The following is a 121,896-nucleotide window of genomic DNA, read 5'->3' on the forward strand; positions in this document are numbered from 1 at the left end:
CATGAAAAATGAAACCATATGTTTTTAAGCATGCAAACACATATTGTATTTCAAACACACAAAGTAGTTTTTAAAACTGCAGGGTGGTGATAAAACAAGGTTAGATACGCGGCCACCGCTGATCGAGGAGAAAGGGATGGAATGGAGGAGGGTCATGGAGAGGATTCGTCCTGTTCCTTCAGTTGGGGGCCGTATACAGGGGTGTCTCCTCATATACACACTCACCAAATCTTTACCCAGAGCCCTCAGTGTATCAGGGGAGACGACCATGAACAAGACAGACGTGCTTTTTGGAGCTGACTTCTGGCGCTAAAGTGGTAAAGAACCCGTCTGCCAAAGCAAGAGATGCAGGAGAGCTGGGTTCAATCTCTGAATCAGGAAGATCCCCTGGAGACGGAAATGGCAACCCATTCCAGTGTTCTTGCCTGGAAAATCCCATGGACAAAGGAGCCTGGCGGGCTATCGTCTGTGGGATCGCAAAGAGTTGGACACGACTGAGCATGCACACATCTGGTGCTTAGAAATAGACAAAAAAAATGATTAATAATAATATAAGTTATTTAGTGATAAAAACTAAAGATTTTTTAAATGAAGCACAGAAAGAGATGAGGAAGGAAGTGTTGACTAGGATGAGTTGAAATTTTATGTAGGGTGACCAGGGAAGTCTTGCTGTGGAGATGGCATTTTTCCAGTAGTCAGGTATGGATGTGAGAGTTAGACTATAAAGAAAGGTGAGCACCGAAGAATTGATCCTTTTGAACTATGGTGTTGGAGAAGACTCTTGAGAGACCCTTGGACTGCAAGCAGATCCAACCAGTCAATCCTAAGGGAAATCAGTCCTGAATATTCATTGGAAGGACTGATGTTGAAGCTGAAATTCCAATACTTTGGCCACCTGATGCAAACAGCTGACTCATTTGAAAAGATCCTGATGCTGGGAAAGATTGAAGGTGGGAGGAGACGGGGACAACAGAGGATGAGTTGGTTGGATGGCATCACTGACTCAATAGACATGAGTTTGGGTAAGCTCTGGGAGTTGGTGATGGACAGGGAGGCCTGGCGTGCTGCAGTCCATGGGGTTGCAAAGAGTTGGACACGAGTGAGAGACTGAACTGAACTGACAAGGGAAGGCTTGCTATGAAGGTGGCATTTGGATGAAGTCCTGAAGGTAGCGTGACTCAAGCCCTGTGGCTGTGTGGGGAGGAGAGCTGCAGGCAGAGAAAAGTCAGAGGCCTGCTATGGGAGCAATCAGCACTCCAGGAATAAGGAGAAGTCAGGTGGCTCTGGAGCCCAGCTGAGGAATGGAGGGTGGGAAGGTTAGGGGTGTGGGAGGGTGGGGAGGGTGAGTAGGAGACACATTGGAAGGTGCCAGGTAGAAGTGCATCACAGGGAAGATTTTGGTTTTATTCTGAGGGAAACATGATGCTATTGTGGTTTTGGACAACAAATTAACTGGCACACATATTTTACAAGTATTCTTTTGTGACAATTCAATATGAATTTTTAAGCATATTTAAGAACTAAAGTAAATCTTTCTCCCTCTCCTCCTCTCCTTCTCTCTGCTTTATTCCCATGGACTTATGAAGCAGGAGACAGGTGAACATGCAACTCAAACGTTTAATTAGTAAATAAGCTTAAAACACAACTATAAATAGCAATAGTCATCAGGGACTCGAAGGTGTACTTTCTAAATAGCAGCCAGAAGAAGCTATGGAGGACTCTCTTTTGTAACAAGCCCAGACTTAGTCTCTGGCTGTGACTGAAAGGTTAGCTTGATATTCACATGACCAAATGCCTTGAAGAATTAGGACTGTGATTCTTAGAAGTTTCTGTCCTCTGGTGTTTTAACCCAGTTCTGAGATAACAAGAGCTCATTAAAATCCCCATGCAAGATTTTACAGACAGCTGGTGTGATGATGCCCATTGAACAAGATAATTCACTCTTCCTCTATCCATAACTAATCTGACTGTATCAGAACTGGTTCTTTTCTCTGTGTGTGTCACTACAAGCAGGTCACTCACCAAAACTTCTTGATCATTCATTATACACCAAAGCCTCTGCCCTTTTATTCCTCTTGTTTTCTTTTTTTCTACACCTGCTCTCTTCTCTGGGCACGGAGTCATCATTTTTAGGGACACATATTCAGGATTCAAAGGCACTGGCTCTTTATCATGAGGCTTGGCTCCTGGCCTCACAGAGCACATCTGAGCAGGTAGATTAGACAGATCCTGTACACATAAACCTCCAACTCTCCTCAAGAGAATATCTTTTCTGTTGTTGTTGTTTTTTTTATTCTGGACAGAATTTTCCAAGTTGAATCTCAGCTTATTCTCTCCCTCATAGTTTCATCCGATGGTCTATAGCTTGTTCTTCCATTATGCGTTAACCACAGCTCCTTCACTTAGCTCTCTTTTTCTTCTGCATTATTGTTGAGAGGTAAATTGGTCGGGCATACTTTATTCTAACTTAAAATACACTCATTTTTCTAGAATGACTGAATGACTTGGTTGAGTTTGCAGTGAAGAATTATCTTCAATCTCCTGTTTGTGAATTTACTGTGGTTTTGTCAAGCTGCTCAGGAGACGGCAATGGCGCCCCACTCTAGTCCTCTTGCCTGGAAAATCCCATGGGCGGAAGAGCCGGGTAGGCTGCAGTCCATGGGGTCGCCAAGAGTTGGACAGGACTGAGTGACTTCACTTTCACTTTTCACTTTCATGCATTGGAGAAGGAAATGGCAACCCACTCCAGTGTTCTTGCCTAGAGAATCCCAGGGACAGGGGAGTCTGCTGGGCTGCCGTCTATGGGGTCACACAGAGTCGGACACGACTGAAGTGACTTAGCAGCAGCAGCAGCAGCAGCAGTCAAGCTGTTCACAGAAAAAAATACATGGGTAGGTAATTTTTAGGGTTTATTTGGCAGCCTTCCCTAACAGGCTCCGTGGTAACAAAGTCCTTTTCAATCACAAGCATATTCCAGAATTGTTGAATTAAAAAGAACCACATTGAAATAGTGACTCATCTAAGCATTGCTTCAGTTCAGTTCAGTTCAGTCGCTCAGTCGTGTCCGACTCTCTGCAACCCCATGAATCGCAGCACACCAGGCCTCCCTGTTCATCACCAACTCCCGGAGTTCACTCAGACTCATGTCCATCGAGTCAGTGATGCCATCCAGCCATCTCATCCCCTGTCGTCCCCTTCTCCTCCTTCCCCCAATCCCTCCCAGCATCAGAGTCTTTTCCAATGAGTCAACTCTTCGCATGAGGTAGCCAAAGTACTGGAGTTTCAGCTTTAGCATCATTCCTTCCAAAGATATCCCAGGGCTGATCTGCTTACTCAGATGTAAGGAGAAGGGCATGGCAACCCACTCCAGTATTCTTGCCTGGAGGATCCCCATGGACAGAGGAGCTTGGCAGGCTGCAGTCCATGGGGTCGCAAAGAGCAGACATGACTGAGCAACTAAGTACACACACACTCAGATGTAAAGATAAATTTAATGTATGAACTTATGACTTTCCCTCAATGTTTAATGATAAAGTTTTTCAGTGGTTAACATTGGAAACATTTTGTGTTCTCTTTCTTTGGAATTACAAGCAAAGGGAAACATTTACCCATAAAAGGACATTTCTATTCTAGCACAGTATATGGAACATCCTGAAACTGCCTGGTGAATGGGGAAAATTTGTCCTATTAGATATTGCAAATGCTTTTCTTAAAAGACATAAAACATACTTCATACCTATCTACTTTTAAGTTAAATTTAAATATATCGTGGCTTTGAGTATTCTGAGTCATATACACTTAAAAAATGTCACTGTTAAATATCCTTGAGGGTTTTTTAGGTATAATTTACATAAGCAAAGTATACGATACGACTTGAATGTAGGGCCTGATGCACTCTTATGTACTCTGTGTCACCTCTACTCAGATCAAGATATGGAACATTTCCATCACCCGAGAGAGCTCCCTTCTGGCCCTGCTCTCAGCCTCCCCCACTCAGAGGCAGTCACTTCTCTGACTTTGTCACCGGAAGATAGTTTTCTGTTTGTGACCTTCACATAATAGGAATCATATAGTATTATTTCATGTGTTTGAGTTTTTAAAAACTGAATTATTAAGTAGAATCACCATATGATCCAGGAATTCCATCTGAATATAGGCCCAAAGAAATTGAAAGCAAGGCTTCAAACAGATATTTGTACACCCATGTTCGTCGCAGCAATATTCACAATAGTCAAAAGGCAGAAGCAATGAAGTGACCATTCATGGATGAGTGGATAAGCAAAATGTGGTACATACAAACACTACTCAGTGCTAAAAAGGCAAGAAAGAATACACAAGTTACATCATGGATGATACTTGAGGATATTGCTCTAAGTGAAATAGATCAGTTACCAAAGGAACAATACTGTGTGAGTCCGGTTACATGAGGTACCTAGAGTACTCAAGCTCATAGCACAGAAAATAGAATGGTGGTTGCCAGGAACCATGGGGAGAGGGAAGTATAGAGTTATTCTTTAATGGCACAGAAAATCAGTTTAGGTGAAATAAAACTGAAAGAGAGGGATGGTGGTGATGATAACACAGCAATGTGAATATATTTAATGCCACTGAACTATATACATCAGAATGGATAAGATGGTAAACATTGTTATTAGTGTTTTACCACAATTTTTAAATCAAATATTATTTCAGTCATTTTTCCAGTCTTTGAAAGCTAGATTCAACAGTTTTTTGCACTTGTTTGTAAATGCTGCTGTTGGGGGCAATGGCAGAGAAACACAAATACTGTGTTTCAAGAATTGTCCAATGAAAGCCTTTGTAAAGGGCTAAACCCTATACTTTCAAATTACTCAACAGGTAAAAGTTTGGCTATGCTGCATATTTTTTTATTTAAAGTCTATATTCATAAAATAGCCTTAGAATCTTGAAAGAAAGCCATACATTGTTTTATTTGTAAGTGCATTTGAATCCAGAATATCTCCAGCTCAAGCCAGGGACAGAAAAGTTCATGCATGAAAAGGGAAGTCTTCTGACCAAGATAGGACCCTTATGCTCAAGTTTAAAGCCTAAACCAAGAAAAATTTAAAAAAACTAGTATTTCTCCTCCCTCTGACTTAATGCTCTTGGCCACCAGCATTGAGTGAGTATGACTGACCTGAGAAATGTCAGGGATAAGATACTTCTCTGCTTAGAAAAGAGCATTTTTGCTGGATGATATGGCAGTTAATTGTTGACACATTTGTTTGGATGTTTGGATGTAAGTTGCTAGGACAAAGGAGAGAGGGGAACGACATACCTGTACAATGTGTGTGTGTGTGTGTGTGTGTGTGTGTGTGTGTGTGCACGCGCACGTGCATAGGAACACAGTGTGAGATCTACCCTGATAACAAGTTCTTCAGTGTACAATACAATATCGTTCACTGTACGTACAGCATTGTACAGCAGATCTCTACAGCTTATTCTTTTCCCTTAACTGAAATTTTATGCCTTTTGATTCGTAACTCCCCCTTTCCTTTCCCAGCAACTGGCAATCACCATTTCACTCTGTTTCTGTGACCTTAACTATTTTCAGTACCTCATATAACTGGAATCATGCAGTATTTTTCCTTAGGCAACCTTATTTCATTTAGTTCATGTCCTCATGGTTTATCCATGTTGCCACATATTACAAAATTTCCTTCCTTTTAGAGGCTGAATAACATGCCATTGCACACATGTGCCTTGTCTTTATCCAATCATTTGACAATAGACACACCTCAATATCATAAAAATTAATAGCCCAATTTTAAAACGAGTGAAAGACTCAAGTATCCTTTTCTCCAAAGAAGACATTAAAATGGCCAACACCTATGGCTGATTCATGTTGACATTTGACAGAAAACAACAAAATTCTGTAAAGAAATTATCTTTCAACTGAAAAATAAATAAAAATTCTAAAAATTTATGAAAAAAGTGCTCAGTGTCTCTAATCATCAAGGAAATGCAAATCAAAATGACAATGAGGTATAGCCTCACCTGTCAGATTGGCAATTACCAAAAGAACAGAAAACAACAAGCTTTAGTGAGAATGTGGAGAATTTGGAACCCTTGTTCAATGTCGGTGGGAATACAAAATGGTACAGCTGCTGTGGAAATCTATATGGAGGTTCCTCAAAAAATTCAAAATAGGACTACCATGCAATCCAGCAATTCCATTTCTAGTTAATTATCCGAAAGAATTGAAGTCAAGAGCTCAAATAAGTATTAGTATCCTCATGTCCACTGCAGAATTATTCACAATAGCTGAGATGTGTAAACAAATTTTATTTTGACTCATCATGTACCATTTGACAGAGGAAGGTCCTTAAATGTTTTAGATAAACCTGAAGCTCATTTTGGAATGCTTTCCATGTAATTTTCCATGAGCAGCCATTTGAAATCCTCCTCAGGGAAAGATATGAATATCTGCTCCTCTAAGGATAACAAAAGCAAACTTTAGGACTACTTTTTTTTTTTAATGCCTATGTATTTTATCTAATCAAAATGACGTTAAACTTATAAACCTTTTTTACTTATGATGCTCTAATTCTACTTTTGATATATGTTCACCTGTAGTTAGAGCTTATTCTTGCCAAAGAGATGTGTTCCCAAAAACTCATAGTATACTGCAGTAGCCAAAAACCAGAGACATCTCATTGTCTGCCAATAACAAGGTAGCTAAATAAATTGTGGTATATTCATGCAATGAAATAACACACAATTTTTAGAAAGAAAGGACTACTGATATATTCAACAACATGAATTATTCTCATAGAAATAATATTGAATGAAAACTGTCAAACATGAAAGAATACATACCATATGAGTCCATTTATATGAAGCATAAAAACAGGCAAAACTAATAAACAAAGGTGATATAGGTCAGAATAGGACCTTTGGGAGTAATTTCTGACTCAAAGGGGTCCTAAGGAAGTCTTCTGGGTGCTGAAATATTCTATATCTTGATTTGAGTAATGGTTACATGGATGTATACATGCATAAAAATTCATCAGGTGGAGTACTTTTTTCTATATAAGCCCTTAATTTTTAAAATGTTAAAGTCTAGAAAACTTCAAATAGTGAAATTGTGTGTTTGGAGATCTTTAGAGTCAGTAAGCCCAAGTCATTTATATAATTTGCTGTTAATTAATATATTACATGGGTATTTTGTTCTTCCATATAATAAATATATTCTATTATTGATTGCTTTTTTCACATGAAATGAGGCTTTTGGTAACATTTCCTCATAGGTCTATTTTTAACCAACTTTGTCATAAATTTTGCTACTTAAAATAAACTGCACTCAATTAAAGTAGATGATTTGATGAGTTCTGACAGTTGTATAAGCTGTTAAAACCTCCGCCATAATGAACATATACCCTCAAAAAATTCTTTCTTTCTCCTTTACAGTCCATTCTTCCCTCCACCCTGGCTCTAAGCAACCATTAGTTTTTTGTATATGCGAAAAAGATTCACTTGTATTTTCTAGAATTTTAAATAAATTGCATCTGACAATACATATTCTTTTGTTTCTGGCTTCTTTCACTCAATGTGATGACTTTGAGATTCATCCACGTTCTTGTGTGTGTCAGCAAGTCACTCCTTTATATTGATGAGCATTATTTCATTGTATAGACATGCCACGTTTGTTAACCCAGCTATCTGTTGATGGATATTGGGTATTTCCAGGTTTGGCTATTGGAAGAAAGACGCTATGAACTTTCATGTATAAGCCTTCCTGTGTACATATTTTTATTCTTCTTGTGTAAATACCTGGAAATCAAATGGCTGCATCATTTAGTAAGTGTATATTTAACTTTAAGAAACCAAGAAGTATTTTTCCTAAGTGGTTATATATTATTGCATACGTACTAGCACTGTATTTTTCAGTTTCCCCATATTCTTGTCAACACTTGGTATTGTTAGTCTTTTAAATTTAAGCCAGTCTAATAGGTATAGTGGTATCTTATTATGATCTTAATTTGCATTTTGCTGATTATGCTAATACATTCAGTGGCATAAAGAAAATTATGTCATAAGGAATGAACACAGAGAAAATCTTAGAAGTAAGAACTATACAAAAGAATCAATTAGAAATTTCAGCATGAAAGCATAAAATATATTAAAAATTCCACAAATGGCTTAATAGGTTGATGATGATAGAAGAATTTGACTAGAGATCAGTAGAAATTATCCAATTTTAAGAACAGAGAAAAATATTGAAAAATAATAAAGAACATAACCTTAACAACCTGGTGAGCCATATCACAAAGTCTAACATACATACTACAATTTAAGTACTAGAGGAAAAGGGACAGATGGTACACTACAAATATTTGAAGAAAAATTCCCAAATTTGCTGAAAGGTGTAAATTTACAGATTCAGTAAGCTTAGCAAACTCCAGAGAGGATAAATGTAAAGAAACCACACCTGGGCACAGTATAATCAAAATGCTGAAACCAAAGATAAACTCTGGAGAGCAACTGGAGAAAACAACATATTACACATGATTTAAGTAATGCTCACTTCTCATTAGAAATCTAAAATCCAGACGAAAATAGAATGTCTTTAAAATGCTGAAGGGATAAAGCATCAGCCATATGTCTATATCCAATAAAATACCCTTCAAGACTGACATGAGAAGAAAACAAAAATACTAACTCAAAAAGATACTCACATTCCCATGTTTAGAGCAGCATTATTTGCAATAACCAAGATATGGAAGCAACCTAAGTATCCATCAACAGATGAATGGATAAAGAAGGTGTGATACCCTACACAAGCACACGGACGCACAAAACTTGAACAATGGAAGACGTGCTCAGTCACTCAGTCATGCCCAACTCTTTGCAATCCCAGGGACTATAGCCCGCCAGGCTCCACTGTCCATGGAATTTTCCAGGCAAGAATACTGGAGTGGGTGGCCATTTCCTTCTTCGGGGAAACTTCCCTACCCATGGATCAAACCCAAGATTCCTGCATCTCCTGTGTCACAGGTGGATTCTTTACCACTGAGCCATCATGGAAGCCCAGTGGAATGCTACTCAGTCTTTAAAAAGAAGAAAATATTTTCATCTGCAATAACATGGATGGACCTTGAGGGAATTACGCTAAGTGAAATAAATCAGACAGAAAGACAAATACTGTATGTTCTCACAAGTGGAATCTAAAACCAAAACTAAGCAACAGCCAAGAAAATCCCAAGCTCATAGGTAGAGACCAGATCAGTGGTTGCCAGCAGTGGGGGTAGGGATGGGGCAAGTGATATGGGTTCAGGAGACCCAAAATTACAAATTTCCAGTTATAAAATAATTCATAGGATGTAATATACAGCCTGGTGACTATGTATTGCATATTTAAATGTTGATTAGAGAGTAGATCTTAAAAGTTTTCATCATAAGAAAAAGAATTGTAATATGTATGGAAATAGATGTTTACTGGACTTATTGTAGTGATAATTTCTCAGTATATACAAATATTGAATCATTATCTTGTATACCTGAAACAATGAGATGTTACAAGTCAGCTATAAATGGTGTGCTAGGTTACTTCAGTCATTTTTGACTCTTTTGTGACCCCACCAAGCTCTTCTGTCCCTGGAATTCTCCAGGCAGGAATACTGCAGTGGGTTGCCATTTCCTCCTGCAAGGGATCTTCCTCACACAGGGTCGAACTCGTGTCTTTTATGTCTCCTGCATTGGTAGGCATGTTCTTTATCACTAGCGCCACCAGGGAAGCTTCTTCCGCTGCTACCTAAAAAAAAAAAAGATAAGTGGTGTGCCAAGTCATTAAGATGACAGAGGATGCGATGGTTGAATGACATCACTGACTCAATGGACATGAGTTTGAGCAAACTCCAGGAGATAGTGAAGGACAGGGAAGCCTGGCATGCTTCAGGTCATGGGGTATCAAAGAATCAGACATGACTTAGCGATTGAACAACATGTCAACTATATTTTGGTTTTTAAAAAGAGATTTTAAAAACAGTTCAAAGAATTGGGGAGACTTCTCTCAGAAAAGTAATGAAAAATTATGAATGTAAAATTAGGCATAGAACCTTGAAAAGACCCATGCACCTGAAAGGGGCTCTAAAAATAAGCCGGGTAGATCTGGCTTGAGATGATTCCTGCTGGCATTCTGCTTGCAGAAAAGTTTCTCCTTTTTCAAAGACATAATACCAATTCTTAAAATATAAGCCTTCTGTCTTGTCTGTCTTGACTAGGGCTTAATAACTATCCTTCTATTCCTCATTCTATTTCTGTTCCTAATTGCTGTTTCTCAATTTGAGTTAACTTGAGCGCTGTCAGAAATGGAAGTTTCCTGGTCAAGCCCTTTACAATGCAAAAGTCCTCTGCACTCAACAACCTTTCTTTTGTGGCCTGAATCTTATTGTATCCCATGATTTTAGGCAAGAACAGTATTTTTATATTGAACTTCTTTTAACCTAGAGGTCATTTGTGTTTGTATCCAGAGCACTTTCCTCAGTAATCTGAAGTCTCTCTTGTTGAGAGGTTTTTCTTCCTTTTCTTGTCAATGCAAAACCACGCATTAGTCACTTTTCTAAGTTACTGCAATTTCATTGGTTCTCAGATAGCACTAGTGGTTAAAAGAAAACAAAACCCTGCCTGCCAATGCAGGAGACATAAGAGACACGGGTTCAATCCCCGGGTGGGGAAGATTTCCTGGAGGAGGAAATGGCAACCCACTCCAGTATTCATGCCTGGAGAATCCCATGGACAGTGGAGTCTGGCAGGCTACAGTCCATAGGGTCACAAAAGAGTCAGAAACAACTGAAGTGACTCAGCACACTCACATAAGCATGAATGCATATTCTTGCTTATAAATAACTAGCTTAGTAGAAAGATTGTGGAATTTCACATCAGAGGATCTGGATTTAAGTGCTGACTTACTCTATGTACAATCTATATTGTCTTGAGTAAGTCACTTAATACCTATTCTCAATAATTTGTCATGAAATGGGGATAAGGTTACTGTGAGAGAAAATCATATGGGAAAGCAGTTGTAAAAGAAAAGAATGTGTTTTAAAAACAAGAGTAAAGTGAAATGAAGCCATTTTTAGATCAAAGAAAACAAAGCAAATGTAGGCCTGCTAGACTACAAGAAATTCCAAAGATGGAAACTTGCAACGAAACACATCAGAAATGGTAAATATGTGGGCAAATAAAACAGATTACCTTTCTACCCATAACATTTTTTAAATCTGTGGCTTGATTGTAACATCATCCTGTGGGGTGTGTCTTATTATATACATGTAATAGATATGACAACTATAGCATAAAGGGACAGTGAATGGTAGGATATTAACCTACATAGCTGCAAAGTTGTTAACATTTATGTGAAGTGGTACAATGTTAACTCTAAGTAGACTGTGAAAAGTTAAAGATACATGTCTCCCTAGAGCAACTACTAAAAACCAATAGAGAGGTTAAAATAACACAGTAGAAATTAAAATTGATGAATTTGTATAATCAGAAATAAATACCTGAAGGGATGCCTGGAGCATAGCTTAAGGCCAGAGGTGTGTGGCAGGAGGAACACAGTTCCACCTCTAATGAAGAAAACAGCAGTATTACCCCATGCTCAGCCCCAAAGTCAGGGGTTTCTAGGGCTTTTCCTAGGCAGATAGATAGACTGACAGATATTGACACTTATCAGTAGAAGTGGAGAATAAAGCTGCATTAGAGACAATTGGGGAAAGCCTAGCAGCTTGGAAAGCTTGGAGTCTGGTCTGGACTCTGCAGTAACTGATGCTCTGTCCCCGTGCAAATTACTTTCCCGCTTGAGCCTTGACTTCTCCAATTTTGGTGAAATTGAGAATGTTAAAGATTGTTTCACGTAATACTTTGGCCACTTGATGAGAAGATCTGACTCATTTGAAAAGACCCTGATGCTGGGAAAGATTGACGGCGAGAGGAGAAGGGGACAACAGAGGATGAGATGGTTGGATGGCATCACCGACTCAATGGACATGAGTTTGAGTAAACTCCGGGAGTTGGTGTTGGACCAGAGGCCTGGCGTGCTGCAGTCCGTGACATCGCAAAGAGTCGGATACGACTGAGCGACTGAACTGACTGACCGACTGACTAAAAGATTATTTCTAACATTGCTTCCTTTAAACGAACAGGATTTGGAATGAGGTTAGGATATTTTTAAATTAATTACTTTTAAGTTTTGTTGGTGATGGTTTTCGCTTTCCCTCCAGCTCTGATATAGTAAGATTTCATTTTTTTATTTTGCTTATGATGTTCTCCTCTATCATAGACACCCCATATTATAAAGCTCTGGTGAATATCTGTATGTTTTCATTCGAAGTAACTTTCCACTGATATGTATTAATGGTAGAGATGTAAAAGTCATTTGATGTTTTTTAATGGTCTTTTAATCATAGGGGAAAAAAAACTTTTTTCGCTTCCCTTCAATATATTTAGTTAAGGGGCCATCTAGTGGAAGAATCTTGCATATAGCACTACAGTAGTTAAAATGCTTACAGATTGATGGCTCGGATGGTGAAGAGTCTGTCTGTGATGCAGAAGACCTGGGTTCTATCCCTGGGTCCGGAAAATCCCTTCGAGAAGGGAATGGCTATCCACTCCAGTGTTTTTGCCTGGAGAATTCCCTAGATAGAGGAGCCTGGCGTGCTGCAGTCCATAGGGTCACAAAGAGTCAGACATGACTGAGCAACTGAACTGAACTGATACATTAAAAAATAAAATATCTATGCTTATATTACGATCAAATTCCCCAAATTCACTCTCTCATTTAAATTAAACTTCTAGTGAATTCAATATCAAAATATAAGACTGCACAGATAAGATTATAACAGTTAAATTCTTTCGGTCCCAATTATTGCTCGTTGCCATTAGATTAACCGTGCGCATGAGACTATAAAATAGAAGTGATATTGTGTTATTATGTTATTCCCCAAAAATGTGTCCAAAGAAAAGACACTTGAGTCCCATATCATTTACCTCTTTCCTAGAGAGTGTCTGCATTTTTCCGGTGAAAGAAAGACTGTGTTGACTGGGGAGAAAGTACACTTAGAACATGAACTTGGGTCTCACAGAGGGATGGTGGGGGCCAACGCGCATCTTTTTTGGGTGTCGGCCAAGTAATTGTGGAGTCGGGTAACACTATGAAGTGTTTTCCCGAGGCATTTCCCCTTTTGCTTACATGGTCAAAGGAAAATCACAAACACTTCTAGCTACAAAATATGCCTTATCAAAAATAAACAAACAAACAAACAAAATCTGACCTGTTACCAGGTTCCACAGGTTCCTCCCTTAGGAATTTGTTCTAAATCAGTTGCATTAAGTGTGATAACCTATACACATTCTTCCCTTAATTCAGCAGAAAAGTACTGTGAAAGGCAATGATTTTTAAGCTTCATTCAGAAGCCAGCTTGACTTCATTTGCAGTCAGTTTTGCTTAAAAGATATAAATATATCTAAAGAAATTTAACTAATTAATCTGGTATTTATACTGAGTTTCAATCCATTATTAGTTTTAGCTTTAACAAATTGATATAATCCATCTAAAATATCAAATCAGTTGTATTAAAAGGAGCCTCAAAGGGCAAATGAAAAACTGAACTTAGCAGAAAGAGATATGAAAATCATCTTAGACTTGAATATCATGAGGGTAGGTAACTATTTTAGAGCTTCCCTGGTAGCTTAGTCAGTAAAGAATCTGCCTGCAGTGCAGGAGACCCTGGGTTCAGTCCCCGGGTCAGGAAGATCCCCTGGAAAAGGAAATGGCAACCCACTCTAATATCCTGTGGACGGAGGAGCCTGATGGGCTACAGTCTGTGGTGTCACAAGCGTAGGACATGACTTAGTGACTAAACCACCACCAAGTAACTATTTCATTATTAGTTTTAAAACAGGTTCCTAAATTGGTTTCTGATGAGAAGAACCTTAAATGGCTCATCAGTAAATTTAGCTTTCTTTTCACAGTACAAGGGCAAGGTAATGACTCATGACAACTACATTAAGAGTTAGATGTACTCTTATTTTCTTTATAAAAACAAAGAAAGAAAACATGGCTAAAAATATTTCAAATGCTTTTATATCTTCCCTTGAGTGGACCTAAATCCCACTGTTCCTCTTAGATATTACTGTCAGATTATCATGAAGTTAAAGTGCCAGAGGTTTCCACTGCATATGCTATTTTGTTATTGATTCATTTGGGAACGTTCTGAAGCAGTTTACTCTCTGCAAGTGGGCATTTGTCTTCTGAGGTTCACATCACTGGAGACTCCTGGCTCCCAGTCTCCTGGCAGGGCTGAAAGGAGGGCAGATGGGGCCACCAGGCAAATCACAGCCTGTCCATCCTGCAGCTCTGGGTAGGAAAGGCAATACATTTAAGTCCCCTGATTATAATCCAATTGATAGTAATCTATCCCACTGGTGTATCCTGACCAGGATAATAATTAGGAAAAAAGAAAATAGTCTTTAATGTATAATCAAGGAAGATTTCACTAGAGGACTTATGATGTGTAAACATTTAAGAAGTAGTTATTCTAGTAGCATTTTCAACTCAGAGAGCTTTGCAGGATATCCTTGCCCTTCCTGTAACGTTTAATTGAGAAAAGTATTTGTCATGATATGGAGATGACTAGGGAATGGATATCACCCATAAAAAATAGGACAGTATTTCCAGTAATTTTAATGACTCATACAATTTTCTCATACATTTAAGAAATTCTTTATATAACTGCTTATCCAGGAAAGAGTATTTTAGAGAAAGTGGAATTTAATTTAACTTTGAACTATATTTAGTATAACTTAAGTTATCCAAATGGCTGCCTCATCTAAAGTATTTACTTTTCAGCAACGTGCTCAGCACTTTCCAGACAAAGTTATAGTCATCCTGTAAATGAAGAAAACATAATTGGCTTAATTATCTCTTACTCTGTTAACTGTGATTTTCCTTATGTGCTTTCAATTACTTGTCAATTATTTCTCATAATCAAGTATAAAAATACACATATTTATTAAACTCAGACTTGGTGAATATGTATCATTTCACAATTAAAATATCAAATTATATGTTAAGCATGTATTTTTAATCAGAGGTAAGATATTTTGGCTTATTAGGGGGAAAGATTGAGTTTAATTAGAAAAAAATAAAATAGATTGTTAGTAAATTCTGCAAAGCCTTAGAGAAGCACAAATAGGAAAAGTTCATCAGAAGAAGAGTTATAACAATAATAATAAATAAATCGTCTACTCTATACCAGGCCCCATTCTCCTGCTTTCCTTTATCTACTCCTCACAGGAGCACAGTGAGATAAGTTTTATAGCATCGCTATTTTACAGATGAGGAAATTGAACTACAAAGATCATTAGATTTCATTAGTTTTTTATATGTGCACCTGTGTGATTTTCACTGGATTTATCCTGCTTGGGGATTGTTGACCTTCTTGTATGTATGAATTCATTTTTAAAAGTCAATGTTAGACATTTTCAGCCATTATATCTTCAAATATTTAATTTAGCATCTTCCCCAGGATTCCAATTTTGTATATATTAAAATGCTTGTTGTTTTCTCACCAGTCACTGTGGTTCTATTCAATTTTTCAGCCTTTTCTTCTCTATCTACTTCAATAAAATAGTTTCTATTGCCATACTTCAGTTTACTGATCTTTGCTTCTGTAGTGTGCTATCTTTTCTTACATCCATTGTTAAAATTTCTATTCCTAACTCGTGTGTCCATGTTTTCCTTTAGATCTTGAATATATTTATGGTATGTGTGTGTGTGTGTGTCTTAGTTGTCTCCAACTCTTTGTGACCCTATGGACTGTGGTTCTCCAGGCTCTTCTGTCCATGGGATTTCCCAGGCAAGAATACTGGAGTGGGTTGCCATTTCCTCCTCTAGGGGATCTTCCCAACCGAGGGATCAAACCCATGTCTCCTGCACTGGCAGGCAGATTCTTTACCACTAGCACCACCTGGGAAGTTATGATAGATATTTTTAAATTTTTATTTTCTAATTTTATTATCTCCATTAATTCTGGATCTCTTCCTATGAACTGATAAATCATATTTTTCTGCTTCTTTGCATGTCTAGTAATTTATCATTGCTGGTCATTTATAACTTTACATTATTGAGTATATTATTGTCTTCTACCAAAGAGAATTTTGAGTTTAATTTTTCTTTTTTAGTTGAGTGGAGGACTCAGTTAATTTACTTGCAGATCAGTCTAATCTTTTTAAAATTTGTTCTTATGTTCTGTTAAGCTAGATTAGGATTAACCTTTATTCTTGGGCTATGTTAGCTCTCCTCCTATGGCATGGCCTTTTGGAAGGTATCTATTGAATGCCTTGATTATTCAATTAAATCTATTACTGTCTTAGGCCAGATGTTTCCCAGTTGTGTGTGAGCTGCAGGAGTTTTTCAGATTATAAATTTTTCCCCAAACAGTTGATCTTTTCCTAATCACTTCGGTTCAGTCACTCTTTGAGACCCCATAGACTGCAGCACACCAGGCTTCCCAGTCCATCACTAACTCCCAGAGCCTACTAAAACTCATGTCCATTGAGTCAGTGATGCCATCCAGCCATCTTATCTTCTGTCATCCCCTTTTCCTCCACCTTCAAACTTTCCCAACATCAGGCTCTTTTCCAATAAGTCGGTTCTTCACATCAGGTAGCCAAAGTATCGGAGTTTCAGCTTCAGCATCAGTTCTTCCAGTGAATATTCAGGACTGATTTCCTTTAGGATGGACTGGTTGGATCTCCTTGCAGTCCAAGGGACTCTCAAGAGTCTTCTTAAACACATCAGTTCAAAAGCATCAATTCTTTGGTGCTCTGCTTTCTCTATAGTCCAACTCTCACATCCATACATGACTACTGGAAAAACCATAGCTTTGACTAGATGGACCATTGTTGGCAAAGTAATGTCTCTGCTTTTTAATATGGTGTCTTGCCGGGGTCTAGCCCCTGTGGATCCAGGGTGATTCGAAAGTGGGGACAGAGTCGGCGTCCTTGGAAAAATACATATTTAATTACAGACATATAGAGAGATTAGAAACGGATAGTGTAGTAGGAAAATTAGTGGAGAAAAAGAGGCTGAATAGCATCCATGCTCCAGATGGGAATTCAGCCAGAAAAATGGGGAGCAAGAAAGATCGACATGGGGGTATCAGTCTTTCCGGAAACTGATCCAATTTCTTTATTTTTGGGTTTGCTTATATACCTTTTGTTACATATAGGGATGAATACAGAGTCACGTGGGGGTCAGCAGTCCTGACCTTTATCAAAATCAGGTGCTTCACATAAAAAGGTCTTAGGGATTTTACATCATCTTCTGGCCATGAGTGAGATCTGCTGACATTTTATCATCCTTTCTTTCTGATAACCAAAAAACTTATTTCTTCCAAGGGTGTTTTTTCTTAAACCAGGCACCACACTCCAAATAAAGTTACATTCTTATAGGGTGAGGGTGTAGTGAGTTACAATCAAGAAAGGAATTTATTTAACCCAAGGTTAACATGATTAATCTTCAAGGTTAATACTTATATCTCCTATATGCTTAAAGGTTAATACTTATTTCCCCTATATGTTAGTTATATTCATTATAAGGGCAGGGAATATGGAGATTTAGCAGCAAACATCAGCCCAACAAATGAAAATCCTTTCACCAATGCTCCCCTTAAGATCTATTTAGTCTTAAGATAGTGATAAAGTTACATTTTACATAGCAAAGACACATTGGTTTATAACAAAGTACAGTGACCTATTACAAAAGAGAAAATTCATTAACTCAAAAAGTCTAGTATTGCTAACCTTAAAAACTACTATATTTCCTTTTCTATATTCCAAATACGTTGATTAATATATTCCCAGGTGCCTAAGGATATGGAGGCCTGGCGGCAATCATTGACTCAACAATGAGAAAATCCTTATGCTAATTAAGACTTTAAAAATACTCCAAAACTCTCTGTGCTGTTTATGGTTGAGAGGTAGTAAACAATCATGTGCGTAGTGGCAGGAGTATGGATAATCCTGTCACACAAGCTAGTCTGTCAGCAGAGAGGTTTGACCTAAGACACACTTGTCACACCCAGGGCAGGGAATTAGCAGTAATTATTGGCACAACAAATGAAAAACCCTTCACCAATATAATTCCTAACCAACCCACTATACTAATAATTTCCAACTCCCCAAAAGAATTTGCCTTTAGTAAGTCTAAAACATCTCATGTGTTAGGCAGGGTGGTCAGCTCAGTGAGGTGCATAACAGTGCCAGGGACCTGAGTCATGTTTCCTGTTTTCTTGAAGAACATTCCTTAACCAAATAAGGAAAATTTTCTATATGCGATAGCATAAGGAAGGCGTTGCATGAGCTCATTCTGCCTGTCCAATCAGGTATCACCAAGTACCCTGTAACTGAGACAAAGAACTGACTGTATATAAACCGCCATACTGCTTTGTTCGAGGCTCTCGTCTGATTCCGCTGCGTCGGATGAGGCTTGAGCCCTAGCGCGCTAGAAATAAAAATTCCCTTCTTGCCTTTGCATTACCATGGTGGACTTGTTCACTCTCTCGGTTGGTTTGGAGATACGGGCTCGGTGCATAACATTTGGGGGCTCGTCCGGGATCTCCGGCCTACCGGGGAGGACAACTCTCCTGGTAGAAGGGAATAATCTCGTTAGGAGTTGAGAGCTCTGAGCACCGGTGCTAGCAGTGCAGAGGCCTAGATTAAGTCCGGGGCCCAGTATCGTACTGGGGAGGCATCTAGGTGTAAGGTGAAGAGGCAAGCCCAGGGTAAGGCTGGGTCCCCGGTAGCAAACCAGGAGGGCAGCTGTCACTGACGGTAAGACACTTGCAAGTAGAGAAGGGGTCTCTAGTGCTATAAAGGAGACTGAAAGTAATATTGAGAGTTGGAATCTGTTTGTTGTGTCATTTTTGTGACTCTGTGTGCCGGCACTGTCTGTGTGAGTCTTGTTGTCATTGTCCGTGTTCTCTGTACCCATGGGGCAATCTACTTCTACTCTGCTGTCTCTGATGACTGACCATTTTTCTGATTTTAAGTCTAGAGCTCAGAATCTTTCGTTACTGGTAAAGAAGAGCAAACTGGTGACTTTCTGTTCCACCGAGTGGCCCACCTTTGACGTCGGATGGCCACAAGAGGGAACCTTCAATCCCCAAATTATCCAGGCAGTTAAAGAGAGAGTGCTTACCCCTAGTCCTGCCGGGCACCCAAACCAGACTCCCTACATTCTGGTCTGGCAGGATCTAGTGAGAAACCCGCCGGAATGGCTTAAACCCTTTGTTCTTCCTCCTTCTAAACCTCCTAAACCTCCCCATCCCTCTTCCCCAACTCCAACCTCACTAAACCCACAGGTGCTAGTCATGAAAGCTTCTGAAGAAAAAGAAGGAAAACAGGACGAAAAACTACCTAAGCCGGTGTTCCAGGAATCTTCTTCTCTGTATCCTAATCTGATTGACCTGGAAACCGAGTTGTTCCCACCCCCGTACGCGGATCCACATCCACCCTTGCTTCCATAGGTTCCACAAGTTTCATCGGGAGAAGCCCGGAGGAGGGCCGAGCCCTCGGCTCCTCCTAGAGAAGGGGGCCCCGCCCAGGGAACTCGGGGAAGAGCAAGGGAAATGGCCAGTGCAGCGGAAGAAGAAGGCCCGGAAATTCCCTCTTCCACTGTTCACGCGTTTCTGGTCCAGGCGGGGCCAGCCAGAGAGGGTGGGGAACGGACATATCAGTATTGGCCCTTTGCCACTAGTGATTTGTACAATTGGAAGACTCAAACTCCCTCTTTCTCTGAGAAACCGCAGGGTCTTATTGATCTTTTAGAATCTATCCTCTTTACTCACAATCCCACTTGGGATGATTGTCAGCAACTGTTACAGGTACTTTTTACTACAGAAGAGTGCGGACGGATCCCGTCAGAAGCCCGGAAAAATGTGCCAGGGGTGGATGGGAGGCCCACAATACAGCCTCACCTCATTGAAGAGGGGTTCCCCTTGGTGCGACCCCACTGGGACTTCGAATGCACTGAAGGTAGGGAGCGTCTCCGAGTGTACCGTCAGACTCTCATGGCTGGCCTTAGAGCGGCCGCCAGAAAGCCAACTAATTTGGCCAAGGTAAATTCAGTGAGGCAAGAGCCAAATGAGAGCCCGGCAGCCTTCCTTGAAAGGATAATGGAAGCTTTTAGACAGTATACTCCTATGGACCCACAGGCAGATGAGTCTCGAGCAGCAGTTATGCTAGCATTTGTGAATCAGGCAGCCCCCGATATTAGGAGAAAGTTACAAAAGATAGAGAGGCTGGGTGACCAGTCCCTGCAAGATCTAGTGAGGGCGGCAGAGAGAGTTTTCAGTCATAGAGAGACCCCAGAGGGGAGAGAGGACCGCATCAGAAGGGAAGAAAGAGAATTTAGAGCTGAAGAAAACCGTAAGAACCAACAAGAGCTGGCTCAGATATTTTCCGCCAGAATTGAAAACAAAAATAGGTTCCAAAAAGGGAAAAAGCTAGACTCAAAGACTGAGGAAAAACCTGCAAGGCGCAAGCTTGAAAAAAACCAATGTGCGTTTTGTAAGGAGATTGGACATTGGAAAGATAAATGCCCCAAGAAAAACCTAAAAGAGGGGCCCCAAAATCCCAAGAACGAGACTCCCTCTCCTGACAGTCATATCCTCTATGCAGGTGAGGATAGTGACTAGGGGGATCAGGGCTCAACGCCCCTCCCCGAGTCCTGGGTAACTATAAATGTGGAGGGGAAACCGGTTGGCTTCATGGTGGATACGGGAGCTCAATACTCAGTCTTAAACCAAAGAGATGGACCCATGTCTAAGAAAAGCAGCTGGGTGCAGGGAGCAACCGGGACTAAGCGATATGGATGGACTACAAAACGGCATGTGAACTTGGGGACCCACCAAGTGACCCATTCCTTTCTGGTGATACCTGAGTGTCCAGCGCCCTTGCTGGGAAAAGATTTACTGTCTAAAGTAAATGCCCAAATTCATTTCGACCACGGGCAAGTGTCAGTTTTAGATGGAATCGGGCATCCTCTTCAGGTCTTGTCTCTGGCATTAAAGGATGAATACAGACTGTACTTGCCAGAGGCCCCAGCGACAATAAGTCCCAAAGTACAGCCATGGGTTCGGAGATACCCCCAGGCCTGGGCTGAAACAGCAGGAATGGGACTGGCCAAACAGAGGCCCCCTATTATTGTGGAACTGAAAGCCAGTGCCACACCGGTGAGAGTGCGGCAGTATCCCATGAGTCAAGAGGTTCGGCAAGGAATTACTCCTCACATAAAACGCCTCATAGACGCTGGGGTCTTGAGAAAGTGCCGCTCCCCATGGAACACTCCCCTGCTTCCCATAAAGAAGCCTGGGGGAACTGATTTTAGACCGGTTCAAGACCTGCGAGAAGTCAACAAACGGGTGAGTGACATTGATCCTATGGTTCCTAACCCTTATACATTGCTAAGCAGCTTGCCACCAAGCTACGTTTGGTATACTGTTTTAGATTTAAAAGATGCCTTTTTCAGTCTGCCTCTTGCCCTTGCAAGCCAAGAGATCTTCGCCTTTGAATGGCAGGAAGACAGTGTTCAGACTCCTGTGCAGCTGACGTGGACTCGCTTACCACAGGGTTTCAAAAACTCACCCATGTTGTTTAACGAGGCCTTGGATGAAGACCTCCGTGAGTATCATGTTGAACACCCTACCATTGTTTTATTACAATATGTTGATGACCTTATGCTGGCAGCAACTACGGAAAAAGAGTGCCAAGAGGCAACAGGTGACCTTCTCCAAACCTTGGGGACTTTAGGTTACAGGGCCGGTGCCAAAAAGGCCCAGATTGCCAAGCAAGAGGTTACATACCTCGGTTATAAGATAAAACAGGGCCAGAGGTGGCTAACACAGGCTATGAAAGAAACCATCCTCCAGATCCCTGAGCCAGCCAACCCTAGACAAGTGAGAGAATTTCTGGGAACTGTGGGATATTGCCGATTATGGATCTTGGGGTTTGCAGAAAAGGCCAGGCCCCTGTATGAAGGGACCAAAGAAAACAAAGACTGGAAATGGACTGAGTCAATGAAAACGGCCTTTCAGGAGCTCAGGCATGCCTTGCTGGAAGCTCCTGCCCTTGCCCTTCCTGACACATCTACGCCTTTCCAATTATTTATGATGAAAGGCAAGGGATAGGAAAAGAGGTACTAACACAGAAGTGGGGACCTTGGAAGCATCCCATAGCTTACCTTTCCAAGAAATTGGACCCAGTGACAGCCGGATGGCCACCTTGCCTCCGAATCATCACGGCCACCGTGCTCCTAGTCCATGATGCTGATAAGCTGACTTATGGACAGAGACTCTTGGTCTACACTCCTCATGCTATAGAGAGAGTTCTGAAACAACCCCCGGGTAAATGGATTTCCAATGCCTGCTTGACACACTACCAGGCCCTGCTACTTGACACCTCACGGATTCATTTTCAAATGCCCTGCACTCTAAACCCGGCTACTCTTTTGCCCAATCCGGAGGGGGATAGCCCCCTCCACGATTGCGATGAGATACTGGCCGGGGTAATGGCAATATGGAAGGACTTAACAGATACGCCACTGGATAACGGTGAGCTAATATGGTTTACAGATGGAAGCAGTTATGTAAAAGATGGACAGAGATGGGCAGGGGGCCGCAGTGGTAGATGATTCTGGACGGACGATATGGGCGGAGACTCTTTCCCCAGACACCTCAGCACAGAGCGCATTAATACAGTACAGCTGTTCGTGCTTCTGCAGCAATATCAAACAGTATCTCAGGACCCAGAGGAGGATTCCTCTGTATGATCTAAGAACAGGGGGGAATGTTAGGCAGGGTGGTCGGCTCAATGAGGTGCATAACAGCGCCGGGGACCTGAATCATGTTTCCTGTTTTCTTGAAGAACATTCCTTAACCAAATAAGGAAAATTTTCTATATGAGATAGCATAAGGAAGGCGTTGCATGAGCTCATTCTGCCTGTCCAATCAGGTATCACCAAGTACCCTATAACTGAGACAAAGAACTGACTGTATATAAACCGCCATACTGCTTTGTTCGAGGCTCTCGTCTGATTCCGCTGCGTCAGATGAGGCTTGAGCCCTAGCGCGCTAGAAATAAAAATTCCCTTGCCTTTGCATTACCACGGTGGACTTGTTCACTCTCTCAGTTGGTTTGGAGATACGGGCTCGGTGCATAACATCATGCCTCTCAGATTGGGAGGCTGTAAACAATCACATGTGGCCGGAGGAACCTATACAGGTGGGCTAGATAACCTTCAGAGGAGTCCGTAAGCTGAAACACTCTTGTCACAGCCAGGAATTTTTATTGACTTGGAGCTGCAAGTTAACTCCTTCTCCGAGAGAAATGGTTATGGGGGAGAGCCCCCCGTAAATTCAGAGGTGTAGGTGAGAGCATAAAACAGACTCTGGTTTTGGGGTAGATGCTCGGGAACAGGGGGTTTCCTGAGGCTTGATCATGCCTTTGCCTATGCCAAACCTTCCTCATGACCTTTGCCATGGGCGGAGTTCCTCACGCTGGCCCCCGGCACTGCCTAGGTTGGTCATAGCTTTTCTTCCAAGGAGCAGGCGTCTTTTAATTTCATGGCTGCAGTCACCATCTGCAGCAATTTTGGAGACCCAAAGATAAAGTCTTTCACTATTTCCATTCTTTCCCCATCTATTTGCCATGAAGAAATGGGACCAGAACAACAGACTGGTTCCAAATAGGAAAAGGAGTACGTCAAGGCTGTATATTGTCACCCTGCTTATCTAACTTATATGCAGAGTACATCATGAGAAACTCTGGGCTGCAAGAAGCACAAGCTGGAATCAAGATTGCCGGGAGAAATATCAATAACCTCAGATATGCAGATGACACCACTCTCATGGCAGAAAGTGAAGAGAAACTAAAAAGCCTTTTGATGAAAGTGAAAGAGGAGAGTGAAAAAGTTGGCCTAAAGCTCAACATTCAGAAAACAAAGATCATGGCATCTGGTCCCATCACTTCAGGGCAAATAGGTGGGGAAACAATGGAAACATTGTCAGACTTTATTTTGGGGGGCTCCAAAATCACCGCAGATGGTGATTGCAACCACGAAATTAAAAGACGCTTACTCCTTGGAAGGAAAGTTATGATCAACCTAGATATCATATTCAAAAGCAGAGACATTACTTTGCCAACAAAGGTCCGTCTAGTCAAGGCTGTGGTTTTTCCAGTGGTCATGTATGGATGTGAAAGTTGGACTGTGAAGAAAGCTGAGTGCTGAAGAATTGATGCTTTTGAACTGTGGTGTTGGAGAAGACTCTTGAGAGTCCCTTGGACTGCAAGGAGATCCAACCAGTCCATTCTGAAGGAGATCAGTCCTGGGTGTTCTTTGGAAGGAATGATGCTAAAGCTGAAGCTCCAGTACTTTGGCCACCTCATGCAAAGAGTTGACTCATTGGAAAAGACTCTGATGCTGGGTGGGATTGGGGGCAGGAGAAGAAGGGGACGACAGAGGATGAGATGGCTGGATGGCATCACGGACTCGATGGACGTGAGTCTGAGTGAACTCTGGGAGTTGGTGATGGACAGCGAGGCCTAGTGTGCTGTGATTCATGGGGTTGCAAAGAGTCGGACATGACTGAGCGACTGAACTGAACTGAACTGATGGGACCAAATGCCATGATTTTAGTTTTCTGAATGTTGAGTTTTAAGCCAACCTTTTCAATTTCCTCTTTAACTTTCATCAAGAGGCTCTTTATATCTTCTTCACTTTCTTCCATAAGGGTGGTGTTATCTGCCTATCTGAAGTTATTGATATTTCTCCCAGCAATCTTGATTCCAGCTTGTGCTTCATCCAGCCCAGCGTTTCACGTGGTGTACTCTGCATATAAGCTAAACAAGCAAGGTGATGATATACAACCTTGACCTACTCCTTTCCCGATTTGGAACCAATCTGTTGTTCCATGTCCAGTTCTAACTGTTGCTTCTTGACCTGCATACAGATTTCTCAGGAGGCAGGTCAGATGGTTTGGTATTCCCATCTCCACAGTTTGTTGTGACCTACACAGTCAAAGGCTTTGGAGTAGTCCATAAAGCAGAAGTAGATGTTTTTTTCTGGAACTCTCTTGCTTTTTTGCTGATCCAGCGAATGTTGGCAATTTGATATCTTGTTCCTCTGCCTTTTCTAAATCCAGCTTGAACATCAGGAAGTTCACAGTTCACATGCTGTTGAAGCCTGGCTTGGGGAATTTTGAGCATTACTTTGCTAGCGTGTGAGATGAGTACAATTATGCGGTAGTTTGAACATTCTTTCAACCCAGTTCAGTTCAGTTCAGTCACTCAGTTGTGTCTGACTCTTTGCAACCCCATGAATTGCAGCACACCAGGCCTCCCTGTCCATCACCAACTCCCAGAGTTCACCTAAACTCTTGTCCATTGGGTCGGTGATGCCCTCCAGCCATCTCATCCTCTGTCGTCCCCTTCTTCTCCTGCCCCCAATCCCACCCAGCATCAGAGTCTTTTCCAATGAGTCAACTCTTTGCATGAGGTGGCCAAAGTACTGGAGCTTCAGCTTTAGCATCATTCCTTCCAAAGAACACCCAGGACTGATCTCCTTCAGAATGGACTGGTTGGATCTCCTTGCAGTCCAAGGGACTCTTAAGAGTCTTCTCCAACACCACAGTTCAAAAGCATCAATTCTTCAGCACTCAGCTTTCTTCACAGTCCAACTCTCACATCCATACATGACCACTGGAAAAACCATAGCCTTGACTAGATGAAACTTTGTTGGCAAAGTAATGTCTCTGCTTTTGAATATGATATCTAGGTTGATCATAACTTTCCTTTCAAGGGTAAACGTCTTTTAATTTCGTGGTTGCACTCACCATCTGCAGTGATTTTGGAGCCCAGAAAAATAAAGTCTGATCTCTTTCCACTGTTTCCCCATCTATTCACCATGAAATGATGGGACCGGATGCCATGATCTTCGTTTTCTGAATGTTGAGCTTTAAGTCAACTTTTTCACTCTCCTCTTTCATTTTCATCAAGAGGCTTTTTTGTTTCTCTTCACTTTCTGCCATGAGGGTAGTGTCATCTGCATATCTGAGGTTATTGATATTTCTCCCGGCAATCTTGATTCCAGCTTGTGCTTCTTGCAGCCCAGAGTTTCTCATGATGTACTCTGCATATAAGTTAGATAAGCAGGGTGACAATATACAGCCTTGATGTACTCCTTTTCCTATTTGGAACCAGTCTGTTGTTCCATGTCCAGTTCTAACTGTTGCTTCCTGACCTCATATAGGTTTCTCAAGAGGCAGGTCAGGTGTCTGATATTCCCATCTCTTGAAGAATTTTCCACTGTTTATTGTGATCCACATAGTCAAAGGCTTTGGCATAGTCAATAAAGCAGAAATAGATGTTTTTTCTGGAACTCTCTTGCTTTTTCAATGATCCAGCAGATGTTGGCAATTTGATCTCTGGTTCCTCTGCCTTTTCTAAAACCAGCTTGAACATCAGGAAGTTCACGGTTCACATATTGCTGAAGCCTGGTTTGGAGAATTTTGAACATTTCTTTACTAGCATGTGAGATGAGTGCAATTGTGCGGTAGTTTGAGCATTCTTTGGCGTTGCCTTTCTTTGGGATTGGAATGAAAACTGACCTTTTCCAGTCCTGTGGCCGCTGCTGAGTTTTCCAAATTTGCTGGCATATTGAGTGCAGCACTTTCACAGCATCATCTTTCAGGATTTGAAATAGTTCAACTGGAATTATATCACCCCCACTAGCTTTGTTCGTAGTGATGCTTCCTAAGGCCCACTTGACCTCACATTCCAGGATGTCTGGCTCTAGATGAGTGACCACACCATCGTGATTATCTGAGTTGTGAAGTTTTTTTTGGACAGTTCTTCTGTGTATTCTTGCCTCCTCTTCTTAATATCTTCTGCTTCTGTTAAGTCCATACCATGTCTGTCCTTTATTGAGCCCATCTTTGCCTGAAATGTTCCCTTGGTATCTCTAATTTTCTTGAAGAGATCTCTAGTCTTTCCCATTCTGTTGTTTTCCTCTATTTCTTTGCATTGATTGCTGAGAAAGATAAGAGATTTCTTATCTCTTCTTGCTTTTCTTTGGAACTCTGCGTTCAGATGCTTATATCTTTCCTTTTCTCCTTTGCTTTTTGCTTCTTTTGTCTTCACAGCTATTTGTAAGGCCTCCACAGACAGCCATTTTGCTTTTTTGCATTTCTTTTCCATGGGGATGGTCTTGATCCCTGTCTCCTGTACAATGTCATGAACCTCCGTCTATAGTTCATCAGGCACTCTCTCTATCAGATCTAGTCCCTTAAATCTATTTCTCACTTCCACTGTATAATCATAAGGAATTTGATTTAGGTCATACCTGAATGGTCGAGTGGTTTTCCCTACTTTCTTCAATTTAAGTCTTAATTTGGCAATAAGAAATTCATGATCTGAGCCACAGTCAGCTCCCAGTCTTGTTTTTGCTGACTGTATAGAGCTTCTCCATCTATGGCTGCAAAGAATATAATCTATCTGATTTCAGTGTTGGCTATCTGGTGATGTCCATATAAGTCTTCTCTTGTGTTGTTGGTAGAGGGTGTTTGCTATGACCAGTGCATTCTCTTGGCAAAACTCTATTAGCCTTTGCCCTGGCTTCATTGCCTTTCTTTGGGGTTGAAATGAAAACTGACCTTTTCCAGTCCTGTGACCACAGCTCAATTTTCCAGATTATCTAAGATTCAAGTGGACCCCCGTGCCATTTTCTGAAAATTCTTCATCTTTATAGCTTCCTGCACTCCGGTACTTTGCTCTGCACCTTCTAATACTTTAGGCTCGATGAACTCAGCTCTTTTTCTCCTCAGCTCAATTAGTCTGCCTTGCTCCAGCTGGAACCTCCCTCCTTGTCCTGAGGTTCAGGAAATGCCTCCAGGCATATAGCTAGAGTGATCAAAAGTCTCACCTCATTTGTTTTTCTTTTTACCCCATTTATTACAATCTTGCACCACCCATTGTTCAGTCTTCACAAATCATTGTTATATTGCCCAAACTTTTCATTATGTATAGTAAAAGAACAATCCTGATACCAGCTGCTCCATCATGACTTGAAAGAGAAATCCACTCACTTATCATTTTTTAAGTGGATTTTGCCAACCTTAAAAGGTTAGTGATGAAATGCACATGGTGAGACAGCCTCTGGCTTTGCCTGCCCTCTGTCAGTTTCCTCAGATCATTTCTAATTGTTTGATCCCCAAAACATCTCAGGTATAGAACAAAAAAAGATTTTTGAACAAATTATTATTTTAGTATTTTTCTTTTCCTTTGTTTGTTATCTCTCTTTTGTCCCTCTTTCATCATAGCTCTCAGTACCCAAGCTGTGACCTCTGAGTCTGTTGAATTTTGCATGTCTCTACCTATTTGCTATTTCTTCCTGCTCAATGACATCTGCTGAATCTTGTTATTCCATTCTTTAAGTACCTTGTAGTTGCATCCTATTAAAACCTCTTGAGAGCTCATGTCTTGAAAGGAGTTCAGAGTGGCTGGAAAATGGTCCAAATGGGTATGCAGCAAAGTTGAAGACCTCAGGGAAGCTAATCATATCTATAAAGTCTTACTTGTAGTGAGGAATACAGCAGACACTAGCTACATGTGGCCACTTGTAATGTGATGCATGTTGAAATGATAATCTTTGGAATATTTTAGATTAAGTTGTTAAAATGTCTTCACCTATTTCTTTCTACTTTTCAAAATGTGGCTTACAATACAATATTCCTAACAGGCCATGCTGACCTAGAAAGCACAGGGCAGGGAAGGAGGCTAAAGTTTTAAGGACAATAGTGTGGCCAGTCGGTGTTTTAAACCTGGCTATCAGGCAGTGTAGAGGATATACACTGTTCTTCTGGGAACAAGGAAAGCAATCAGAAGACTACTGTGATGGTCCAGGAGAGAAATGATTATCATGTTTAATATCACAATGGTTTTATTTCCATTGGAAAAAAAAAGTCATTTGCTGCATTAGTAGTAAGGGAGCAAAATACAAATAAAGCAAGTTATCAAAAAAATATGTGTTATTTTCATTTGGAAAACAGATACCCAGTCTTATACACAGATATATACACCCACATTTAACATTGCCTACTGTACCCATTCCTGACCATTTTTTATATCAACTCTGGTCTAACACAGTCCCGGAGGGAACATGGCCTTTTGTGAATTTATACAAGTCATCTGGGGCTGGAGGAAAGAAATTGTTCCCAAGACACCTCTGATGGTTACCAATGGCATGAGCCAGGAAAGCTTGCTTCAAGCCTCTGAGTCTCACCAGCCTCATAAGTAAAACAGCTGAAGTGTCAAGTGTTCTGCAGGAGATTAACTACAAAAACTTTAGAAGTATGTAAAACTGAATAACTTATGCTCTAAAATTTTAAGTATGCTTGTTCTTCTTTTTCACAATATAAACCATCTTCATGCATAACAGAGGGGGGTTAGCTATTATTTCAGTCCCTGAGTCTGGGGGACCTGAAACCCCTCCAATTTGGTGGGACAGATGCTCCGGAAGGTTTAAGACACAGTAACCCCCAGATGACTGCCGTCTCCTACTGCTCAAGGGGCGTCTGGCTTCCCCAGGCCGGTGTGTTCTCCATCCCGCTGAAGGCCTTGGTGGTGGGCGGAGCCAGATAAGGGAAGACAGACAGGCTCTCTGAAGGTTAGGTAAATGACACTCTGTTTGGCTAACATGCTGGTTATCTGGCCACACAGGTGTCCCAGGGTCTTTCTTTCCCTCACCTGGAATTTGGTATCACGAGGTTGCCAGAATCAGAGCCTAAATGTATTAATATGTCAATATTTAACTCCTTTGCAAACGTAGCTACTGGCTTAGAAACTTCTAAGTTTAGATTTTTTACATTTAAATGTCCAAGGTTTGAGGGTCAAAACTGAATCAATGTCATGTAGTGCTTTGCTGAATCTAGGAGAAAAGAGTGTTTTTAATTATTTTTCAATTAAAGGCCACTTTCAGTGCCATACAATACCTGGGGAAGGACTACTATGGCTCTGTCAGCCCTTCCTAGGGCCCACCCTGTAGCTTGCAATCCTGAGATGTCAGGAGTAATAAAAGCTGATGGAGAGCAGAGTTCCGGTGGTAGCTCCAAGCCACCTATCTATGATGTTTGAGAACTTCTTCTGTATCCAGCACACCAAATTGCTCTAACTACACATAAATTGCATCTGGGGACCCAGGCAACACTGGTTGAATTTTTACTAAAACTCGAGGTATCATTTGGCTTCAGATTGCTTTTTAAAACAATGGTCACCCTCAGGGTCTGAACTGAAAAATGTCCATTAAAATTAAAATTCTACAAAAAAGGGAGTGAAGAGTAATTAATTTTTTTAATTTAGGAAGAAAGGAGTTTTTTAAAACCAAGAATTGGAAAATAATCTGTAAGATTATTAATGTTTTGCTTAATATTTGCATCCAAATCTCATGGTAAAGTTCGCAGCCCAGAATGAAAAATCCCATGGACAGAGGAGCCTGGTAGGACACGATTGAAGTAACTGAACACACACACACATTCAATGTTCGGTACCAAAGCTCTTCTTAGAAGGAGGAGAAATTGTACAATAAAATAATCTCCATTAGTTAAGTTAATGCTAATTGACATAACCTGAAATACCAGTGGCTTAACATAATAGGAATTTATTTCATGCTTATGTAAAGTTCAAAATGGATGTTTGTGATTGATGAGCAGCTTTCCTCTAAGCAGGGAACCCAGGCTCCTTCCAGCTTGTGGCTCCACCAGCTTCAACACATAGGCTTCAAGGTCACTGTTCTTGTCTGCATCAAGCCATGGGAAAGAAGGAGCATGGAGGGTCACATGTAGGTTCTTTATGAACAAGTCTAGAACTGACACACATCTGTGTACTCACATCTTATTGGCCTGTTGATCTTGTGCCATATCTTGCTGCAAGACAGACTGAGCAGTAGGGTTTAATTCTATTCTCTGTGGGAAGAGGTGAGCAATCTCTGCTACGAACTCTATAAACAGCCATTCCTAGATAGCACGTTTCTGATATGAATGAAACAATATGGTTCATAAAATTTTACAAGATTGAATTTAAGGGAAGTTATTCATCTGGAAGAGACATGATAGAGTGCTGATTATGTACAATTCCTTTCTTAGCTTTTATAACAGTTTTGGAAACTGACTCTTCCCAAAGCACTCTAAAATTTGAGCCTATCTCAGTTCATAAAAAAATTCTCCATGGACTGTAGTCTCTGTTTCAGAACTTAGTGACTTTTAGTCCTAAATCTACAATCTATACTGAACAAAGATCACCTAAACTATGGATTAAATTTTTACTATCTAAAATGCCTACTTAGAAATTCTGTATGAATTACTTGGTAATTCACACGGAATGTATTTTATTTTATAGTAAACTCCAATGTAAAGAAAGCTGAACACCGAAGAATTGATGCTTTTGAACTGTGGTGTTGGAGAAGACTCTTGGGAGTCCCTTGGACTGCAAGGAGAGCTAACCAGTCCATCTTAAAGGAAATCAGTCCTGAATATTCACTGGAAGGACTGATGATGAAGCCGAAACTTCAATACTTTGGCCACCTGATGTGAAGAGCTGATTCATTTGAAAAGACCCTGATGCCGGGAAAGGTTGAAGGGAGGAGAAGGGGACGACAGAGGATGAGATGGTCAGATGGCATCACTGACTCAATGGACATGAGTTTGAGTAAACTCCAGGAGTTGGTGATGGACAAGGAGGCCTGGCGCGCTGCAGCCCATGGGGTGGTAAAAAGTCGGACACGACTGAGTGACTGAACTGAAACCCCAGTGTGAACCTTGTTTCCCTCACCTCTTTTTTTCTTTTGTTTGCTTGTTTTAAGTTAAAAATGACAGTTTTTAATGTGAGTTTGTGTAGGCAGTTGTTACTATAGCAATGATTCACGCTGTATTGTTTTTTGTATTTATTCCCTCATTTGTTTGCTCATTCTTGCAAGGGGCATGTATTCAGGGACCGTCTCGTGCCAACCTGGCTAGATACTGAGATGTGACATGGCCTAGAGAATCCCAGCCTGGTCAGTTTCTGATCCACAGCTGCTTGCGATGGGTGTCATGTGAGGCTAGTTCTGAAGGGAAGTGTTTCTAGAGGGGAGAGGGAAACCAACCTCATCAGGATTGGAAAAAGTCCCTAAGGATGGGATTAAATGCTGAGACCGGAAGGATCCAGTGGGACTTTGCCATGGCTCCCATCCATGGAATCCTTTCCTTGCAGCTTCTGTCCTGGTGTTTTTATTTCCCTTGTTCAACTTTCCTGAATTTTCTTCATGCACAAATCATTTTGTGTGTGTGTGTGTGTGTGTGTGTGTGTGTGTGTGTTTTCTGTATCTGTAAACTCTGTCAGGGAACTGGACTATTTGACCATTTTTGACCTACAAACGTGGCTATTTCAAATCATTCAACCAATATCTGTGATGCTGTCAGGCCAAATGCTGTGGTCTCTTAAAATTATGGTATCCTATCACAGTCTTTCTAAAATTAATTTTAAGCAATCTATCACCCATTGATAGATTAGGTGATAGACTTTACTTGTCTTCATATTATATTCCCCAGACCATTTTCTTCCAAGTTGAATTTGGTTTTTCTCTTATGGATAATTTCATTTGGTGATAGGGTCACTGATTTCACCTCCGTGTTCTTAGAAGTACCCCCAGTTCCTTTCACCAGTTCATTTATTCTGTCTTCCATGTTATTGTTGAGAAATAAACTAGTCCTATGGACTATCAAAATAAAATATCAACAGCTTTCCCCAAAGAAATGAAATCTCTTGAAGAATTGCCTCTATTTCATTGTTTTGGAGGGTAAGGCAAGATTGTATGAAATTGCATGAGCTGGTAAGCTCTTAGTATTTGTTGTCAAGACTATGGCTGTCAAATCCGTGGAAACAATTTAGTTTCACACATACCCACAGACCAGCCCAGAAAACTATAAACTGAGAAAGGGACAGACCAGAAACTTCACTACAATGAACTTATGATGATTCTAAACATTATAATCCCATTAAAACAGAACTATTCATATCTACCGTTTTCTCATCTTTCGAAAACTACGGTGGAAAACTTTACTTACTCTATCAGTCGTGGTTTATTTATGACTAAAATTAGAAACACATCCTTGGAACCTCCTCTTTTCTCATGCCACTTTTCCATGGCACTGCTCAAAAAGATAAGATTTGCCTATAAAAGGACCTCTAGGTGCTATCTGGTTGTGCGCAGAACTCGACAGAACTGCCACGGTGAGTCTGAAGCTTGTTGTCTAATTTATTCGAATTTACCCATTCAGACTTGTATTATGCCAATCTTTTAAAAACTTACTTACCTGGACTCAATTATATTTTAAAATTTTATTTAGATGCTGCTAATCTGGACACTTTCACTGTTGCTGGGAGCAGTCGCAGGTAAGAAAAAATATTTATGTCATGCTGGAAGAGACTTACTGCTCAATACTTGGAAGAAAGGCTATAACAGCTGAATTCAAGCCACTATGAGGATGAGGAATAAGTAAGTAGGAGAAATCCATGATTAGGAAAATAGGTATTGGGAGTAAGGCTGCTAGGTAAAAGCTAAGACACCCTGTTAAAATTGAATTTCAGATAAAACCAAGAATATATGCCACAGTCATATAAATAATAAAATTTATCATTATAAAAAGTAGAATTCAAATTTATTATTATTTTTACAATAAAAATGTATTGTTTATCTGAAACTCCAATTTAACTTGCATTTTCCTTTCTAAATTTAGCAATCCTCGCTTGGAATCATGTGTAGACTTTGAACCCGGGTTCCACCAGCTACAACTGTATTTCCATGAGCAAAATTCTTAGCCTCTCTGTGCTTCACTATCTTCATCTGTCAACTGGGCATATAATACCACCCCTACTGTAAGATAATTGTGAGACGTAGGTATGATAATGTATGTAGATCATCTTGCCTAGTACCTGGCACATAGTAAGTTTTCAAGAATGCAGCCCCCACAACTGATACTCCTACTGTTAATCGTGGACCGCCTGGATAACCCTTCCTTTGTGTTGTTCTTTTATGGGTTAACATTCAAGTGCAGAGTTGTGTCAAACCATGGACTTTCTTTTTATTTTAAGTTAATTAATTAATTAGTTTTTGGCTGTGTCGGGTCTTTGTTGCTGCGCTGGCTTTTCTCTAGTTGTGGCAAGTGGGGGCTACTCTCTAGTTGTGGCCTGTGGGCTTCTCATTGCCATGGCTTCTCTTGTGGAGCACGGGTTCTAGAGTGTGGGGGCTTCAGTAGTTGTGGGACGTGGGCTCAGGAGTTGGGGCCCCCGGGCTCTAGAGCACAGGCTCAGTAGTTGTGGCGTGTGGGCTTGGTTGCTCCGTGGCCTGTGGGATCTTCCTGGATCAGGGGTTGAACCCGTGTCTCCTGCATTGGCAGGTGAATTCTTTACCACTGAGCCACCAGGGAAGCCCCACCATGGGCTTTATATTTGATTATTTGTGAGCAGCCTTTTTCATCACAAGAATTTAGAATGCCCCTAAATATATACAATAGGGTGAGACCTAAATACTCACCCAGGTAAATATATAAAGCTTGGGCATTTGCAAGAAACTTAAGCTGTCAACCCCAAACCCAAAGTCAGAAGATGGTTGAAAGAAGGTAAGCATTTCATCCCCTACTTCAAGGCCTGGGGACACAAAGCTACTCCTTTTTTGGGCACTGGAGGCCCAAAGAAGACATCTGAGTTGAGAGTCTTAATCAAGGCATAGAATGGGACCGGACAGGGACAGAAGGGGAGTGAGGCAGTCCTACGTGGTAGAAACGAAAAGCAGCAACATGTCCTTAGCTGGGATGTTGTGTGTTGAAGTAGTTTTGTGAGTGTGTGAATAAGAAGGTATCTGAGGATGTGGAGGAAGAAAACATGTCACAAAAAGTAATTTAATTCAAACATTGGCAGGGAGACCATTAAAAAGAGCATTCTGGTGAAACTAACACTGCTGTGTGATTGCAGGAAAAGAAGTCTGCTACGATAGACTTGGCTGCTTCAGTGATGATTCCCCTTGGGCAGGAATTATAGAGAGACCCCTCAAAGTATTGCCTTGGTCTCCAGAAGAAGTCAACACTCGCTTCCTCCTATACACTAATGAGAACCCAAACAACTTTCAAGTAAGAGTGCTCATTGTTTTCAGAACTAAGTTTCATCTGTTTTATGTAATAAGGATATGGAATTTTGTCTTCTAAAAAGAACAGGTCACACAGTGGAGATTTTTAGGGCAGAGAGCTTAAGTGTTATTTCTTCTAACTTGTTATTAAAGTCTGGTTTGATAACTTGTTTAAAGTATCCATTCCTCTATGGTACATTTAATATAATATTCTAAAAATGGTTATTATATGTAATCTCCAGATGTTGTGTGTAATCTCCCAACATATTTTGTATCTATAAAATACATACATATGTATTTTCCATCGGTCAAAGACAAGACCCCACCACCAGTATTGTGTTGCTGTTCGGTCTCTAAGTCATGTCCAACTCTTTGTGACCCCATGGACTGCAGCACGCCAGGCTCCCTGTCCTTCACCTCCTCCTGGAGTTTACTCAAATTCATGTCCATTGAGTCCGTGATGCTATCTAATCATCTCATTCTCTGCCTTCAATATTATAGCAGACACATTACCCAAGTAAAGCAAATGCAAAAATTTTACAACATCTGAAAAATAGTGACTTGGTAATGTTTGGAAATAGCTTGGCTGTAATGAGAGACTCCTTACTCCCAAGGACCCTGAGACTCAGTAGTCTTCTCCCACCTGCCACTTCCCTCCTCGTACAGGCAGTCCTACTGGATACTCTCAGAAACTTGACGTTAAAACATTTTTCTCCCCCAAACAGGAAATTGTTGCAGATGCATCAATCATTGCAAACTCCAATTTCAAAACAAGTAGAAAAACCCGCTTTGTTATTCATGGATTCATAGACAAAGGAGATGAAAACTGGCTGCAGAGTATTTGCAAGGTGGGACTGTAACTCTCTTAATGAAGTTTGTTTCCAGAGTGATAATTAACAACATAGAAGGCAAGGCCCCACCCAGTCAGGACAGATTCCTGTCAGCAGGAGGTTGGAGTATCCTCTGACCTCACTGGGCCTGGGGTACCCAGAGGAGGTCCAGGAGGTGACACAGGGTGGAGGTCAGACCAGCAAAGCTGGCAGGCATGTGGCGGCTCTAAGTAATGATTATTTAGTAACTAATACAGAGATATTTCAAAATTTTCACAATAGATGTTGCCATACTGATGCAGTGTTTGTTGCATTTCATTTCATTTCATTTCCTATTTCATTTCTTCAATAGGCTTTGATTTCTGTGTGAAAAACTAAGATAACTCATTTTGCCCAAACTAATTATTTCCCTGTGATTTTCCCTTGCTACTCATTGATCTCCTATGGTAGCGATAGCTTGGAAAACTGTGTAGATTTTAACTTCTGGCTCCAGTTGTTTCAACAGTAGTGATCCTATTTTCTTGAATTTGCCTTTGGCTATGTGCCCTGTGATAATGAAGAATTAAACGACAGAAAATCAAACAGAGTACATTTCCTGAGTAACTGCTAGTGCTGGAGGAACATTATCGTTGATTCATTTCTTCACCAAGATTTTGTGGCCAACTGTGGCACCAAGATGCAGTCTCTTCTTTAGAGGTCTTATTTCAGGCCTGCCTATGACTCAAGTTACAAGCTGGATTAACTCAAAGAGAGTTTTGACTGATCCTGAAGACAGTTAAGATTAGAAATAATCAGTAAGGCCACAACTTGTCTTCTAAAATACTTTATAGTTGATTATTGAGCTGGGGGAGGAGGGAGGGTAAATAATAGATTTATATATTACAGTGAAGAAAAGATAAGTTTACGATTCTCAGCTCCAAAGGTATGTAGATTTTCAGATATATGTATAGTTTATTTTTGAGATCCCAAAGGCAGCTGTTTTTCTTGCATTTGGTTGGCTTTGGGCATCAAGAAGGAGGAGTGAGTAGGTTAAATTAGAAGAACAAATGCCCTAAATTCCAGTTCTGACTCTATCCTTAGCTAACCAGGACACTCGCAAACTGTTTCCCCTCTTTGGATTTTACTCTCTGTAAAATGAAAGAGTTGGAGATGGATTCTAAGGTTGCTTCATTCTCAAATTCTTCTTGGCAAAAAGGTGGGGATATGCATACATACATACTCAAATAAACAAAATTTCGGCCAGGTCTAGCATTCATGAAACTATCACTGATCCTGACTTCAAGTAGATATCTGGAAGGTTATATTTTTATGTGAAATAACTTCAGTGATGTACAATAAAACACAGTCATACAAAAATTTAGATTTATCTTTCTATCATGAAAGAGCCTATTCATTTGCCTTCAATATCTTTATTTAAAGAGTCCTGACACAGTCTTTCACTTATTCCATGATTTGGTAAATATTTATTGAATACCTACTATATGCCAGGAACTATCTAAGGCACTGAGCATACATCAGTGAACAAGACAGGTGATGTCCTGGGGTGCATTCTAGTAAGAGACAATGTAGTCTTGTGAAGTTGATGATGTGCTAGTGAGACAAACCACTGTACATTTTATACACTTTTCTCCGAAACAAACATCCATGCATCTGTTGTGTAGACATCCCAAGAATCCATTTCCCATTATGGCCAAACCTCTAGTTTAGAGCCAGTGTTAAGCTTTAAAAAGTATTCCGTAACTGTAACAGAAGTTTTGTTCACTGACTTCGGGTTAAAAAGCAAGCATGATGTTGTGTAGGTCAAGAAGAAAGTTGATCCTAGTCTTCAAGAGTGTTAGTTAGTAGTTAGTTAAGATCCTGAATTGTTTACCTATTTATTGTGTCCCTCCCACCAGAACCTGTTTAGCGTGGAAAGTGTGAACTGCATCTGTGTGGACTGGAAAGGCGGCTCCCGCACAGGGTACACGCAAGCCACACAGAACATCCGGATTGTGGGTGCAGAGGTGGCATATTTAGTGGATGTTCTTAAGGTAACTAACTCTGGGTTATATAAAAGCCCATGCACATGGCTCTCTGAATTCTCTTCCCCTCAAAATTGCTGCATGTATGAGAACTGATGAAATATTTTTTCTACTGGGAGTTGCATTCTCCTTGATTGAAGAGAAAAATGCAAAAAAAGAATCTTGATTTAAGCTTCATCAGTTAAATCAATTTGAACTTCATCAATTCATCGCCCATTGAGTTAAAATTAAACTAATTTTAAGTGCTATTATTCAAGCAACCAGGTAAGGTCTATCTGCTGAATTCCACTGTTAGTTCTTTTAACATAACCAGTTATTAAGCCAAGTTGACATAATAATTAAACTAGGGGTTTTGTTTGTTTGTTTGCTTGAAGAGAAGCACAATGATAACAAGTTAACCTGATTTGCTAACTAAAAACTTAGAAAATATGAAACTTGAAAATGCTTAAGTAACTGCTTTCATTATTCTTTTCTTTCTTTAATTTTTTTCTTTTACTTTTTTAAAAAATTGAAGTAAAGTTGACACACAATACTCCATTAGTTTCATGTGCCAATATATATCATTGCAATGTCTGGTTTATGGAGCGAGCAGAACATTTATTGGTTAAATTCACCATCCACATGTGTGTGGTTTGTGGCACCCCAAAACAATTACAATAGTAACATCAAAGGTCACTGATCACCATAAGAAATACTATAATAATGAAAAATTTTGAAATATTCTGACAATTACCAAAAAGTGACACAGAAACACAAAGTGAACTAATGCTGTTGGAAAAAATGGCGCTGTTAAACTTGTTCAAAGCAGAGTTGCCAAAATCCTTTAGCTTGTAAAAAACAAACAAACAAAAAACAACCACAGTGTCTGTGAAGCACAATAAAGCAAAGCTCAGTGAAACACAGTATGTCTGTACTACATCTTCTTTAGGCACCTATTGACAGACTCTTAGGTTGTTTCCATAGCTTGGCTATTGTAAATAATTCTGCAATGAACATAGGAATGCATATATCTTTTGGAATTCATGTTTTCATTTTCTTAGAAACAATACCCAGAAGTGGAATTGCTGGACCGTATGATAGTTCTGTATTTAATTTTTTGAAGAACCTCCATACTATTTTCCATAGTGGCTGTATCAATTTACATTCCCACTGACATACCTGAGGATTCCCTTTTCTCCATATCCTTGCCAACACTCAGTATCTGTTGTCTTTTTGGTAATAGCCGTTCTGACAAGTATGAAGTGTTGTCTCACTGTAGTTTTGATTTGCACTTCCCTAATGATTAGTAACCTTTTTCAGTCAGAAGTGGACACAGTACCAAACAATTGAACTCATCTCACATGCTAGCAAAGTAATGCTCAAAATTCTCCAAGCCAGGCTTCAATAGTACATGAACCATGAACGTCCAAATGTTCAAGCTGGATTTAGAAAAGACAGAGGAAGCAGCAGAGAAGGCGATGGCACCCCACTCCAGTACTCTTGCCTGGAAAATCCCATGGACAGAGGAGCCTGGTAGGCTGCAGTCCATGGGGTCACAAAGAGTCGGACACAACTGAGCGACTTCCCTTTCACTTTTCACTTTCATGCATTGGAGAAGGAAATGGCAACCCACTCCAGTGTTCTTGCCTGGAGAATCCCAGGGATGGGGGAGCCTGGTGGGCTGCCATCTATGGGGTCGTACAGAATCGAACACGACTGAAGTGACTTAGCAGCAGCAGCAGAGGAACCAGAGATCAAACTGTCAACACCCGTTGGATCATCAAAAAAGCAAGAGAGTTCCAGAAAAACATCTACTTCTGCTTTATTGACTATGCCAAAGCCTTTGACTGTGTGGATCACAATAAACTGTGGAAAATTCTTCAAGAGATGGGAATACCAGACCACCTGACCTGCCTCCTTAGATATCTGTATGCAGGCCAAGAAGCAACAGTTAGAACTGGACATGGAACAACAGACTGATTTCAAATTGGGGAAGGAGTAGGTCAAGACTGTATATCATCACCCTGCTTATCTAACTTCTATGCAGAGTACATCATGAGAAACACTGGGCTGGAGGAAGCACAAGCTGGAATCAAGATTGCTGGGAGGAATATCAATAACCTCAGATATGCAGATGACACCACCCTTATAGGCAGAAAGTAAAGAACTAAAGAGCCTCTTGATGAAAGTGAAAGAGGAGAATGAAAAAGTTGACTTAAAACTCAGCTTTCAGAAAACTAATATCATGGCATCTGGTCCCATCACTTCGTGGCAAATAGATGGAGAACAATGGAAAGACTTTATTTTGGGGGGGCTCCAAAATCACTGCAGATGGTAACTGCAGCCATGAAATTAAAAGATGCTTGCTCCTTTGAAGAGAAGCTATGACCAACCTAGACTGCATATTAAAAAGCAGAGACATTACTTTGCCAACAAAGATCCATCTAATCAAAGCTATGGTTTTTCCAGTAGTTGTGTATGGATGTGAGAGTTGAACTATAAAGAAAGCTGAGCACCAAAGAATTGATGCTTTTGAACTGATGTGTTGGAGAAGACTCTTGAGAGTCCCTTGGACTGCAAGGAGATCCAACCAGTCAATCCTAGAGGAAATCAGTCCTAAATATTCACTGGAAGTACTGATGCTGAAGCTGAAACTCCAATGTTTTGGCCACCCGATGTGAAGAACCAACTCATTTGAAAAGACCCTGACGCTGGAAAAGATTGAAGGCAGGAGGAGAAGGGGATGACAGAGGATGAGATGGTTGGATGGCATCACTGACTTGATGGACAGGAGTTTGAGTAAGCTCCTGGAGTTGGTGAGGGACAGGAAGGTCTGGCATGATGCAATCCATGGAGTTGCAAAGAGTCAGACACGACTGAGCAACTGAACTGAACTGAACTAAATGATTAGTAATGATGAATGTCTTTTCATCTGTCTGTTGGCCATCTGTATGTCCGACTCAGAATGTCTATTCAGATCCTCCCTTCATTTTTTAATCAGATTATTTGTTTTTTTTTATATTGAGTTATGTGAGCTCTTTGTCTGTTTTGAATGTCAACCTCTTATGGAATATATGATTTGCAAATATCTTCTCCCGTCTAATAAGTTGCCTTCTTGGTTTGTGTTGGTTTCCTTCACCATGAAAAAGTGTTTCAGTTTGATTAGTTCCATTTGTTTATTTTTGCTTTTGTTTCTTTTGCCTGCTTTTGACACATCCAAAAAAATATTGCTAAGATGGATGTCAAAGAATGTATTTCCTATGCTTCTTCTGGGTGTTTTATGGTCTCAGGTCTTACGTTTAAGTTTTAATCCATTTTGAGTTTACTTTTGTGTGTGGTTTAAGAAAGTGGTCCAGTTTTATTCTTTTGCATGTTAACTGTCCAGTTTTCCCAACATCATATGTTGAAGAATCATTATTATTTTCTAATCCAAATACTTGCTTCATCACCTCAGGACAACACGTCCTCATACCATCAAAGATTTCCTCTATGAAGTGAAACAATAAAAAAGAGTGCCACTTCCACCAGTTTAAGCACTAAACTATCGCCGTTTTCTATTATAAATGAAAAGAATCCCTGAAAATTGATTGCTTTGAAGGGGCAGCCTGTCTTCTTAAAAGTTGAGTTTTCAGAGCTCTCTCTTTTCTGCCCATCTTGAATTTTGCCAATTTGAAAACATTCTGAAGGAGTTTTCTTTTCAACAGTCATCATTTAAATACTCACTTTCTGACGTCCACGTCATTGGCCACAGTCTGGGTGCCCACGCTGCTGGGGAGGCAGGAAGGAGGACCAATGGGACTATTGGACGTATCACAGGTAGGTCAAAACAGTAAAAAGCTGCAAAATTGGATTAAGTGAAGCCTATATGGGGTCTACAAGGATAGAAATTTGACAGAGAGACCTGCGTTTTTACCTGAGGAGACAAGTTTTTACATTTTCCGAATTAGGTCACTGGATCAGAGAAATCAGTGTGTTCTGCTGCTGCTGCTGCTGCTAAGTCGCTTCAGTCGTGTCCGACTCTATGCGACCCCATAGACGGCAGCCCACCAGGCTCCCCCGTCCCTGGGATTCTCCAGGCAAGAACACTGGAGTGGGTTGTCATTTCCTTCTCCAATGCATGAAAGTGAAAAGGGAAAGTGAAGTTGCCCAGTCGTGTCCGACTCCTAGCGACCCCATTGACTGCAGCCCACTGGGCTCCTCCATCCATGGGATTTTCCAGGCAAGAGTACTGGAGTGGGGTGCCATTTCCTTCTGTGAATGTATTCTGAGACCTTATTAATTGTTTATTAATACTGATCTTTGGTCTACAGAGACCTGTTTAGCATATAAATACTCACATGTGACTAAAACGTGACTTAAGAACATCTGGCGGTCTTATATCTCTTTGTCAGATATTCACAAAGGATGAGTTTAGTGAATAAAATAAATAGCATAAATAATAGAATAAATAGAATTAAACCCAAAGAGATCAAAAATGTATTAATTAGTTATATTCTGCTTCACAGCAATTGGTAATTATTCCAATCCTCATCAACCACAACCCAAGTGGTGGGGGCAGATAGTCTGGGAGCCTGGGCTGCCAGAGCTCAAGCTGCTAATTAGATCAAAACTATTATTTCACCAATCTCAGACTGGTTGCATTTAGCCAGTGGAGTCGTGTATTGGATACCCAGGTCCTGCAAAAACCTTGTAACTTTCTAAGAAAGACTTTGCTTTCCTGGATCTGAGAGGTGACTATTTCAGGGAATGATTACTTATTCTCGCATCTTCTGACTCTGTCCCCAAACTCCTGATTCTCTTTTTTTTTTAATACTTCAGATAAGTTGGTTATATTTGGATTGGTGAGGGCACCTGGAATATTTCTCTTGAATTTGCTGGAGAGAACTTTCCTTTTCACAGTGCATTAATGACCAGTGGAACCTGCTCAGTCAGGCATTGTGTCAAACTGTGGTCCCAGTGACTGTGAATGCCAAGATCCTCGCCCTCAGGGGAGTTAGTGTAGGTGGAACTCTTTTAGCCTGAAAATCTCTTAGGAGTCCAGTGCTACCTCCCGGAGTCTGACCTCTTTCGTTGTAACTGCACTAGTGACAGAATTGACCCAGTGACTAAGTATCCACGAATATTCCACGGCTCAAGGAAAATTCACTTTAAAGCAAATAGTAAATTAGACATAGATTTCCTTTCAGAAAAGAGTACCTTACGGAAGAACTGACATTTCTTTGTACGCCCTACTCGTGATTACCACCTGCGCTTGCACTCAGGTGTGTTACTAGTGAGAGAGGTAAACATGTCTGTCCACTGATAAGACACTGATATGACGCATCCTGTCTGTTTTAGGGTTGGATCCAGCGGAGCCTTGCTTTGAGGGCACACCTGAATTGGTCCGATTGGACCCCAGCGATGCCCAGTTTGTGGATGTAATTCACACAGACGCTGCCCCAATGATCCCCAACCTGGGTGAGTCCCTCAATTCATCCTCCTGGAGTGCTTTTTGAATTTACACGTAAGCGTTTTAGAGTGTTTTGAGTCTGTATGTTGACATCAACTTTCCCATATTTTAAAATTTCTCAGGGTTTGGAATGAGCCAAGTTGTGGGCCACCTAGATTTCTTCCCAAATGGAGGAAAAGAAATGCCTGGATGTCAGAAGAATGCTCTGTCTCAGATTGTTGACATCGATGGGATCTGGGAAGGTAAACCTATTTATTTTGTACATAAGGAGATTTCCTTGGGGCAGAATCTGCGTTTTCTTTTGGTAAACATGCTACATATTTTGATATGGTACAGGTGTCACATTTTCTATAACCAAGGACTTTTTATCGTATCCCCATGATACACATTTTCACCGAGGGAAGTGGACATGAGCAGACTACAGGAAAGAAAATGTACTTGTATTCAACTTTCCAAGAATCTAACTCAGGGAATACATTACTAAATTATACTTGTATCTATATGGACGGATCTTTTCTTCCTAGCGTTATTTTTCCATTTCATTCATCTGTGGCATCACTATTATAATCTGAACTTCTGATTACATCTCAAATAATAGCAACCCTTCATAAATGATTTTGTTCTGTGGCTGCCAGGAGTTTGCACTAATTAGAGAAACCTATTCAACAACTAAGTTCCAAACATGACATTAACTTGGAAAAATAACATCTGTCTCTGATGTGTAATCATGTCTGATTTCAAAGGAACGCGTGACTTTGTGGCCTGTAATCACTTAAGAAGCTACAAGTATTATGCTGACAGCATCCTCAACCCTGATGGCTTTGCCGGATTTCCTTGTGCCTCTTACAGTGATTTCAGTGCAGTAAGTACATCATTTCTCGCACCTTAAGGATTTTGTGACCATTGCTTCTCATGACTTGTGTGGTTCACCTCACACAGTATGCACTCAACGAATGTTACTATATGACTGATACCTTATTTATGCTTTCAATCATACATGTTTATTCTAATAGTGACAAGGCAAGGGAAAACTTTAGAGAAATGGACTTGTAAACTGAAATGCCTGTGTCCACCTTGTTCTGTATCACTTCTGTGTGTGTTGGGAAAATGTGAAAACTTGCTTTGGAAATAATTTGAAGCACAAAAATTGTCTCTGGAAACCTGAGCTATGGCTGTAGGACACTGATGACCATGGAAAAGTTGTCTTAAATGTTAACCTTACAAAGGAATAGGATTGTGGGCATGTGGACATTTCTGTGCAATCACATAATTGCCCAGATTTTTTTTAATCATCTTTTTTAGTAACCTCTGGATATCTAAGTTAGGATCCTTAAGTCTGATCTTGAATGTGTGCCTGTGTGCTAAGTTGCTTCAGTCGTGTTCAAGTCTTTGCAACCATATAGACTGTAGCCCGCCAAGCTCCTGTCAATGGGATTCTTCAGGCAAGAATACTGGAGTGGGTTGCCATGCCCTTCTTCAGGGGCTCTTCCCGACCCAGGGATGGAACTATGTTTCTTTTGTGTCCTGCATTGGCAGGCAGGTTTCTCACCACTAGCGCCAATTGGGAAGCCCTGATCTTGAATATAACATATCAATTGCCTTTTTTTTTTACACTATTGCTTTTCCTTTCACTATAATTTTTTTCAAATAAAAATGTATACTGTGTATTTAATATGTACCACATGTACATATTTACTATGTACAATATTTAATATGCATTTGTACATATTTAAATATGTACATTTTCAAGTAACATGCAGGTAAAGTTATAATTATCAAGTAGATGTACTTTAGCAATGAAGAGAGAGGATCTGATTCCTAGTTCCACAGTTAAAAAGGTAAATGATTTGGGGCAAAACATTCAGCTTCTCTGAATCACTTTCTTCATTTTAAAATATAAATAAAATGGTAAATTCCATATGGTAGGAGGAATTAATGAGATAACATGTTCTAATTTCTTAGCCCAGAACCTAAGGTATAATAATTAGCACTCAACAAATGTTAGCTCTAATGTGTAAGGGAAAGGAGATGGGTACATATTTTATTCACAATATAGCTTGCATGTACAACAAGAACATACTGGCTTCTTTTTTATTTTCTTCCCAAACCCCCATTTTCTAGGTTATGGGGAAAACAACAACACAGAAGCTTTAAATTTCATCCAGTTAAAACTTAACCGGATTCAATAATATGAAGTCCTTTTAGGCGATGCTCAGACACTTTTATAGGAAAACATTTTCAGTTTTGCAGATTTCTCGGCCTTTGGGCTATCTCCAAGTTGGTATTGGGCAGGATGATCTTGGTGGTGGCGGTGGCGGTGGCGGTGTGTGTGTGTGTGTGTGTGTGTGTGTGTGTGTGTGTGTGTGTGTGTGTGAAGGGTCAGAAAGGAAGACTTGGGGATCCACCACCTTGATGGACTCACTGCTGCCATCTGCAGGTGATGTCTGGGCATGTCCACTCTTGCAGGTTGGATATTTCTTCCGGGCTGACTCCATTTCCCCTTAGCTTTTGCTGGACGCAGACCTTGAGATTTGGCCCAGTCCCCATCTGCTCCACTGATTCAGGAGTTCACCACTTGCCTCTTCTGTGGGGCAGCCTTGCCCTTGCATAGTAGGAATTTCTATATCTCTCTACCTGTCTACCTCCCCTCTGTTCATTTTTGTCCCTCTTTTCTTCCCATCGTTTCTTTTTTTTTTTTTTTTACTTTATTTTACTTTACAATACTGTATTCGTTTTGCCATACATTGACATGAACCCATCGTTTCTTGATCCAAAAAGAAAGGACATTTTCCTATATGATATAATCTTCTTCAGACCCTCACCTCATGCCTAAGTCTTAATAACCAACTAGAACAAGTTCCCTTCACACTGGGAAGATTCTGGGATTTGAATCTTTCAGACCTTGATATGCTAAAAGTGGGAACTAAAGAAATTGAGAAAAATGACTTTTAAGTCTATTGTCCTCCCAGTGGACCATATTTTGTATATCAGAAGCTGATTATCACCTTGCTCTTTCTTTTTCAACTTTTCTAAAATAAATTCTGACCACCTAAAACAAGAGAGGTGTCTTGGGGCAACTGGAGCAACTTAAGAGAGGCAAAAGAGAAAAGGTTAAATATATATATATACACACACACATATATATATATGTATATATATATATTCTTAAGTGACTTCTATAATTTTTTTCTTAATATCATGTTAACAGTGAAATAGCTGATTTATTGTTGTAAATAATGAGACTCATTTTTAACCTTTGTTGAGACACCGTTAAAATCTTCTGTTACTTTCAGAACAGAATTGGAATTAGAGTATCTGAGAATTCAACAATACATAGAATAAGATCGTACGCTATTTTAAAAAAGAGCATCCTTGTTCACCATTTGCTTATATTCCCTAGAACAAGTGCTTCCCCTGTCCAAGTGAAGGCTGCCCCCAGATGGGTCATTATGCTGACAGATTTCCTGGGAAAACAAAATCAGAGGGCCAGATATTTTATCTAAACACTGGTGATGCCAGCAATTTTGCCCGTAAGTTCCTATTTTATTTGTCTCAAATTCTCAATTCTATGTATATTATCATGTCCAGTGGAAATGTGTGAAGTTGCTTTTCTGTACAAAAGTTTTAAACACTCCTCTCCAAAATGGAAAAACACTTCAATGTCATGCTTGCTGTAAACATGGCTAAATTTGAGGGGCAGAACGGAATTTAGAGCCTGATTCTAGGTGGCACAATGGCAAAGAATCCACCTGCCAATGCAAGAGACATAAGAGACGTGAGTTCAACCCCTGGGTTGGGAAGGTCTCCTGCAGGAGGAAAGGGCAACCCACTCCAGTATTCTTGCCTGGGAAATGCCATGGACGGAGGAGCCTGGTGGGCTACAGTCCATGGGGTGGCAAAGAGTCAGACACAACTGAGCAACTGAGCAGGCATGCATGCACAATATCAATTGATACAAAAATAATTTTCTCCACAATTGATACTGGTGCTGAATTCAGGAGGCTTCTTCTGCTCCAGCCTCTTCATACTCTGTTAGAAGTTTAACTGTGCAAAATTATGAGGTTTTTTTACAAACAGAAAAGTAACCCATGAGAGAGATAGCAGGGGTTATGGAAATGGAAAGGAGGTGACAGACTCAAGAGATATCAGGACTGTAGACTCCATCGGTGATGGCAATCGGAGGATGTAGGAATGGTGAGGCTTGGGGACAGACCCTGGGTTTCTTTTCTGGGGTAGCAGAAGAAAAAAACTATTTGTATAGGAGTTAATAGGGTTAACTGCATAATAAAAACTAAACCTAAATTTTATCACCTTCCCAATTTGGCCCAGGCTAGCTCTAAATGGCAAAAAACAGCAATTCACTATGAAGGAAAGTTATGACCAACCTAGATGGCTTATTCAAAAGCAGAGACATTACTTTACCGACTAAGGTCCATCTAGTCAAGGCTATGGTTTTTCCAGTGGTCATGTATGGATGTGAGAGTTGAATTGTGAAGAAAGCTGAGCACCAAAGAATTGATGCTTTTGAACTTTGGTGTTGGAGAAGACTCTTGACAGTCCCTTGGACTGCAAGAAGATCCAACCAGTTCATTCTGAAGGAGATCAGTCCTGGGTGTTCTTTGAAAGGAATGATGCTAAAGCTGAAGCTCCAGTACTTTGGCCACCTCATGCGAAGAGCTGACTTATTGGAAAAGACTCTGATGCTGGGTGGGATTGGGGGCAGGAGGAGAAGGGGAAGACAAAGGATGAGATGGTTGGATGGCATCACTGACTCGATGGATGTGAGTCTGAGTGAACTCTGGGAGTTGGTGATGGACAGGGAGGCCTGGCATACTGTGATTCATGGGGTCGCAAAGAGTCGGACACGACTGAGTGACTGAAATGAACTGAACTGAACTGATAAAATGATTACCAAAGTGCTGGAGTTTCAGCTTTAGCATCATTCCTTCCAAAGAAATCCCAGGGTTGATCTCCTTCAGAATGGACTGGTTGGATCTCCTTGCAGTCCAAGGGACTCTCAAGAGTCTTCTCCAACACCACAGTTACTACTACTACTACTACTAAGTTGCTTCAGTCATGTCCGACTCTGTGCAATCCCATAGACGGCAGCCCACCAGGCTCCCCTGTCCCTGGGATTCTCCAGGCAAGAACACTGGAGTGGGTTGCCATTTCCTTCTCCAATGCAGGAAAGTGAAAAGTGAAAGTGAAGTCACTCAGTCGTGTTCGACTCTTCACTACCCCATGGACTGCAGCCTACCAGGTTCCTCCACCCATGGGATTTTCCAGGCAAGAGTACTGGAGTGGGGTGCCATTGCCTTCTCCAAAGCATCAGTTCTTCGGGACTCAGCCTTCTTCACAGTCCAACTCTCACATCCATACATGACTACTGGAAAAACCATAGCCTTGACTAGATGGACCTTAGTCGGCAAAGTAATGTCTCTGCTTTTGAATATGCTGTCTAGGTTGGTCATAACTTTCCTTCCAAGGAGTAAGTGTCTTTAATTTCATGGCTGCAGTCACCATCTGCAGTGATTCAATACAATTCCAGTGATGATGGAAAGTTGACTTATAGAATATTTGAGATAAATGTAGGTTATTTCGACCAAAAGATGATAGTACTCTAAACTTCTGTGATCTATAAAAATGAAATAAACTGATGAAAATATCACGTTATCCTTTAATATAAAGTTCTTATAAGATCCAGAATACATTGTTAGCTTAAAAAGGTTGAAAGTGAAATATATTACTTAGTCCCTTGGCTTGAAATCTTTTTACCTTGGGAAGAGTCTGTGTTCCTCTCCCACCCCCTATTGTTAGCCCTCTGAACATTTAGTTAAAGGAACATCCATCACTATGTGATTAGAACCACCAAAACCAGACAAAAATTACTCAAAATTCAGCAGTAATGGAATCCTGTTTTCGGAGTAATTTTTCTAAAAGTTGATATTTTGCAAACATTTCCCCTTTGTAGGTTGGAGGTATGAGGTGACCGTCACACTGTCTGGAAAGAGAGTTACAGGACACATACTAGTTTCTTTGTTTGGAGATAAAGGAAACTCTAAGCAGTATGAAATTTTCAAGTAAGTAAACGCTAAGCTCCTTAAATGTTGGAATCCTTCACACATATAATGTATGTCATGGACATAAGAGCTTATTCATTACCAAATGGGAATGCAGGGAAAGAAAGTTTTTTGCTTTACCTTTCTTGGCTGTTTGGCTAGTCTAGTAATAAAATTAATATAGGACAGATAACAGGAGAAAAGCTAATTTAATAATATACATATGGGGCTCCTGTAATATGAGACCTACAATCAAACAATTGGGGCTTATATGCCACTTGAGCTAAGGAGAAGGGAGCAGGGGTCTGGGACTTGAAAGGGGAAGACGGGAAGACCAAATATTTGGGGAACAAAGGTTTGCTGTGCCAGGCAGAGACAACGGGACATGGAGAGGAATTTGGATCTCCAGGCCCACGGAGCTCCGTGCCAGCTTGTCACACCTAGGCCATATTCCTTGTACTTATCTCAGGTGATATTTCTCTTCCTGAGCCACGCCTTCTACCTAAATTCTTTTAGGCAGGTAAGGGAAAAGTAGAAGTTATTCTTGAATCTGACAAATCTTGATTTTCTTCAACTCAAAATAGTCCAGCTGCCAAAGCGGCACATTCTGGAGAGACTTGCTCTGAACCCCTTCAGAATTATAGAACTGCCATGTGTCATTAAAAGGAAGATATTATTTCACCCTTGTACCTTAATATGTTTTAGAATTCTGTTCCTAAATTTTTTCCCTACTATTTCCTGAGAAAACCACAGTTATTTATTTTGATGTATGGCATCTGATTTATAATCACTAAATAATTATTCTACCCATGAAACAACTGGAAAAGAATGACATCATGATGTCATCATTTATTAAATTGTGGGAGGATTGTGTTTGAAGTTTTACCAAAGTAAGGCTGACTTTAAAGTAACATGAGTTATTGATGGCAAATGAACTACCACTGACTGAGCATGCATGTCTGTGTTTATTTAACCATTAGACTGACAAATGTACCACCAATCATCTTACTAGAGATACATTGTAAGCTGGTTTCAGAAACATACATGTATATGTATGTTTACATACGTTCATGTCTGTGTTTACCTTCACTCCCAAGTGGTACTCTCAAACCAGACAGTACTGAATCCAACGAATTTGACTCAGATGTGGATGTTGGAGTTTTGCAAAAGGTTAAGTTTCTTTGGTACAACAATGTGATCAACCCAACTCTACCCAAAGTGGGAGCATCCAAGATCACTGTGGAAGCATATGACGGACAAGTGTAAGTAATATAAATCCAAAGAGATTGGAAGCATTGTCACATTTATAATTCTACTCCCACTGAAAAACAACTTTAAGTTAAATAATCTGCAGTGGTTCTCCTCTGTCTCACCAATAGCTGCTTCCTAACCCCTTTTATTTCTTTGGGAGAAACTGTAGAACTTTAGGAAAACAACTTTAATAGATTTGTGGATGACCGTCTGGGCTTCTCTGGTAGCTCAGAAGAATCTGCCTGCAATGCGGGAGACCTGGGTTTGATCCCTGGTGGAGAAGGAAACAGCTACCAACTCCAGTATTCTGGCTGGGAGAATCCCATAGACTATACAGATCACAAAGAGTCAGACGTTACTGAGCGGCTTTCACTTTCATTGTGTGATCTGATACAAATTAAGCGTTAGACTGAGAATCTTGTTTCATGAACCTAATGTGAAAAGATTGGTTTCATCTGGCAGTTGTGCTTTGTGCTGTGGGTGTGCTTAATATGTGTATCTTCCCCATACTTCCTGGATTCACCAAATCACCACTTCAGTCACCAGGAAAATATGCAATTTATCAAAGAACACAAAGAGGTTGTCCTGTATCATTGGCCCTTTTAGTGAAGATAAAGATCAACCCTTGGTTCTAATCAAGGCTGAAGTGTGAGTGAACCAAAGGACATTTACCATAGTGAATCACCAGAAACAGTGAGTTGAGGATGACGATACTCATGAAAGTACTAATATCAGCCCAGTGTACTGAGTATAAAGCCCGATTCCGAGGTACAGAGCTATGCGGCTTCTTCCATCATATCCTTCAGTCCTCCTGTAAGTCCAATGAGGAGCTTTTGCTTCTCGCAAAGTGAAGACACAAGAGACCAGATTTACATTCCCACTGAAACAGACAGAAATTCAGACAAAATATGTCAAACCACAATTTTTAAGATACTGAACATTAGGCAATGAAGGAAAGTGAATGTTGAGAGATGATAAACAAATAATGTAGTCTTGAAATTGTCCTGGCTTACAGCCTTAAGAGAGTAACCAGGATGTCCCACAAAGAGGGAAAATTCAGACAGAGCCCACTACCTGGCCTGAAGAAACAGATCTGAGAAACCAGAAAATCCAAGACAAGTAGATTTCATAGGCCTGAGGACCAGCATGGAGAAAGGTACCGAGAGGGAATCTCATAGAGCTGGAAAATCTCCTTAAATACTCAGCAGACTGCTGATCAGCTCACATGTGTGAGCAAACTACCCAAGGCCGTGAGTGGACTAGGATGGGAAGGAGAGACTGCAAAGGACAGGAGAAACACTTCCAAATAATGGTTATGTTTACGCTCTTGATGGTGGTAATGGGAGCTAAGTGCTACTAACATCCCCATTTTACAGATACTTCAGTGAAGTCTCAAAGCCACAATTCAGGGGCAGGAAATCTGACTTCAGCAAATTCTTCACTACCTCAAAACAAATTCAATTCAACTTTATTGATATTTATTGTGTGCCCTTCGTTTCTTGTGACCCTTTTGAAATTAGTTTTTAACCTTCAATTTGCTATTTGCACATCTGCTAGCCATTAAATTACAGGGAAGAGAATGAAGATGAAGAGAAAAGAGTCTTTTCTGAGCATTTTTTATGCCTCAGGCATTTACATATGCTTATGTATTTTGTTGGACTTCCCTGGTGGTTCAGATGGTAAAGAATCTGCCTGCAATGCAGGAGACCTGGGTTCAATCTCTGGGATGGGAAAATCCTCTGGAGGAGGGCATGGCAACCCACCCCAGTAAGAAAATGTGCCTCCTAAGTATCATTCGGAGAAGGCAATGGCACCCCACTCCAGTACTCTTGCCTGGAGAGTCCCATGGATGGAGGAGCCTGGTGGACTGCGATCCATGGGGTCGCTGAGAGTTGGACATGACTCAGTGACTTTACTTTCACTTTTCACTTTCCACTTTCATGCATTGGAGAAGGAAATGGCAACCCACTCCAGTGTTCTTGCCTGGAGAATCCCAGGGACGGCGGAGCCTGGTGGGCTGCCGTCTATGGGATCGCACTGAGTCGGACACGACTGAAGCGACTTAGCAGCAGCAGCAGCAGCAAGTATCATTCAGTCTTAATGAGTAAAATTATCATTTCAGTTGAATATTGAATTAAAATAAGAACACCTGGCCAATGTAACACCAGGACCTCAGGATTTTTACTCCGGCTTCTTTCTTTTTCCTTTTCTTAAAAACTCTGGCTGATTCCTTGTCATGCTGCCAACCCTCTTATTCCTCACTGCATTCATTGACAACATGCCATGTTTAGTAGGTGCTCCAGGGATGTGACTGGTGGATCTTCCCTGTCCTTTGAGGTCCAATAATACCTTTTCTGTCTGCTATTGCATAGTCACGGCATAAAATTGGAAAGGAAAATGCAGTCCTTTATACCCAAGAGGTATTCCCTCAGCCAGTATCTAGTCTCAGGCACAAGGTGTCACACTCACTCAGACTGACGGCAGAAAAGAGGCTGTCATCACAGGTGACACACCAGCTGTGTGCCAGGAAGAGCTGACGTCTTGTTTTCTCTCCCCAGGTTTGACTTCTGTAGCCAAGACACTGTGAGGGAAGAGGTTCTTCTCACCCTCAACCCATGTTAGGAACTGCAACCATGTGAATACTGAATCTTACTGCTAATAAAATCTGGTGGTAAAGCAATACATTCCTTTTTTTGCCATCATGTCCATTATTTCCAGTGAAATTTTTGAATAGGGTTAAAGATCCAAAATTTGGAGTTGGTCTGAAGAACTACAAATAACTGTTAAATTTTGCTGCATGTTACTTGGCATTTGAACTTGGGAATATTGTTTACTTGGTACTGGCATCATGCTCTTTATTGATGTTGCTGATGTCATTCTGATCACTTAAGGAAGACTTCCAGGTCCAAAATGAGCCTTCTGTTGGTTGTGGGCATATGTGATCAGTACCCACCTTTGCCACTTTTTCCATCATCTTTAATCAAACGATATGTTATGTTTTGTGGACCATGTTTACACAGAGGGAGTTGTAGGAGATGGGACTAAATGGGTCTTGATTGACCGTTTATTCCCCCCAACGAGCACTTGTTGAGCACATGCTATGTGTAAGGCACTCTGCTACGTACTAAATATACACAATGAGCAAAGCATGGGCCCAGTGCCTGGTCCATAGCCATCAGATGATGGAAGACTTCCATAATGATGAGCAGAGACCCCAAAGGGCTTTGAGAAGGGCAATAACTTGACCCACGTATGGGGTTTATGTCAGTCCCTTTGGTACTTGCATGGAGTACAAATTCTGATCATTTTCTAATCTAAATCCTGCAGAATTTAGGCCCAGAACTTTTCTACTCTGGGATTCTGAAAGTTGGGGCTCTTTTGGAAATTCTCTCACCCCCTACAAAAGTTATAGACTTTGGGGCCTAATTTTCCCCAACTGGCACCAGGTCTACCGATCTGAGACTTTTGCTTAGTAGTCAGTCCACAAGAACTGGTGGAAATCTACCAATGGCCATCAAGGGCTTTGGGAAGTCTAAGATACACTCAGAACCTGAATTCACTTCCCATAGACAGGACATCTCTAATAAAAGAAAGAGAAAGAGGACAATAGTTGACAGATGATAAGGCAAAGTCTTGCACCCCACTTTCCTTTACAACAAACACAGGGAAAAATTAAACCAGGTCAAGGGATGTTTCAAACTGTGATTCGAACAAATGTAGGTGAGGGTCCAGGCTGTGAAAAAGACTTAGAAAACAGATTTTTTAGGACAAAAACTTCTTTGAAATTAAAGGCCTCCTAGAACCCAGCTTGAACCAACCTTCTCTTCCCCTAAAACTTACGAGATCATTGTCTTATGAGATGACAAGTTATCTATACGTAGTGAACTTGAAATTAAAGGAGAAAAAAAAAAAATAGAGCTGATTGGCTGGAGGAAAGCAGCTGTTTGGCTCCATCTGGACATGTGGACATGACAAATGATGGCTGACAACCTTAATCTCTACCTTTGTGACTTCTTAGGAGTCATACATCTTGAAGACTGGAGAGTTGGCTGGTGGAACTGAACTTATATTTTCAAAAGAGATCCACAGATTCGCATGCCTCAAATCTCTGAATCTGACTAGGATACAAGTTCATTCAACATATTTCAGTTGTTCTTCTCAGTTAAAAGCCCCAACCAGGAATCTTTCCATCTTGTTGTTCAGACACTAAGTCGTGTCTGACTCTAATCTTATCTGGGTCTCTCACATACTTAGGAGTCAGCTGGCTTTGAGGTGGTCCAAGATGTTGCTGCCTTCACATTTAAAAACCAAACCAAGTCACACAACCAGCCAGATTCAAGTGGTGGAGAAACATACTCCAGTAATTGATGGAAGGAGCTGCAAGATCACTTGTCAAAGGGCAGCTTCAGGAAGGGGAGGGAGTAAAGAACTATGACCATTTTCACAACCCATCCATCATCATCTCTAACCTATTTTCTCACTCCAGGGAAGCCTGGGGCTGGAAAAGGAACAGGTCAAGTGTCAGAAAAGTTTTCACAGCAATGGGTCAACCCAGGCTCCAGACTCTGGTCTTCTTTACCTCATGTGATTATCAGAAGTGAGGGTGCCTTTTAGGTTCATTTGCTTTTGTCTTTTGTAGAATACTAAATGCTCCAGTATAGCACACTTCTTCTTAGACAACTAATGCCCATAAGTACTGATGGCTTCTTCTTAACACAATGCAACAGTACTGATCAACTTTCCTGATCAGCAAGTCCAATTGCCAGAGTTTCCAGTCACTCTTGATGGCTCAGTGGGTAAAGGATCCATCTGCAATGCAGGAGACATAGGAGATGCAGGTTCAATCCCTGGGTCAGGAAGAACCCCAGGAGGAGGAAATGGCAACTCACTCCAATATTCTTGCCTAAAAAAAATCCCATAGACAGAGGAGGCTGGTGGGCTAGGACTACAAAGAGTCAGACATGACTGAGCATGCATGCAAAGACAAGGACTTGACGACTCAAAAGGAAGAGATCATCCCTTTATTATTTCAAATTCTGATAAACACAAGCAATACTCTTAAAAAAATCCCCTACCCACAGGCACTGCCCCACCACCTGTACACTTTGGTACAAAGTGAGTAGATCAGTTGATATAGGATTGTTATTTGATTCTGCAGAACCACATACCTCTTGCAGTGGCTGCCCAGCTCACAAATTCAGTTCCATCTTTGGGCATAAAACCAGACCTGCCCAACAGGACCCACATCCTATTACTAATTAATTCAGTGACAGCTCCTGGCCTCACCAGACTTTTAATCTGATAGATTATAAGTTCTGGGCTGAGATGTTCAAAGCCAGGGAGCCCTTGTAGCAGAATCAGGCTTAAGGCAGAGGGGCTCTGAGGACGATTTGCAGAGGTCTTCAGGGTGGTCCCATTTCTTGGTCTTTGTCCCTGAGTGTCACCGTTCAACAGCTTCATGGATTCCATGAGATGCCCCAATATTCTTCCAACAAATATCTTCTTTTTTAAAAAAAATAGCTACTCAGAATTGATTTCTGTTGCCTACAACTCAAAGTCTCACAATGAACATACCTCTAAAACGTTACCTATTTAAATAGCGAATGGTCTCTCCTTCACTCTTGTTTCAGGATTGGGGTGGAGAGAATAGCCAACATACACAAAGATTTCTAGTAGAGTTATCAGAACATAGAAGCAGAGTGGTAACCACTACCAAATGTAAAACGTACTGTCTTTTGTCCCTTAAATTCCATTTTTTAAAGGAATTTACCCCACAGATACACCATCCATCCAGAAAACAAATGTATCATATTCATAAGGCACTATTTCTAAGAGTACAAGATGGGAAACAACCAAATGTGCATCAAGAGAACTAATAGTAAATGTCAGAAGGCTATGCAGCTGGTAAAAAGATTGGACTTTTTATGCACTGATATGGAAAGGTTTTCAAACATATAGTTAACTTTAAAAATCAGTTCACAAAATAATGTACAGAAGGTGTTAATCATTTATATTTTTAAATAAAATATTATATATATATATATACTTATAATGCATAGACTACCTTTGGCAGGACACACAAGAATCTGGTGAGGCATCATTTTTTAAACTCTGTATTGTATCAGCTGTAGAAGGGCATATATTACCTATCTACAAACATGAAAGAGAAAAAATTTTTAGGAAAGAAAAATTAAGTCCTAAATGCCCATAGTTCTACACATGAGTGTCTGGAGTCCACACGCACTCTCACTGCTCAACTGAGTGGCTGCTAGGGATTAAACCTTCCTTTCCTGCCCAGAGGATGTCACATCAGCTCTGATAACCTTAAGGCGGTTTCAACCGCTGAAGCCCTGACTCAGGGGTGCACATGGAACCCACAGATGAACTTGGCAGTGAGGTGAGCTGAAAGGGAAGCAGGCAAGGGAAACTAACCTCTGGGCAAACTCTGCCAGATCATGTGATGATTGTTTCTCCTGAATCTAGTCAGATGTTTGTATTCTTCTTGCTTTTCTGAAGAAAATATCTTTTTTTCCCCACCTTAAAACTGTGCCCTCTCACCATTCCCAGCCATGAAATCCACTCTGGGAATAAGGATAAAATGTCTATGAACTCTATTCATATGTGCATTCTTTCTTTCATAAATACCTGTGTTGGTCATGGTTCTACAAGCTGGGAGCACAGCAGTGGCCAAAGCAAAAGAGGCCTGTGTCCTCGTGGAATTGCATTCTAGACGGGAAAAGCAAGAATGCAAACAACTAAACAGAAAAACAAGAAAGATAATTATAACTTGTGATGAATAATGAGGAGGAAGCAAATAAGGTGCCAGGGAGCAAGGGTCTGGGTGAGAGGCGAGCAGTGGAGGAGTTCCAAAGGTGGCCAGGGTTGGCCTCACTGAAGAGGTGACATTTAAACTAATTATTGAATGACAAGAAGGAGCCAACCCCACAGAGGTCTAAGGGAGGAAGTTTCAGGCCAATGTAAAGGCCTTGAGGTGGGAAAGAACTTGTCATGTATGATGGGGGCCGCTGTGGTATAAGGGGAAAGTCAAGTGAATGGTAGGAAGAGAAGAGGTCCAGGGAAGAGATAGAGTTATCCAACATCTCCTATATAAAAAGGCCAAGACATCATTTTGCCTACAAAGTTCCAAAAATCAAAGATGTGGTTTTTCCAATAGTCATGTACGGATATGAGAGTTGGACCATAGAGAAGGCTGAGCACAAAAAGAATTGATGCGTTTGAATTGTCATGCTGGAGAAGACTCTTGAGAGTCCCTTGGACTGCAGGGAGATCAAATCAATCAATCCTCAAGGAAATCAACCCTGAATATTCATTGGAAGGAATGATGCTGAAGGTGAAACTTCAATACTTTGCCTACCTGATGCAAAGAGCTAACTCATTGGAAAAGATCCTGATGCTGGGAAAGATTGAAGGCAAAAGGAGAAGGGGTCAGCAGAGGATGATATGGTTAGACAGTATCAGCGACTCAGTGAACATGAATTTGAGCAAACTCTGGGAGATAGCGGAGGACAAAGAAGCCTTGCGTGCTGCAGTCGATGGGGTCACAAAGAGTTGGACATAACTTGGGGACTGAACAACTAAAACAACAACCACCCAATTTACCTGTTTTACCCAGGTTTTATCATAAATCTCATCCCATGTTAGTACTGCAACATCACATGTATCCCAATGTTCATCGCAGCACTGTTTATAATAGCCAGGACATGGAAACAACCTAGATGTCCATCAGCAGATGAATGGATAAGAAAGCTGTGGTACATATACACAATGGAGTATTACTCAGCCATTAAAAAGAATACATTTGAATCAGTTCTGTTGAGATGGATGAAACTGGAGCCGATTATACAGAGTGAAGTAAGCCAGAAAGAAAAACACCAATACAGTATACTAACACATATATATGGAATTTAGAAAGATGGCAATGATGACCCTGTATGCAAGACAGCAAAAAAGACACAGATGTGTATAGCGGACTTTGGGACTCAGAGGGAGAGGGAGAGGGTGGGATGATTTGGGAGAATGGCATTGAAACATGTATACTATCATGTAAGAATCGAATCACCAGTCTATGTCTGATGCAGGATACAGCATGCTTGGGGCTGGTGCACGGGGATGACCCAGAGGGATGTTGTGGGGAGGGAGGTGGGAGGGGGGTTCATGTTTGGGATCGCATGTACACCCGTGGTGGATTCATGTCAATGTGTGGTGAAACCAACACAGTATTGTAAAGTAAAATAAAGTAAAAATAAAAATTAAAAAAAAAAAAGTACTGCAACATCAAAGAAAAGCGTTTGTCTTCTCCACAGTCTTCATCAAGTGCCCCAGTACCTTCCGACATCACATAAACAGATTTCCAAAGCTTGAATACCTCATCAGTCAGGTCAACCAGATGGTTCAAGTCTGGAGTAGGGAGAAATTTATTTTCTGTTTCAGTTTATTCTATGTAAGTATTTCCCCCATTCTTGGCAGCTGACACTCAACAAATCTTGTTGATAACTTGCTCAAAATAACTGATATTCAACAGCTCCATATTTCATTCCGGATAGTTCTGGATTCAAAGCCCATTTTATCACTCATTGTCTGCATGATATTATAAGCATGATATTAAAGGCTGGTGCCTCAGTTTCCACGTCTGTTTACCTACCTAATGAGGTTGTTGTGAGACTTAAAGTCTCCATACATGTACTTTTCAAAGTACATGAAAAGTACTCTGAGCACACGTACTAAGCCTCAGTAACTGCTGGCTGCTATTCCTTATTAGTCTAAGGGAAGTCCTTTCTGTCCCCTTCACAGGAAGGGGGCCCTCTAGCCTGTGCCCTAGTGTCCTGTTTATTCAGGAGCAGTGTGGGCTTTGACAATGAGATATATTTAACTTGGAGGTGGTTAGGACACCAAAGGCTCGGCTGTGTGAACCAACCAAGCTGCTCACAGACACTTGGGTAAGTGGGTAATTCATGACAGCTTCACAAGGTAGTCTCATAGAACAGGTGTGCAAATGTCAGAGGGTCCAAGGACACTCAACAGACATTATGTGGTCTGGTGACATGGGCTTTTATGGACCCCTGAACCCAGCTATTCCAAATTATAGCAGGAGAATATGATTGCTCTTGTTTTAAACCCTTATGTTTTGAGTTGGCTCTCCCATAGCAATAGGTAATTAGAACACTAGTTAGTGGGGAATGGTAGCCAGAGGATATTACGGGGCTGTTGACTCTGTCTTCACCGCTCATATGCTCAAGCATTACTAGACTGCCAGAGAGGGATGAACAGAAGGTTTCCTTAGACCCTTCCCTTTGCTATCAGCTACTTGCAAGGGCATTTCCATCCATTCTAAGTGAGAATGGGTTCATTCACGATTAGAGTTTGCTGCAGTGTCCATCTTGGGACTCGTAAAGTACTAGATGATCAGATTAAAAAAATTGGAAAATGGGGTCCACTTGGCTCATAATTACACGCACAGGTACATAGGTGCAAAGTTAGACCTTTCATCTCCTTTTAATCAAGCATCCTACATCTTCCTCGACCTGTGGGAAGATTTGACCTCTGTTATTAATCTTGTTTTATGTATTTGTGCAGACTGAAATATTAAGTGCACACAGCATGCTCTATCATCACCTGCTCTTTCTTTGAAGAAGTGTGATAAGGCTCAAGTATAAGAAAATGGCCCACGCACTTGATCCAGGGAGAAGAAAGATCTGGAACATCCAACAGGGTAAGTCTTCCCATAGCTGTGAAGCGGGAAGGCAGGGCATAGAGCCTTGAATTGCTGAGTCTTTGCTCATTACTCTGGTTGTGCTTGGTGAAGATGAGTGTCTGAATTTCTTGTAGATGGTGAGCATCTGGACAGTTGCTCTTTTCCTGCTGGGAGCAGCCAAAGGTAAGAAACATCCCACCTGCCTTTTGGGAAGGACGTAAACTCATCATCTCAGCACTGGCCAGAGAAACCTCAGCCATGGCTGGGTTTCCAGCAGCTCCAGACAGCTCCAAGGTTCCACAGAGAAGCAGACGGGGCTGCCCCAGTGCCTGGGAGAGGAGGCAGTTTGTGGGGGACCCACCTCAGAGTATTTCTCGTCAGCCCACCTTTATGCCCAGGGTGCCTGAGGCCAGACTTTTCCAGATAACGCATTAAATCCTTGTCTGGGTTAACATATTGACTGACCAGTGCCTGTTATCATATTAGTAATCAAATAAACACATCTGAAGCTCTGGGGATAGAATTTTTTTTTTAATTCAAGGGAATTGCTTTACACTGTTGTGTTGGTGTCCATTGTACAACAATGTGAATTAGCTTTAAGTATACATATATCCCCTCTCTCTTGCCTCTGGGTCATCACAGAGCGCCAAGCCGAGCTCCCCGTGTGGTATAGCTGCTTCCAGTAGCTATGTAGTTTACACACGGTAGTGTGCATATCTCAATGCTACTCTCGAAATTCATCCCCTCTCCTTCCCCTCTGTGCCCACACATCTGTTCTCCACATCTGCCTCTCTATTTCTGCCCTGCAAATAGGTTCATCAGTACCATTTTTCTAGATTCCATGTATATGTGTTAATGTACAATACCAGTTTTTTTTCTTTCTGACTCACATCACTCTATACAAGAGGCTCTAGGAACACAGAACTTTTAAGTTTGCTGGTGGTTTGAGGCAGACAGGTCTCTGTGGGATTCAGTGGGACAGGTCCCTAATCAGAAGATGGGTGTGGGGGCCAGGCAAGGAGACAGTAGATGGAGCTGAGGCAAGACTCTGCCTGGTCTTCAGCCTGTCCCCAAGCAGGGGAGTGACCAGCCCAGCCTTGAGAGCTAATCTCTGAGCAGAGTCATCCTTTCTCTCCAGGAAACGAAGTTTGCCATGATTCTGTCAGGTGTGTCTCTGACTCCGAGCCCTGGGCTGGGACTGCAATCAGGGCCTTGAAAATTCTCCCCCGGAGCCCGGAGAAGATTGGCACCCACTTCCTGCTCTTCACCAACAGAAACCCAAACAACGTTCAAGTGAGACCTCTGCTATTCTAACATTGTTGTAAAGCAGTGAGCGGCTGTGTCTACCCGGGGACCAGAAGTTCCTTATTCCTGTACCTCCTGTCCTCCTCCTCCACCCCATCCTACCAGTTCCTCCCCCAGGCCTAGCCAGACCTGGACAGAGTAGGTCTCTGGTAAAAAAAAAAAAAAAAAAAAAAAAAAAGGCTTGAATGAATGGTTCATTTTTGTCAGAACCTCTAGCTGGTTGTGTGATTCTGGCCTGTGGCAAAGAGCTTACCATAAAAACCTACGGAAGGTAAGACCATGAATCACAATCCAGACCTAGTAGAGGTAATGATTCCTGACTTGTGAAGGTACGGCAGGGAAAGGTCAGGGTGGGCTTCCTGGAAGAGGTAGCTTTTTGCTAAACTTTGAAAAGTTGTGGCATTGGAACGGGCAGAAATGGGGCAGAAGGAGACAGGCCAAAGTGGCTGGGCTACAGAAACATGGAACCCTTGTGTGTGTGTCACGGATTCTCCTTTCCTCTGATCCATCAACGATTGAGGCGTCCAGTTTCCAAATAGCCAAGAAGACCCGGTTCATAATCCATGGCTTCATCAACAAGGGAGATGAGAGCTGGTTGGTGCATATGTGCAAGGTAGGGCCCGGCTCTAACCCCTGTGGCCTGTGCCCCAGGCATCTGCCCTTCTTTCCCATGAATGCCTCCCCCTCCCTTTATGCAATCTCAATTAGTGAACTTGGAAACAGGAAACCCTGACATATTGAGGTTTTACTGTGCAATTAAAATGCCTCCTCACAGAAATAAAAAGCCCTTTCCATGTCTCTGGACTGCATCAGCAGCCTGAAGCAATGCCATTTGCTATGTGAGTGATCACTTCCACTCGCTCATTTCTGATTAGATTATGCCTAAATGTTGTCTGCTTCATTTCAGTGAGGCTGCTTTGTATTTCCATAGATGAGGGATTATGTTCTTTTTGTTCAATTATTTCCCACTTCCCTAAGAGTCAGAGATATGTGCTATGACTGTTTATTTGAGATACGAGGAGCTAAGGCTGACCAGGTGCCCCAAATGGCAGAATGTGTGCATGCTTAGTTGCTCACAGATTCTCGTGTCCAACTCTTTTTGACCCTATGGACTGTAGCCGGCCAGGCTCCTCTGTCCATGGGATTTCCCAAGCAAGAATACTGCAGTGGGTTATCATTTCCTCCTCCAGGGGATCTTCCCTACTCAGGGATTGAACCCATCTCTCTTGCTTCATCACCTGGGAAGACTTTGCACTAAACTGCAGAATAGAAAGTGCCAAAACCCACTGTAATAGAGCGTCTTTAGGATAGACAGAAGGATAGACAATGGAATAACACACATGTGTACACGTGCACATACACACATGTGTACACATACACACAAGCGTACATGTGCAAAGGCACAGAAACACACACATAATATACCATCCACCTCTTCTTTTCTTGTGTTCACTGATTCAATGTTTTTCTGACACCTAAGAAGTTATGCTAACAGCCCGCCTGCCACACACACATTAATAACTCCAACCTAAAATGTCAACAGGAAAAGTTACAAACCCTGAAAAGTGAAATCATTCTGCATTTGACCTCGGTTTTTACCATGTTTTTAACTCTTAGTGTCGCTTCTGTCCCATCGTTAATAAGTATCTTAATGTGTAGACTGTAAGATATAGTTTATACTCTAAATTATCCAAGTTTGTAAGAGATTCTCAGGGCTGCTTTAAAAATAAAGGTCCTGAGAAAACAACTGTAGGTATTTGTGTGTGTGATCACACATACTAGTATCATGTATGTGAAAAGATTCTTGATGGATTTTTAATTTATAGCACCATTTTAGACTCAGTCGGGTCCTGTGTCTTCCCTGGCAGAACTTCTAAGCATATATCAGTTCCTGTGACATCCAGAAAGAAGTTTCCCTTTCAGAATTCTCCAATATATTTTAAATCAGTACAGTTCTATTTTTCAAATATCTGCAGTGTGTCTTTCTTCTGTGAAATACTATGCTATCCTAACTCTAAAAATAGTGACCCTTCCCTCCCACCTTAGAACTTACTTAGTGCCCTGTAGCCTGGGGTGAAGCAAGCCCAGGCTTTGTCAAGAGGCTAAAAGGACCCCTAGTGGTCAAATCCACAAAGTCAGTTAGACCCCAGCTTCCAGAGAATGAATGCACTTGAGACCTTTTCTTTGCTCAACAGGGCTCTTTAAATGATGCCCAGGTTTTATCCACCTTACTGAATCCACCTTACTGAATCTGGTCAAAGAAAACCAGAGTGGTCAGCTTTTAATTAATCTACAAGCTAGAGAGGAAACTAATTTGCCTTTCTCATAACATACCCGCTGAGGGATAATTCCTGTTGGCAACAGGATTCCTAACAAAGTCAAGTTCACCCAGTGCCCCTGCTAGGAAGGGACAGAAAAATGGCCAGTGATAACTCTCAGGGACTATTTCTGAGCCCTGGTTGGATGTGGATTCATAAGCCCCATGATAACCCCCTGGAGTCTCTCCAACACCAGAACATGTTTGAGGTGGAGGAGGTGACCTGCATCTGCGTGGACTGGAAGAAAGGCTCCCAAACACTTACACTCAGGCCACCAACGATGTGCGCGTGGTGGGTGCCCAGACGGCCCAGATGCTGGCCATGCTCAAGGTGAGTGATGGCCGGGCTGCAGAGGAGGTGCGTGACACCACTGGTCTCTGTGCAAAGATGCAACTGAGGGCTCTATGTTTAAAGAGGAAATATAATTGATAGCTCTCTCGGAGTCTTACCCCTAAAACTCACTTTGAATCGAGGCGCTGTGATCTGTAGACCTGTAGTAAACAAGTACATTTGGGTGAACATCTCTGAGACCAGCGGGTGTCAGCACTTTGAGCTTTGTGCTGTTTGTCCATCCAGTATTTAGGAGCACAGTGTCAGGAGCTCTGCCAGGATGTAAAGAGGACAACTGAGGTCCCAGGCCCTGGGGGAGTTTACAGTGACAGTAGAGTGTGATCAGGGTTCTGATGTGGGGATGGGGAGGGGGTAGCTACAAGGCTTTATAGGAGCACATGGGGGTTAGTGAATCTAGTCTAGAGAAGGGGACCCGTAATTAAGGATGTCTCCCAGAAAGAGACATCTAAGTTGAGAGCTGATGGCTAAACTGTAGATGACAACAGGAAGTTGTCTGTTTTCAACAGGCAACTTATACAGACCCAAATACAACATATTTGAGGAACTGAAAGTTCCACAAAAAGTTTGGGTAGAAAAAGAGTCTAGAAAAATAGGTGTTGAGTCAGGAAAGCTCTGAGGCTTTTGTAATGAGTTGGGTTTCATCCTAATGGCAGTGGAAGGTTTTCAGCAGAGAAGTAATGGCTTTAGGTTTGTGAAAACCGCAGCAGAGAAATATCCTGACAATACAATCTTCCCTTTCCAGTCGAACCACAGCTACTCACCTTCCCAAGTCCACCTCATTGGCCACAGCCTGGGGGCCCATGCGGCGGGAGAGGCAGAGAGAAAAACGCCAGGCCTGGGCAGGATTACAGGCAAGACTCGAGGGCCAGGGCCCCAGGTTTTGTCCCCAGTAGCCCCAGGACATGATACAAGACTCCCTAGCTTGGAGCTGGTCCAAAGGAGTCCGTCCCCTTGGCTGTGGCAGAGCTGGCTAGTCTGTACAGGGAAGCTCCTCAGAAGCCTGTCTTCGTGGCAGGGGAGGTAGGGGCTTTGTTGCCTTTGCTCCCTCCGCTCTGTCTGCATTCCTCCTTTCTAGACCCATGTTTTCTGTTGGTGTGGTTCTCTTAGCAGGACTGGGCACTCAGGAAGATGCAGAGCAAGACTGAGATGAACATGAGCAAACACAGTTAAAAAGGATCCGTGTCGTCATTCTTTGTCCCCTTCTCTGATATCAAGGGCAGAAGAGAACACAAAAATTCCACTGCCGTCATTGGCAGAAGAAATACTGTCACCATCACACCAAAAGCATCCTTTTAACCCAAGCAAAGCCTTTAAATTATGACAACAAACTACATCAATGTAATATAATCATTATGAAGCTAATATAACTATTATAGTAAGCATAGATCAAGTGCCCACTTATCCCAAATACTTTGCAAAGTGCTTTACATTTTTCTCATTTAATCTTCAGAACTAAAGAAAAAGGCTGAGGGAAGCAAATGACTCGCCCAAGGTCACACATCTAATCAGTGATAGAACTGACACTCAATACTGTTTCTCCTATCTTATGGCTTAAGCAAGGCTCTACCTTTATAAGAACCCTACCATTTATCTTCAAGAGACAGTTATGTTTGTGTCTTTACAACTTCTCTGATAAAATCTTCAAAGACAACTGCTAAATCCAGGAGTCCTGTCAAGAAGGAGATATAGTCAGTAGTGTCCAACTCTTTGAGACCCTAAAGAGCCTGGAAGGCTTTGCCACAAGCGTCACCATATAGTCAGGGAAAAATAATACTAAATATTTACTTACACACCCATAACAATGTGCCAGGCACTTTGTTAAATGCTACATATCCTATTTCATTTAATCTTATCATAGCTGAATTATTACCCTTATTTTATAAATAGGGAAACTGAGGCATAGAAAAAGCCAAGTGATTCACCCAAGGTCATGCAACTTGCTCAAGAAATAGCCAACCAGAGCTTTGGAGCCAGGCAGCCTAGTCCCAGAGGGCCTCCCAGAGGGTGCTGGTGGTAAAGAACTCGCGTGCCAATACAGGAGACATACGTGGGTCCGATCCCCTCATCGGGAAGATTCCATTGGAGGAGGGCATGGAAACCCACTCCACTATTCTTGCCTGGAGAATCCCATGGACAGAGGAGCCTGCCAGGCTATGGTCCATAGGGTCATAAAGAGTTGAACATGACTGAAGCAACTTAGCATATACGCACACATATATGCATCCCAGTCCCAGAATCTGTGTTTTGAATCAGGATACCTTACTACTTCTCCCCTTTTCCCTTCAAACTTGGGAAGGGAATTCCCACTTGTGTCCATGGCACACAATTCCCAATTGTGTCCATGGCAAACCCGTTTGCATGAGAGTCTTCTATGTGGGACAGCAATAAGAAGCAATCACAGGTAATGAAGGTCAGAGCAGAGACCTGCTACTTAATGTGGCTGTTCTTTATCAATGGTCAGCAACTGGGATTAAGGGCATCATTCAGATATAGCTCTCTGTATCAGATGAAGTCAGAATGACAATGAATAGTTGAAATTTTCAGCCAGACTCATCATTTGGCCCCACAAATGATGCAATATTTTTATTGAATGTGAGCATAATGACTTTGCAGGGATGAACAACAGCAAAGCAAATGTTAAGGCTGAGGACCAATGTGTTTGTCTTTCATGACTTTATGAGGCTTTGAGAGAATAGAGTAGCCTAGACTCTCCATCAGTAACAGCCAAGCAAGTTCAGGCCAGGTCTGGAAGGTGTGCTATGATAGCGACCACTTGGCAAGAGTTTGTAGGGGCCAAGGAAGGTTCTAAGAAGGAGCAAGGCATCATGAGAGTGAAAGGGGTGCTCACATAAAGCCACCTAAGGCTATTCAGGCTTCCTTTTTATTTGCCTAAGTCTGTCATGAGAATGTCCTTGCCTTTGCTTTTGTCATGTCTGGGAGGTCATGTCGCATCTGATTGTGTCCTCAAGAACCTCCAGCCTGGTGCCTGGGACACAGGACAGCACAGAGGTTAGAGGCCTGGGCTCCAGCACCAGGGAGGCTTGGGTTTAAATCCCAGCTCCGCCACTCCTAGCTGAAATCTGAAACCTGAGGCTGGAGTCTATATGGCTTTCTGTAATTAAGGATGGTGTGTTACCCATCTTTGAAGAAAAGTGAAAGTGTTAATTGCTCAGTCATGTCTGACTCTTTGCGACCCCATGGACTGTAGACCACCAGGCCCCTCTATCCATGGGAAATCCTGCTTGCATGAGAGTCACCACTCTTGTCCATGGAAATCACATGGACAGGCAAGAAGACTGGAGTGGGTTGCCATTCCCTTCTCTAGGGGATATTCCTCATCCTGGGATCGAACCTGGGTCTCCTGCATTGCAGGCAGATTCTTTACTATCTGGGCCACTAGGGAAACCCCTGAAGAAAGGTAAGGGTTATAGGGACAATACACATAAAGAGTTCAAAACATTTCCCAGCAATCAGAAAGCAGGCTTTCTATGTTAGCTATCATTTTGTGTCTGGATTTTGGACTTATCTTAAATTTCTGAGTATAGAGTCCCATCCCGCTTGGAGGGAAAGGCCGAGAAGCTGTCACAGGACCCCGGCCACCTGTGCAGACTTCCTCCTCTACTTCCCCAGGAACCCGGGACTTCGTGGTTTGCAATCACTTGAGAAGCTATAAGTACTACTCAGAGAGCGTCCTCAATCCCAGTGGATTCAGCGCATACCCCTGGGCTTGCTACAGGGACTTTGAGTCTGTAAGATGTTATCCCACCTTGAGTCCCACGGTGGTGCTGTTGTCCTGCTGTGTTGGGGTCTGCAGTACTCTTCACCAGTTTCTGCTGCTGCTGCTAAGTCACTTCAGTCATGTCCGACTCTGTGCGACCCCATAGATGGAAGCCCACCAGGCTCCCCCGTCCCTGGGATTCTCCAGGCAAGAACACTGGAGTGGGTTGCCATTTCCTTCTCCAATGCATGAAGGTGAAAAGTGAGAGTGAAGTCGCTCAGTCATGTCTGACTCTTAGTGACCCCATGGACTGCAGCCCACCAGGCTCCCCCATCCCTGGGATTCTCCAGGCAAGAGTACTGGAGTGGGGTGCCATTGCCTTCTCTGTCACCAGTTTCTGATCATCCCTTTTTTTTTGGCACTGCGTGTCAGTGTTCACGTGGAGTGAACCCCTCTGTGGAGTGAAGGGGAAAAAACCTTTAAGCAGGAGGTAGCTACAATTCTAGAAGAGTTACATGGCAGAGGATGATTCTGGGAAATCAGAGAGTAGAGCAATCAATTCAGTGATCTAGGAAGGCTTCCTGCTGGAGGCAAAGTTTGAATCTTGCTTGGAAAATCATAGATTTTAGAAGGAGGAGAAGGAGTGCGGATTTCTGACTAAAGCAGAACAAAAATAGAATGTGCGAGAGAAGAATATACACACCAGAGGGAAGAAAAGCTGGGCGCCAGGCTGGGGGCTGGGGGTGGGGGTTTGTGTCTTGTGCAGCTGGCAACGAGAGAGACAGAGTAAATGATACGCTCGAGCCTGGTGTGACCATCTCCCCCCAGCTCCCCATTCAGCGACATCATGTTGGTAGCCTGAACCTGGCCACAGTCAGAGAGTATTTATAGCATGGAAATTGGTAGGCATTACAAAGGACTTTTTGTTCCAGTGTTGCCTATTAATCATTCACCAGCATACCACTTGATGGAACCCATATTAGATCTAACCTGAGGAAAAGGCATCAGTGTTTTCTGAACCTCCTGAAGAAGTCCTAACGTGATGTGCCTCAGGCTTGGGTACCACACCCTAGATGAAGGTAGTTTAGAGACCATCTATTCCGGTCTCCTTCCAGTTATAAAAGAGGAAACTCAGAATGTAAGAAAATTGCCCAAGATATCATAGAGAGACAAACATACCTTACAGCCAGGTCCATCTTTCTCATTAAAACAAGTGCTTCCCCTGTCCAGGTGAAGGGTGTCCTGCAGATGGGATGCTATGCTGAGATTTGCTGGCAAGACACATGAGGAGCAGCAGAAGTTCTTCCTGAACACAGGAGATTCCAGCAAATTTGCCCGTAAGTTGTGTTGTGACTTTCGTGCCCTGGTAAAGAAGGTTTGGTTTCTGTTTTACATAAACATAAATAACCTGAAATATTTGTGGGTACATTTTATCTTAGTAAAAGGACACATCCACTCAAACTACCCCATTTAAGACTCAACTGAGAATTTAGAAAGGGTCTGCTTTACTTCCAGTTTATTTCTATGGCATAAAATGAGCTCACACAAATAGCATGGCTAATGGGCTAACAGCGATTTACATGTTTCTGTGGCCATCTTCTCTGAACTTTTGCCACCCCACAGTCTTTTGTTCTCAAAAATTGTCTCATCCACATCTGTTTTCCTATTCATTCAAAATTTATTTGATACCAACTCTTTGCCTGTCCAACCCACTTAGAAGCCCAACTCCACTCTCTCCATTTCCAGCCTTCTGTACACGTGTCTCTCTTGATCATGGGTGTGGGGGAGGGGTGACTGTCTGGTGGAGGGTGAATAGGAATCAGAAAGGGGTAATTTCTCTCCAAATTCAGCTGAATGAGCTCAGACAAAGGGTAGAGATGGACATGTTTCAGCCACTTTGTGCCAATCTGCCCATGAAAGTTCCTTAAGACATTGCGCTGTAAAAAAAAAAAGAGAGACTGTGTATATACAAATACATAAATATAATACAAGTCTTATATAGTACTTTAAGTCAGGTTTATTGAGATATAATTTATGTACAGCAAAAGTCAGTCTTTGTGGTGTATAGCTGATTCTATGGGTTTTGATAAATGAATAGTCATGTAGCCATCTCCACAGTCAAGATAGGGAATATTTCCATCACTGTATACATATTTATTTAAAAAGACGTTGATGAATCAATCCTTCTTCTGATGTAGTGATGCATGAAATACATGCCCATATTTTAAAACAACAAATTAAACATTCAAAAGCCATATATTCATTCCTCAACTAACATTTATTTATGGACCACAGACTGTGCTAGACATAGGGGGTGCAGGGAGGATGTAAATACTCTGGTATGAAATTTATAATACAGCAGAGAAGATGGAAACTGAGCAAGCAGCTCCAAGTCCATTGGGCTTGGCAGATTGCTGCTGGGATATTGGGGGGACAGAGCACACAGCCTTGACCAGGGGAAGGAGGAGAGAAAACACCTCTCTGGATCTGAAGGACACGTGGAAGTTAGGCAAAGGGTGTGTGTGGGGGTGTGTGTTTACATTCCTACGTGTGCATGCATGGGAATGTGAGTGTGTATGACTATGAGGGTGTATGTGTACATGTGAATATGTGTGTGCATGTGTGTGTGTATGGGATTTTCCAGGTGGTGCTAGTGGTAAAGAACCTGCCTGCCAGTGCAAGAGGTATAAGAGATGTGGATTCAATCCCTGGGTCAGGAAGAGGCCCTGGAGGAGGGCAAGGCAACCCACTCCAGTGTTCTTGCCTGGAGGATCCGTTGAACAGAGGAGCCTGGTAGGCTATAGCCCATAGAGTCTCAGGGACTAGGACACGACTGAAGCGACTTAGCATGCACGCACGTGTGTGCTTAGGTATGTGTGTGAGTGTGTGGTCATAGGTGTGCAGGTTTGTGTGCACATGTGTGTGCTCTTAGGGGCCAAGACAACTCTTCAGGTATAAATCTTGATGACCTCTGTGCTGGAGACTGCTCAAGACACAGAGAAGCAAAGGAAAGACAGACCTGGCCCTTGAGACTCTGAGGACAGCACCCGGAGTTGCCTTTCGAATGCGGGGACAAGCGCTCACTCCTTCTCTTCTCACCTTCACTCACACTGCTGTCCTTCTAGAGGGGAGCTGCCCAACAGAACTCTAGTTCGCGGTGGCGATGCTCTGTGCGGCCCAGCACAGCAGCCATCAACCATGTGTACCAATTCAGCACTTTCCATGTGGCTAAGCAAAGTGAGGGTTTTTTTTTTATTATTTGGATTTAAATTTAAGCAGCCACATGTGACTAGTGGTCCCTTTACTGGGGTGGGGCCACTGCCAGATGCGTGCTTCTCCTTAGGGCCTAGTTCCAGTTGTAGGTTAACATGTAGAACTTTCTATCTCAATGCCTCAGTGTAAGGAGTGGGGAACAGGGATCTGAGATGTGGGTTCACTATCTTGAGCATGAATAGACTAATCTCATTTCTGTGCGCCGTGCAGGCTGGAGATATGGCGTTTCTCTAACACTGTCTGGAAGAACAGCCGCTGGTCAAATCAAAGTTGCTTTGTTTGGAAATAAGGGAAACACTTGTCAATACAATGTCTTCAAGTCAATTTCCTTTTTTGACACCATCTCTCACTTGGTGATACACAGGCAGTTCATAGGCATGCACTGACATGCTTGGCATATTTTTCTGAATGGCTCTTAAGTTGTTTACTTTATATACAGAAGCTAATTTCAGATTTCTGCTAACAAGTGTTCTATTCTTTATTATAAATCCAGGCATTTAATTCTTTTTCTTTCAATAGATAAGATTTTTTTAAGATTAAATCTAATGTTATCCCAGATATCATGTTTTCTGACTAGCCTAGTCACACATGTGTTTTGTGTTAAAATAAGTGGATAACTTGTTATTATACAAATAATTCAACCAGAAAAATATGAAAGAATTACATGATTTTCTATAACAAAGTTTTGAAGATAAATGAACTTACATTTCAAGAAACAATATTTAAATAGTAGTTTGAGGAACTTCCCTAATGGCCCAGTGGTTAAGATGCCTAGCCTCCACTGCAGGGGGCACAGGTTCGATCCCTGGTTGGGAAACTAAGATCCCACATGCCATGTGGCATGGCCAAAAATAAAATAAATAGTTGCTTGAGACTGATGGCATTGTAACTGAGTTTTTCATTTCATTTCATTCAGATAAAGGACCTTTATCTGAGAATTAATTTGGAAAAATTATTCAGTTAATCTTGAGTAGAGAAAAGTGGCAGGAACTTATATGTTCATTAGAACTTATGAATGGGAATGTTTCAGTGAATGGGAATGAACAGTGAATGGGAATGTTTCTATTTCTCTATTTCAAGTGGGATTATCAAACCAGGCTCCACCCTTTCCAGTGAATTTGATGGAGATATTGATGTTGGAACAATTGAGAAAGTCAAGTTTCTTTGGAATAACAATGTGGCAAACCCAACCCTCCCGAAAGTGGGTGCAGCCAAGATCGCCATGCAGAAGGGAGAGGAGAAGACAGAGTAAGCGTCTTTGCTGGCTTATTCCTGAGGATGTTGGTAGAAAGTTGCATTTGTCATGGAAACTCACCCCAGAAGGCCAGTTAAGGTTCAGCCAGTGTCCTCAGCACTCTCTTTGGGAAGCACAGATGATACAGCTCCACTTTTAGTGAAAACCCGAGGAGGAAAAATAAGACAGAGAAATAAGAAATAGTTTCTGAGGGATATAAGGTTATAAATATGGGTTGGGAGATGGCTACGTGTTAAAGAGGGGACGATCCATGAAGGCTCAGCAATAGAGGAAGAAATCAGTTTTAGCAAAAGATATAAAATTTGAGATGAGACAAGAGAGAGCTGAGGTGTCCATATTTGCAGAATATTCATCCTGACCCATGATGTCCCCAACATCCCAGCTGTGGGGGATATGGGGGTAATGAGCAAAGCTCGGACCCCAAGTCCAGCCAGGAGGACACCTCTTTGTGGCTTGGCAGAAAGGGGCTCCTGGGCTCTTGGTCACTGACTGAGGTTTTGGAGGTCTGGTGGGGTCACTAGCTTCAGGCTCCAGAGAATGTCCCTCCCCTGGGCAGAGGGACAGCAGGGTTGGCAGAACTCACAGCCGTCCAGAGGCTGGATGACCTCTGTGAGGTTCTCCTTGTCTCTCTGAAGGGAGGATGGAGAAGCTGGCCCAGGCAGGTGGTCAGCAGAACAAGAAGGTCCTCTCAGAGAGAGCACAGCACCGAGGAGGTGGGTGGGGAGCGCTGGGCAGGCCAGGGGTGCAGCCGAAGCCTCCCCTGCTGGCCCCACCAGAGAACACTGGGGCTTGAAGGCCAGTTCCCCAGGCCCTGTAAGGAAGTAGAACCATTGCCTGCATCCTGGGACCATGTGATTAAAATCAGGTCAGAAGAATGTGATCTCATTGGAATCTTTACAACACGAGGGCGAGGCGTTCCCAGGAGATGACTTGCTCACAGGTAGATCTGAGAAAGGAAAAAAAAAACAAGACCGAACCAACCAGGGCGATGCACCCTGCAGTGTCTTTCTGCACTTTCTAGAAACGGAACAGAATGTGGCTGAGGCCGTGCCTGAGGCCCTGAGTCCTTCAGCTGCCACCTCAGCTCTCCAGAGGCCTATGTGCAGGTTCCCCACCTGCCAACTCCAGAGGGGATCTATCCAAAAAAAGCTGGATGGTGGACATCTGATATTTTAAATATAGGAAGATCGAACCTCACCAACTAGTCTGGGGAATAACAATGCTGAATTCATTAACTTATTCAAATATTTTGCTGTTGGGAAAACAGCCAATAAGTAACATTTTAAAAAATAATAATAATTGGGAGACCAAAGAAAAGTAAGACTTTGGTCCAACTTCCTCTCAGATATCCCTCAGATTTTTTTTAGTTAATATGTGGAAGTTATTGTGGTTTCAAGTCCTACCAAAGAATCTGCTGACAGGAATTCCCTCCAGTGACATGGTGTCAAAAGAAAAAAATGTAGCTTTCTCCCCTTTATTTCTCTCTCCCCCCAACACTGGCCTCCTCCCTTCCTTCTTCTCCGACTTGGTTAAGTGCCAGGTCTGCCAGGAGTACAGGAGGGGGATGCAAAGACCGAGGGGAGGATGCTCTGGAGGGCTTAACAATGTAGCTGTTGGAAAATTAGACTTATAATTCATGCAAAAGGTCAAAAGCACAATAAGAACTCCGCATGAGGGGCCCAAAGAGAGTGGCTGGGAAGGCAGGCAGAGGGTCCTGGAGGAGAGGAGGGGCAGGGGGAGGCCAGGCTGCTGAGGGTGGGCCTCCCGTGCAGAGGACCAGAAGATGATTAGGTTAGGGTTAGGGCTTCCCGGAAAGACAAATGAAATACAGAGGGAAAATGGGGAGGGGCCAGTGAAGGTGAGGAAAGAGGATGAAGCTTCAGAGCTCATAGGTGGTGAGACCTGAGAGAAGCCCATGTTTCTTAGAAGAGCTCTAACCATCACCGCTTACATCTGCCATGTTTTTTAATTAACTGTAAAGCTTGTTTACATGTATTGTCATGAGATGTATTATCAACATGGAATTCTCAGTAGTCACAGGAGAGAGCTATGCCCTCTTCTACAAATGACACCAGTGATGAGACTCAAGTAACCAGCTCCCTGTCATGTTGGGAAGGCAGACAGGCTGGGGAGCCCCAGCAGAGAGCAAGGCAAGGTCACGGTAGCTTTGGAGTTGACCCAACCGTAGAAAATGTGGGCCATGACGTCAGCTAGACCTGTATTTGCATCTTGGTCCTTCCACATATTAACTGAGAGCCTTCTGTGCCTCAGTTTCCTCTCCTGTGATGTAGGACTCGTGACAACACCTCCGCATACGTGTGCTGTGAGAAGGAAGTTCACATCGCATGCACAGTGAACAGCTCGTGCCTTTGCAGCTAGTAGGACCTCGGTCTACTGTCGCAACTGTATTTTCTGGAGCTACTGTAAGGTTGAATCGGGTCCTCCGAGTGACTAGGCAAGAGTGAGTCCATCTGTAAATCCATATGCCAGGGTTTTGGGGTGTTCGCCTGGGTTGTGGAGAAGGAGAGCTGTGAGAGGCTCAGTCCCTGCTCCGAGGAGCTCACAGTCCTGGCTGTCAGAGTGTCCAGAGACCATCCACCCCCATCGTGTCCTGAGACCAGCCAGCCATTCCCACTGGAAGCCCCCAGGCAATCAGCCCCTCAGTAACTGTTCGAAGCTACCAGCCTAGGGCAGCCTTTTGAATTGGAAATCAGCCATTACCTCCATTGAATGAGGCCAGTTGCCAGGTAAGGATGCCCCTGCACTTAGAAAAAGCATTCCTTTTCTCTCCAGACACAGTTTCTGCAGCGAAACTGTCCCATGTCATGACACCGTGAGAGAAGACGTCCTGCTCACTCTCATGCCCTGTTTAATGCCAGGCTGGTGCCGCTGCCTGTGACACCAATAAAATCTGTTCATGCATCTGTCTGCTCACCTCTGTTGCTGATGTCAGCTACCCCCTCTGGGACATTTGGAAACTGAATATTTTTAAATGTCCTGCACATTTTCTATATATTTGGATTTCCTGCCCTTGACCTCCAGTTACTACACCTTCTCCCCCGCCACCCCACCCAGTTTCCTTGGTCCTTGTGCCCACTGTCTTCTCCTCACCTGAGGGGGTGGCAACAAGCAGCGGAACTAGAGGGTGGGCGTTGAGGGGCCTCAGCAGAGCTTTAGCCCTGCCCCTTCATCTACAAGTGAGGCAAGAGTCCCAGAGCGGGTTTGGGGAGGGTGGCAGGGGGGTGTTCGCTGTTCGAGCATACAGAGTGGGTCACTGTCCTGCCGTTGGGACTGAGGGTCAGGCCTCAGACCTTGGCTGCCTTGAGATCACGGAAGGCCACGCTAGGACGTGGCCTCTTTGTGGTGGTGAATTGGGTAGTGATGGGCCCACCCAGAAGCTTTGGCTCTTGGTGAGGTTAAAGGGGCTCCAGCTTCCAGAGGCTGTGGTGGGAACGTTTGCAGAGCATAGACGGTCTCCCAGCCCCCACCCCACCCTGCCCCCTGCGGTCCCTGGACCGAGGCTGCCTCAGAGCCTTCTCTCTGCCTGCAGGGTGGCGCCATCCTAGGCAGGATCAAGTGCTGAGAAGGGGTCCAGGGAACAGCTTCTGAGGGGAGTGTCCAACGCAGACTCTGCAGAGAGGGACTTTTCTGACATGGGAGGGTGGGTATGACTCAGCCAACCAGACCTCACCATGAGTCCTAACCCACAAATGTATTCTGTACCTGGTGCAGGGAGGGGTCTTCAAGGTGGTCCAGCCTGTCCCATGATCAACCCTGGGGGGGCTCTGAGGGACCAGGAAGGTCATTGCCTCCGCTGAGTATCTCCCCTCTTGGTCACCCAACCACCACAGCAGTTTCTAACCCTGGTGGCACGTCAGGTATTACTGAGCTTCAGACTTGAGGGCAGGGCTTCCCTGAATGGCTTAGTGGTAAAGAATCCACCTGCCAAGGCACGAGACATGAGTTCGATCCCTGGTCTGGGAGGATCCCACAGAGCAACTAAGCTCGTGCACCACCACGATTGAGCCTATGCTCTAGAGCCTGGGAACCACAGCTACTGAGCCCGGGTGCCACAGCTACTGCAGCCCCCACACCCTACAGCCCACGCCCCACAACAAGAGGAACCCCCGCAACGAGAAGCCCATGGACTGCAACTAGGAAGCAGCCCCAGCTCGTTGCAACTAGAGGAAAGCCCGCTCAGCAACAAAGACCCAACACAGCCAAAAATAAAGAAAGAAAATTATTTTTAAAGAAACAGAAAACTCGAGGTCGAGTGGGCTCCAGAACAGTCCTTACAAGCAGAGAGTATGATGAGGATTTACCGAGCAACTGTAGGAGAGGCTTCATAGTAAAGGGTAGGGGGCGGGGGGTGGTGCTCAATAAACAGTGTAATGAGGAGGAGGGAGCACCGAGCAGGAGAGACCTGGCCCTGGCCAGGAACCCACTCTGGACGAGGCGGCAAATTCAGTCAACAGGATATAGACTCTGCAGACACTCCCAGTGCCAGCTCTGTGCCAGGCATTGGACTGAGGGGAAGCGGCCTACCGTGAGGCAGTGCTCTCGGCGTGCCAGCATGCAAACAAACACAGCCCTGCTGCCCTCTGCCTGCCAAAAGCAAGGCGCATCCCAGGATAGGACCCAGAAGAGGCAGGAGCAAGACGGGGAAGGCTCCATAGAGCCGGGAGTTCTAGGCCCAGGCTTGCAGGAAGACGGCCTACTGAGACTGCAGGCTGGGAGGCCAGCAAGGAGGAGGAGGCCCCTGCAGACTTCCAGGGGAACAGTAAGGAGACCCTCCTTGATGGGAAAGACCCTGATGCTGGGAAAGATTGAAGGCAGGAGGAGAAGGGTTGGGGACAGAGGATGAGATAGTTGGATGGCATCATCGACTCAATGGACATGAGTTTAAGTAAACTCCAAGAAATAGTGAAGGACAGAGAAGCCTGGCATACTGTAGTCCATGGGGTCGCAGAGTCAGACACAAGTTAGCAACTGAACAACAACAACAATGAGACCCTTGGAGGGTGGTGCATGGAAGTAGGTATGATGGAGGGGATGGTGAGAGGGCCCCCCTGCTCAAGGACAGCTTGCCTCACCTGCTCCCCAGACTAACAGATACAGGCAATAACTTGGAGGAAGTGATTTTAAAACAGCAGGAAAGCTAAGAAGAGACTGAGGACAGGGAAAGCAAGCTGCTGAGGATCCCTTAGGTTGTTGGCCGCACCATAAGCACACAGTGGAGGCTCTGCCCTGAGCCTCAGGTGACCTGAGTGACCTTGGATTTGACAACAGGTGCAGTGATAGCCATACACCCCAGGGACATGGAGGGCAGCTGTTGGGGCCCCAAGCTGGAGTGGGGCCTCCAGGTCTCTCCACCCAAGTTCCTCTCCTAGACTAAGCGTAGGTCCTGTTATCAGAGATACTTCCTGAGAAAACTCCCAGGAAGGTAGAGAACAGAAGGCCCCACAATTAATGCCTTGGATGCCGTGTGCGTCACAGAGCCCAGTGATAAGGCCCGGTAAGAATCACAGACCTGGAGACACACAAAACCTGGAGGGCCTTCATTAACTGAACACAAACAGCACACAACACAGCTTAGTCAGAGCAGGGAAATGAGGAAAGAGAGTAAATGAAACACTCTAAGAAGAAGGCAGGAAGGAAGCACGCCAGTGAGAGCAGAGGTCTTGGGCTGGCCACGGGTCTTGAGACAACCATGAATGGGAAGTCGCCCCCTCCTCTGACAGGGCCTCAGACAGTGTCTTATCTGCAACAGGTCAGCACTGTGGGATCAAGTCCTCCAGCAAAGAGCCTTCTTTTTTTAAATTAACTTTTATTGGAGCATAGTTGCTTTAAAATGTTGTATTAGTTTCTACTGTACAGCAAAGTACATGAGTTATATACATATATCTTCTTTTTTTAATTTCCTTCCAATTCAGGTCACCACAGAGCACTGAGTAGAGTTCCCTGTGCTATATAGTAGGTTCTCATTTATATTTTATACAGAGCATCAGTTCAGTTCAGTTCAGTTGCTCAGTCGTGTCCGACTCTCCGCGACCCCATGAATCACAGCACACCAGGCCTCCCTGTCCATCACCAACTCCCGGAGTTCACTCAGACTCGTGTCCATCGAGTCCGTGATGCCATCCAGCCATCTCATCCTCGGTCGTGCCCTTCTCCTCCTGCCCCCAATCCCTCCCAGCATCAAAGTCTTTTCCAATGAGTCAACTCTTCACATGAGGTGGCCAAAGTACTGGAGCTTCAGCTTTAGCATCAGTCCTTCCAAATAGTGTATATATGTCAATCCCAGTCTCTCAATTCATGCCATTCCCGCCTTTCCCCGCTTGGTATTCATACCTTTGTTCTCTACATCTGTGTCTCTATTTCTGCTTTGTAAAGAAGATCATCTATACCAATTTTTTCAGATTCCACATATATGCATCAATATACGGTGTTTGTTTTTCTAGTTGCTGGGCTCAGCATTTCTCTTCAAGGAGTGTGTCAGTAGGTGTAACTGTTGCACGCAAGGTATCTTTTCTGTATTGATTGCTCCTTCTGTTCCAACATATGTTGCCCATCACATTTCTTATCTCCATCAAATTTCTTATCTAAAGTACTGCTCACTTTATCACTCTAAGACACTCACAATCCCGCAGCAAATGCTTCAAGACATCTAATACAGAAGTTCTCGTTGGCCACTGTGACTCCATTTTGAACTGTTTAACATGGCTTAAATCCTGTAAAGTTTCACCTAAAGTAAGTAAGAATTATAGCCCAGAAGAAAAGCCACATTATAACACCGTGGCTACTCATTAGTGTAGCTATGAGACCCCATTTCCTGTCATCTCTGAGGAGTCCAAGTTCTGCATCACACATCCTTGATCCTAACACACAGTCTGGGAGAAGGGTGTTTAGGGCTCTCCATGGTTATTCTGGGGGACACTTGCAGTGTCTATGTGGCCCTGTGTGTGTAAGTCACTTCAGTCATGTCTGACTCTTTGCTACCCCATGGACTGTAGCCCTCCAGGCTTCTCTGTCCATGGAATTCTCCAGGCAAGAATACTGGAGTGGGTTGCCATTTCCTTCTCCAGGGGATCTTCCTACTTAGGGATGGAACCCAGGTCTCCTGCATTGCAGGCAGATTCTTTACTGTCTGAGCCACAAGGGAAGCCTCCCATGTGTCCCTAGCAGATGTGAAATCCAGATTTCGGGGGCAGCATGGGACCAGCTTGATTAGACTTCGTTTCCTTTTGTTTTTTAACTAAAAGAGGTGGTGCGTTTTCAGAATGCATATGAACATGGCCTTTGGAACAATGAAAATGCGTCACATTCATAGTCAGTGTGTTAACACATTGTGCTCAGAGGGACAGACAGTCTGGTTGGAAGCAGCAAGAAAAGACACTGAGTCAGCAGTCAGGGTTCTAGTCAAACTTGGTGACCCTAGGCCAGGACTTCCCACCTCTCTGGGTCTCAGCTTTCTCAACTATAAAATGGAACAGAAGACTCCATCCTTCAGTCAGCGAGCTGTAAGATGAGGGAGGTACCCTATGGAGTGTGGCCACAGTCTGACCTCAGATTCAAAGCTACCAGAAGGGAGCAGGAATGGGCTTCCTTAATGGCTCAGGGGTAAAGAATCTGCCTGCAACGCTGGAAACAGGTTTGATCCCTGGGTCTGGAAGATCCCCTGGAGAAATGGCAATCCCCTCTGGTAGTCTTGTCTGGAAAATCCCATGGACAGAAGAGCCTGGCAGGCTGCAGTTCCTGGGGCTGCAAAGAGTAGGACACGACTGAGCTAAACCACCAACCACCACAGACACAGAGCAGTGCCTGTTAGCGGGCTTCTAGCTCACCCAACTCAGGCCTTGTGTGCTCACCCCAAGGTGTGGGAAACTGGGCATCTGAGGGCCCAGGACTGGTTGAGGAAGCTCCAGGAGTGCCCCATGCAGCCCACAAACCAGATCATCTGGGAGCTTGAAAAAACTGGGGTGGGAGGGAGGATCCCAAGCCCCACCCTGACCAATTCAAGAACAAGCCCAGGTAACGGAGGCCTCTTTGTAAGCCCCTCAGGTGCTTCTCCTGTGCAGCCGGGTGACGCTGTCCCAGGATTCAGTGTTTCCCGACTCCTCTAAATGTGAGTCTTCTCATCCAAGGTCCAGGTGTGCTCTTATCTGGGAATTTATTGTGTTTTCATTTTGATGATAATCTTTTTTTTTTTTTTTTTAGCCAGTTATAAAGTTTTCTCTTTGTTGTGGTAATTTGGAGTGAGAGTTTTGTTTCCTAAATTGCACTATAAAATAAGGCCAATGGGGAACTTTCCTGGCAGTCCAGTGGTTAAGACTCCGCACTCCCATTGCAGGGGACACAGGTTCAAACCCGGGTCAGGGACCTAAGGTCTGACCTGCTGAGTGGCGCAGCAGGAATAAATAAATATGTAAATAAGTAGACAGATGAATAAATAAAATGAAGCTAAGGGGAACGTCCCAGGACCAGGGGAGTGGGGATGCTATGAGAATTTTTTGTGAGGATGGTGTCCCTGTCTTTACTCAGGTCTGAGTAACCTTGGCGAATATAGTCTGGGACTGAGAATGTGGAAGATACGCCCAGTGTCACAGGCTGTGAGAGCAGAGAGTCAGCTCTAAGACCAGAAATGAAGGCACAGATGTGGCCAGGGAGAAGAAGGGTGGATAGGGAAGGAATGAGCCTTGGGGTGGGGACAGGGGTCAGAGGTTCCTCAGTGGGTAGATACAGCTGACATCCCTGGCATGGGGACCCACGGGTGCAAAAGCTCAGAAGAGGAGAACAGGTTCATCTTCAGGACTGTGTGTCCTTCCACACAAGCAGAGCTGCCACAACAAAGGCCCACAGATGAGGTGGCTTAGACTGCAGGAGAGCTTCCCTGGTGGCTCAGATGGTAAAGAATCCACCCGCAAAGCAGGAGATCTGGGTTAAATCCCTGGGTTGGGAAGATCTGGAGGAGGGCATGGCAACCAACTCCAGTATTCTTGCCTGGAGAATCTCATGGACAGAGGAGTCTGGCGGGCTACAGTCCATGGGATTGCAAAGAGCTGGACACGACTGAGTGACTAAGCACAGCACAAATAGCAGAAAATTATGATCTCACAATTCTGGAGGCTGGGAGGTCCAGGGCCAAGGCATTACAGGGCTGGGTCCTTCAGGCATCTGTGAAGGAGACCCTGTGGAGACCCTGTCTGTGTCTCTCTCCTTGTGGTGGTTGCTGGCCATCCTCACTGTTTCCTATAGGAGCATCACTCAGATCTCTCCATTTCTGTTTACATGGCCTGTGTGCATGTCTCTGTAGCCAAAGGTCCCCCTTTTCATCACGACACCAGTTATACTGTATAAGGACCCACTCTAATGGCTTCACTTTACCTCTGTAAAAAGTCTAATTCCAAAAGGTCATATTCTGAAGTCCTAGGATTTAGGACTCCATCATATCTTTTGAGGGAAAATACAGCCCAATCTATAGCAGCAACCAACTTGCATGTCTGGCTCAGGAGCCTGGACTCCACTTAGGCTGGATCCCTCTCCATCCAGTATCCCCAACTTTTCTCTTTTGTGAAAGCTCAGATTATGTGGTTCTGGTACAAGCCTTCATCAACATGTGTCTTTTCGTTAGCTCATTTTGTTTGCCATTGTATATTTATTTTGGGCAAAGCAGCATCTGTGACCCAAGGGAGCATCAGTCCCACAAAGCGCAGGGCAGGAGAATACTCTGTTCCCTGTTTTACCTTCAGGCTGGAAGAGCATCCAGTACACTGTGATCATACAAACATGAACATGAAGGAGTGAACAAACACACAAAACAAGCATCTAATACTGTGGTAGTTTCAAGGAGGAGAAGGCAATGGCACCCCACTCCAGTACTCTTGCCTGGAAAATCCCATGGACGGAGGAGCCTGGTGGGCTGCAGTCCATGGGGTCGCTAAGAGTCAGACATGACTGAGCAATTTCACTTTCACTTTTCACTTTCATGCATTGGAGAAGGCAATGGCAACCCACTCCAGTGTTCTTGCCTGGAGAATCCCAGGGACGGGGGAGCCTGGTGGGCTTCCATCTATGGGGTCGCACAGAGTTGGACACAACTGAAGCAACTTAGCAGCAGCAGCTGCAAGGAAGCTATGGGGAGGTTGATGTAGCAGCCTAGAAAGAGGTGATGTCAGCCCCTCAGGGGCAAGGGCAAGGGGAGGGAAGGAGGGGACAGACAAAGGAGGTGATGAAGATGAGAAACATGCCTCAAAAGGCCTCAGGGTGCTGGCAAAGGAAGACCCAAGCCACCCCTCCCCAGGGCAGCAGCTGGGCCAGCCGGCAGCACTACTCAGACCCTGACCCAGCCACCTGTGGCCAGTAAAAGACTTTTCCCACAGGTGCTGGCCTTCGCTTCCTTCCCAGGGTAGATAGCTGGCAGGACTTCAGAACCTCAGGCAGGCCCGCCAAGAGGAAGGAGGAGCTGAGCTGGCCCTGCTGTGGTGGGAAGCCAAGTGGGAGGCAGCCTGGGACCCTGCCGGCCTGCCTTGGGCCAGCCACCCTGCCACGGCAGGCTCCGGACTGCTAGGGAGCACCCAGTGGGTCTGTCCCCAATCACTGGTGACTGCAGCAGGGGTGCCCAGGCCCCCTGGGGAGCAGCGCGGTGTAGGGATGGTATTCTTCAACCCACCTAGAATCCCCCTACTCCCATTTACAGGTCATCAAACTGAGACCTACAGAAGGAGAGAGCAGCAGCAGCAGCACAGTAGGAGGTGGTGCCTAAGAGCAAGGCCTCCTCAGGCTTCCCCGGTGACTCCGTGGTAAAGAATCCACCTGCCAATGCAGGAGACACGGGTTCGATCCCTGGTCCGGGAAGATCCCACATGCTGCGGAGCAACTAAGCCCAAGCGCCACAACTTTAGAGACCTGCACTCGAGAGCCGGGGAACCACAACTGCTGAGACTGCACACCCTCACTAGAGCCCGTGCTCCGCAACAGGAGAAGCCACGGCAGCGAGAAGGCTGTGCAGCACAGCTAGAGAGCAGAGCTGCTTGCTGCAACGAGGGAAAAACCTATGCGGTAATGAAAGCCCAGCACAGTCAAAACTACATACATAAAATCACACATATATATAATCTATGTAGATTATATACATAATCTATGTATATAATTGTATTATTGTATATTGTATTATGTATATAATCTACGTAAATTTTATATATCTATAAAAGATCAAGGCCTCCTCTTCCATTCACCCTTAAGTAAGCCCCTTGTTTCCCCAGCCTCTGACACCTGGGCTGTAGAATGGGAATACACAAGGCCCCTAGGAGCTGGAGCTACAATCTGATTGATCCCTGCTGTTTCCTCTCAGGACACCTTTTGAACCAATACCACCTATTTCTCCTCTGATATCTAGCTCTCAAGTCCTCAGTATCTCCTCTGGACACTCTTCCCAAGGTGCGTTTGTTCAGCATATTTCTCACGACTTAGATATTGCGGCCTCATATTGGGTGATTCCTCATCCAAATTTCCTTTCCCAAATTTCCTGTAGGATCCCAGATTCGAAAACAAGCTTAGAAGTAGATCACCGGTGTTGCCCCTCACCTGGCACTGGGCTTCGGCCCACCTCTACTCAGTCACAGTGTCATCCAAGTGAGGACGGGTCCCTCCCCTCCAACAAAGCTCTGTTCTATTTCCCAGTGGCTCTAGCCTTTAGGAAGTTTTTCCTCATATTGAGCAAACCCGCCTCAGTGAGTTCCTTGAGGACAAGCGTGATCACGACCTGCCCTCGGCATTTAGAACGGAGCCCGGTGACCTGAGGTGAGGTGAGGTGAAGTGGCTCAGTCGTGTCCGACTCTTTGCGACCCCATAGATTGTAGCCTACCAGGCTCCTCCGTCCATGGAATTTTCCAGGCAAGAATACTGGAGTGGGTTGCCATTTCCTTCTCCAGAGGCTCTTCCTAACCCAGGGATCGAACTCAGGTCTCCCACATTGTAGGCAGATGCTTTACTGTCTGAGCCACCAGGGAAGCCTTGGTGACCTGAAAATTTCAAGAATCATCTCTTGCCTAAATGAAACATAAACTTCCCCTTTCTTTCCAGCTCTGCCCTCTCTTTGGCTGTTGACCAGACGAAACACCACTGGTCCCTTTGGGGAGAAGATTTCCTGGATTCCTTGACCAAACTGTAGCTGGAACCAGGAGAGCATGGCGGATGGGACCCAGGGATTATCTGAACGTGTTTCACTAAACCTTTGTCAAAAACTAAATCTAGTTACAGAAAGGCTTGGCTGCTATTAGTGTGCGTGGTGAAACCAAAGAACTACACAATCCCAAACTTTCCTAATGAGGATGGAAAGGTCATCAGGAATAGAGAGGGCAGGGGCAGTGCCTAAGACCCAGCTAAGCCCCCAGAAGGACCATGGGCCTCTGAGACTGAGACTGGGACTGTCTCCTTTCAGGGGAGGTCCAGTGGCTAGGCACACCTTCCAGAGCCCCAGTGGCAAGAGACGGTCACTCCAAGGGCTGAGCAGAGGGACTGTTTACAGAGCTGTGGACAGGGTCAAGGGAATCCACTAGGGAGGCTAAGTCACCCAGGGATTAGCAGCCCCTGGAAGCTTCTACTTTCCCAAAGTCTGAAGCTTAGCTGGAGGGAGCTGTCATGAGAGTCTAGAAGGAACTGGGGGTCAGATGACAAGCTGCTTGAGGAGCTGAAGCTGGCAGGAGAGAGGGGCAGCCATCACGGGATCACAGCACAGAAGGGAACGAGCCTGGGGAAGAAATACCCCAAACTCTCCCTCCTCCCACCTCCTTCCCATCAATGGAAGCCGATCAGAAGGCCAAGGGCAAGTGGTGCAGAGATGCTGTCCATTGAGATAGCTTCTAGGGCACAGAGCAGGAAGGAGAAGGCAGGAAAGATCTGGAATGCATTCAGCTCACCATTAGCTTCCACTGTCCTATTCTTTCATCCAATAAGTGTTTATGGATCACCTAGGATCTGTCAGGTGCATGGTTATGGGAGTGGTGGTAGAGGGATCCCAGGACACTTCTGGCTGCCAGAAATGTTTTTCAATCTGGTGCATATGCATTTGTTCCCTGGTAGCTCAGATGGCAAAGAATCTGCCTGCAGTGCAGGAGACTCAGGTTCAATTCCTGGGTCAGGAAGATCCCCTGGAGGAGGAAATGGCCACCCACTCCAGTATTCTTGCCTGGAGAATTCTGTGGACAAAGGAGCCTGGCAGGGTACTGGGGTGGCAAAGAGTTGGACACAACTAAATGACTAACACTTCATCTTCATACATGTGTCAAAGTTCATTAAACTATACTTGAGTTTTTAAACATAGAATTTATGCACTTTGGAGCATCTAAATTATATGTTAATTTTTAAAACAGTGGGATGGCACCTGGCCATTCACCCAGGATCTCCTCTTGGCCCTGAAGGAAAGAAAACACCTCCAATCTTATCTCTGGGTCTTAGACGATACTGTTTCCAAACAAAGCTGTATTTGAACAGTGTTTATTTTACTCTTTTGAGTGCCTCCAACTGCAGGGCTTTTATAACTCTGTCCGGGTTCTCTAGAAGAATGCTCCTCGCCCACTCTACCACCAAAGTAACCAAGGGCTGTCTTCATAAGCCACCCGCTCCTGCATGGCTCTGCCAGGGTCTGCAGGGCAATGAGATGAGTCTAGGGTTCCTGTTTCCCTAGGGATTTTTGAACAGGAAGCCCTGCAGCTTTGGCGTTTCCCTGTTATCCCTAGGGGAGCACAACATTTGGGCAACTGTACCCGTGAATTCAGGTTAACAGAGCCCTTTGAGATCCCACAAAGTCAGTTTCCCTTTCCTCGAATCTCACTTCATAAACAGTCCTGCTCCCCTGGTTGAGCTGGCTTTGTGTGTTTATGATAACCTAGGTTCAAAGCAGGCATGTGCAGAGCGCTGTCTGCCCCCACTTCCCCCACCCTACCTCGCAGCAGCTCCCTGCCCCAGCCCCCCTCCACCCCGCCCTCTGGTCCTTTCCTGAGGAATCCAAAGGATCAAGCCTGGTTATAAAAAGCCTTGACCAACCTGCTGGGCTGTGCCTGGAAGCCCTGGGGCCACACGGTAAATCACTTGCCCTGTGAGGGCAGGGAGAGTGGGAGACGCTGGGGCTGCCAGAGGGACCTGGCCCAGAAGAGGGGTGCTGAGGCTGAGTCCAGGATCGGAGAGAGGTGCTACCCGCTTCCCTGTGCGGGGAGGCTTCAGGGTTCCTGGGGAGGGCCCCGAGGGTACTGAGGGACACTTACCATGTTCACCAGCCTCCTGCCCGTGCATCTGGGTGTCCGTGTGCATCTCTGGCTTCATCCACGAAGATGCTGCCCTCCTGGACCATCGGTCTTCTCCTGCTGGCCACAGTCAGAGGTGAGGATGCGGTCACCACCCCTTGGTGACCATGCCTGGGCTGGCCTTGCTTGGGCTGAGACAGACAAGAGGCATCATTGTCACCATTGTCTTAGTAACAGTATCCTTATTTCTTGATAAAACCATCAGTACCATTCAAGGAGTTTGACTCTATGGCAAACACAGGGCTGCCGGCTCAGCACAGATGACCCAGCTTGGTCCCATTTCTCCAGTGTCTGGAGCAGGTGACAGAGATGCCAGGCCGCTGGGGCAGGTGGACAGTGTGTGTGGGAGGGGGCGGGGGGGGGGCGGGGAGATCCTTCTCAGGCCCCCAGTACCCTCAGTCCCTGGGTGTGGACAAGGGCTCTTCTGCAGACTGAAAGGCATGGATGTGTCCCCCTGAGAACTCCCGTCCTGGCCCACCTCCTGCCCGAGGAAGACGCAGAACCCCAAGTTTTTACTTGTCCTAAAACCTCCCAAAGGCCCCTCGAGCCCCAACCTGCTTATTCCTATCCCTGCACCTCCTCTCAGGGGTGCCTCCCAGGTGCTCTCTTTCCCAAGCTGTCCCATCTTTGCACCTCTTCTCCCATCAGTCAGAACCCCTCACTGCCTGGCTCAGGCCCCCAAACCCTGCTGAGCACACTCTCGCCAAGAGCAGATGTGGTCTCCTCCTGTCCTTTCGAGGACTTTCTTCTGCAGCCAGACTCTTGTCCCTTGTCTCCTCGGCTTGTCCCCAGCCCCGTCTTACCTTCTAGAATTCCACCTTGGCCTTGCAGCAAGACCCAGCCCCTAACAGCAGAGCCCTGGATGAGCTCTGGCTGTCCCTTCCGCCCTCCGGAGCCCTCGTGGTCTCCTCCACTGCTCTGCTGCTTCCTGCTGCCCTCGGGGCGGGCATTCCCAGAGGTCAGTCCCAGACACGCTCCTCATCTTTCTCTTCCTCAGGGTCAACCTCTGGCCTAGTCTCCTCCGACACCCTCTTAGCCCTCCCAAGTTCCAGGCAGCTCCACTAGGGTCTTCCCCCACTCCTCAGACTCACTTGTGCCAAACCACACTCAGCCATCACCCTCACCTCCAGCTCCCTACTTTTGTCTTAACTCCCCTCAGAGAGCAGAACGCCCACCCCCTCTCCAGGCCCACAGCCGCCGCACCCCAGGCTCTGCTGTCTCTCAGCCTCTTATACTTGGCTCCTTAAAACACCTTCGGGAGCACAGCCCTGCCCACCCCACTGGCCAGCTCAGCATCCCCAGCACTTCCCCACCATCCACCCAACAGCCCAGGTGTCTTCACCTGGCCTCAAAGCCCCCACATTTATCACCTGAAGCAGAGATTGCTTTAGTCTCCTGGGCCCTTCGGGCAGGACTGTTCTCTCTTGCCACAGTGTATCCAACACTATCATTATTCCTTCCCAGTAACGTTTCCTCTCTTTCAGGGCAGGGTTTGGATCTGATTTATCTTTGTGGCTCTCCAGCTGCTGGGTTTCTCTGATGGCTCAGGCAGTAAAGAATTCCCCTGCAATGTAGGAGACCCAGGTTTGATCCCTCAGTTGGGAAGATCCCCTGGAGAAGGAAATGGCAACCCACTCCAGTATTCTTGCCTGGAGAATTACATGGACAGAGGATTCTGACAGGCTATAGTCCAGGGGGTCGCAAAGAGTCAGACACGACTGAGTGACTAATACTCTCACACTTTCACACACACCCCAGCTCCTACCTTTATTCCCAGTTAAGTTTCTGGGGTTCAAATCATGGATCCACCAGTGGCTGTGACCTAGGGGAGCTTCCTTTGTCTTTCTGTGCCCTGGGTTCCTCGTCTTTCAAACAGAGGTAAATTCTTTGATCATAGGGCCGTTTGGAGGCTAAAATGGCTAATACTGATAAAGTGCTGGTGTGGTATCTGGTACATTGCAAACAACAAGTATTAACTATAACCAGTTTTTGAATGAATGACCAACATTTGACACCATCAGTTGAGGAAGCCTAAGAGAAAAAATCCACCGTAATCCTCTAGATTTGAAATTATGTCACCCTTGGTCATACCAGGGGTGACATAACTGTGAAAATGTCTCATGGACTGGAGAAAGGACCTTCAGATTTAGATGAGGTTATTTGAGTCATCAGTTGCATGCATGGAGCCTCTTCTCCATACAGTATGATGTGAAAATAAATTCTCGAGCTGTTCTTAGGCCATTTGCCTTTTCAAAGAACAGCAGGGAAATCTGAAATGGTAGAGAATGACTTGAGGGGAAAAGGTACATTAAGGGATGACATGAAGACATGTAGGTTGAACAAATGCCCAAGAATGCCTACTGTGTGCATGGCCTGTGCCGGATATAAGGGAGACATCAAGACTCATCACGTAGCATCTCTGTGCCACGGGCATTCATAGGCACTTGATAAATACTTGATGGTGGATGAATGGCTAGAAAGGGCCATCTGGGAGTTCCCTGGAAGAGATAGTTTTAGGGCCAAAGATTTCCAGATTTTTCAGCAGTTCTCCAACTTGCCTGATGAACAGGGGCACTTATTAAACATGCTGTTTCCAGGGCCCCACCCCAAACCCTCCAAATCAGAATCTCTGAGGGAGGGGCCTGGGAGTGTGTATATGCTCATTTACCCCAGCATCCAGGTGGTTCTTATTACCCAAAAGTTTGAGGAACACTGACAGCAAAGATGAAGATGAGATTAGCCTTGGTCAGCCCTGGGCTGTGCCCTGAAGGGTCCTCGCAAGCAGCTGAGACGACATTGCTCCTTCTTAGAACCTCACAAGGGTCCTGTTTGTTCCTCTTCCTGCCCCAGGAAAGGAGATTTGCTATGAACCTTTTGGCTGCTTTTCTGATGAAAAACCATGGACTGGAATCCTTCAGCGGCCTTTAAAGTTATTTCCTTGGTCCCCTGAGGACATCGACGCTCACTTTCTTCTATATACAAATGAGAACCCAAATAACTACCAAGTAAGAGGGGCATAAAATGACCGTGTAATGGTGGTGGGGTGGGAGAGGATTTGGACACCCACACTGGAGCCTTCATGTGGTTGCTTAAGGAATAATTCATGGCCTTGGAACTTTCCAGAAGGTGTTTCCTCACCAGTGATAGAGTTAGAACTGTCTGAACTCTAGGGATCTGATGAAATCTATGGATGCCCAACCTGGAAACTGACATATTCACACATTTGTGCACAGAACTTCAGGACTTCCTAGGATTAGAACCTTGTTCGGGGGAGAAAGTGGGTATGATTAGCTTTTATGGAGAATCCCAGGCCTTTGTGTCCCTGGGAGGGTCTGGTTTCTTTCTGCACCAAGAAGTAGAGGGAGCGAAGCCCCTCAGAGGGTGGGGGCCGGGAGACAGAAATCCTTCCTTAGGAGCTAGAAGGGAAGCAGGGGACATTTAATGACAAAGGAGAAAAGTTGGGGACCCTCGGAGCAATCTTCAGTTCCCAAAAAGGTTGCCAGGTGAAGACCAGCAAGCTTACTCCAGGTGCTCATGTAAAGTAACTATACTCTAATAAAAGTTTTTTTAAAAAATAGGGAATGAGACTGGAGCCCCTGAAAGGGTAAGATCATGAGAGTCCTTCTAGCACATCAGGATGTATGGACTTGACCCACCAGGGAATGACTTTCCTAAGGCAATATACTCGATTGTGCAATAAGCGCTTGCATGGAAAAAAAAATTGTAAAATTAAGAGTTTAAAAATTAGCTTGCTCAGAACTCAAGCAGCTCACAGCTCTGGCCCCAAACCAAGTTTGAGATAGCACGGTGTCTGGATATAGGTCCCCAGGGTCACCTATTGTGAGATTCTAAGTAACAAACCCGGCACTCAGAGTCCCCATTACAAAAAAAGTAGATTAAAAAAAAAAATGAAATTTATGCCAAAAAAAAAAAATCCTGAAAGGGAATGGTAGATGTCTGCAGATAGCTAAAGAGGTCCTGGGAGAGAAAAGCTGAGGAACCCCTGGGCTTAAAGCAGCAGGCATGACGGGAGATACAGGTTCATGGAGCAGAAAGGGCTTTAAATACATAAAATAAAATGCACTGGATACAAAGGAGTCATCTTCCATGGTGATTCAGATGGTAAAGAATCTGCCTGCAATGCAGGAGATCCAGGTTGAATTCCTGGATCGGGAAGATTCCTTGGAGAAGGGAATGGCTACCCATTCTAGTACTCTTGCCTAGAGAATTCCATGGACAGAGGAACCTGGCAGGCTACAGTCCATGGGATCACAAAGAGTTGGACACGACTGAACAATTTTCACTTCACAAAGGATACTAACTATATTGGAAAACAGTTATCAGAATATTTAAAAAGATTAATGTGGGATATGGTAAAATAAGCTGCTGCTGCTGCTGCTTTTAACTTGCTTCAGTCGTATCCGACTCTGTGCGACCCCATAGACGGCAGCCCCCCAGGCTCCCCCATCCCCAGGATTCTCCAGGCAAGAACACTGGAGTGGGTTGCCATTTCCTTCTCCAATGCATGAAAGTGAAAAGTGAAAGTGAAGTCGCTCAGTCGTGTCTGACTCTTTGCGACCCCATGGACTGCAGCCTACCAAAGCTAGTATATGGTAATAATTAGCTGCTTTATTATCTTGGTAAATAACAAGGTCTAAGGGTTGGTCTAATAACTTCAGTCATTTTAAATAGTAATAAGTACAAATGATATTTTAAAACATCTAAAACAACTATAATATTAAATGAAAATACCTGTGACTTCTGTTGGTGACAGAGTATGGCTAAGACTACTGTGGTTTGTTGCTCATCAGTTAAAAAAACACTGTATTTCAGTATATAAAAATCCGTAAACTTGGACATTCTGAATTCTATCCTCAAACCCAAATAGGTCAGGAACTCCTTTTCTAGACTTACCCAGGTTCATGGGAGTTTAACCTGTGACCTCATCTTATGGGAATGGGCTCTAAAGGGCCTGTGGCTTGGAAAGGCCAACATTTAAATTCATCTTTTCTCATTTAACCAGCGGATCAATATCACTGACCTAGCCACTGTCAAGGCTTCAAACTTCCAACTGGACCGCAAAACACGCTTCGTCATCCACGGCTTTATAGATGATGGGGATTCAGGCTGGCCTACTGACATGTGCAAGGTAGGCACCCACCCTCCTCATCTGGTGAAACAAACACCACCAACAGAATCAAACACTGCAGCCCCGAAGGCTGGGAAAGAATGACCTCCAGGGAAAGACAAGTTCTTCCTAAAACCACCGAGGAAAACTCAGATTCTCAGAGGCACCCACTCTCAAGTTCTCCCAACTTACCAACCTCCAGGCAAACATCTCCTTATGATGCTGAAAAGACCCAGAGTCCAATCAAAAAGTCCCAGAGGTGGAGATGACAGCCAATTACTTGGCATTTGTCTGTGATGGTTTCTGCAAAAACTTCTGTGTGGCATAAAAAATGCATTATCTCCTACAGCACTGCTATCCAGTAGAACTTTCTGTGATGATGGAAATTTTCTATATCTGTGCTGCCCAAATCAGGAGCCCCTTGCCACCTGGGCTTATCGAGAAACTGACATGTGGCTAATGTGACCAAAGAACTGAATTTAAAATTTTATTTCTTTGTAATCAATTGTGAAGAGCCACGAGTGGCTAGTGGCCATGGTACTGGGCAGTGCAACTTTAAAGCAATCATGAATATTGGTAATGAATTATTATTCATACCATTCAGTTCCTGAACAGTTACTGTGACTCTGGCATTGTGCTAATCATTCCACAGTCAGTCCTTGTCCTGTTTAACCCTCCCAGCCTAGCTGTGAGGTAGGTACAGTTATGGTTCTCACTCTATAGATGAGGAAATTAAGCCCCCCCCAATATTCGGTACTTGCTCAAAGTTGAATCCAGAGGTGGAATGCAAAACCAGGTCTTCCATGTTCAAGATACCACAACTCCGTGTGTCTACAACTTTAGCTTCTAAGAGGTGCCCACGCATGGCTCTTAGAGGATTCGGCTGCACTGGGATGGGCCTGAGCAGCTCCTACTCAAGGTTCTCTGCTCCCCTTGGGCTGGATGTTCACAAGTGTCTCCTGAGGCCCATCAGGCTGTGTAGGCCTGGAAATTGGAGAGCCTGGCGCATGCAATCCACCATGTCATCCTAACCACCAGCCAGCTCTTCCCAACCTCAATGAACAATAATGAACAAAGGAAATAGTGTTCATTTCCTCTATGAAATGAAGGCCTCCCCGAATGAACAAAGGAAATAGTGCTACCTTTTCTGTTATTTGGGCTTCCCTGGTGGCTCAGACGGTAAAGCGTCTGACTGCAATTTGGGAGACCTGGGTTCAATCTCCAGGTTGGGAAGATCCTCTGGAGAAGACAATGGCAACCCACTCCAGTACTCTTGCCTGGAAAATTCCATAGACAGAGGAGCCTGGTAGGCTAGAGTCCATGGGGTCACAAAGAGTCGGACACGACTGAGCGACTTCACTTTCTGTTATTTATTTATTTGGCTGTGCTGGGTCTTCACTGCTGTGTGGGTGCTTCTCATTGCGGTGGCTTCTCTTGTTGTAGAGCGTGGGCTCAGGAGTGTGGCCCACCGGCTTAATGGTCCCACAGCATGTGGGATCTTCCCTGATGAGGGATTGAACCCCTGTCCCCTGCATTGTCAGGGGGGTGGTTCTTGGCCACTGCACCATCAGGGAAGTTGTTTCTCTTTCCTCCAAAGGGACCAGTATCTGTGCTTGGATGATACCACATGGCACAAAAGATGCGTGTATCCGGTAGAGTGATATCCTACCTCTGTCTAAATTTCATCTTATCAGACTTCTCCCTCAATACAAAGCATTGTTGGGAATATGAAAGCAGCCTCTCTGTGGCTTCAACTATCTAGTATAAGAGTCTGCAAACTTTCCCATAGGAGAGCAGGTAATAAATACTGCAGCATTTATGGGTTGCATGATTGTAGTTCATACGGTTTCTCTTGTGGCTATGAGGCAGGGGTGGACAGTAGGTAAACAAATGGATGTGACTGTTTGCAATAAAACTCTTGGGCTTCCCAGGTGGTGTGGTGGTAAAGAATCCACCTGACAATGCAGATAAGAGACATGAGTTCAATCCCTGGGTCAGGAAGATCCCTCAGAGAAGGAAATGACAACCCACTGCAATATTCTTACATGGAAAAATCCCATGGACAGAGGAAGCTGGGTGGTTACAGTCCACGGTGTGGCAAAGAGTAGGACGTGACTAAGTGACTGAGCACACACAGGCATAAAAGCAGGTGTCACTCAGGGAGCAGCTTGCTAATCCCTGACCTAGTAAGTCATCTTTCTGACATGGTTGTGTCAATGACCTCCTGTAAGGCCTTAGACGGGTCACTTTGTTCCAGGCCTCAGTTTCCACATCTGCTAAGTGGGAATAAGTATATTCCCAATTCACAGGGCTGCGGTGCGGACCAGGACAAAAGTGAGGAATACTAAAGCCTTGACGCAAACAAGCTAGGTGCTCGATAGATGTGAATTCCTGTCTCTGGAGTGTGCAACCGGTGGCTGTTAATAAACTGGTTTCTCTTCCCCAGAAAATGTTTAAAGTGGAGAAGGTGAACTGCATCTGTGTGGACTGGGAACATGGGGCGTGGACAGAATACACCCAGGCCGTCCACAACACTCGGGTCGTGGGAGCGGAGATAGCGTTCTTCGTGCAAGGGCTGTCGGTAAACCCCTGCCCGGGACACATGCTGTGGGGAGGGGGCAGGGAGGGGGCCAGGTCAGCACCCCAGGGCACCCAGAGGCAGCCTGGGGACCCATGGGGTCAGACAGAGCTTGGAAGCCAGGAGTCAAGGAAGGCCTTTGCTTCAGGAAGCTGCAAACTTCCCTCCCCGGCTGTCCTGAAGATCCCTAGCTGTGAGGCCCGGGGAATGCTAGCCTCTTTGAGCCTCAGTTTTCCTTATTGAGATAAGCCTTCCTTGAAGGTTGGTCTGGGAATTGGAGAGCGAGCTGGGCTGCCCGGCAGCTCTCAGCCCAGCAGAGTCTTCATCCTTAGGGAAGGTCCCTTACAGCCTTCGGGAAGGCCATGAACTACACTCTGAACTGGCCCCTATGGGGGACTCCAGGAAGGAGGCCCATGGTGGGGTATGGATGGGACTTCACCATGCGCACAGCCAGTCCTAGCCAAGGTGGCCTGCAGATGACACGGTGGTTGCTGGTCAGCACCAGTGTCTCACAAGCCAGCCGGACCCCGGGACCTGCAGACTGTGGCCAGCGGGAGGCCGAGTCATGCTGTCCTAGGTGGCGGCCTGGAGCCAGAGGTTATTCCTCCCAAGCTTCCAGGCCGGGTCCTGTCCCCATCCCCGCTTCCCCAGAGCCAGCGCATCTCTCTACTCATTCCTCTGGTAACTGATGCTCCACCCCTCTGCAGACCGAGCTGGGCTATGGCCCGGAGAACGTGCATCTCATTGGCCACAGCCTGGGTGCACAACTGGCAGCTGAGGCCGGCAGGAGGCTGGGGGGCCAAGTGGGCAGGATCACAGGTAGGGACACAGGGTGATGTAGGATGGGGTAGAAGATGGGAGGGGGGAAGAGGGAGGCTAACCCAGCCGGGGGGGGGTTATTGTTATTATCCCCACTTTCCAAGTTCAGGGAGAACAGGCACTGAGCAGCACCGGCACTAGACGCTGGTCATCGAGTCCTGGGTGCCCTGCTTCTTCCACCCTCAGCTTCCATTTGAAGATGAAATTGTCATGGCCCCTGCCTCAGGAAGGGCTTCCCTGCTGGCTCAGCTAGTAAAGAATCTGCCTGCAATGCAGGAGAGCTGGGTTTGATCCCTGGGCTGGGAAAATCCCTGGAGAAGGGAATGGCTACCCGCTCCAGTATTCTGGCCTGGAGAATTCCATGGACTGGATAGTCCATGGGGTTGCAAAGAGTCAGAAAAGACTGAGCGACTTTTCACTCAATGTCTCAGGAAATTCATAGTCTAGAGCAGCAGACAGACGACTAAGGAGGCAAATAAAATCCAAAGTAGAATTAACACATCAGAAGAAGCCTATACAACAAGGAGAGGGGATGGGCCGAGAAAGGAGAGGCCACATGTTCCACGAGGAGCTGGGGTTTGAGGGAGTCTTGGAGGGGCGAGGTTCAGATTAGGGGAGAATGTGGGGAGGTGAGCTGCAGTCTGGGGGCTGCCTGAGCAAAGACACAAGGGAACAGACTGTGTGGGACTCAGAGGCTGGGCAAGGACCGGGTCAGGCCCAGGAGATCAGACTTGGAGAGTAGCGGCCCCACAGGAAGGAGTGAGGGGGAGAAGAAAAAGGGAGACAGGGGAGCAAGGGCGCCACCCCAATCCTCCATGGAGCCAGACAGTGGGGACTTCCTGATGCTCTTTGGCAGCCAACGACCCCACTGGCAGCCTTCTGAATCCTTCCAACTATGACTGCTGGGGTGTGGCACCCTTTGTCCAGAGATCTCCGTGGATTTCGCGGGTACAGGGTTTAGATCCTGGCTGGTCTTAGAGTGCGGCCTCCCTGTCCACCTCCCCTCCCCATTCTCAGGGCTGGACCCGGCACAGCCATGCTTCGAGGGCACGCCCGAGGAGGTTCGGCTGGACCCGTCCGATGCCATGTTTGTGGATGTGATTCACACGGATTCTGCCTCCATAATCCCTTTCCTGAGTGAGTCCCCTCACCTCACCTCTCAGGGACCAAGGCTGTAACTGACGGGAGCAGTTCCAGGCCCAGGCGTGCAACCCCTGCCTCCCTCCCCCAACCCCCGAGACATACCACAGGGTGGTATACAAAACAGGTAGCCACAGGAAACAGTTTGGGCACTGACTAGCCAAAATAGGTGTCAGTCACAAACCAACAGTTCAGTGCCAGTGATAACAACCTGAGGCCCCTGGTCGGACAGCAGACGTCTATAGGCCATGGGAGGCTCACTCAGTCTACATCTCTGCATTCTTCCCTGGTCTGCCAATATCGAGAGTGGCAGATGTATTTATTATCGACGTTTGACCTGTACTTGCAAAATGGAAAGTGAATTTTTGAATTTTTTTTCTTCTTATGGCAAAGCTTTGGTTAAAGTTTGTTTTGTCAGAGACTAAATATCCTTAATTCTTCTAAAATCAACATTCTTTTTGCAATATTTTCTTGCAAAACCACTCATGAAATGTGCCAATGAAGAATATGTTTTCATGACGCTATCACTTATGGAGCGTTTACCATGTGCTGCATTGAACATTTTGCACACCTTCACTCATTAATCGTTGTGATTTCATTGCCCTGAAAAGTGGGTATTGTTATTACCATTTCATAGCTGAGGAAGCTGAGGCTCAACAAGGTCAAATGCTTGCCCAGGATCACAGATCTGTAAGTAGAACCAGAATGTGATCATGGGCCTGTGGGCTTCAAAATCCAAACCACCTAGCCACTATGCTCTGGTTCTCAATACAGCAACATAATTTATGTGGTCTCAGCACAACACTATCATGTAGAAACCAAACTTTTTAAATGAGTAAAGTCATAAAAATTGCAACAGCCCTGACATATGTCTTCTGGTGCATAATGGTATTAGGACACCGATAATAGTATCCAAGTTGTTCAGAGTCTCTCCAAGACAGACAGACAGACACACACAAATACACGTGTGCCCACTCACCCAGAACCTACTCTCCCCCTCATCTCCTGTGCTCCATTCTCTCCTCCCTTGTCTTGCCAAGTGCTTATCTCTGAGAACTTTCTACAGAGCCAGAGACAGGGTGGCCGTGCCGAGGACAAAATTTGCCAAGCAGTTTCTTGCTCCCGCTGGAAGGAGCTGAATGCTTTCTGTAGCCATCACCTGACTCTGGGACCACCTTCCTCCCGCTCCCTGCTCACCTCTGCTCCCAATGTTTCAGGTTTGGGAATAAGACAAAAGGTGGGCCACCTGGACTTCTACCCAAATGGAGGAAAGGAAATGCCTGGATGTCAGAAAAACATCCTGTCAACCATCATAGATATAAATGGAATATGGCAAGGTACGTGAATGAGAGAAATGAGCCCAGCTGCTCCACTTAGAGAGAAGGCAGGGTGTGTGGTGTTGACGACATTTTCGCCACAGTGGCCTGAGATAGTGACTCTGGTTAGCCCCATTTTACAGACAAGGAAACTGGCTCAGAAAAGTGATAAAACTGGCCCAAGCCCGCCTTATATTGAAGGCCATTTTCCGGCTGCAAAGCCCAACCACATGCCCAGCCTGTGCCATCCCCTGCCCTGCACCAGGATGCTGAGACATGGGCTGCCCTTGCCCATCGGCTAGGACCCAGTTCTGGCTTTGGCTCCCATGCTCTCTCCAGGGTTGGCCCCTTGGAGAACTGCAGGGTGGAAGCAAAGATGTGAAAGGGTTTTGACTTTCTTGCCATTTGCTGTTGTCAGATGCTAGGAACGGAAAGGAAGTGAGCTGGTAAGAAGACAATGGGGAGAGGGAGGAGGGCGTGCCCTGGGGTTTTGGAGGCGCGTGTGAGGAGGCAGAGGCTGGGGGTCTGGGAGAGGGGGCTAACCTTGTGTGTGTCTCTGCTCATCTGAGAAATCAGGCTCAGTGCCCCTAATGTTACATGACCTGAAGCACCATCACCATCAGCCAGCCGTCCCTTTTTCTGCTTTGGGCTGTTCCTGTTACCACTTCAGTGAGAACAGGTTTCCCTCTCCTCCCTGAAAGTGGAGACTTTGAGGCTGCGATCATCTCATTTCAGTCTTTATTTTTCCGAGCTGGGAGTTCCCCAAGGCCGAAGGCTGTGTCCTGGGCCTCCGGGCCTCTCCTCGGTACCCTGTGCTGGTCCAGGGCAAGCTCTAGTCCACCATTACCTTGAGTTGAGTGGCCTCCTGTGGCATCTTAATATTGCTTGTACTTCATGTGAAAGAGCAGAGTCGGTAAGACAACAGCCAGCATCCATCGCCAGTCGGTGGAGCCTTTGACCTCCCCTCTACTCAGCACCTGGCAACCCACTCCAGTGTTCTTGCCTGGAGAATCCCAGGGACGGGGGAGCCTGGCGGGCTGCTGTCTATGGAGTTGCACAGAGTCGGACACGACTGAAGCGACTTAGCAGCAGCAGCAGCAGCTACTCAGCACCAGGCACCTCCTGGTGGGGTGTGTGTGTGGGGTGTGCTCTTCTGCTGATCTGCTCTCAGAATGAACACCAGAGTCACAATGAGGGCTGCCATCTCCCAGCAGTGGCAGGCTGGGCACACATAATAGGAAGGAGCCCAGGTTTAATTAGAGAGACGACAGGGAGAGAGAGAACAGCCTAGATGCTGGAGCGGGTTTCTATTGTGTGCACACCGGGTCACCCTGGCGCAGGCACTGAGGAACAATTACCTCCACTTGCTCCTCTATTATGCAATCCCTGGGTAGCAATTTTGGATGAAAGAAACAATTAAGTTCGAAACAGGCTCTGTTGTCTGGTAATGAGTGCTGGTGTGGGACACGCAGGACTGGGGGCACTATGAGGTGATAATTCTCCCCCAGCACAAAGTGCAACCTTCCTTTCCCCCGTGTTGAGGGATAAAGCCCAGAAGACCTCCCAGACGTGGCCACCAGGTAGGTCAGGGTCATTGTGGATCACTCCATGGGAAGTTTTGTACCGAGTATTAATAGCTGGAGAGATTTAAAAAAAAAAGCAATTTCCTCAAGAAGAGGACTTTGGTTTAAAGAGAAAGGCAATCATAAAATGCAGTGAGAGTGGTCAGAGGCCACGGCGACCTTGCCTTCTACTGCTTTTTCCTTGTGCCTGGAGGAATAAGGAGGAATTTCTCAGCCTGAGACGGCAGACAGAAAAGCTGGCTTCATGTGAAAGGTGAAATGTATACGTGTATGTATACTCAGTCACGGCTGACTCTCTGTCTGACTCTCTGTGACTCCATGGACTGTAACCCACCAGGCTTCTCTGTTCATGAAATTGTCCAAGCAAGAATGCTGGAGTGGATTGCCACTTCCTCCTCCAGGGGATCTTTCTGATCCAGGGGTCAAACCTGTGTTTCTTGGGTCTCCTCCTTGGCAGGTGACTTCTTTACCAGTGAGCCACCTGGGAAGCCCATATATATATATATATACATTGCTAGCCACACCTCCAAAGCCCCCAAGCTTTCATCAATCATTTACAATACATGCCTGGCCCTGGAGGATTAGATAAAGGTGCTTGTTAGAACTTCTCACTCCCTAACGCTTGCCTAGCCCTGAGGAGGACCTCCCCAGAAAATGGACAGTACCAGGGAGAAGAAAGCAACTCCAGCCAACCACCACTACAAACAAGCCCCCAAATTTTCTACTTGCCAAGTATGTCAAGGTCAATGGTAGAAGATTTGAACTGTGGCCAAGGTGTTCAGGAGCAGTGATACCCACCTGTGAAATGCAGAGGTGATTCCTCTCTCAGTCAGAATGGTTCAGGCTTCAAAAGTTTAATGCCTCTTGTGAGCCTCTGTGGCCTTTGGTTTCCCAGGAGTCCAAGACTTTGTGGCATGCAGTCACTTAAGAAGCTACAAGTACTACTCAAGCAGTATTCTCAACCCTGATGGCTTCTTAGGCTACCCATGTGCCTCCTATGAACAGTTTCAGGAGGTAAGGCACACCAGGGGCCCAGGGAAGATGGTGGTGGTGGTGGTTTTGTCCCTGTGACTTGGAACAGAGTAGAGATGTAACTCCGTGGCTGAGGAGAGCCTTCCTCCTAGGAGTAGGAGGGACAGGAGAGGAACGGCACAGATCTGAACTGTACTGGGCCTTCCCTAGATCCCCAGCTTTTCATTCTGGAAAATTCCCAGTGGATGCATGGATGGATAGACGGATGCAAGCATGCATGGATCAGTGTGGGGTCCTGGGGAGCAGGCACAGAATGGATACCTGAATGGAAAGATGGATAGGTAGATGAGAAGATGGATGAGGGATGGATGGATGGATGGAATAGAAGATGAATTGACTGATAGAGTGAGTGATGAGTCCAAGGCCTACGAACCACAGACAAACTGTATTCTTTCACTAGGGTGGCTGTTTTCCTTGTCCAACGGGAGGATGTCCCAAAATGGGGCACTATGCTGACCAATTCCAGGGGAAAACCAGTGCCGTGGGACAAACCTTTTTCCTGAACACAGGGAGCAGTGGTAACTTTACAAGTAAGTTTCCATTTTATGAATTTAAAAATTCTTGCAAATAATTTTAAAGGTGTTTCAGCCTTTATAGGACCCTCGGTAGCAATTTAACAGAAACTCAGCTCCAACCATTTTAAGCTATAATGAAGGACAGTAGAATGGCATTTGTCTTAGGTCTCAAGTTCACCCTTTAACCAAAAATCCCGGTCAGTGGAATAAAGTACAGTGATTGGCCCAAGCTGGGTTACAAGTTCACTCAACCCTGTGGCCAGAAGGATGGATCCATAACAGAAGAAGAGCGTTCAGTTCAGTTCAGTTTCTCAGTCGTGTCCGACTCTGTATGACCCCATGGACTGCAACTTGCTAGGCTTCCCTGTCCTTCTCTGTCTCCCGGAGTTTGCTCAAACCCATGTCCATCGAGTTAGTGATGCCATCCAACCATCTCATTCTCTGTCTTCCTCTTTTCCTCCTGCCCTCAATCTTTCCCAGCATCAAGGTATTTTCCAATGAGTCAGCTGTTTGCATCAAGTGGCCAAAGTATTGCAGCTTTAGCTTCAGTATCAGTGCTTCCAATGAATATGCAGGACTGATTTTCTTTAGGTGAGGTGGGGCAAAGTCGCTGTAAGTCAAGAAGTCACCCCACTAATTATGTCATATCAGTCCCCCTACATACACACAATCATGTTGTGTTTTTGTTGTTTTGCCCAGCTTCTCATTTAAAAAATACCAGATAATGAAACGATCAAGATTCATGTGTTATAAGTAATGGTAGCCGAATGAAGAACAATTGTTGTTCAAAGGAGTTTCAAACTTTAAAAAGTTATGTAGCACTTTATAAAACACTTCATGTAATCTTCACAATATTTGTCATGAAAGATCACAGTTTGGCAGTCTCTATAATGTCTTATATGCATAAGACTTTAACCTAGTCATTCTTCTTCTCAGAATTTACTTAGGAAAAATACTTGCATGTGTGAATGAGAATATGTGCTCAAGAATGGACCCTGCAGCATTGTTTTTAACACCAGAAGATTGGCGGTTGGGGGAGGCCAGGGAGAGCAACCTGGATCTTAGGACACCAATCCTCACTGAAGAAAATCATCATGTGTATTCACTCCTACCCCTCACCCAGAGAAGACTCAGCTTGGAACAAGACTGCCTCCATAGGGTCATTTTTTTCAACAAGATGAGTTAATTTAATGATTGCATTTCTTTGGACAGGTTGGAGATATAGGGTATCCGTCACACTGGCTGGAACAAAGAAAGTGAGGGGGTCCATCAGAATTGCTTTGTATGGAAGTAATGGAAACTCAAAACAATATCAAATTTTCAAGTAAGTTTGATAGTAAAGGGAAATGACCAGACTTTCCATGGTAGATTACTCATATGAGATTAGGTATAAACTGCTTTACAAACCTAGCCACCTCTGATACGGAACCATTGAATCCTAAAATGTCGAAGCTGGATGGAAGTCTAGGATCTGGTTCAATCACCCTATTTACAGACGAGTGAGAAGAGGGAGAAGTCACTATTTAACAAGAGACAAATGCGGACTTCTTCTGAATTGTCATTTGTTGCTTCCCGACTTAGGTTTTATGAATATCCAATTTTCCTCAGGCCAGGCGCATTTGTGTGGCAACTCCCTCCTCACCAACACGCACGCTTCATCCCCTACACATACACACAAAGGAAGCCTGAGGCCACCTTCTCATTGCTGTAGTAGCCTCCGTGCCTACTTCTGCTGGGTATATGAGGTGCTTGGTGAATGTATGTTGGACAAATGCATAACAATGCTGTAAAAGGGCTTCCCTGGTGGCTCATTTAAAGAATATGCCTGTAAGGAGACCTGGGTCAGGAAGATTCCCCTGGAGAAGGGAAAGACAACTCACTCCAGGATTCTTGCCTGGAGAATTCCATGGATAGAGGAACCTGGTGGACTACAATCCACGGGGTCACAGAGTCAGACACGACTGAGCAACTAACGCTTTCACACTTTCAACGCTGTAAAAATAGATTGTTTTCTGCACTAAGTTCTACATAATAATTTTCATGTTAAAACTCTTTGACCACTTCCTGTGCTACATATGAGGTGATAACAAATGACCTCAGCTGACCCGCAGGCATCTTTGAACATAAGATATTGCATTAATTAGTCCCACAGTAAACCAACAGGGTTAATGTTGCTGCTGCTAAGTCACTTCAGTCATGTCCGACTCTGTACGACTCCATAGACGGTAGCCTACCAGGCTCCCCATCCCTGGGATTCTCCAGGCAAGAACACTGAAGTGGATTGCCATTTCCTTCTCCAATGAAGGAAAGTGAAAAGTGAAAGGGAAGTCACTCAGTCGTGTCCGACTCCTAGCGACCCCACGAACTACAGCCCACCAGGGTCCTGCATCCATGGGATTTTCCAGGCAAGAGTACTGGAGTGGGGTGCCATTGCCTTCTCCAACAGGGTTAATATGCAACCCCAATATGCAACTCCAAATATTTAACTTCCCTCTAGGGACAAACTGTGTGTGTGTGCTTAGTCGTTCGGTATGTCTGACTCTTTGCGACTCCATGGACTGTAGCCTGCCAAGCTCCTCTATCCATGGAATTTTCCAGGCAAGAATACTGGAGTGGGTTGCCATCTCCTACTCCAGGGAATCTTCCTGACCCAGGGATCAAACCCGCATCTCTTGAGTCTCCTGCATTGGTAGGCAGATTTTTTTACCACTGTGTCACCTGAAAATCCCAGGGAAAAACACAATGGAAATCTAGAGTCTAATATTTTTAAAAGTTGTATTGTTTACAAACACCTTTGTGATTTACCAGTCCCTGGATGTGTATGAAGTTATACAATTTATTTGCAGAAAATCAGCAACAGTGGCTGTTGTTTGAAGAAACAATAGATTGCTATCAACCTATGTATTTATATATACACCTGATAAAATATTTTATGTCTATGTTTTCAGAGGATCCCTCCAACCAGATGCAAGTCATATGCATGACATTGATGTGGACCTCAATATTGGAAAAGTCCAGAAGGTCAAGTTCCTTTGGAACAACAATGTGATAAATCTCTTCCGGCCCAAACTAGGGGCTTCCAGAATTACAGTGCAAGGTGGTGAAGATAGGACTGAGTGCGTATCTTTTATTCCATCTAAAGTTTTATTTTCTATATTTAGCTATCAATCTGTTCACCAGCCCATCCATTCATCCACCCAATCACCAACCTACGCACCTATGCATTTATCCACTAATACATGCATCCAGCCCTTTCTGTTCATCCGCTTATCTGTCCACTCATCTATCCAGCCATCTATCCAGACACCTGTCATCTCATGCTTCTGGCCATCCAGCCAACTCTCCATTCATCTACCCAACTATTCATCTCAACTCTCCATCTATCCATCAATTTACTTTTGAAAAATAAATGATTTCCTTAAGCCAAACTCACGTTGGCAGGAGCAAGGCATCAGTATTTAGGCATATGTTCAAGAAGGGCTGATTCGTGTTGATGTTTGGTACAAACCAACACAATACTGTAAAGCAATTATCCTTCAATTAAGAATAAATAAACTTTTTAAAAAAGAAAAGAAAAGCAAAATCATGTAGACCCATGAAAAAAAAGAAACGGGCAAATATGAAACTGTTTTATCTTAAACAATAAGGAAGACACCTGGGAAGTACTTGGCAGAAACCTCTGAGTTAATTTCAGCTGGGGAGCAGTTAGGAATGTAAATTGCTTTGTTTGGAGACTATGGCATGTATTGGATCTAGCTCATAGTGGCAAACTCTTCTCATTCAGAGGGAACAGAACCTTACCTGGTAGGAGCTGAGAGGGTACCCAGCTGTATCTAAAAATATGAAAAGAGAAAAGTCCACCTTAAAAAAGATCATCATTGCCAGGCTCAAAACCCTCTGGGTTTTTTCTTTGCTTTGCTTTTGCTCTTTTATTTTTTTATTAGAGTATAATTGCTTTACAATGTTGTGTTAGTTTCTGCTACAACCAAGTGAAGCTGCTATATGCATACCTCTACCGCTCTCCCTCCTGAGTCTCCACCCCACACTCCCGTCCCATCTCTGTGCGTGTGTGCTAAGTCACTTCATCAACTCTGTGCAACCCTATGGACTGTAGCCCGCCAGGCTACTCTGTTCGTGGGATTCTCCAGGCAAGAATTACTGGAGTGCGTTGCCATACCTTCTTCTAGAGGGGGGTCCCCAACTTAGGGATCAAACTGTGGGAAGTTTCCCATGTGTCCTGCATTGGCAGGCAAGTTCTTTACCACTAGTATCACCTGGAAAGCCCCATCCCATCCCTCTAGGTCGTCACAAATATCATACATTAATGCACATATATGGAATCTAGAAAAATGGTGCCGATGAACATATTTGCAGGGCAGGAATACAGACACAGATGTAGAGAACAGACATGTGGGCGCAGCAAGGAGAAAGGGAGGGTGGGATGAATTGGGAGGGGAGCATTGACATTTATACACTACCATGTGTAAAACAGATAATCAGTGGGAACCTGCTGTATAGCACAGAGAGCTCGGGGATAACCCCTTGGGTTTTAAAAATCCTGGGTCTGACCACTGACTCACTCTCAGCTCTTTAAAAGTCCAAGGAAGAGAGGGGGTTTGCTCTCTGAGCAACACTTGGACTCTGCCTCGGGTAGCAGAGCTTTTCAGTCAAAGGGGTCTGAATTCCAGCGGATTAGCCAAAAACTGTTTACTCACCTGAAGTCACTTTGCAACAAGTAAAAGAGCCTCATGCCAGAAATGTTTTCCTCCACAGGTATAATTTTTGCAGCAACAACACGCTGCAAGAAGATGCGTTACAAACCCTCTACCCTTGTTAAAAATGTGGTGCCCCTTTTATCTTTGTGGTAATAAAATTTCAATGGCCTTGTTCTGATGTTGTTAGTTTGACATTCGTCATGTTCTGAGTCATACTTTAGAAAAGATTTGGGGGACTGGAGCCAACTTGGCCACAAGATAATGTCTAAAACATTCTACTGGTCCACCTCCTCCACCATCTCTCTCTTCCAGGATACTCTGTGTGGTCTGTCCCAATGGATTTTATATCCTTAGACAGTGGAATTCTGTCCTGCTTGAAAACGTTGCTTCCACATGTTGCCCACTCAGCTTGCAGTATCCTGGGGTAGAGAGCAGACCCCATGTAAGAGCAGCCTGTGGCATGAGTGACTCTGGGAGTAATCTAGGTGGAATCTGCCTCCACCATGGAGGGAGAGGAGCTTTAAAAGAATTTACTACACAAACATGGCACAAAATGCAAACGATTCAGAAGTGAGCTTTTACCCGAGGTCCTGTCCTTCCAGCTTTGCCCTAGGGCCTCTCACTTCCTCTTCCCAGAGACAGCTCAAGTTCTCCCTGAAATAGTCTCTGTACAGAATATTTGCACACCTATCTCACATATCCCAGCCCTATATCTCTCTTTTTTTTAAAAAAAAAAAAGAGAGAGAGAGAGAATTTATAAGCTATGACAAATGTAGACAGCAACGAAGATTCCCTTAGTCAAAGCTATGGTATTTCCAGTAGTCATGTGTGGATGTGAGAGTTGAACCATAAAGAAGGCTGAGTGCTGAAGAACTGATGCTTTCGAATTGTGGTGCTGGAGAGGATTCTTGAGAGTCCCTTGGACAGCACAGAGATCAAACCAGTCAATCCTAAAGGAAAGCAGTCCTGAATATTCATTAGAAGGACTGATGCTGAAGCTGAATCTCCAATACTTTAGCCACCTGATGTGAAAAGCCAACTCATTGGAAAAGACTCTGATGCTGGGAAAGATTGAGGGCAGGAGAAAAGGGGGTAACAGAGGATGAGATGGTTGGATGGCATCATCAATTCAATGGACAGGAGTTTGAGTAAACTCCGGGAGATGGTGAAGGACAGGGAAGCCTAGTATGCTGCAGTTCAAGGGATCACTAAGAGCCTGACATGGCAGAGCAGCTGAAAAACAAGTGTCCTACTAATTTTCTCAGAAAAATTAAAAAAATTCTCTGAGTAAGTATAAGTCCTATACATACAAGGTATTTGTTCTTCTGGTTTTGATTTACTTCTTAGATGTTTTCATCTTTCTGGACATCCAACATTTTATAAATCTCTTGGCATTTTTTTTTTCTTGGATCCCCAAGCATTACTCAAAAACAGGGTTGCAGCCCCCCCCCCTTTTTTTTTTTTACTGTTAACCTCTAGTTATCAAGAGACAGGAACTTGTTTACAGTAGTTCTGTTGGTTCCAGGATCATAGAAATAATTCTGAATGAAGGTTTTGCCTGATTCTTGCCTTGAATCTCTCAAATCTTGGTCTTTTAGCCTTATAGCCAAATAGCTTTTATTCTGGACAACAGTCTGTAGTCTTTGTACTTTAGCTTTCTTAGTCACTTCTCTTTTCAAACAAATGGAAACATACAATACACACTGTTCTCACCTTGCTTTTCTCACTAACAGTAAATTTGGATATTATTCTCTAATGGTCCAGAAAGGGCATCTTCATTCTTTGTGTGGCTTCACAGAGTCCATCGAGGGATGTATGTAGTGTGGTTGTTTTTGCTGATGGACACACAAAATTTTCCTATTAGGAATATTCATGCAATGATCCTTTTATGCTATTCTAACATGATATAAATTTGTCCAAGAAATGCTTAGGATGTTTATTTTGATCAGTGTTGCCAAACTGCATTCCAATTTACACGCTGACCAACAACACGATAGGCTGAACTGTGTGAAATTGTTGCTCTTGGGAGCCAAAACAGTCAAATATTGATAATTCCACATGGTTTGTTCTAATACGAGAGGGTTTTGCGCCTTCACCAGCTTGGTAAATTGTCAAGCTTTTCGTCTATTAGGTACCTGAACGTGCTTTTCCTTTCGCTGCAATTTGTGATTGTTTTGTGATAAATGAAAACTGAATTTTTTTTCAGTGTTTAATGGCCTCCTGTGTTTCTTTTTCTGTGAACTGTCCAAATTGTGTGTTGATTTTAAGATTTTTTTAAATATATTTACTCTAAAGAATTCTATAATACTAAGAAATTGGAGGACTTCCCTGGCCATCTGGTGTTAAGACTGTGCTTCCAATGCAGGGGTGAGGATTAATCCCCTGGTTGGGGAACTAAGATCCCAGATGCCATGGGGCAGGGCCAGAAGAAAAAAGAAAATTGGATTGTTCTGTCGCAGGAAGATACTTCACCCAACTTATCCCTCTCCCTGGGAGGAAACCAGAAAGTCAGTGGGAAGGCCTAGAGCAGTCACTCACAGGGCCTGTAACTGCAGCCTGGCCTCAGGTCCTACAAAGTTTCTGCAGATGCTGTAACCCTGGGCTACCCAGAGGACTCACCTCCCTGACCTCACACCTGGCCAGGGTCAGGTTTCAGCTTTCCTTCCTGAGCCGGCTAGGGCCTTGGCCTTTGTGGTCTTCATCCAAGGCCAATGAGTGGATGGGGAGTCTGTGCCCAGAACTTAGGGGGCTCAGTGCCACCACGGGCAGAGCTGCCAGGATTGCAGCAGAGTGTGGCCCTTCCATCTTGGCCTCCTGCCCATGCTCGGCCTCCCAACGGCCCCCAGATGACCTGCTCAGTCAGTCCTGGGGCCCCTGTGACTAAATAGGCTGGTTGGAGGAAGAGGGAGGCATTTTCAGGGCCTGAGGATGGCAGAGGAGGGCACACTTATTGGGCAGAGTGGGTATAGCCACCACTCAGTTCTGAGAATGCAGAAATGGCTCCTTTAGGAATTTTGTGAATGGCATCGTGGTCCCAGGGATTGGGATTGAAGGGAATGGCAGGTGATTCAGCCCCTGAGATTCTAAGAAAGAGGCCAGAGGGAGTCTGCCCCTCCCTTTATAAGAAAGCCTCTTATTTGCAGCAGAACTAAAGGGTCTGAGTTCAGTACCTTGGGGGTTTTCTTTCATTCTCCTTTTTTCTTTGTATTTTCAAAAATGTTTTTTCTTGAAGCCCTATACAGCATATATGCTCTCAGCCTGATGCTGTGAAATAGGTCCTTGTCTGATACCTCCTAGACTTCCTAAATCTCAATAAACTACAAATTAAAGAACAAAGGTTCTCAGCCTTGACTGCGAAGCAGCATCGCTCTGACAGATTAAAAAAAAAAAAACAAAAAACTCACGTTCAGGCCACACCCAGCATCAGCAGCCACACCCAGTTGAGGCCCAGCATTGGCAGTTTGTAAAACTCCTGGGAGACGCACAGCTAAGGCTGAGAAATGCCATATGTGTTTCCTTCTAAAAGTTTGTAAGGACACTTTCCCATCTTTCCTCTTTTAAGTGATACAGGACTTAAATGCCTGACTCTGAAGGAAGTGGGAGTTGGCCTTGGGTTCCCAGCTCTTTCTCTGCCTGTATCACCAGGGCTGGCTCCTTCCCTTCTCAGCCTCAGCACACCCGGGAATAACAGTATCCCCTCTCCCCCACACAGGGTGGCTGCGATGATTAAATAAGATAGTTCAGTGCCCAGCACATGATAAACAATCAATAAAAGAAGCAGGAAGGGCAGGCAGCCCTGAGCTCTTCTGTAAGAGTGACAGACACCAAAGATCAGGACTGAAGACAAGCATAGCCTCAGAGAAGTTATTTGAAGTGGACTCAACAAAGGATTAGTATTCAGAATACAGGAAGGAAAGACCAGCCACATAGAAAAGTGGACAAAATGACATAAGCAGGCAACACATAAAGAGATACCTGGATCACAAATGTTTGAGATTCACTCCCACTAGTCACTGAGGGAATGCAAATGAATTTTTTTTTAAGTACATGTAAGTGAAGTCACTCAGTTGTGTCTGACTCTTTGTGACCAGCCTCCTCCATCCATGGGATCTTCCAGGCAAGAATACTGGAGCGGGTTGCCATTTCCTTCTCTAGGGAATCTTCCCAACCCGGGTCTCCTGCATTATAGGCAGATGCTTTACCGTCTGAGCCACCAGGGAAGTAATTTGCACCCATCCAATTACCCAAAATACAACTTCAGTAACAACAGAGAAGGAGCTGGGGTCCACATATATCACCATGAGCACATCTCCCAAATGTTCTGTTGAAGAGAAAAGCAAGCATCAAGAAGATAGCATCTAGACACAGAAGTTACCATTTATACACATTTTTGTTCACAAAATACAGCTACTCACTGCAGATGTGGTTGTTATTGTTGTTTAGTCGCTAAGTCATGCCTGACTCTTTGTGACTGCATAGACTGTAGTACACACTCCAGGCTCCTCTGTCCACTATCTCCTGGAGTTTGCACAAATTCACACCCACTGAGTCGCTGATGCTATCTAACCATCTCATTCTCTGCCACAGATGTGGTCCAAAATATCAAAACAAGGCTATTTAAAATCCTTCTTTATTGGTGGTGTCATATTTTTAATTAACAAAGGGATTTGAAGCATTATGACAAAAGGCTTATCTTGGCTAATTCCAGGTGGTAATTACAATGGTGTTGTCATTATTTTTTTGTAGTTTTCACTTTTTATCCAAATTTAAGAGGAAAAAGGAGAGGGGAGTTACAATAATTTGGAGTTCCGGATCTGTGGCTGGTAGGAGGCATCACAGATGAAAGGTTTCTAAGACCCCAAGATGGTCCCCGTCTGCATTTGGACTTGAATCCTGACTTATCTGTTACTGTTCCCAAGACACAGAGCAAGAGCCTTCCTCCTCTTACTCTTGGGGACCTGTGTCTGTTGCACCAAAACTCTTCATCATCAGCTCCGGACAGTCTTGTCCTCAGTGTTTGGCTGTCAGCCCTATGCCAGTGGCCACTACTGATAACGACCACATCCAGCACCCAGGCAGCACCCTGATGGAGCCAGCCAAGACCACGCTTAAGTAAACAGCTCTATTTCTTAGCGTTTGCCGCCACAGGCACAAACCTCATAATTCTACAAAGATCTCACTGAGCCAGGATGTTAACAGCAACAAAGAGGCAGCACAAAGCCCTTCACTAAGAACCAGCATCTTCATCCTGTCTTCTAAGCCTCCATAGGGGGAAAAAATGTGAATACTTTACAAAGCTCTTTCGCAAAATGGTATGTTAAATGAACAACAAATTACTTTTTCTTTGACTAGCTTTTAATGCTAATAGTGCCATTTATTCCTGACCTTCAGGAATATGAGATATTTTAAATGACAACGTAAAAAGAGTTCTTGTTTGAAAACGCAAGCTACTTTAGACTGTGTATTATTACTTGTAAGTATAGCATATGCCAGCATCACTTATTTCAGCATCCCATTTATATCTAACTGGTATATATTTCAGTTGACATTTATTGTTCTCCTGCATACGTGTCAAATTCCTTAATGATGAGTCTGACAAAGGCACAGACCTCGGTATATATAAATTACATTTGCTACCATATAATCAGTGTTATCTATTAGAATGCTATTTGTGACAAATCATGTTCCAAATAAAAATTGAATTGATTTTTCTGTTATTTTAATATTGTGCCGCTTGCAGCGAGCCTTTGATTGAATCTTAAACACTTTAATGCTCTGTTTTTGTTTGAGGCAGATCAGAAATGGAGTTTGCACAATTCACAAAGCTAAAATGATTTGTAAAACAACAAAATCAAATTTCAAAAAGCATCTTTATTTTCAAGCCAAGGGAATAAATTTGGTAAAGCTATCGTTACAGGGTACACAGCCTAACGACGAAAGCCTCGCATGCATGGTTAATTTCTATGCATCCATTTTCATCTAAATTAGATTTTAACTTAATGCAGGGTATGAAAAACCTCTACAGGTTTTTATTTCTACCTTTTCTCTCAAGCAACCACAAGTCTTCTCCTGACTAATCTGAGATTGACATCACTCCCGTCCTCTCCCTCTTGGGAGTGAGTTTGAATTACATTGTGTTTTCTGGGGCACAAGGGGATCGATCTGTGATCCTCCGGAGGGATCTCTCTCTCAGAAGGGCACTTGCTTGACCTATCCTGCTTACTAAAGAAAGAACTTACAACTTAATCCTGACTAGCATCAAACATTTGGGTTAAGTTCTGGTTTAGAGCAGGGGTCAGTGACTTGGGGCCACGGGCCACCTGGTTTTGTACAGCCCGCTAGCTATGAATGGTTTTCACATTAAAAAATTTTTTAATTCAAAAGAGTAATCTTTCCTGATACATGAAAATGATATGGAATTAACATTTCAGTGTCTATAAATAAAGTTTTATTGGAACACAGCCACACATACATTTACATATTGTCTATCTCGACTTTCCTGTGCAAACAGCAGAACTGAATAGTTGCAGTAGAGAACATATGGCCTAAAATATTGACTATCTGGCCCTTTACAGAAAAAGTATTCAGCCCCCAGGTTTAGAAGGAAGGGCTGCAGTGATTTTTGCTCATTGAAAGGATGAGTACCCTCAGAGCAGGAGGCTGAGGTAGCACCAGACAGAACACTACATTCATGACCATAAACCTCATAGAAAGGTTTTTCAGACACTGGTTAGTAGAAGTATTAGTCGCTCGGTCTGTCTGACTCTTTGTGACCTCATGGACTATAGCACACCAGGGTCCTCTGTCTGTGGGATTCTTCAGGCAAGAATACTGGAGTGGGTTGCCGTTTCCTTCTCCAAGACACTGGTCTTCAAAATGTTCAAAAGTAGGTAAAAGGAGGAAAAGGACAACCAAGGGAAATAAAATGTTACAAAGTTGCAGATATAATAAATGTGCACACAAATCATAAAATTAGTCTGAAATGCTCTTAAACTAATTTAAGAGAACCTGCCAAAATTGGGTTGAGCTTAAGCAAATAGGAGTGATTTGAGGTCAACTGAAGCTGGAGTCTGGGAGTGTGGAGGGCAGTGGGGCGTGTCCAAGGCAGACAAGAGAGACCTGGGGAAAGCTGCCTTTGGTGTGACCTTCAGGGGAACACAAACGAGAAACAAGGTCTGAGGACTTTGGGGCTGGGTGGCCAGCTCCTCTAGGTCATGGAGTGCCTGGTGCCTGTTCTTGATGGTTCCCTATGCTGGTCAGGAAAGGGGGGACAGGCACATGCTTCTTCTCAGTCTTTGGAGAATCCAGACAAGCCCAGTTTGAATCCAAATACTGACATGCGACTTTTATCGGGGATGGATCAGCTGCCTTTGAACAGCCACCAGCATTTTTCCCTGGGAAAAATGGCCCTGAGTGAATTGTTTAACCTCTGTGTGCCTCAGTTTCCTCATCTGTTAAATGAAAGTATATATACTAAGTAGCATTAATTAAGAGCTTCCCTGGTGGCTCAATAGTAAAGAACCCACCTGCCAGTGCTGCCAATGCAGGAGATGGGGTTCGATCCCTGGGTCGGGAAGGAGGAAATGGCAACCCACTGAAGTATTCTTGCCTGGGAAATCCCATGGACAGGGTAGCCTGGCAGGCTACAGTCCACTGGGGTAACAGAGAGTCCGACTGAGCAACTAAACAACAATACTAATTAAATAAACTATTCCAGGTAAAGGACCAGAATCTGACGTGAGCAAGCATATTAATGGGGTGGTTGCTGCTGTTTTATTTTTATCCAATCACATCTGTTCTGCCTGCCTCGCAGGGTTAGAATACCTGGAAGAAAAGCACAGCAGTGAAAAGAGCACTTCACTAGGGGCTAAGAGCCCTAAGTTCTGAACCCTCTTCCATTGAGAACCCAGTATGTGGACTCATCACTTGCCCACCCTCAATCCATGTCAGCTCTAGCAGTGTACCCCAGGTTCCTTCACCCCAAAGGTAAGGGATAATATTTACTGAGCATAGGTGGCTCAGATTTATATACCTAATCTCTTCAAATTCATGAAATTGGGTTGGCTCTTCTGTTATCTTCTGTTTCTATCAAAACAGAAATCTGGGCTTCCCCGGTGACTCAGCGGTAAAGAATCTGCCAGATGATGCAGGAGACACAGGTTTGATCCCTGGTCCAGGAAGATCTCACATGCCACAAGGCAACTAAACCCATGGGCCACATGTATTGAACCTGTGCTCTAGAGCCTAGGGTTGGAAACTACTGAGCCCTCATGCCACAAATACTGAAGCCCAGGTTCTCAGCAACAAGAGAAGCCACTGCAATGAGAAGCCAGCACATTGCAAGTAGAGAATAACCCCCACTCACTGAAACTAAAGAATATCCCACACAGCAATGAAGACCCAGTACAGCCAAAAAATAAATAAAATCATTAGTTTTTTTAGATAGAAATATAAAGCTCAGAAGATTAAGGAAAATATCCAGAGTTACATAGCCAGGGGAAAAAAAAAACAGAGTTGAGATCTGAACTCAAGGAACCTCTGACTCCTGGCCACGTGCTTTGCAGCCATGCTGGAACAAGGTTAAACCCATAGCTGAGATCCTGTTTAGAGCCACCAGTCATGGGATGGGGACAAGAAACCCAGGCATCCCCTCCCAACACCCAGACTACAGAGAAACTGTCAATTCTCCCACAGAAAGAGAGAGAAGGGACCCCAAAGGAGCACTTTAACTGCCACAGAATTCAAACGGTCCCCACCAAAGGTCCCGTTGTCATAAGAAAACATACGAACCCATACCCTCCGTTTCTTCAGCATTTCCAGATCCAAAGGATTTTGTCTCATCAGGTAATAGAATTGTTTTTAGCGGCAAGAGTGAGCTCATTACGGATGCAGCTTGTGCTAATAATGATAATTTGCTATGCAGTAAAATCACCTCTCGCTCCCCTGACAGACGATGCTCCAGAAATTATAGGCTAGGGAGAAACAGAAAGGATAAAGATTAAGGGAAAGAATTGCAATGCGGAACTGTTTTAACAAAAGGAGTTTGATTTGCATATTGAACTTGATGATCTTAATCATGAAGTTGTAGAAGAATTAGATACATACTATTAGACAATCTTTTAATTGCCTTTGTTCAGTTTTGTAATTTCTGCCATTGGGTTGTTGGTTTTTGTTTTTGTTTTATTGCTCAAGTCATTTTTAAAGGTCAGTGCCAAATGAATTAGCTAGTGACTTCAATATTGACACAAATTGGTTCTGTGAGTGAAATTAAGATGAGGGCTGTTGCACAAAGTGGTTTTGGTCCTAAAGTGTTAGTTGCTCAGTCGTGTCTGACTCCTTGTGACCCCATGGACTGTAGCCCACCAGGCTCCTCTGTCCATGGGATTCTTCAGGCGAGAATACTGGAGTGGGTTGCCATGCCCTTCTTCAGGGGATCTTCGCGACCCAGGGATTAAAAGCAGGTCTCTTGCACTGCAGGCAAATTACTTACCATCTGAGCCACCAGGGAAGCCCCAGCCACCAGGTATGCCCCAGATTTCGGTCCTGGTATTCCTTAATTTTTTAAAAAAACATAGTCTGCCAGAGAAGGGAATGGCAAACCACTTCAGTATTCTTGCCTTGAGAACCCTGTCAACTGTATAAAAGGCAAAAAGATATGACACTGAAATGAACTCCCCAGGTCAGTAGGGGCCCAATGTGCTACTGGAGAAGAGTGGAGCCATAATTCCAGAAAGAATGAAGAAAAGGAGCCAGAGCAAAAAAAAAACACCCAGTTGTGGATGTGACTGGTGATGGAAGTAAAGTCTGATGCTGTAAGGAACAATATTGTGTAGGAACCTGGAATGTTAGGTCCATGAATCAAAGTAATTTGGAAGTAGTCAAACAGGAGATGGTAAGAGTGAATATCAACATTTTAGGAATCAGTGAACTAAAATGGATTGGAATGGGCGAATTTAATTCAGATGACCATTGTATCTACTACCATGGGCAAGAATCCCTTAGAGGAAATGGAGTAGCCATCATAGTCAACAAGAAAGTATGAAATGCAGTTCTTGGGTACAATCTCAAAAACAACAGAATGATTTCTGTTCGTTTCCAAGGCAAACCATTCAATATCACAGTAATCCAAGTCTATGCCCCCGACCAGTAATGCTGAAGAAGCTAAAGTTGAACGGTTCCCTGAAGACCTACAAGACCTTCTAGAACTAATACCCAAAAAAGGTGTCCTTTTCATCATAGGGGACTGGAATGCAAAAGTAGGAAGTCAAGAGATACGTGGAGTAACACAGAAGAACTATACAAAAAAGATCTTCATGACCCAGATAACCATGATGGTGTGATCACTCACCTAGAGCCAGACATCCTGGAATGTGAAGTCAAGTGGACCTTAGAAAACATCACTATGAACAAAGCTAATGCAGGTGATAGAATTCCAGTTGAGCTATTTCAAATCCTAAAAGATGATGCTATAAAAGTGCTGCACTCAATATGCCAGCAAATTTGGAAAACTCAGCAGTGGCCACAGGACTGGAAAAAGTCAGTTTTCATTCCAATCCCAAAGAAAGGCAATGCCATAGAATGTTCAAACTACTGCACAATTGCACTCATCTCACATGCCAGCAAAGTAATGTTAAAAATTCTCCAAGCCAGGTGCCAATAGTACATGAACCATGAACTTGCAGATGTTCAAGCTGGATGTAGAAAAGGCAGAGGAACCAGACATCAAATTGCTGACATCTGCTGAATCATGGAAAAAGCAAGAGAGTTCCAGAAAAACATCTACTTCTGCTTTATTGACTATGCCAAAGCCTTTGACTGTGTGGATCACAACAAACTGTAGAAAATTCTCCAAGAGATGGGAATACGAGACCACCTGACCTGCCTCCTGAGAAATCTGTATGCAGGTCAAGAAGCAACAGTTAGAATTGGACATGGAACAACAGACTGGTTCCAAATCAGGAAGGGAGTATGTCAAGGCTGCATATTGTCACCCTGCTTATTTAACTTATATGCAGAGGGAGAAGGCAATGGCACCACACTCCAGTACTCTTGCCTGGAAAATCCCATGGACGGAAGAGCCTAGTAGGCTGCAGTCCATGGGGTCGCTAAGAGTCGGACACGACTGAGCAACTTCACTTTCACTTTTCACTTTCATGTATTGGAGAAGGAAATGGCAACCCACTCCAGTGTTCTTGCCTGGAGAATCCCAGGGACGGGGGAGCCTGGTGGGCTGCTGTCTATGAGATCACACAGAGTCAGAAACGACTGAAGCAACTTAGCAGCAGCAGCAGCAGGGTACATCATGAGAAACTCTGGGTTGGAAGAAGCACAAGCTGGAATCAAGATTGCTTGGAGAAATATCAATAACCACAGATACACAGATGACACCACCCTTATGGCAGAAAGAGAAGAACTAAAGTGCCTCTTCATGAAAGTGAAAGAGGAGAGTGAAAAAGCTGGCTTAAAACTCAACACTTGGCAGCAGCCCTAAGATGGCGGAGGAATAGGACGGGGAGACCACTTTCTCCCTCCACAAATTCATCAAAAGATCATTTGAATGCTGAGCAACTTCCACAAAACAGCTTCTGAATGCTGGCGGAGGACACCAGGCACCCAGAAAGACAGCCCATTCTCTTTGAAAGGAGATAGGACAAAATATAAAAGACAAAAAGAGAGACAAAAGAGTTGGGGACAGAGACCCATCCCAGGGAGGGAGTCACGAAGGAGGAGAAGTTTCCAAACACCAGGAAACCCTCTCACCAGTGGGGAGTTTTGGAATCTCAGAGGGCAACATAACTGGAAAGGAAAACAAAACAAAACCCACAGAATACATGCCTTAAACACAACTCCCAGCAGAGAAATAGCCCAGACGCTCATGCCTGCCACCAGCGAGTGGGGGAGGTGCGGGTTGCATGCTTAGGGTAAGGATTGGGCCTGAATGCCCTGAGGACAATCTGAAGGAGCTAACTTGAGATAGCAACCCAAACTGTGGGACAGCCAGAGAGAGAGAGAGAGAAAAAAAAAAAGAGAGAGAGAACTTTCCTGCAAAAAGCTCTTACCTAAGGCACAGCCTGCCTGGCTCACAGAACAAAGGATTGAGTGAATACCAAAGGAGAGCTAGCTGGCTGCGGACAGGCCCAGCACCCCACTGGAGGCAGAGAGGCAGGCGGGCAACAGCCAGAGCTGGAAGGTGGGAGGAAATCTCAGCCCCAGAGATGGCATCCTCTACCAAACTGTGAGCAGGCTCCCAGTTGCTAACCAAGTCTTCCTGGGATCCTGGATGGTTGACATCTGCCAGTAGGGTTGCAGCCTGAGATGAGGCCCCCAGAGGAGACACATGGCACACCTGAGATGGTGCTCTTGCGGTGCACCCAGGAAACTGAGCAGCTGGGAGCGGGGAGGTGATAAGACACACTGCACACCTGGGAGAGTGTGCTCACCAAGCACACTGGTTGCCTGAGCTCCTTGGACCTGGGGAGGGGGCTGGGGGGCACAAAATGTAGGCCCAACTGAGATAGGGAGTCTATCTGAAAAAGAATTCAGAATAATGATAGTAAAGATGATCCAAAATCTTGAAAACAAAGTGGAGTTACAGATAAACAGACTAGAGACAAGGACTGAGAAGATGCAAAAGTGTTTAACAAGAACCTAGAAGAAATTTTAAAAAAGTCAATCAATAATGAATAATGCAATAACTGAGATCAAAAGCATTCTGGGAACCAACAGTAGAATAGCTGAGGCAGAAGACAAGATAAGTGAGGTGGAAGATAGAATGGTGGAAATAAATGAAGCAGAGACGAAAAAAGAAAGAAGAATTAAAAGAAATGAAGACAACCTCAGAGACCTCTGGGACATGTTAAACCCCCCAATATTCAAATCTTAGGCATGCCAGAAGAAGAAGACAAAAAGAAAGCAATGAGAAAATACTTAAAGAAATAATAGTTGAAAACTTCCCTAAAATGAGGAAGGAAATAGTCACCCAAGTCCAAGAAACCCAGAGGGTCTAAAAGAGGGTAAACCCAAGGCGAAACGCCCCAAGACACATATTAATCAAATTAATGAAGATCAAACACAAAGAGCAAATACTAAAAGCAGCAAGGGAAAAGCAACAAATAACACACAAGGGGATTCCCATAAGGATAACAGCTGATCTTTCAATAGAAACTCTTCAGGCTAGGAGGGAATGGCAGGACATAATTAAAGTAATGAAAGAGAAAAACCTGCAACCCAGATTACTGTACCCAGCGAGGATCTCATTCAAATATGAAGGAGAAATCAAAAGCTTTACAGACAAGCAAAAGCTGAGAGAATTCAGCTTCACCAAACCAGCTCTTCAATAAATGCTAAAGGATTTTCTCTAGACAGGAAACACAGAAAAGGTGTATAAACTCGAACCCAAAACAACAAAGTAAATGGCAATGGGATCATACTTATCGATAATTACCCTAAATGCAAATGGGTTGAATGCCCCAACCAAAAGACAAAGACTGGTTGAACGGATACAAAAAAAAAAAAGACCCCTTTATATGCTGTCTACAAGAGACCCATCTCAAAACAAGGGACACATACAGACTGAAAGTGAAGGGCTGGAAAAAGATATTTCACGCAAATGGAGACAAAAAGAAAGCAGGAGTAGCAAAAATCATATCAGATAAAATAGACTTTGAAAAAAGGCTGTGAAAAGGGACAAAGAAGGACACTACATAACGATCAATCCAAGAAGAAGATATAACAATCATAAATATATATGCATCCAATATAGGAGCACCACAATATGTAAGGCAAATGCTAACAAGTATGAAAGAGGAAATTAACAGTAACAAAATAATAGTGTTTAATACCCCACTCACAACTATGGATAGATAACTAAACAGAAAATTAGCAAGGAAACACAAACTTTAAATGATACAATGGACCAGTTAGACCTAACTGATATCTATAGGACATTTCACCCCAAAACAATGAATTTCACCTTTTTCTCAAGTGCATACGGAACCTTCTCCAGGATAGATCACATCCTGGACCATTAATCTAGCCTTGGTAAATTCAAAAAAAATTGAAATCATTTCAAGCATCTTTTCTGATCACAATGCGGTATGATTAGATGTCAATACAGGGGAAAAAAAACTATTAAAAATATAAACATATGGAGGCTAAACAACATGCTTCTGGATAACCAAAAAATCATAGAAGAAATAAAAAAAGAAATCAAAATGTGCATAGAAATGAATGAAAATGAAAACACAAAAACCCAAAACCTATGGGATTCAGTAAAAGCAGTGCTAAGGGGAAGTTTCATAGCAATACAAGCTTACCTCAAGAAACAAGAGAAAAATCAAATAAATAACCTAACTTTATACCTAAAGCAACTAGAAAAAGAAGAAATGAAGAACTCCAGGGTTAGTAAAAGGAAAGAAATCATAAAAATTAGGGCATAAATAAATGAAAAAGAAACAAAGGAGACTATAGCAAAAATCAACAGAGCCAAAAGCTGGTTCTTTGAGAAGATAAATAAAATAGACAAACCATTAGCCACACTAATCAAGAAAAAAAGGGAGAAGAAGCAAATCAACAAAATTAGAAATGAAAGTGGAGAAATCACAACAGATGACACAGAAATACAAAAGATCATAAGAGACTACTACCAGCAACTATATGCCAATAAAATGGACAACTTGGAAGAAATGGATGAATTTTTAGAAAAGTATAACCTTCCAAAATCAAACCAGAAAGAAATAGAAAATCTTAACAGACCCATCACAAGCATGGAAATCAAAACTGTAATAAAAAATTTTCCAACAAACAAAAGCCCAGGACCAGATGGCTTCACAGGTGAATTCTACCAAAAATTCAGAGAATAGCAAACACCTATCCCACTCAAACTCTTCCAGAAAATTTCAGAGGAAGGTAAACTGCCAAACTCATTCTATGAGGCCACCATCATCCTAATACCAAAACCAAAGATGCTGCAAAAAAAGAAAACTACAGGCCAATATCACTGATGAACATAGGTGCAAAAGTCCTTAACAAAATTCTAGCAAACAGAATCCAACAACATATTAAAAAGATCATACATCATGACCAAGTGGGCTTTATCCCAGGGATGCAAGGATTCTTCAATATTCACAAATCAATCAATGTGATACACCAGATTAACAAATTGAAAGGTAAAACCATATGATTATCTCAATAGATGCAAAGAAAGCCTTTGACAAAATTCAACATCCATTTATGATAAAAAAAAAAACCCTCCAGAAAGCAGGCATAGAAGGAACATACCTCAACATACTAAAAGCCATATATCATAAACCCCCAGCAAACATTATCTTCAATGGTGAAAAATTGAAAGTGTTTCCCCTAAAGTCAGGAACAAAACAAGGGTGCCCACTCTCACCACTACTATTTAACATAGTTTTGGAAGTTTTAGCCACAGCAATCAGAGCAGAAAAAGAAATAAAAGGAATCCAGACTGGAAAAGAAGAAATTAAACTCTCACTGTTTGCAGATGACATGATCCTCTACATAGAAAACCCTAAAGACACCACCAGAAAATTACTAGAGCTAATCAATGAAGATAGTAAAGTTGCAGGATATAAAATTAACACACAGAAATCCCTTGCATTCCTATACACTAACAATGAGAAAAAAGAAAGAGAAATTAAGGAAACAATTCCATTCACCATTGCAATGAAAAGAATAAAATACTTTAGAATAAATCTACCTAAAGAAACAAAAGACCTATATAGAAAACTATAAAACACTGATGAAAGAAATCAAAGATGACACAAATAGATGGAAGAATATACCATGTTCATGGATCAGAAGAATCAATATAGTGAAAATAAGTATACTACCCAAAGCAATCTATAGATTCAATGCAATCCCTATCAAGCTACCAACAGTATTTTTCAGAGAAGGAGAACAAATAATTTCACAATTTGTATGAAAATACAAAAAGCCTCGAATAGCCAAAGCAATCTTGAGAAAGAAGAATGGAACTGGAGGAATCAACCTAC

General features: G+C 43.7%; 3 protein-coding genes across 4 annotated transcripts; all 3 read left to right on the forward strand.

Moving 5' to 3' along the window:
- The first annotated feature begins 33,458 nt into the window (after positions 1–33,458).
- PNLIP (pancreatic lipase) lies at positions 33,459–53,444 on the forward strand. 2 transcript variants are annotated; one of them, XM_068961257.1, is made up of 12 exons: positions 33,459–33,504; positions 35,083–35,243; positions 35,959–36,081; positions 37,959–38,093; positions 41,768–41,879; positions 43,401–43,520; positions 43,635–43,754; positions 44,256–44,374; positions 46,913–47,042; positions 49,484–49,592; positions 50,669–50,833; positions 53,381–53,444. In XM_068961257.1, exons 1-12 carry the CDS (start codon positions 33,459–33,461, stop codon positions 53,442–53,444), a joined length of 1,404 nt encoding a protein of 467 aa, XP_068817358.1. The 2 variants fall into 2 exon arrangements, with proteins under 2 accessions (XP_068817358.1, XP_068817359.1); XM_068961258.1 differs by having other exon boundaries at positions 35,083–35,237.
- A 7,224-nt stretch (positions 53,445–60,668) lies between these two features.
- Positions 60,669–75,653, forward strand: LOC138070220 (inactive pancreatic lipase-related protein 1-like). Its single transcript, XM_068961367.1, is given in 12 exon segments — positions 60,669–60,717; positions 61,673–61,826; positions 62,326–62,452; positions 64,354–64,411; positions 64,414–64,487; positions 65,251–65,359; positions 68,139–68,258; positions 69,436–69,486; positions 69,489–69,563; positions 71,710–71,818; positions 72,580–72,747; positions 75,548–75,653. Coding segments are annotated over 12 exon segments (1,200 nt in total).
- An 11,428-nt stretch (positions 75,654–87,081) lies between these two features.
- On the forward strand, positions 87,082–106,002 carry LOC138070177 (pancreatic lipase-related protein 2). Its single transcript, XM_068961303.1, has 12 exons — positions 87,082–87,130; positions 89,905–90,059; positions 92,078–92,203; positions 94,629–94,763; positions 95,468–95,579; positions 96,597–96,716; positions 97,937–98,056; positions 100,514–100,632; positions 101,051–101,180; positions 102,378–102,489; positions 104,114–104,281; positions 105,939–106,002. Exons 1-12 carry the CDS (start codon positions 87,082–87,084, stop codon positions 106,000–106,002), a joined length of 1,410 nt encoding a protein of 469 aa, XP_068817404.1.
- The last annotated feature ends 15,894 nt before the right edge of the window (positions 106,003–121,896 follow it).

Source organism: Capricornis sumatraensis, chromosome 23, assembly GCF_032405125.1.
Source record: "Capricornis sumatraensis isolate serow.1 chromosome 23, serow.2, whole genome shotgun sequence".
NCBI classification, from domain to species: Eukaryota; Metazoa; Chordata; class Mammalia; order Artiodactyla; family Bovidae; genus Capricornis; species Capricornis sumatraensis.

Bases quoted from the DNA above. Each gene is read 5' to 3' on its own strand.
- PNLIP (XM_068961257.1), top strand. From the start codon at position 33,459: ATGCTGCTAATCTGGACACTTTCACTGTTGCTGGGAGCAGTCGCAG. The intron at 44,375-46,912 runs GTAAGTACATCA...TATATTCCCTAG, and splicing joins CTTACAGTGATTTCAGTGCA to AACAAGTGCTTCCCCTGTCC. The intron at 50,834-53,380 runs GTAAGTAATATA...TTCTCTCCCCAG, and splicing joins GAAGCATATGACGGACAAGT to GTTTGACTTCTGTAGCCAAG.
- LOC138070177 (XM_068961303.1), top strand. From the start codon at position 87,082: ATGCTGCCCTCCTGGACCATCGGTCTTCTCCTGCTGGCCACAGTCAGA. The intron at 90,060-92,077 runs GTAAGAGGGGCA...TCATTTAACCAG, and splicing joins AGAACCCAAATAACTACCAA to CGGATCAATATCACTGACCT. The intron at 104,282-105,938 runs GTGCGTATCTTT...TTTCCTCCACAG, and splicing joins GGTGGTGAAGATAGGACTGA to GTATAATTTTTGCAGCAACA.